At 43.9% G+C, this 144,179-nt stretch overlaps 4 protein-coding genes across 7 annotated transcripts; all 4 read right to left on the bottom strand.

Moving 5' to 3' along the window:
• Positions 1 to 26,983: 26,983 nt before the first annotated feature.
• LOC125462219 (uncharacterized) lies at positions 26,984 to 60,798 on the bottom strand. Its single transcript, XM_048551975.2, has 19 exons — positions 60,401 to 60,798; positions 59,186 to 59,348; positions 57,338 to 57,487; positions 56,892 to 57,052; positions 54,866 to 55,039; positions 54,057 to 54,198; positions 53,713 to 53,900; positions 51,741 to 51,882; positions 49,246 to 49,412; positions 44,139 to 44,329; positions 40,999 to 41,200; positions 38,311 to 38,473; positions 34,236 to 34,385; positions 33,611 to 33,771; positions 30,056 to 30,229; positions 29,167 to 29,308; positions 28,826 to 29,013; positions 28,043 to 28,184; positions 26,984 to 27,257 (listed from the first exon to the last, which is right to left on the bottom strand). Exons 1-19 carry the CDS (start codon positions 60,599 to 60,601, stop codon positions 27,079 to 27,081), a joined length of 3,180 nt encoding a protein of 1,059 aa, XP_048407932.2. The 5' UTR covers positions 60,602 to 60,798; the 3' UTR covers positions 26,984 to 27,078.
• A 4,820-nt stretch (positions 60,799 to 65,618) lies between these two features.
• LOC125462436 (cytochrome P450 2K1-like) lies at positions 65,619 to 81,844 on the bottom strand. The gene is given in 10 exon segments (XM_059653873.1): positions 65,619 to 67,993; positions 69,844 to 69,986; positions 74,291 to 74,477; positions 74,634 to 74,775; positions 77,641 to 77,681; positions 77,684 to 77,800; positions 78,086 to 78,235; positions 80,070 to 80,232; positions 81,215 to 81,454; positions 81,752 to 81,844. Coding segments are annotated over 10 exon segments (1,455 nt in total). The 3' UTR covers positions 65,619 to 67,814.
• A 1,593-nt stretch (positions 81,845 to 83,437) lies between these two features.
• On the bottom strand, positions 83,438 to 114,641 carry LOC125462220 (cytochrome P450 2G1-like). 4 transcript variants are annotated; one of them, XM_059654074.1, is made up of 4 exons: positions 114,561 to 114,641; positions 103,747 to 103,888; positions 103,415 to 103,590; positions 83,438 to 83,783 (listed from the first exon to the last, which is right to left on the bottom strand). In XM_059654074.1, the coding sequence occupies exons 1-4, from the start codon at positions 114,639 to 114,641 to the stop codon at positions 83,751 to 83,753; spliced, it is 432 nt and encodes a 143-aa protein (XP_059510057.1). In that variant the 3' UTR covers positions 83,438 to 83,750. The 4 variants fall into 4 exon arrangements, with proteins under 4 accessions (XP_059510057.1, XP_048407933.1, XP_059510055.1 ...); XM_048551976.2 differs by lacking the exon at positions 83,438 to 83,783 and adding an exon at positions 90,059 to 92,326; XM_059654072.1 differs by lacking the exon at positions 83,438 to 83,783 and adding an exon at positions 100,119 to 101,302.
• Positions 114,567 to 119,254, bottom strand: LOC125462221 (cytochrome c oxidase assembly protein COX19). Its single transcript, XM_048551977.2, has 3 exons — positions 119,113 to 119,254; positions 115,654 to 115,765; positions 114,567 to 114,781 (listed from the first exon to the last, which is right to left on the bottom strand). The coding sequence occupies exons 1-3, from the start codon at positions 119,192 to 119,194 to the stop codon at positions 114,688 to 114,690; spliced, it is 288 nt and encodes a 95-aa protein (XP_048407934.1). The 5' UTR covers positions 119,195 to 119,254; the 3' UTR covers positions 114,567 to 114,687.
• Between the last annotated feature and the right edge of the window lie 24,925 nt (positions 119,255 to 144,179).

The raw sequence follows: 144,179 nt of genomic DNA, 5'->3' as shown, positions 1-144,179 counted from the left end.
ACTGACGAATATTCCTATTTCTAACCTCATGATGGAGTGAACATCATTGATGAAGCAGCTGAAGATTGGTTTCCCTAGAACACTACCCTGAGGAACTCCTGCAGCGATGACCTGGAGTTGAAATGACTGACCTCCAACAACCACAACCTCCAACCTACTTACCAGATATGACACCAACCAGTGGAGAGTTTGCATCCAATACCCATTGATTCCAGTTTTGGTTGGGGCTCCTTGATACCACACTCATGCAAATCTGGTCTTGATGTTGTGGAATGTCACTGTCATGTCACTTCTGTAATTCAGCTGTTTTGTCCATGTTTGAACCAAGGCTGTGATGAGAGTGGCCCTGCTGGAAACCAAACTGGGCACGAGTGAGCAAGTTATTGCTGAGCAAGTGCTTATTGATGACATTGTTGATGACACCTTTCATCACTTTACTGATAATCGATAGTCAACTGATGGAGTGATAATTGGCCAGGTTGGATTTGTTCTGCTCAGGGCATACCTGGGCAATTTTCCACATTGTTGGGTAGATGTCAATGTTGTAACAGTTATTACGGAGCTACAGCATTGAAACATGCCCTTTGACCCAACTTTCCTATTCCGCCCAGTTTCACAATTTGAACTCATTCCATTTGCCTGTATTTGGTCCATATTCCTCAAAATCTATCCCAATCCTTTATCCCTTTGTCTGTCTAAATGTTTCTTAAGTTATGAAATTGTCGCTTCCACCACTACCTCTCGCAGGCTATTCCATACACTCACCAGCGCCCATGTGACCCTTTTCTATCTCTCCCCTCTCACCGTCTCATTTTAGATTCTCTTACCATGGGGGAAAGCTGTTTGCTATCCACCTTATCTATGCCTCTCATGATTTTATAGACCTCGAAAAGGTCACCCCTTGGTCTCCAATGCTTCAGGGAACAAGTCCCAATCTATCCAGCCTCTCCTTATAACTTAAACCTTCCAGTCCAGGTAGCACCCTAGTAGATCTTTACTGCGCTCTTTATGGTTTAATAATATCCTTTCTATAGTGCAGCAACCAGCACTGTACGCAGTAATCCAAATGGGGCCTCACTAACATCTAGTACAGTTGCAACAAGGCAACCCAACTCCTACATTCAGTGCTGTGGCTGATGAAAGCAAGCATGCTGAGAAAATTCTTCACCACCCTATCTACCTGTGACTCCAATTTCAAGGAACCATGAATCTGTATCCCTAGATCTTTTTGTTCTGTAACATTTCCCAGGGCCCTAGCATTGACTGTATAATCCTGCCCTGGATTGCCTTACTGAATGCAACACCTTGGATTTATCTAAATTAAACTCTATCTGCCATTCCTTAGCAACTGGCCCAGTTAAGCAAGATCTCACGGCATTCCCAAATAACCTCCTTCGCTGTCCACTATACCACCAATCTTGGCGTCTTCCACAAACTTATTAACCATACCTCCTAAATTCTCATCCAAATCCTTTATATAAGTGACGAATAAGAGTAGACTCCCAATCCCATGTACCAATCCATGCCCAGAATTCAATTGCCTTACATTGAAGTAAATGCAGTTTAACCCAGACTTCCTTTGCTTTCTGCTGTGCTCTTGCCTGCCCTGTCTAGTACTAGGATTACCAACACTTTACGACTTAACTTGCTCTCATTAACCTCTGTACAGTCCTCGATCTTCTCTTTTTTCTCCCTACTCTTTGGATCCCACCACGCTGTCAGACTAGTTTAAATCCTCCCGAGCGGGGGGCGGCACGGTGGCTCAGTGGTTAGCACTGCAGCCTCACAGCGCCAGGGGCCCGGGCTCAATTCCAGCCTTAGGCGACTGACTGTGTGGAGTTTGCACATTCTCCCTGTGTCTGCGTGGGTTCCCTCCGGATGCTCCAGTTTCCTCCCACAGTCCAAAGATGTGCAGGCTAGGTGGATTGGCCATGCTAAATTGCCCGTAGTGTTCAGGGGTGTATGGGTTATAGGGGAATGGGCCTGGGTGGGATGCTTCAAGGGGCGGTGTGGATTTGTTGGGCCGAAGGGCCTGTTTCCACACTGTAGGGAATCTAATGAGTGGCTCAGGCAACTCTCCCAGCCAGGATATTGATCCCCCTCCAATTCAAATGCAATACTTCCTTCTTGCACAGGTCAGTCTTTAAACAAGTGGAGTGAACAGTTCAGTGCATCAGAAAATAAGGCAAAAGAGAGAATAAAACTGCTGCTGCCTGACAACAGGAGTCTAGTAACATAAAGCTCGAACAATTCAGCACACATCAGGCAGTTTGCAGATTCATTCAGACAGAAAAGGTCCATAACAGCAGATGTGCTGTAAGTCAGTCTCTAAAACAGCGACAGAAGGGCTGAGCAGAGGTCCTGAGTTGCTGAGAATTAAACCCCAGTAGCAGAACACTATGGATACGTCAGAGACACAGGTTTAAGGCTGTAAACCAGCTGATTTATAAGCGTGTTTAAGGATCTCAGGAAGAGACACTGATCAAAGAAAATTAAATCATATGAAAGTGGAACTTGACCAAAAAGAAAGTGATGAAAGTCATACCCCAGCTGAACAGACAGCTTTGAAGTGGGAACAGATTGATGCTTCACTGATTTTTGTGTATCTGCAAGGTTAGTGCCAAGTGAATGTTTGAAACTTTATTTCCCATATTTGTGATAAGACAGTTTTAAATAGCTCTTTTATAGTGTAACATGATTGGTATTTTTCTCTGGTGTATTTTAGACTGTAATGTCTTTTGGTAAAAGTATAACAGCCTCTTGTCAATACGTTCGGAGTCTGACCAGGATAGTAAACAAAAAAAAGTAAATCATTCAAGTGAAGTCTCACTCTGGGATCTAACTGATCCAGTGTTATCATTAGCTTGAATCATAACAAAATTGATGGTTTGAAATAAAAAAAGGCATGGTTGAGATTTGCTGTACACTCAGTAATGTAGCTGTACGTGGCTTTAACTTATTTACAGCACAGAAGGCAACTATTCCATTTCTCATATCTGCTGCTGGAGGTTCCATAACATAATATTTGCTTTTTTTTAAGAGAAAATCCTGCCAAATCTAATTAAAGCATTTGCATTGGTTGTGATGTGAATATCTGATTCACTCAGTATTTTGTAAACGTGGTATATTTTAGGAATATAACAATGTTAAGCGAGAACTTAACATCACATCCCCAGGATGAAAGGCTGTGCTGGGCAATGCCTAAGAGCTCTCTGGATTTTCTCTGAGATCCCAGCCTTGATGGAATTATTTCTCCTGGCTTGTAAAGCATTTTTTTTTAATTCAATCTGGGACATCGGCATTGCTGGCTGGCTGCCCGTAGTTACCCTTTCAAAGAGGGCGATGAGCTGTGCTCTTGAACTGCTACAATGCCGTAGGCTGACCCACATTGCCATTAGGAAGGCAATTCCAAGATTCTGATCCAATGACAGTGAAGGAACGGTGATATACTTGCAAGTCAGAATGGTGAGTGGATTGCAGGAGAACTTACAGTTGGTGGTGTTTCGATGTACCAGCATCAAATATCCAGAAAGAAGTGGAACTAATCGAAGTTCCCTGCAAGGCAATGAAATCCTCATCTATCACAGTGAGCAACAGGAGATTGACAATTTTTTTTTATCAGTTATGGGTTAAAGCGCACTGCGAGCTAGCAGGAAATGGAGTTGAAGCAGAGATGGGATTAGCTATGATTGGATAGAATGGGAGAGCAGTTCTATTTTCACAGTGGTCTGTGAAGAATTTCTGCAGCGTTTCATCCAGACTGTTTTCATTTGAGCTGCAGTAGAGCGAGCAATTCCTGTCCATTCACTGATAGTGTCAGAAGGAAGGGAGCAGAAGACTGGAAAATATAGGCCGGTTAACTAGATCTCAGGTGTTAGTAACACTTCAGAGTCCATTATTAGGGATGAGAATGCAGAATATTTAGAAGCATACGGTAAAGTAGGGCCGACTCAACATGGTTTCGTCAAGAGGAGGTTATACTTGACAAATCTGTTAGAATTCTTTGAGGAGGTAAGAAGCAGGTTAGACAAAGCTAAGGCAGTAAATGTGATTTTTTTTGAATTTCCAGAAGGCCTTTGACAAGGTCCCACACAGGAGTCTGCTATGTAAGATAAGTACCCATAGTGTTAGGGGCAAGGTACTGACATGGATAGAGGTTTGGCTAACTGGCAGAGGGCAGAGACTGCAGATCCAAGGTTTTTTCAGGATGGCAGCTGGTAACTGGTGGAATTATGCATGAGTCCATGTTGGGACTCTCTCTATTCATGTTATATGTTATACATTAACAATCTGGCCAAAGGAACCGTAAGTGTTGTTGCAACATTTGCAGATGATACCAAGATAGGTGGAGGGACAGGTAGTATTGAGGAGGCAAGGAGGCTGTAAAAGGACTTGGACAGGCTGGGAAAGTGAGTAAAGACGTGGCAGAAAGAATACAATGTGGGCAAGTGTGAGGTTATGCACTTGGGTAGGAAGGATCAAGCTGTAGACTATTTTCTCAATGGTGCCCGAGTACGTTGCGATTTTTGGAGTCCTGGTGCAGGATTCTCTTAAGGTTAATTTGCAGGTTCTGCAGGCAGTTAGGAAGGCAAATACAATGTTTGAAATTATTTCAAGTTGCATAGAATACAAGGATAGAGATGTACTGCTGAGGGTCAAGAACATTGTGGTTCAACCACATTTAAAATTTTGTGAACAGTTTTGAGCCTGTGTTCGAGGATCTGGTGGCTTTGGAGAGTGCCCAGAGGGGGCCGACAAGACAGACCGCAGAGATGAAGGGCTTATCATATGAGGAGCAGTTGAGGACTTTGTGTCTGTATTCAATGGAGTTTAGAAGGATAAGGGGGGTGGGGTATTTCATTGAAACTTACAGAGTACTGAGAAGCCTGGATAGAATGGACATGGAGAAAAATTTTTCACTAGCAGGAAAGACTAGAAACTGAGGGCACAGAGTCAGAGGGAAGGAATGACCTGCAATTGAGCTGAGAAGGAATTTCTTCAGCCAAGGCGTGGTGGATCTGAGGAACCCATTGCCAGAGAAACCTGTGGAGGCCATATCATGGAGTGTATTTAAGACAGAGATAGATAGGCTAGAACTTAGAACATAATAGTGCAGGACAGGCCCTTCGACCCTCAATGTTATGCCAACCTGTGAAACCAATCTGAAGCTCATCTAACCTACACTATTCCATTATCATCCATATGTTTATCCAGTGACCATTTAAATGGTGAGTCTACTATTGCTGCAGGCAGGGCATTCCACGCCCTTACTACTCTCTGAGTAAAGAACCTACCTCTGACATCTGTCCTATATCTAACGCCCCTCAATTTAAAGCTATGTCCCCTCGTGCTAGCCATCACCATCTGAGGAAAAAGGCTCTCACTGTCCGCCCTATCTAATCCTCTGATCATCTTGTATGTCTCTATTAAGAAACCTCTTAACCTTCTTCTCTCTAACAGCCTCAAGTCCCTCAGACTTTCCTCAAAAGACCTCCCCTCCATACTAGGCAACATCCTGGTAAATCTCCTCTGCACCCTTTCCAATGCTTCCACATCTTGTTGGGCTGAAGGGCCTGTTTCCACACTGTAGGGAATTTAATCCAATGTAATCTAATCTAATCCTTCCTATAATGCAGTTACCAGAAAGGTATGCAATACTTCAAGTGCAGCCACACCAGAGACTTGTACAGCTGCAACATGACCTCATGGCTCCGAAACTCAATCCCTCTATCAATAAAACCTAACACACTGTACACCTTCCTAACAACCCTATCAATCTGGGTGGCAACTTTCAGGGATCTATGCACATGGGCACCGAGATCTCTCTGCTCATCCACACTACCAAGAATCTTGCCATTAGCCCAGTAGTCTGTATTCCTGTTACTCCTTCCAAAGTGAGTCACCTCACACTTTTTTGCATTAAACGCCATTTGCCACCTCTCAACCCAGCACTGCAGTTTACCTATGTCTCTCTATAACCTGCAACGTCCTTCCGCACTATCCACAACTCCACCGACTTTAGTGTCATCTGCAAAGTTACTAACCCGTCCTTCTAGTACTGGATTTAAAGGTTACTGGGTGAAGACAAGAGAATGAAGCTCAGAAATATAACAGCCATGATTGAATGATGGAGCAGATTCAATGGATCAATGGCCAAATTCTGCTCCCACTTCTTTTGAGCTTATTTTCTTCAAAATATTTTGATGACTTGCTTTTTCCTCTTTGCAAATGCTGTCTAACATGTTTAAGTAATTTTCTACAAATGGAGGTATTCTTCAGTGAATAACTAAATAATGTATAAGGGTTAGAGATAATAGGAACTGCAGATGCTGGAGAATCCAAGACAATAAAATGTGAGGCTGGATGAACACAGCAGGCCAAGCAGCATCTCAGGAGCACAAAAGTTGACGTATCGGGCCTAGACCCTTCATCAGAGAGGGGGATGGGGTGAGGATTCTGGAATAAATAGGGAGAGAGGGGGAGGCAGACCGAAGATGAAGAGAAAAGAAGATAGGTGGAGAGAGTATAGGTGGGGAGGTAGGGAGGGGATAGGTCAGTCCAGGGAAGACGGACAGGTCAAGGAGGTAGGATGAGGTTAGTAGGTAGATGGGGGTGCGGCTTGGGGTGGGAGGAAGGGATGGGTGAGAGGAAGAACAGGTTAGGGAGGCAGAGACAGGTTGGACTGGTTTTGGGATGCAGTGGGTGGAGGGGAAGAGCTGGGCTGGTTGTGTGGTGCATTAGGGGGAGTATAAGGGTTGATGAGTTTACGTTGAACTTAATGTCAAGTTTAAGATCCTGGGTGAACTCCTCCCCACCTGAGTTGATGGGGATATGATAGTGAAGGTGACGAGATTGGGATATAATCAGGTGGCTTACAATCAGGGAGATACCCATCACCTTCACACCACATCAGAATTTAGGATCCCAGAGGGAAGGCACAAGCTTGACATGCCCACCTCACTGCAATTTAGGAGATTTAAATGGTCAATGAACAACCCCTCAAGGACATCCAAACATCGGAGTCATGATTAACTGTATTCCTGACAAACGAGTACAGGGCTGTGTGCAACCATGATTTCCACTGTTGACATCTGTACTGCATTGAAAATTCAGCGTGTTTGTCATCAATAATAATGCAGAATTCTGCATAAACAATACCAATGCTCATTCCACCATCCAGAAAGATATCATGATAGGTTCTGCAATGAGCCAGCAGCTACAGTGCAGTCCGGGCTGCACGTACACATCTTTTCCTAGTGCCTTTCCATTCTGCAGCAGGAGTTAACCTAATCCATCTACATGGGATTCCATTCACAAAATCCATTCTTTAAGAGACTTTGAGCTGCAGAATGGCTGGCCACAATGTCCATGTTTTCAGACATTTTCTAAAATGATCGTTGGTAAATCTTGCTCCTGCATCTATTAGAAAGACAAGACCTGACCCAAGGTTTGAGTTCATAGTTGGTTACTGGCTCCATCCCCATCTCCTTGACCTGTCCGTCTCCTTTCCACCTATCTGCTCCTTTGTCCATCTTCTATCCGCACCCCCCCAATTAATTTCAGAATCCCCTTCCCCTCCCCCATTTCTGAAGAAGGGTCCAGACCCGAAACAAGGTGTAGAGCTGGATGAACGCAACAGGCCAAGCAGCATCTTAGGAGCAGGAAAGCTGACATTTCGGGACACCAAAAATCGTAAGTACAACCAACTCACGGGCCCCTGCCACCCACAAGAGGATTCCTGCGCCTCCCAAATCCCGACTCTGTCCCTGCCCCTCCCCCACCATGCACCCGCCGCCATTGACCATGAAGACACGGCCGGAGACCCCACCAATGACGTCACATCCACCTCCGCCGGCCACAGAACTTCCGGAACCGCTGCTGCAGTCACCACCTCCACGTCCAGGTACTACAGCGCACACACCACCCTCACCTCAGCTGCTGCCGCCCACCCCGATCCTCCAACCGCCGACGGAACCCCGCCCACGGTCGACGCCGACGGAACCCCGCCCACGGCCGACGGAACCCCGCCCACGGCCGACGGAACCCCGCCCACGGCCGACGACCTCATCGCTCCGCCCACAACCTCCACAGCCAGTAACCCCAGAGGAGACAGCCACACTGAGCCCTGCCGCATCTTCACCATCCCCCCAGACCTCCCACTGACTGAGGACGAACGGTCAGTCCTTAGTAAGGGGCTCACCTTTGTCCCCCTACAACCACACATCAACGAATACCAGTCACGGTCGGACACAGAGCAGTTTTTCCACCGTCTTCGCCTCCATGCCTACTTCTTCAACCGGAAACCTAACCCTCCCTCCACTGACCCCTTCACCTGCTTCCAACACAAGTCCTCCTCCTGGACACCACCCCCAGGCCTCCTACCCTCCCTCGACCTCTTCATCTCCAACTGCCGTCGAGACATTAACCGCCTCAACCTCTCCACCCCTCTCACCCACTCCAACCTCTCCCCCGCAGAACGGGCAGCCCTCCGCTCGCTCCGCTCCAACCCCAACCTCACCATCAAACCCGCAGACAAGGGTGGCGCAGTGGTAGTATGGCGCACTGACCTCTACATCGCCGAGGCCAGACGCCAACTCTCCGACACCACCTCCCACCGCCTCCTCGATCATGACCCCACACCTGAGCACCAAACCATCATCTCCAACACCATTCACGACCTCATCACCTCAGGGGACCTCCCACCCACAGCCTCCAACCTCATTGTTCCCCAACCCCGCACGGCCCGTTTCTATCTTCTTCCCAAAATCCACAAACCTGCCTGCCCTGGTCGACCCATCGTCTCAGCCTGCTCCTGCCCCACCGAACTCATCTCCACCAATCTGCACTCCATTTTCTCCCCTTTGGTCCAGGAACTCCCCACCTACGTCCGTGACACCACCCACGCCCTCCACCTCCTCCAGGACTTCCAATTCCCTGGCCCCCAACACCTCATATTCACCATGGACGTCCAGTCCCTGTACACCTGCATTCCGCATGGAGATGGCCTCAAGGCACTCCACTTCTTCCTGTCCCGCAGGCCCGACCAGTCCCCCTCCACCGACACTCTCATCCGCCTAGCTGAACTCGTCCTCACACTCAACAACTTCTCTTTTGACTCCTCCCACTTCCTACAGACTAAGGGGGTGGCCATGGGCACCCGCATGGGCCCCAGCTATGCCTGCCTCTTTGTAGGTTACGTGGAACAGTCCCTCTTCCGCACCTACACAGGCACAAACCCCACCTCTTCCTCCGTTACATTGATGACTGTATCGGCGCCGCCTCTTGCTCCCCAGAGGAGCTCGAACAGTTCATCCACTTCACCAACACCTTCCACCCCAACCTTCAGTTCACCTGGGCCATCTCCAGCACATCCCTCACCTTCCTGGACCTCTCAGTCTCCATCTCAGGCAACCAGCTTGTAACTGATGTCCATTTCAAGCCCACCGACTCCCACAGCTACCTAGAATACACCTCCTCCCACCCACCCTCCTGCAAAAATTCCATCCCCTATTCCCAATTCCTCCGCCTCCGCCGCATCTGCTCCCACGATAAGACATTCCACTCCCGCACATCCCAGATGTCCAAGTTCTTTAAGGACCGCAACTTTCCCCCCACAGTGATCGAGAACGCCCTTGACCGCGTCTCCCGTATTTCCCGCAACACATCTCTCACACCCCGCCCCCGCCACAACCGCTCCCAGAGGATCCCCCTCGTTCTCACACACCACCCCACCAACCTCCGGATACAACGCATCATCCTCCGACACTTCCGCCATTTACAATCCGACCCCACCACCCAAGACATTTTTCCATCCCCTCCCCTGTCTGCTTTCCGGAGAGACCACTCACTCCGTGACTCCCTTGTTCGCTCCACACTGCCCTCCAACCCCACCACACCCGGCACCTTCCCCTGCAACCGCAGGAAATGCTACACTTGTCCCCACACCTCCTCCCTCACCCCTATCCCAGGCCCCAAGATGACATTCCACATTAAGCAGAGGTTCACCTGCACATCTGCCAATGTGGTATACTGCATCCACTGTACCCGGTGCGGCTTCCTCTACATTGGGGAAACCAAGCGGAGGCTTGGGGACCGCTTTGCAGAACACCTCCGCTCAGTTCGCAACAAACAACTGCACCTCCCAGTCGCAAACCATTTCCACTCCCCCTCCCATTCTCTAGATGACATGTCCATCATGGGCCTCCTGCACTGCCACAATGATGCCACCCGAAGGTTGCAGGAACAGCAACTCATATTCCGCCTGGGAACCCTGCAGCCATATGGTATCAATGTGGACTTCACCAGTTTCAAAATCTCCCCTTCCCCTACTGCATCCCTAAACCAGACTAGTTCGTCCCCTCCCCCCACTGCACCACACAACCAGTCCAACCTGTCTCTGCTTCCCTAACCGGTTCTTCCTCTCACCCATCCCTTCCTCCCACCCCAAGCCGCACCCCCAGCTACCTACTAACCTCATCCCACCTCCTTGACCTGTCCGTCTTCCCTGGACTGACCTATCCCCTCCCTACCTCCCCACCTATACTCTCTCCACCTATCTTCTTTACTCTCTATCTTCGGCCCGCCTCCACCTCTCTCCCTATTTATTCCAGTTCCCTCTCCCCATCCCCCTCTCTGATGAAGGGTCTAGGCCCGAAACGTCAGCTTTTGTGCTCCTGAGATGCTGCTTGACCTGCCGTGTTCACCCAGCCTCACATTTTATTATCTAAGGATAGAACACAGCCTCATTTTAGCTTATAAGTTTTACAACAATGAAGGTAAATATGCAAATTACCATGACCCTTTGAAATTGCCTCAAATAATGGGATGCTCTTTCTTCAAATTAATCTGCATTGTTCACGTGTGCAGCCTTCACTGCTTCTTAGCCAGTCAGCACCACTGTAGTTGTGGGTCCTAGCTTGCTGCTAAATACTTTGCCATTTTTCTCAGATACCTTCGCGAAAAGATTCACATGAACAATAATTACAAGTTTATGCATGACAACTTCCAAAGGCATCAATTTCAAATCCATCCCTTACAACTTCACCATATTTCTAGCTGTAATAAAAACTGAAAGAACTGTGGATGCTGTAAATCAGGAACAAAAACAGAAATTGCTGGAAAAGCTCAGCAGGTCAGGCAGCATCAGTGAAGAAAAAAATCCAAGTTAACATTTCGGGTCCAGTGACCCTTCCTAGTTCTGAGGAAGGATCATTGGACCCGAAACGTTAACTTTGATTTTTTCTTCACTGATGCTGCCTGACCTCCTTAAGCTTTACCAGGAACCTTTTTATATCTCTAGCTGTATTCAGTTCTGTCAGCATATCACTCAAATACAATGCAACATTCTCACTAACATCCTGCTCCCTCTCCCTCAACTATACCATCCATATACCTTCAGCCAGATCTTGACTCAGTCCCCATGAGACAGGCCAGTACCTGAGCCATCTCTCACCACATTGGTCTTACGCTTCTGCTGTTGGTTTCAAAAACCCTGTGATGGAAAGCATGTTTTGAGATTAAATCCCAATAAACCTGTAATCTTGTGGTTTAAAACTGGAGAATTAAGTGTTTGAGGGAGAGATGCAAATCTCAAGGGTAAGCCTGCAGGAGGTTACAGTCTGATGATCTGCTGGAGGATGTTGGTCTCATGGCAGTGAAAGTTTCTTCAGCTGATATCTCCATTTCACCACACCAGTGACCTTTCAGACTGTTCAACGGACCACGCACCCAGGCTGCACACCACTATTCCTGGAGATGGAAAATGTCAGACCTACTGATGCCTTAGAGAATTGTGCAACTGTTGGACACTGGAGTGGCAGAAGAACATGGTCTCCTCCTCCCAAAGGACATTTAATTAAAGTCGTTTCTTACTTCCATTTTTGTCCCGGTTCATTCATGGTGCCTTTTCGGCCCTGACTAATATTAAATACTCAGACACACCCACTGATATCAGTGGTCAGGGTCCGGGGAACATTACACCCAGTTCCATTATCTGCTCAACATGATGTCAATTTCCAGGTAATATCAGTTGGATTCTGGTTGGTTCGGAACAGTGACAATAATGTGCATTGATATTCCACATTCAGTGCAGAAATTCACATCCCCAAGCGCTGAACAGAAATGGCAAAGAGCAAACGAGGTCTCTGATTTACTGTCCGAGTCTAACTCTGTCTTACCTTCATTAAAGATTTGTTCAGCCTCTTCAGATGCAACATGTGCAGGTTCCCGAGATAATGGGAACTGCAGATGCTGGACAATCCAAGATAACAAAGTGTGGAGCTGGATGAACACAACAGGCCAAGCAGCATCTCAGGAGCACAAAAGCTGATGTTTCGGGCCTAGACCCTTCATCAGAGAGGGGGATGGGGAGAGAGTTCTGGAATAAATAGGGAGAGAGGGGGAGGTGGACCGAAGATGGAGAGAAAAGAAGATAGGTGGAGAGGAGAGTATAGGTGGGGAGGTAAGGAGGGGATAGGTCAGTCCAGGGAAGACGGACAGGTCAAGGAGGTGGGATGAGGTTAGTAGGTAGGAAACGGAGGTGCGGCTTGGGGTGGGAGGAAGGGATGGGTGAGAGGAAGAGCAGGTTGGGGAGGCAGAGACAGGCTGGGCTGATTTTGGGATGCAGTGGGGGGAGGGGATGAGCTGGGTTGGTTGTGTGGTGCAGTGGGGGGAGGGGACGAACTGGGCTGGTTTTGGGATGCGGTGGCGGAAGGGGAGATTTTGAAGCTGGTGAAGTCCACATTGATACCATTGGGCTGCAGGGTTCCCAAGCGGAATATGAGTTGCTGTTCCTGCAACTTTCGGGTGGCATCCTTGTGGCACTGCAGGAGGCCCATGATGGACATGTCATCTGAAGAATGGGAGGGGGAGGTAAAATGGTTTGCGACTGGGAGGTGCAGTTGTTTATTGCGAACCGAGCGGAGGTGTTCTGCAAAGCGGTCCCCAAGCCTCCGCTTGGTTTCCCCAATGTAGAGGAAGCCACACCGGGTACAATGGATACAGTATACCGCATTGGCAGATGTGCAGGTGAACGTCTGCTTAGTATGGAAAGTCATCTTGGGGCCTGGGATGGAGGTGAGGGAGGAGGTCTGGAGGCAAGTGTAGCACTTCCTGCGGTTGCAGGGGAAGGTGCCGGGTTGTGGTGGGGTTGGAGGGCAGTGTGGAGTGAACAAGGGAGTCACGGAGAGAGTGGTCTCTCCGGAAGGCAGACAAGAGTGGGGATGGAAAAACGTCTTGGATGGTGGGGTCGGATTGTAGATGGCCTCATCCCCCATCCCCCTCTCTGATGAAGGGTCTAGGCCCGAAACGTCAGCTTTTGTGCTCCTGAGATGCTGCTTGGCCTGCTGTATTCATCCAGCTTCACACTTTGTTATCTTATGTGCAGGTTCCCGATCAATGGGAGAGGAGGGGGTCCCGGAGTGGGGGGGTTGGGGGAGTTACTGACTCCAGGAATTTTTAAGCCGTTGTTGAAATACAGCAGGATGATAATGGTCAGAACCCCCAGCAGCACCAGGGTGACAGCATCGACAGGGAAAACATTTGCAACCGACATCCTGAATTCGAAACTAGCAACAAGAGAGGCTGCAGTTTCTATTCAAACTCAGCTCCTGCACTGAACAGCTGCAAAAAGATTCAAAAGTGAAATCTCACACTGGTCGGGGATAGTGGGAACTGCAGATGCTGGAGAATCTGAGATAACAAGGTGTAGAGCTGGATGAACACAGCAGGCCAAGTGCAGCGTGGTTTTCAGTTATTGCTCTCTGATGATCTGAAGTGTCCTCTGTCGAAGCTTTGTTATGTAGTTCACTGCAGTGGGTGGCGAGGGCTTTTCAACCAACTGCAAGGCAGGATAGAAAACCTAGTCCCTCCTACAACGTCCAATTTCTCCACTGTCAACAGTCTCCAAAACCAACACCCACTTCTCACCTAGTGATAAAACACATGGGGGGCAAAAAAAAATTTAAAAATCAAAGGACAGAATCTTACTCACCTGCACACGATATCGGCATTGCTGAATCTGCTGAGAAAATGAGGCACAATCACAAAAAAAAAACAAATCCACAATGCAGAGAAACTAAAGTTCTACACTTCAAACATGTTTTGAACAGTGAGGCAAAAGAATGAAAAGTTTTATTGGCACCTTTATGTATTGATGCGTGGGCCATATGCTTCGGATGCAGACCAGTATTTACTACCTGTGCCTGGTTGCCCTTGAGAAGGTGATGGTAAGCTGCCTTTTTGAACCACTGCAGTCCATGTGCTGTAGATGGATCCACAATGCTGTACGAGGATGGGGATCAGGATTTTGACCCAGCGATACAGAAGGAACAGTGATGTGATTCCAAGTCAAGATGGTGAGTGGCTTGGAGGTCAGCGTGAAGGTGGTGGTGTTCCCATGTATCTGCTGTCCCTTGTCCTTCTGCATGAAAATGGTCATGGGTTTGGAAGATGCTGTCAGAGGATCTTTGGTGAATTTCTGCAGTGCATCTTGTAGATAGTACACACTGCTGCTACTGACCATCAGTGGTTGTCAGTCTGAATGATGGCGGATGCGTTTTTCTAGGATGGTGTGGAGCTTCTTAGGTGTTGTTGAAGCTACACCCATCCAGGCATAGTCCTGTGTTGTGCCTTGGGGAGTCAAGAGCTGAATAACTTCACACAGCCTCTGCTTAGCTCTTGGAGACACTGTATTTATATGATGAGTCCAACTGAATTTCTCACCAACGGTAACCCCCAGGACGTTGGTAGTAACACCATTGAATATAAAGAGATAATGGTTAAATTGTCTTTTTTTGGAGATGGTCATTGCCTGGCATTTGTGTGGTGCAAATATTGCTTGCCTCTTGTCTGCCCAAGTGTGGATCATTTTGCAGGGATCATTCCATCTGAGACACCCTTATCCAATCATCAATGATCACAAACACTGCCACCCTTTCCCACAGCACCTTCCCATGTAACTGCAGAAGGTGGAGTAGCTTTCCCTTTACCTCTTCCCTGTTCACCATCCAAGGGCCTAAACAGTATTTCCAAGTGAAGCAGCATTTCACCTGTACCTTCTCCACACTGGTCTATTGCATTGGCTGCACCCGATGTGGTGTCCTCACACTGGAGAAACCAATCATGGACTGGGTGACCACTTCGCAGAACTCCTCCAGTCCATGTGCAAGCATGACCCTGACCTCCCCATAGTTGATCATTTTAACACGGCATCCTGCTCACATGCCTATCATCAGCATTCTGTAATGCTCCAGTGAATTACAGCACAAACTGGACGAACAACATCTAAAGTTCAGATAAGGAAATTTACAAACTTCTGGACGTAATATTGAGTTCAACACCTTCAGATTGTGAACTCACTCCCGTTCCTTCCCTTCCTTTTAGCTTTACATATTTCATTCCCTGTCACCATGTCCTCTTTCGCTTCCCCCATTTCAGTGTGACCATCTGTTTATTCCAGTTTATAGTTATATGTGATTGTTCTGCCACTCCCACATTTCAATCACTTAATCTGCACTATCAGCATCCTTACTTCCCCAGCACTCCACCCCCACTCCCCACTATTGTATAAATACTGCCCCTTTCACACTTCACATCAGCTCTGATGAGGAAATGACTTGATTCAAAGCGTTAGCTTGCTCTCTCTCCATGAATGCTCCCTGACCGGCTGTGATGTCCAGCATTTTTTTTTGTTTTCAGCACAGATTCCAGCGTCTCTACTAATTTTCTGATGAATTTTATTAGTTCTTGTTGCAACTGTTGACAAACATCCCACTTCTGACTTTATGATGGAGGGAAGGTTGTTGATGAAGCAGTTGCCCTAGGACATTGCTGTGAAGAACTCCTGCAGAGATGTCCTGGAGCTGAGATAACTGACCTCCAACAACCCCAAACACCTTCCTTTGTGCCAGGCATGATGCCAACTTGCCTCTGATACCCATTGATTCTATTTTAGCTAGGGGTCCCTGATGTCGCATTCGGTCAAATGTGGCCTGGATGCCACAGACCGTCATGCTCAACTCACCTCTGGAATTCAACTCTTGTCTGTGTTTGAATCAAGGCTGTAATGAGGTCAGGAGCTGAGAGACCTTGTTGGAGACCAAATGTGGCATCACTGCGCAGGTTATTGCTGAGCAGGTGCTGCATGATACCATTGTTGGTGACACTTTCCATCTCTTTACTGATAATTGAGAATTGACTGAAGTGGTAATTGACTGATTTGGTTAGTCCTGCTGTATGTGTACAGGACATACCTGGGCAATTTTCCACATTGTTGAGTAGTTGCTAACATTGTAACAATACTGTAACAGTTAATAAATAATGCCATCTCAATAATATACAGTTTTCTATTCTCTCACTTGACAGACAGAAACTAGATGGCGGCAATTCCCAATATGAACATTAGCTGGTTACCTAATAACTCCAGCTCACTGCTTGCCTTCCAGACCTTCATCTTGGACAGTAGCCTCCAACATCCCGGGGCAATGGCTACATGCACAGCCATCCGCAGAGGATAACATCGGATATGTCAGTGCCTCATTGCACCCTAATGACATATTTCTGATCCATTTACAGTACAGTTCTGAGCCCACTTCAATGTTGTGCTTTGGAGGCACCATCTCCTATCATTGGAATGCTGCTGCCAGGACATTTTGTCCTCAGGGACAGGCTCGTGGTATTGACCAGACTAGTTCCGTCTCAGGGATCTCTTGCTGTCTTGCTCACTCATTTTGCATCTGTTTGGATGCTCACATTGGGGTTTCCCCTTCTCCTACTAATCAATCCTGCTTGAAAATGGTCCTTAAACTCTACTTCTATAATGAAGGTTTTGCTCTCTATTCCACTAGACCTCTGACATTCTCCTCTCTGTAAACTTGAGATCATGCAAAATTTTACCTACGTCTTAACTTGCGCCAAGTCCTGTTCACCTATCATTGGCTATCTAAATCTCTGAGGTCCAAGTGGCAGCAGTTCCTGGAAACATAAGTCAATGCTGCAAATGGTTTCCAGATGCTGATTGCAGTGAGTGGACCCTCAGAGCAGTTGCACGTATTCTCATACGACTAAATGGGCCAATTCTTGGCCTATAGATGTTTGGGCCAGTGGGAGAGAATGTTCTACGAAACAAGGCAACCCAGAGTTCAAGATTTTCTTCATTCCCTTTCCTTCTCTGTTATAGCTTTTGCTCATTATAAAAACATTTGAACATGAAACGTGATGTATCTTGATGGACAAATTATCAGCAGTTTGAATGATTGTTAAAAAAAATTCTTCCAGTCACTTATTTTCAATGCTGTTGCACTTCAAAGAGAGCTTTAGGCTGACTATCACATTTTCTCTGCTGGTCCTGGAGCACTGGCTGTTTGAGAGTTGAGAAAACAGGACCTATTGGAAGAGACAGTGTTTAACTGTCTAGACACTGTCTCAACAGTCAGATTTGGTTTTGCAGGTCTACTGACTGAGTGCTTGCAGACCAAACCACATGAAGGACATAGATTTTGTTTGCTGGCCCTCCTATTGGAGGAGGCATTGCTGGTGCAATTTTTCTCAATGCTCCCAAGTCTGACTGATACACAGTTCATGTCTTAGCACAGCACAAGAGTACCATCACAACAATTGGTTTGCAAACTAGGACTTTTGTTGAGCTGCAGAGGCCTTTGTTGTCAAATAGATGCTTCTACACTTTCTACTTGTGGAAGCTCAGCCTTCTACAAAGCTCAACACACTCCAGAATATCTGTTTCAACATGTACAGGAATTACAATATTTGACTGACTGGGACTGGATGATATTTGGTTTTTGTTTTGGCAACAGAATCCAAAAGAGTTTCTTATACAGAGAACTGGAATTCATAGGTTTTCAGGGGGAAATTACACTTCATCTATTCACATGCACTAGGTCATTATGGTGGTCAATTTGGTTTTGGCATGGAGGTGACTGAAATTAGAGTTGGAAAAAACACAGAGGGCAGTTGACATCACTTTGATAAAGTGAATAATCACTGTCAGGTTGAATGGAAGAACTATGTTGGCTATCACACAGCCTTGCTTGACCCTGATCTGGACTTTTAATGCAGCTGTTTCACATCTCCCACTCAACACAGTCGTACCATCATGAAGCAATTGCAGGATTGTGTTGATGTATCTTGGATGTCTAAACCTCTGGAACACAATCCACAGAGCCTCACAATTTACTGAGTCAAATGTTTTGGTCAGATCAGTAAACACAATGAACACTAAGTGTTTTCTCGATATTTCTTGGATTTGCTAAGCTTTAGACACGATATTCAAGGCTCCTCTGGATTCTGTAAACCACACTGTGTCTCTGGCAGGATTTCCTCTGCTACTGAAAGCGTAGAATTCAGGAGAATCTGTGTCAGGATTTTCCATTCTACAGACAACAGAGAAGTGCCTCAATGGTTACACCTCAAGCCAACGTGTGTTCCTTCCCCTTCTGAATCCAACTGCTCACTGACCTATGTTGGTTACTGGGAAAGCAATAAATCAATTTTAAAATTCTCATCCTTGTTTACAAACGGCTTCGCCATGGCTTCATCTCTCACTATCTCTGTAAAATCCTCTAGCCCCACAACCTGTTGATATATCTGCACTGATATAATTCTGGCCCCTCAAACATTCCCAATTTTAACCCCACTGTTAGTGTTTATTCTTTTAGCCTCAGCCCTAAGCTCTTCAATTCCCTCCCTAAGCCTCTCCGCCTTAATTGCATTAAAACATTCCATAAAACCTACTGCTTCATATAACATGGTGTGTAATTTTACTGTTGTGAAGCATTTTTGGATGTTTTATTGCAGTAAAGACATTGCATTCATGCAACTTGTTGTTGTCGCACAGACTGTGATTTTTGCAGAATAACCAGGCATTGATTACACCTCCTGCTAGAAGACAGGAAGGGGGTAACTTCTAAATTGTTTCTTTTTCAGCTGCCTTTTTGTTGCACAGGTGATTGATTGAGCAACAGAGCTTATCAAAATAATAAGGCCAAGTTATGTATACCTTGCCTTTAAGAGAGTTCATCTTTAAGGTAATGTGTGTATACAATGTTATGACTCTGTCTGGCAATTACTCCGCTGTGGATCTGCAAGCTGAGCAGACAAAAATCAAATAGTATTCTGTGATGTTTGCTCCATAACATCATGTTTTCAAGAACCCCACAGAATTAATCAATCCCTGATGAGTGATTGATTATTAGACAATTATCATTAAATGACAATTACCTGTCCTGAGCTGTGCATGCTGATCTTTGCTAGGGCCATGGTAGGGCACTGCAATACATCACAGCATTACCTGTCACATGCAGCAAATTGTTCTCTACTTTTGGCCATTGTTGCAATAATTCTCCTGGTGAAAATATGCCTGTTTGAATATTAGGTTACAAATCAGAAATAATAAGAAAAAAATGCATTTGTGTCATGCTTTCCATAACCACTGGGCACAACAAAGTCTCTTACAGCCAATTAAGTACTTCATGATATTGTGGGATGACTTAACTAGGAGAACAGAGAAAACGCCCAATAATACCATCATATAGAACCATTCACATCCGGCCTGGCAGACAGAAAGTGCCCTCAGTTTAACATCTCATCTGAAAGACAGCAGTACTCCCTCAAATCTGCATCGGTGGGCCAGCTTTGATTTTTATGCTCAATATCTGGAGCTGGACTTGACGCACAAGATAGACATCTGTGTCTTGTTTGAAATAACTCCAGAGGGCAGTATCCCATTACCAAGTCACACTTTATTTACACATGGAGAGTCCTTAACCCTGATCCAGCCCTGAGAGTGAACAGAGATAACAAAATGTGAGGCTGGATGAACACAGCAGGCCAAGCAGCATCTCAGGAGCACAAAAGCTGATGCTTCGGGCCTAGACCCTTCATCAGAGACCCATCTAGACCCTCTCTGATGAAGGGTCTAGGCCCGAAACATCAGCTTTTGTGCTCCTGAGATGCTGCTTGGCCTGCTGTGGTCATCCAGCTCCACACTTTTGTTATCTTGGATTCTCCAGCATCTGCAGTCCCCATTATCACTCAGCCTACAGATGCACTTGATGCAAACTGTCCTGGTTTCTGTTTGATTGTGGGAGCATTCCTCATGCAACTGCAGGGACAGCTCCAGCAGAATTTCTAATGGGAAGAAGAGCCTGCATGAAGTTAAATCTGATATTCTCGGACCGGGGTGGTGGGGCGAAGGTGAAAAGGCATCAGGAATGCCAATGCCAGGCACAAGACTGCTCTAAGTGAGAGAGGCAGCTCACTTCAAGGGATGAAGTTTAGTCTCAAAACCAGGGGTAATGGCCCAGCATGGGTAAGAGGCATGTTTGATGCAGGGCCAAGTCCTGTGACCTACAAAGTCCCAGTTGGTGTGGCAGCCCTGAACAAGCATGGACCATATGAAACTCGCAAACAGGGCAGGAGCAAAACATACCCAGTCCCTCAGAAAAGCTGGAAAGGCTGTCATAACCTGTGGGTGCTCACTTCTGCCTGGTTGTTCAGAAGCTTTGGAGTCTGAGGTGGACGCAGCAAATGTTGCAGCTTTGACACCTTTACAGCCTGAAGATGAGGCTTAATTTCTTCCAAGATCCTACAGGCACACGACGCAGTCTACAGTCCGGTACAAGCTGCCCATACCCGAGGCTCAATCTGATGAACTGAACCCAGTGTGAAAATGCCCCAGGAAGGGCTACAAGAAAAAGATCAGGCCTACATGCCCACATATGGAGGGGGTGGATGTAGTGATTATAATGAGGTCAGCCAGATGGACATCTTTGAATATTAGTTCCCTGATTGGAGCTGTTAATCTGGTCCAATCCGGGAACCCTGACTAACAGACATAAACAGGAGTGTCAGAGGTCTGGCTCACTCTGAGAGCTGGCTCTGAGGAGGCCAGACAATGTCAAGTTCTATGCACACATAAATAGATGAGATGCTCAGCTGTGTAGAGTTATTTCATTATTAACACATAGTTCAGAGAAAATTGAGAAAAGCTGCCAATGTACTGTACTGTATTGTGTTGTTGTGCCAAGATCTATGAACAAGAGTGCCTCAGTAGACCCATCAGATGGTATGGGAGATGTTGTATGTCTTGGCTACTGGTTTAAGAGTCCACTGTTGTCTCTTTTAACTGTATTAAGTCAAACACTTAACTGGGCAGTGGTTAGTCTTTCCCAGGGACTCCTCAAGCCCTACCTGCCTTTAGCTTCCAGTCATTGGTCATCCAGCAGCTGTACTGAACAAGGTAGATGCTGGCAACACAACATCCACTCAAACCTAGTATTAAAGTTGGAGATCAGGCCACAGGGAAGCGGTGGTGTTAGTTAGAGGCTGCTGAGAGACAGACAGAGAAAGGTACAACCACCTGACATTTATGCCTGGGGAGACATCAGAGACAAAGGGAGAGAGAAAGGGAGGGCGGGATACCACACAGTAGCATTGCTAACAGGAGGTACTGAATGCAAAGGTGCTGACACGAAGAAAGAAGCAGCTTGTGAACTAAAAATAACCTGCGCCCAGGTGCTAGCTTGAGCCGATTTAAACTGGTTTGAATTAGCTAAGCTCTGCAAATATCAGGTAATGCAAATGCCTTATGTGAGTGAGAAATAATGAGGTAATGCTGCCAAAGCCTTTGGGACAAATAAAGGTATGCAATAAGTGAATTAGCCTGAGGCAATGGGAAGACGACAGCATGACTTGAGAGAGATAAGAGAAAGAATAAAAAGAAAACCCTTGGGCTCTGCAGCCGGTGAAAACTCCGGAGACCAACCATCGCAGCAGCAGACCCTAAGTCAAGGATGTGGTGACAATGTCGTGTGCAGCGCTCGGCCAGCGTCAGCCCACATCATCAGCGACAGCTATCCTGGTCGGGTATTAGCTTTTACGTACTGTGACTACTTGGGGAGTGTCAGAGGACTCTAGTGGGTTTGTAAGTAGATTCTTGTTAAGTTTGTGGGAAAATATACAAGGTCTAGTTTTGTGATAAAAACAATTAAGCAACACATATCTTGTTTAATGCATTAATAAAGTAATTTGTGAGCTTACAAGAATTGATTCCTTCTTCTCTCTGTATAAGCTGATAACCAGAGCTGGTGTTCTCTGGGTTCCTGGCAATGTGGGAATCAGGATTAATGATGGAAAGGTCAGCAAGAAAGGCAGGGAGTCGGTCTCTGTGGCTAGTGGGCCAATGGCCTTGCTGATATTGGGTCAGGTACATGTACCCTGCACAGTTAGTGCTTGTCTGCAATTAGTTTGTGTAAAGGTCAATTATAGGCCCTCCCACCTTGGCGTTAATTGGGGTGCATGTGTGAAAATGCCCACATGGCACCCTTCTACCTGGTCTAATGCCTTATTCAGTCTCTTCCCAACCACATCTGCGACTTATCCAAGGCCCTCTATCATTTTCACAAGTTTGAATTTCCTTGTCTTAACTACCTTATCTTCCTCATGGGTGCTCATTACACTTCCGACCCCCAACAGGAAGGTCTGAAGATTCTTCACTCTCACCTTGAATGGAGGCCCAAACAATCTCTAACTATTCCATTCATCTTCCTGTGTCTGACTAAAAGGGTTCCTGTTGAACAATTTCTCCTTTAACATCACTAATTTCGTCCAAATAACAGTTGTTGCTATGTATATCTATGTGGATCCTGGCTATGCCTGTCTTTTTGTAGGAAATGATAAATATTCCTTGTGCATACTTGGGTTCCCTCCATCACATTTTTTTTCTGGTATATTGGGTTCCATGTCAGTGCTGTATCCCACAGCTGAGTCCCATATCAGTGCTGTATTCCACAGTTGAGTTCCATATCAGTGCTGTATGCTGCAGTGCAGAGAACAGGTTTTGCTAGCCTTAGTGCTGTGAAATGTAACATGGTTAACTAATCGTCTTAGGGTAAAGACACTCACAGGTAACAATGGCCACAAGAGGATTGAATTTTATATCTCGGTTGAAAGAAAGGTGAGTGGTCCTAAGATTAGTGCTTTTAAATTTAAATAAGGGCAACTATATTGGCACGGAAGTATGTCAAAGGGCTTGGGACGCTAGTCTGGGGAATTCATCATTACAGAAATGATGAAAAATGGTGACGTGAATATTTCTGAAAACTGAATATTTATGTTCCACTGTAAAATAATCCAAAGGAAAGGATTATCCGTGGTTAACTACAGAAGTTCAAGAAAACATTAAACTTAAGGAAAATGTGTAACTGGCAAAGATATATGACTAATCGAATAACTAGGTAGGATATAAAGAATGTCAGTGAATGACTAGAGGCTTATTCGGAGAAAGAAGTTACACTAGGCGAGAAAGTTAGCTAGAAACGGGCAGCAAGAGTTTTCCCAAGTATTCAGAAGGAGGAGAGTGAGGAAAGCCAGTGTTCATACTATAAAGAATAAGGATGGAGAGTTGGCAGAGGATAACAAGGAAATGTTGGAAGAAATAAATAAATATTTTACTTATATCTCCTCTTTGGAGGGCACAAAAAGACACTCCATCATTAGTTATCGGTCAGGACATGGAAGGGAGACAGAAACATGGCGACATTCCATCGCTTGGGAAACAGTATTGAACAAACTGGAACTGTGAGCTAACAAGTCCCCAGTCCTTGGTAGACCTAACTCTAATGTCTTAAGAGAGGTGGCTAATGAGGTAGTCTGATGAAGGGTCTAGGCCCCAAAATTCAGCTTTTGTGCTCCTAAGATGTTGCTTGGTCTGCTGTGTTCATCCAGCTTCACACTTTGTTATCTCGGATTCTCCAGCATCTGCAGTTCCCATTATCTCTGAATAGATGCATTAGTGTTCATTTTCCAAAGTTCTCCATCAGACTGAAAAGCAGTAAATATAAGCCTGCAATTGAAGAATGGAAGGAGGTTGAAAACAGGAAACTAGAGGCCAGTTAGCTTGAGATCTGCTCTGCATTAGTTAGAATTTGAGCACTAAAGAGATTGCAACAGTGCATAGCACTGAGAAACTGGAAAAGGAAAGTCCAAAGTTTTTTTTGACAAACTCGTTTCTGCAACCACAGAGAAACTGGAATCTTCTTCTCCATTTTGACTTGCTTTCAGGAGGAGAGGTAAAAATTCTCAAAAGCTTTTTACAAATGTTTGTAAAAAAAACCAACTAATGTCAGCCAAGTGTTGGCTATTCCATCAGTCTTTTTAAAGTTGAACAAGTACCTGGATCTGAGAGCCAGGATGGAACTTTGCAAGCACACTTTGTTTCCACCATTAGCCCTGGGAATTCATCCCATTCAAATATTTGTACTTTTGGACGTTCTGATTAAATTTGTTTGTACCACCTTTAAGGCAGCAAAATCCAATACTTAAAAGCTCACTGTGTAATTTTCTTCTCACATAGCCTTGAACCATTTGTTAATTAAATTAATGATCCTGATGCCATTGGAAGCAGATTTTCTTTATTTCTTAGTAAAATATTTCATGATTTTAAAAACTTCCATAAAATCTCTTTTGTGCAAAATAACTTTGTTGTCTCAAAATATAATTCATTAATTGGTGAATTCTTGTTGCTGTAGGTAAATTACATGGCACAATGTTCTTCACGTACTATTAACTTTCTTTATCACCCAAGCCTTGATTCACAGTTTTATCCTTGTATTCACCAACTCCTTTCAGTAGATTCGGGTGTGAGCATTGAAATCTATTATTTATTTTCATTCGGTCACAGAAGTTGTTTAATACTAAAGTTTAGTAAATGCTGAGAAACTGGAATGCTGCACTATGGGTCAGTTCTACCAAGAAATATTGGCTGGAGACCTGCTTTAAATAAGACTTCTTTGAAGTGGTGGTGTGATATCGTTCACTGATACAGTAGGGGTTACAGTGGCACCATGGATCTTCACACCCACTGTGTAGTCTGTAGCGAAGGACCATGATGTTAAGAGGCGTCAAAGTTTTCGGTAACATATTCAACCAGAAATCTTTCAGAGTGGCAAACCAGCTGTCTGCGTGTTGGAAAGATTTTCAGGTTGATGCTGAAACTATATGGCCACATTGTAAACACGTCTTCCTTACTCATTACATTGTACCATCAAGACCTCAAACATCCTTCATAAGACAATCCCTTCATTTTCAGGAATCAGCCTTCACTGAACTTCTTCCAAATCAAGTGTATCTCTCCCTAAGCAAGAGTTCTAACCAGAATATCCATGTGTGGTCTAACCAGTGCCAGAAAAGTTTTAGTAAAGCGTCCTGTTGTGTATTTATGTAAGTATGTTGTAGAGTCACTTTAAGAGTCCAGTTTACACAATGTGATAACAATCTTATTGCCACTTTGCAGGAAAGCAATACGGATGAGCTTGCTGTCTTGTAGAGTGAACATGTTCTTAATAAAATCTCTTCTTGTTTTAACACTGGGGCTCCTAGTACTTCTTGAAATCCAACACAGGAAGAAAACTGGCAACAAGGAGTTCATAGCAATTTTGAAGGCATCAACGGAATCCTGCAGTTTCAGAGGCAAATGATGCTATCCGAGATAGACTGATGTGTGGTTTAAGATCTGTTCACATTTTGACACATTATGCTCTTTCTGCCAGATGTTTTGGCCACTCAACTTTTTTATATCTGTCTTTTGCTTCCAATAAGCAGGCTCCCAATGACATCTTCAAAATATATGTTCTTACCTATCTCTCTGTTATCTGCAAATTTAGCTAACATGCCTATTTTTCTCTTAGCTTTTTACAATTTATATCAATGATTTAAATGAGGTCTAGCAGAGACTTCTGACGGTCTGCATTCAGCACCTCCTGCTAGACAGAAAAAAATGAGCTATCTGTTTCTTCAGCCAGCCAACCTGATTTCAAGCTATTATGTTACCTTATCTGTCCAAACGTACAAGGATCAGCATGGATTGGTGAAAGGGAAGTCATGCTTAATCGATTTATTGAACTTTCTTGAAGGAGAATTATGTACTTTGGATAAAATAGAGCTTGGAGATATGTTGTACTTGGATTTCCAGAAGTTGTTTAGCAAGATGCCACAGGACGGGCGGCGCAGTGACTCAGTGGTTAGCACTGCAGCCTCACAGCACCAGGAACCTGGGTTTGATCCCAGCCTCAGGCGACTGTCTGCGTGGAATTTGCACATTCTCCCCGCGTCTGCGTGGGTTTCCTCCAGGTGCTTCGGTTTCCTCCCACAGTCCAAAAATGTGCAGGGTAGGTGGATTGGCCATGCTAAATTGCCCATAGTGCCCGGGGATGTTTAAGTTAGGTGGGTTAGACACAGGAAATTAGGGAAAAGTGTATGGGTGTTATGCTTTTTAGAGGGGCAGTGTGGACTTGTTGGGCTAAATGGCCTGTTTCCACACTGTAGGGATTCCATTCTATGGTTATTGTGCAAAGTAGGAGTTCATGATATATTGGAAACATTCATGTTCACTTAAAAGGGTAACTTATTACTGTACAAATGTCCGTTCACCGATATGTATAAAACAAACAGGCATATGGGTCGGGGGGGGTGTGGCTAATTTAATTGAGAGGTGTGATATAAGGATGATATATGCCAAATGCTTGGTGAAATGGAAGTTATGTCTATAAAGGTCAGGGAAATGACATAATGCATCTATCTCTCAAAGTTGGCATTAATCTGACAGATTTGTTACCCCTCCCATAACTTCATGTCAAATACCCTGCTCTTCAACACAACGCACTATCTAGGTTAAGATTAGAGAGGTATTTTATGCTGTACATTCTACAGGCAATTAATTATTGAATCCAACAAGTTATTAAAAATAACTGCAAGATTAAGGGTTTGATGTTGCTTATATAATGCAAATTGGGGCAGCAGCACAAATAAGCCAGCAACTTCTGGAAACACAAAACACATGGCATATTTCTCAATTCGTTGAAACGTCTGACTCCCCTGTATGATAGTGACTGAGCTGGTTTGTGTATGAACATAACATTATAAATGTCAACAGAATGATAACTCAGCCCAGTGGCAACTATGACGATCTAATAGACATTGGGTGAAGAAACAAGAAAACACATATATTGAAATGAATAAAAGTTTATATGCATGAAAATCAAGAAAATCATGAATGAGGTGGTTACATCAGCGACGCACAGCACATACATATGGGTACTTTGGGAATGAAGTTGCACCCACAACAGACTCGAGCTCCAGTTCACTGACATCTGGTGGAACTTGAAACTTAAATTTTTGTATCAGAGTGGTAAAGAACAAGAACAGCTCCATTTTAGCCAGGGACTCACCAGCACAAATCCTTCGAACTGCAAAACCACAATTACAAATAAAATCACAAAGCTACTCTTTATCACACAATGTTATTCACAGTACCTTTCTTTATAATAAACAGGATATTGCTGTTTTATACTACCTTTTTTTAACAATACCTCTTAATCGCCTACATGCCATTGTTTACAGGTTTGGGTGAAATTTATCAATGACACAAGCTGCTGACCACAGCTCTGTGAGTAGCACACTCATCTTTAAGGCTGTAAATTCAAGCACCACTCTAGAGCCTGGGACTCTAAACCAAGGCTGGTGCTCTCATTGCGGTATTAAGCAAGAGCTGCATTGTCACAGGGGCTAGTTTCCAGTTAACACTTCAAATTGTAGCCACATCTGCCATTGTGTATTGATGGCTGCAGAGATTCCCTACATTTCAACAATGATTTTAATTCTAAAATATTGATGAGAAGCACTTTAAAATGCCCTGCAGTTGTGAAAGGTACATCTCTAATCAAGGATTAATCAAGTAATTTCCAGTGTACCAGTAGTTAATCTTCGTGGAAATAAATAGGTTTTCACAGATCTAGGGAACAGAGAGATTATCCCAGATTCCCATTGCTGATTATGTCTCCATCCCTTAGCAAAAAGCTGTGTGCTCAGTTATTGAATTGGATTCTGCTTATACTATAGCACACCCACCATTGCCTTTCCCATCAATGGAATTAAAACTCCCTCAAAGATGCAACTCCTACATCTTATTCTCCCCAGCCAGGGAGGGAATATTTCACTCCCATATCATTCAAACATTAGTAAGTTCTATTACCTGCAGAAAATGGCATGAAGGCATCTCTCTTCGCAAACTTGCCCTCAGCATTCAGAAAGTGAGATGGGTTGAACTCATCTGGTTTCTCCCATTGGGTTTTATCATGAAGCACAGAGGTCAGCATTGGAATTACATGGGTTCCCTAAAAATATTAAAATTTATATTTCTATATTGTGTTTTTATTGTTATAATTCAAAGATGGTTTTCAATTAATTGCACAGTTGCTCATTGATAAATGCTTTTGAAATTTAGAAATAGCATTTACATTCTAATTGTAGTTTCCTGAGCATGACTGAATTTAATTACTCCAGGATTGATGGCTGTGTCTGCAGTAGCATGTGTCCTGAACTCGATCCGTTCTCTATCTTTTTCTCCTTCTTTAACAAGTTTCTTAAAATCTGTCTTTTGACTAAGCTTTTGGTTATATGTCCATGTATCTCAGTTTGCTGCTTCTGGTATTAATTATTCTTCAATAACTCTCCTGTGAAGGTCCTTGGTATGCTTTACTACAAAAAGAGAGACTGTGCAAATACAAAATGTTGGGGTCAAGGTATATCTTGTCAATTTAGTTCCTCACTCCTCTGTTTTTTCTTCCATTACCTGTACCCAAATACAGTCAGGCATTGCCGTATTATTGTATATAACATGGTATATCTAAGTTGATGAGATTGAGTCATTCAGGTACTAATGCAGCACAGTGCAACCAGTTTTCAAAGTTCCCTTTCTTCCTCCCTATTATCTGTATATGAAGTCCTGAATGTAGCTGTCCTTTCTAGAGGGTACCTTTGGAATGAAGTATCCTCTGAAGTTTACATCCACTGTTGTTTCATGTGTCATGCCCAGTGGTACAATGTCACCAAACCTCTGGATTTCATGAATCACTGCATAAGTGTAAGGCAAATTTTTCCGATCTTCAACTCTGGGAGGTCGTTCTGATCCAATAACTCTGGTAATTTCCTCATGAACCTTTTCTGCAAACCAAACACATTTTTAAAGTCTTTGGAAGTATCATTATATTTTCGAATAAATTCAAAATCTCAATGATTGTAAATGGAAAATATGAGACATTGCAAATCACACAACAAGGTCAGCTCCAGAGTGGAATTAATAAGAATGCTTCTTACTCTGGATCTCTGGATATTTCATCATCAGAAGCATTCTCCCATGAAGTGTGGCTGAGATGCTCTCCATCCCTGCAGCAAACAGGTGCATTGTCGTGTATGTTAAGTTGTCTTGATGGAAATATGAATTAGGGTTGTCTGATTCCTAAAAGCAAAATTAACAATGCAATAGCTCAGAATTGTATTGGGACCTGTACTGTATGTCCTATGATACATACTTACCTTGGCACATGGATTATAAGGAAATGCAACACAAAGTAGGGATTAGGAACATGAGGCATCTGTGTGTTTTCTCCAATATAGTGCTGAGGAATATTACACTGTCAGGGGTTACAGTCTTTCAGATAAGATTTCATTCCGATGTGCTGTCTGCATATTAGGTTGATGTATAGTAATCTATTCCATTGTGCTTTTCAAGGCCTTAAGATGTTTCAAAGCACCTTAAATTCAATATTAAGTGGTTTTTATCATGCAGCTGATATTATAATGTAGAATCATAGAATCCAAACAGTGTGGAAACAGGCCAATAGGAAGTGCAAAACCAATCTTAGCAGAGCAAACTCCCACAAACAGCAATGTGGTTCTGGCCAGATTTTATTGATGTTGGGCAAATCCACATCAGAAAAGAGATGTCACTTCAAAACTGCTTCATCAGCTGTGATGTGCTTTGGGGTATCCTGGGGTTATGAAAGTCACTGTGCAAATGCCAGTTCTTTCTTTCTAAAAGGAATGAGCTTTTTCACAGCCTTTACCTAGAATCATATACATTTGCAGCATAAAAGAAGTCTATTCAGCCTATCATTGCAACATGAAATAAACAAAGTTGACACTTTTTCTGCAATATAACCTCTGGAAGGTGTCAAAATTCTTTAAAAGGAAGTGGAACATTTACCTTCTGTTGTCTGACCTTGAATAAATCAATAAAACTCCTCAAGTGGTTTTTATCTAGTTTCTGAAGATTTTCTTTGAAAATGCCATTGAAGAAGTTAACGGTCTTCTCTGCATTGATCAAAACTTTATTGTGTGGCCCTGGAAGATATCTCAGGAGTGGAAATACATTGCACAGCTGCAGAATCAAAATTACATCATGTTATTTGCGTATATATCAAAGCAAACCAGTTACCTGCTCACATCTAAATAATCACAAATTTAAAAAGTGATATATCTTCAAAACAATATGAATCTTTGGTAAATGCAATGTGTTTTTAAACATTGTGACTAATTATAGATTTTTATTAGCGTTAGAATCATACAATCCCTGAAAAAGCTGTGTAAAAAAATTCGATATTGAGCAGATATTGAGCAGTTTTTCTGCCACCTCCACCTATGCGCTTATTTCTTTAATCGTGAAACTAATCCTCCCTCTTCTGACCCTTTCTCCCGCCTCCAATGCACTCTCTCCTCCTGGAAACCATCCCAAGGCGTCCTACCCTCCCTTGACCTCTTCATCTCTAATCGTTGTCGAGACATCGATCGCCTCAATCTCTCTACCCCTCTCACCCACTCCAACCTCTCCCCCACAGAACGTGCAGCCCTCCGCTCCAATCCCAACCTCATCATTAAACCCGTGGACAAGGGAGGCGCAGTTGTAGTATGGCACACTGACATCTACATTACTGAGGCCAGATGCCAACTCTCTGACACCTCCTCCTACTGGCACCTGGATCATGACCCCAGCCCCTGAGCACCAAACCATCATCTCTCAAATCATCCACAACCTCAACCCTCAGGTGACGTCCCACCCACAGCCTCTAACCTCATCGTTCTCCAACCCCGCACCGCCCGTTTATATCTCTTTCCCAAAATCCACAAACCTGCCTGCCCTGGTCGACCCATTGTCTCCGCCTGCTCCTGCCCCACCGAACTCATCTCCACCTATCTGGACTCCATTTTCTCCCCTTTGGTCCAGGAACTCCCTGCCTACATCCATGACACCACCCACGCCCTCCACCTCCTCCAGAACTTCCAATTCCCTGGTCCCCATTTCACCATGGACATCCAGTCCTATACACCTGCATTCCCCATGTCGATGGCCTAAAAGCTCTCCGCTTCTTCCTGACCCGCAGACCCGACCAGTCCCCCTCCACTGCCACCCTCATCCACTTATCCAAACTCGCCCTCACCCTCAACAACTTTTCCTTTAATTCCTCCCACTTCCTACAGACAAAGGGGTGGCCATGGGTACCTGCATGGGCCCAAGCTATGCCTGCCTCTTTGTAGGGCACGTGAAACAATCCCTCTTCCAAAGCTACACTGGCATTATCCCCCATCTCTTCCTCCGTTACATTGATGACTGTTTCAGAGCTTGAACAGTTCATCCACTTCACTACCACCTTCCACCCCAACCTCAAGTTTACCTGGACCATCTCTGACTCCTCTCTCTCCTTCCTGGACTTCTCTGTCTCCATCCCTGGCATCCATCTAGAAACCAATATCCATTTTAAACCTCCCGACGCCCACAACTACCTGGAATATTCCTCCTCTCACCCACCTTCCTGTAAAAATGCCATCCCCTATTCCCAATTCCTTCGCCTCCACTGCATCTGCTCCTGAGATGAGGCATTCCACTCCAGAACATCCCAGACGCCGTCTTTTTTCAAAAACCGCAATTTCCCCTCCACAGTGATCAAAAATGCCCTCGACCGTGTCTCCCGCATTTCCCACAACTCATCCCTCACACCCCCATTCGCAATAATAACCAAAACAGAATCCCCCTCGTCCTCACATACCACCCCACCAACCTCCAAATCCAACGCATCACCCTCCGACATTTCCGCCATCTGCAATCTGACCCCACTACCAAAGATATTTTTCCCTCCCGACCCTTATGTGCCTTCCAGAGGGACCACTCTCTCCGTGACTCCCTTGTCCTCTCCACATTCCCATCCAGTCCCATGACCCCCAGCACTTTTCCCTGTAACCGAAGCAAGTGCTACACCTGCCCCCATACATCCCTGCTCACCCCGACCCCAGGCCCTAGGATGACTTTTCAAATCAAACAGATGTTCACCTGCATATCTGTCAATGTTATATACTGTAACCGCTGTTCCCGTTGTGGCCTCCACTACATCGGGGAAACCAAACGGAGGCTTGGGGACCGCTTTGCGGAACACCTACACTCTGTTCGCAACAAACAACCACACCTCCCAGTTGCAAACCATTTCAATTCCCCCCCACTCCTCGGACGACATGTCCATACTGGGCCTTTGCATTGCCACAGTGACTCCACCCGAAAGATGCAGGAACAGCATCTCATATTCCGCTTGGGAACCCTGCAGCCCAATGGTATCAATGTGGACTTCACAAGCTTCAAAATCTCCCCTCCCCGACCACATGCCAAAACCAGCCCAGCTAATCCCCGCCTCCCTAACCATCCCTCCCACGTCAAGCTCCACCCCCATTCCCTACCTACTAACCTCATCCCGCCCCACCCCGCTGACCTGTCCATATTCCCTGGACTGACCTATCCCCCACTAACTCCCCACCTACATTCACCTTCACTGGCTCTAACCCCGTCTCTTTGACCTGTCTGTCTCCTCTCACCCTATCTTCTCCTTTATCCATCTTCTATCCGCCTTCCCCGTCTCCCTATTTATTTCAGAATCCCCCTCCCCTCCCCCATTTCTGAAGAAGGGTCCCAACCCGAAATGTCAAGGTTTCTTGCTCCTCTGATGCTGCTTGGCTTGCTGTGTTCATCCAGCTTCACACCATGTTATCTCAGATTCTCCAGCATCGGCAGTTCCTACTATCTCAAAAAAAATTCAATGTCTTTCAAAGGGGATTTGGATGAAACAATCAATTTGCTGAGTTATGGGAATGAGGAAGGGACTTCGATCAACTGGATAACTCTTTCAAAAGAATTAGCATAGGAACACTGGACTAAATGATTGCTGTCAGCATTGGATAGGCCTATGTTTTAGTTTCAATGAGTAGCAGTTTTCTTTCTGAATTCAGGATTCAGAGGCAGGTTGACAGGGTAGGTAAAAGCATCTTTTCACTTGTTAAAGTATTTAGAGCCAGGACAATAAATTTGAAAGTAAGAAATCCCCCATTGCAAACTGAGATGGGGACTGATTTGTTCTGTCAAAATGTCATTAAATGTTGGAATCTGCTGCTCCTGATAGCACTTATTGAATCTGTTCAAAGCTGAGTTGTAGGATACAGTTTCACGGGCAGGTTTGCAGTCCGCGGAGGCTGTTCACTTCTGTGGACAAAGTGCCATTTCCCCACCCCCATCTGCCCCGAAACTCACCCAGCATGTTATGTGCAGGAGGGTCAAGCCTAGGGCAGCCTGCTTGCCGTCATGCCAATTAAGACCCCTAACTGGGCAATTAATGATCAATTAAATTGCACCATAGATTTGCTGACACCACTGACAGATTCCCATTACTGAAAGTTGCAAACGATTCTTTCTGGAAAGTTATACAAAATACAAGATAAGACTTACCTGAATGATAGGTGAACCAAGAAGTTGAACATTTTCATTCACTCTCTTTAGTAAACCGACAAGCCCTTCATCTTCATAATTAAACCTGTCACCAAAAACTAGAGAGCCAATTATATTGGCCGCAGCCGAGTTCAGCTGGAAAGTTGGATTAAATGGTTGTCCTGCAAAGGAAATTTTAAAGATCATACACAATCGAGTATTGAACTTTACAGGAAATCACAGTTGCACAGTTTTTTTAACGTAAGACCCAGAATCTTGTTCCCTTGGCTGTTAAAGGAAAATAGACAGGAGACAGCAGAAACACTCAAGAGAATTTTTCAAGGCTGCTTCAATACCAAAATTATGCTCGGGAACTGCATAATTCGAGATATGGATGAACTGGAAATCTATGAACTAGTTGGTCCTACCAATTGGTTGTGATCTATTTGATTACACATCAGAAGCAGGCATGCAGCGATAATTGCAATTAGCTTTGGATTGCTCTTACAAAGAGCTAGCAGAATACAATGGCCTGAAATAGTCCTTTCTCTGATTCTTCAGTGTACATTGGCATTTGTACACAGGTTCAAGCACACGGAGAAAAGGAATAGTGGTAATTCTGTTTATTTACCTTACAGAGTCTCACCTTCATAAGAATCAATCACTTCTACCAGAAAATCTGATTCCTCGATTATTTTGTCTTCCATGGTTTTTCTTCCCATTCCAAAATCTCGTAAAGTGGTGAGAGCAAATCTTCGCATTTGCTTCCATGACTCTCCATGACCAAAAACAATACCTTAAATTAAATCCATCAGAAAGAAGCAAACACCGTAACTCTGGTAATCTTCATTTCAACTGACAGCTTTCCTCATAGAATCGAGGGCATGAGCAATGAGGGAAATTATACACAGTGTACTGAGAAAGGTTTGCATTTCTGCAGTGAAATAGTTCTACTGTTCACTTCGAGGGCAACATGTGGGTATCCTAAATACATCAGCACCTGAGTTATTTTTCAGGTGAAGTCACTGTTCAAACATTGTAAATGTGCTAAACAATTTACACACAGTAAGTTTCCAAATCTGTTTATTTTAGAGATGTTGATGGAGGGACAAATAGAAATGCAGCAACATAAAAACACAAGTAAGCCAATCTGCTCCTCAAGCCTATTCCACCCTTCAATAAGATTCTGGCTGATCTTTGGCCGAACTCCATTGTTTAACAAAAATTACTTATCTCAGATTTAAAATTAACAACTGATCCAGCGTCCACTGCCATTTGTGTAAGAGATTTGCAAACATCTGCCATCCTTTGTACTTAGGAACATTTCCTAATAAAATTTTCCTGCATCATCTGGCCCTACTTCTCAGATTATGCCATCAGTTCTAGAATCCCCAATGATTGGAAAATGTTTATCTGTACTTACTGTTTATAGCCTGTTTCTTTACCCGTTCCTTTTCTTGTTTATAATTTTCATGTTAGTATCTTATAGACTTTGATCACACCATCCCTTAACCTTCTAAATTCAACAGTCAAGAGGCCTAATTTGTATAATGTCTCCTCGTAACTTAACGTAATAATAGCTAGGTCAGTAGGAAAGAAGTGGTCTACTGTACTTTAAATAATACCATGAGACATTTTATTCCCACCGGAATGAGACGGGAATTCCATGGAGTGTACCTCTAACAATACAGTATTACTCCACTAGAACATAGAACAGTACAACAGAGTACAGGCCCTTCGGCCCACAATGTTGTGCCAACCTATTATCCTACTAAGATCAATTTACCCTGCATACCCTACATTTTACTATCCTCCATGGGCCTATCCAAGAGTTGCTTAAAAGTCTCTAAAGTATCTGTTTCCACTAACACTGCTGGCAACACATTCCACACGCCCACCACTCTCTGTGTGAAGAACCTATCTCTGACATTTCCCTTACACCTTCCGCCAATCACCTTAAAATTATGCCCCCTCATAATAGTCATTTCCTCCCTGGGAAAAAGTCTCTGATTATCCATTCTATCTTTGCCTCTCATCATCTTGTACACCTCTATCAAGTCACCTCTCATCCTTCTTCGCTCCAATGAAAAAGGTCCTAGCTCCCTCAACATTTCTCCATAAGACCCACCCTCCAGCCCAGGCAGCATCCTGGTAAATCTCCTCTACACCCTCTCTGGAGCTTCCACATCTTTCCTATAATGAGGTGACCTGAGCTGAACACAATATTGCAAGTGTGATCGAGCCAGAGTTTTATAGAGCTGCAGCATAACCTCATGGCTCTCAAACTTAATTCCCCTGCCAATGAAAGCCAACACATCATACGCCTTCTTTACAACCCTACTTGGGTAGCAACTTTGCGCGATCTATGGACGAGGACCCCAAGATCCCTCTGTTCCTCCACACTGTCGAAAATCCTGCCATTAACTCTGTATTCTGCATTCAAATTTGACCTTCCAAAATGAATCACTTCACACTTTGCTGGTTTGAATTCCATCTGCCACTTCTTTGCCCAGCTCTGCATCCTGTCAATGTCCCATTGCAACCTACAGCAGCCCTCCTCACTGTCCACAACTCCACCAACCTTCAGGACATCAGCAAATTTACTAATCCATCCTTCTACTTCCTCATCCAAGTCATTTATAAAGATCATAAAGAGCAGAGGTCCCAGAACAGATCCCTGCGGAACACCACTGGTCACTGAGATCTAATCTGAATACTTTCCATCTACTCCCACCCTCTGCCTTCTATTGGGCAGCCAGTTTTGTATCCAGACAGCCAAATTTTCCTGAGTCCCATGCCTTCTTACTTTCTCAGTGATCCCACCACATGGAAACTTATCAAATGCCTTGCTAAAATCCATATACACCACAACCACTGCTCTACCTTCATCAATGTATTTCATCACATTCTCAAAGAATTCAATAAGGCTGGTTAGACATGACCTACCCCTCACAAAGCCATGCTGACTATTTCTAATCAAACTGTGCTTTTCCAAATAATCATAAATACTATCTCTCAGAATCCTCTGCAATAATTTGCCCACTACATAAGTAAGACTGACCGGTCTATAATTTTCAGGATTATTCCTATTCCCTTTCTTGAACAAGGGAATAACATTTGCTACCCTCCAATTTTCTGGTAAAACTCCAGTGGACAGTGAGAACGCAAAGATCATTGCCAAAGGGGCAGCAATCTCTTCCCTCACTTCCTGTAGAAACCTTGGGTATATCCCATCTGGCCCAGGGGACTTATCTATCCTCCTGTTTTCCAAAATTTTTAGTACATCCTCCTTCCTAACATCAACTTATTCAACCATATCTGCCTATTTCATGCTGTCTTCACAAATGTCAACGTCCCTCTCACTGAAGCAAAATATTCATTAAGGACCTCCCCATCTCCTCTGACTCCGTGCACAAGTTCTCTCTACTACCCCTGATTGGCCCTACCCTCACTCTGGCCATCCTCTTGTTCCTCACGTAAGCATAGAATGCCTTGCGGTTTTCCTTGATCACATTGGCCCAAGTTTTCTCATACCCTCTTCTGGCCCTCCTAAGTCCATTCTTCACTTCCTTCCTGGCTACCTTGTCGACCTCTAGAGCCTTGTCCGATTTTTGCTTCCTCAACCTTAAGTAAGCTTCCTTCTTCCTCTTGACTGGATGTTCCACATGTCTTGTCATTGAAGTTTCCTTCACCTTTCCTGGGAGTATTATATGTTCAAACCTCTGTGTGGAACTTTAGCCAACAATGTCTGACTCAGAAACAAGAATGCTACTGATTGCGTCATAGCTGAGAGTAGATTGTATGGAAATGCAGCGGGTTCTCTGCACTACTTCAAACTGTGGTACACTCCACGTGGGATTGATGAGCTGATGGCTGTATATGAGAATGTTACATTTCACAACGCCATTGTGTGCACAAAAGCTTTAGAATGCTTTTTCATTAGAAAAGTCATACAAATGTCAAATATGAATTATTTGCATTTAATAGATTGAGTTAATTTTCTTCAGTTAGCAAATAAGTTGAATATAAAGTGTTGGAAGCCTTGAAATTATTATTGGAGATATTAGGATCATATATGTAAGGCATTACGTTGTCTACAATACATGTGTATTTTGAATGTACACTACAAAAACATGTCGTTTGGACCAAATGCTCTATGCCAGCATTTATACTCTACACAGACTTTTTCTTACCCTCCTTCATGTCACATAAATCGCAGGTGGCACTGGGTCAAATATTAATTTTAGATTGGAGCTCAAAAGGCTTCTGTTCACTAAAGGTATTCAGAAGCTTGAGGCAGAATTGAGTTTTTTCACAGATGAGCCATGGTCTCACTCCATGTCAAAGCAAATTATGTTCCCAAATCTACAGTATAACCTTTGTGTATTATTAAATATTGTATTAGCATCTCTGTAGAAAGCATGGAAAATAAGTTGCTCAATGAATTTACGAAACATCTCCACACCACCAAAATCACCAAATGCTCCCTAATGGTTATCATTTTTGGATATTGCACGATTGTATATTTTAAAAAATACAATGAATTAATTATAATCTCATTCATATATAAATTTTAACTTTCAAAGATCTTTAAAATATAATGCTTAAAAACAAATTAACCTGTACAAAACACTGAAAAGTATTTATTATCCGAACAGGGACAGAATACAGCCTGATTTTGACATAACTTATACAACAATTAAGCTAAAGATGCAAATTACCATGTCCTTTTGAAAGTGCCTCAAATATTGGGATGCGTGCTCTTTCTCCAAATGCATCTGCATTGTTCTCGAGGGCATCCTTCACTGCTTCGTACCCAGTCAACACCACTGTAGTTGTGGGTCCTAGCTTGATGCTAAATACTTTGCCATATTTCTCAGATAGCTTCAAGAAAAAGTTTACATGACCATTTATTACAAGTTTTAGCACGGCAGTTCCTTTTGCTGTTCATTACACCAGTGACCTTTCAGACTGTTCAGTGAAGCCACACACTCATCTCTCATTCAGCAGCATATCCAGCTGGCATTCACATCAGCTCCAGCTCAGCTCCAAAAGCATCAGCATCAAATCCATTTCTCACAACTTCAGCATATCTTTAACTGTTTTCAGCTCTCTCAGGACATCACTGGAATACAATGTAACGCTCTCACTAAGATCCTGCTCCCTCTCTCTACTACACCATCTATATACCTTATGCTAGATCCTGACTCAATCACCATGAGAAAGGCCAGTACCAGAACCATCTCTGACTACATTAGACTTGTGCTTCTGAAATTGATCTCAGAAAACATGTGTGCCCCTGTAACGGAAAGGATGTTCTGAGACTGAGTCAATAAACCTTGTGGTTTAACACCGGAGAATTAAGTATGTGAGGGAGAGATGCAAATCTAAAGGGTAAGCCTGCAGGAGGTTACAGTCTGATGATCTGCTGGAGGAAGCTGGTCTCATGGCAGTGAAAGTTTCTTCAGCTGATATCTCCGTTTCACCACACCAGTGACCTTTCAGACTGTTCAATGGACCACACACCCAGGCTGCACACCACTATTCCTGGGGATGGAAGATGTCAGGCCTACTGATGCTTTAGAGAATTGTGCAACTGTTGGACACTGGAGTGGCAGAAGAACATGGTCTCAAGCTCCCAAAGGACATTTAATTAAAGTTGTTTCTTACTTCCGTTTTTGTCCCAGTTTATTGATGGTGCCTTTTCGGCCCTGACTAATATTAAATACTCAGACACACCCACTGATATCAGTGGTCAGAGTTTACAAAGAGACAAAGAAACAAAGAAACCTACAGCACAGGAACAGGCCCTTCGGCCCTCCTAGCCTGCGCCGATCAAGATCCACTGTCTAACCTGTCATCTATTTTCTAACGGTCTGTGTCCATTTGCTCCCTGCCCATCCATGTACCTGTCCAAATATATCTTAAAAGACGCTAACTTGTCTGCGTCTACCACCTCCGCTGGCAACGCGTTCCAGGCGCCCACCACCCTCTGTGTAAAGAACTTTCCATGCATATCTCCCTTAAACTTTCCTCCTCTCACTTTGAACTCATGACCCCTAGTAATTGAGTCCCCCACTCTGGGAAAAAGCTTTTTGCTATCCACCCTGTCTATACCCCTCATGATTTTGTCGACCTCAAACAGGTCCCCCCTCAATCTCTGTCTTTCTATTGAAAATAATCCCAATCTATTCAACCTCCCTTCATAGCTAGCACCCTCCATACCAGGCAACATCCTGGTGAGCCTCCTCTGCACCCTCTCCAAAGCATCCACATCCTTTTGGTAATGTGGCGACCAGAACTGTACACAGTACTCCAAATGTGGCCAAACCAAAGTCCTATACAACTGCAACATGACCTGCCAACTCTTGTACTCAATACCCCGCCCAATGAAGGAAAGCATGCCGTATGCCTTCTTGACCACCCTATTGACCTGCGTTGTCACCTTCAGGGAACAATGGACCTGAACACCCAGATCTCTCTGTTCATCAATTTTCCCTAGGACTTTTCCATTTACTGCATAGTTCGCTCTTGAATTTATCTTCGATTAGGGAAAATTAAACCCAGTTCCATTCAACATGGCAGCAGAGCAGACTCATCCACTCCGTCTTCTCTTCCTGTTCTTTTCGTTTCCCTTCTGGTTTTTCTCAGTTTTAGTTTTATTTAGATTTTTTCCGAGGCAGTGGCAGCAGTTATATTGGGTTTGGTGGGTGTGGTGGTCATCGAGATATCCAGTGTGAGGCGGCAGCAGTTGGGGGCCTGACCTGGGACTCCATGAGCTCTCAATGCCTAGAGCACGGATCAGAGGTGATGCCCTGGTGCAGATGGGGCCTGGATTGGGACTTTGGCAGTCTGAGGACTCAAGAGCAAGCCCAACATGGTGATGGAGGTTCCCTCAACAGCTACAGCCACAATGAGAGCAGGGGAGATCGAGCCAGCACAGGGATAGTGTGCCAAAGCAGAGGAGATTAAGCCCTTATAGGATGTAGCATGGCTAAACATTTCAGAATGCAATATTTGAACTTTTAGCTTTATTCTTCAACTTTATACTGAGAAGGACAGTAATGTTTAACTTATACCATTGTTCCTTATTTCTTTCCATCTTGTTTTTAAGTTTTTGTAACTAGGTACATGTACCTAAGATGCTGTCCCATGTGAAATCTTTTCACTGTACTGTACTTGAGTACGCATGACAATAAAGTCTAAATGTAAATCTAAAATTATCTGGCCAACATGGTGCCAATTTCAGGGTGAAATCAGTTGGATTCTCGTTTGTTTTGCACAAGTGCCAACAACTTACATTTGTATCATGTCCTCAGTGCAGAAATTCACATCGCCAAGCGCTGAACAGAAATGGCAAAGAGCAAACGAGGTCTCTGATTTACTGTCTGAGTCTAACTCCGTCTTACCTTCATCAAAGATTTGCTCAGCTTCTTCAGATCCAACATGTGCAGGTTCCCGATCAATGGGAGAGGAGGGGGTCCTGGGGGGAAGTTACTGACTCCGGGAGTTTTTAAGCCGTTGTTGAAATACAGCAGGATGATAATGGTCAGAGCCCCCAGCAGCACCAGGGTGACAGCATCGACAGGGAAAACATTTGCAACCGACATCCTGAATTTGAAATTAGCAACAAGAGAGGCTGCAGTTTCTATTCAAACTCAGCTCCTGCACTGAACAGCTGCAAAAAGATTTAAAACTAAAATCTCACACTGGTCGGTGTGGTTTTCAGTTGTTGCTTTGTTGAAGTGTCCTTTGTCGAAGCCTTGTTATGTAATTCATTGCAGTGGGTGTCGAGGGCTTTTCAACCAACTGGAAGGCCGGAAAGAAAACGTAGTCCCTCCAAAAATCCAATTTCTCAACTGTAAACACTCTCCAAAAACAACACCATCTCTCACTTAGTGATAAATAAATCAGGTCAAAATTATAATAAAATCAAAGCGCAGAACATACTCACCCGTCATGTTAGCATTGCTAAATCTGTTGGGAAAATGATGCAAAATCAGCAAAAAGCAAATTCGCAGTACAGACAAACTAAAATCTGAATCTCTTCACATACCTTGAATAGTCAAGCCAAGACTTGCCAGTGAGAACGATTTATTGACGCCCAGTACCAGGCCGTTTTGTTTATTTATTCACTGGTTTGTGGGGGCTTGCTGGCTGACTAACATTTATTACCCATGTGTAGTTGCCCTTGAGAAGGTGGTGTTGAGCTGCCTTCCTGAACCACTTAGGCCCACATGCTGTGATAGACCCACAATGCCGTTAGAGACAGGATTCAGGATGTTGACCGAGCAACAGTGAAGGAAGAGCACTATGTTTCAAGTCAGGATGATGAGCGACTTGGAGGGGAGTTTGCAATTGGTGGTGTTCCATGTATCAGATGCCATCGTCCTTCTGGCTGGAAATGGTTGTGGGTTTGGAAGGTGCAGTCTGAGGATCTTTAGTGAATTCTGCAGTGCATTGTTCAGAGAGTACATACTGCTGCTACCGAGTGTAGGTGGTGGAGGGAGTGGATGATTGTGAATGTGTTGCCAATCAAGTGTGCTGCTTTGTCCTAGATGGTATCGCAAGAAGACAGCTCACCAGCTTCTCAAGGGTATCAAGGGACGGGCAAAAAACTACTGGCCACCAGCAATGCCAAGAGTGAATGACACAAAAAATTGAATGGTAATTTTTTCCTCTTCATGCAAGGAAGACCTGTTAATTTCTTATTGCTATTTTTTGGAATCTTACTGTGTGCAATTTGTTTGCCTTTTTAAAATTGAGTACTGTTGCAGCTACATTCATTCAGGCAAATGGAGAGTGTTCCATCACACTCCTGCCTTGTGCCATGTCGGTGGTAGACAGGCTTTGGAGACTTAGTAAGTGAATAACTTCTGGAAGTAATTTCCTCTCAGACAGACCATAAATGCTCCCATACTTTTGTCTTACCTTGCTGTTGAATGCAGACTTTTTGTTCTTTATTCATTTACAGTACGAAGGCATCGCTGGCTTGGCAACATTTATTACTCTATCCCTTATTGCCAAGAGGGCAGTTGGGAGTCAACCACATTGCTGTGGGTCTGGAGTCACATGCAGGCCAGACCAGGTAAGCAAGACAGTTTCCTTCCCCAAAGGACATGAGTGAACCAGACGGGTTTTTCCACCTGGAATTTTTCCGATGCTGGAATCAGAGATAACATAGTGAAAAGTTTGTGAAGAAGGGCCCAGACCCAAAACATCAGCTTTCCTGCTCCTCTGATGCTGCCTGGCCTGCTGTGTTCCTCCAGCTCCACACTGTGTTATCTCTGACTCCAGCATCTGCAGTTCTTACTATCTCTGAGTGGTTTATAACCCCACTGCGAAGGATTAGCTATGATCAGATTGAAAATGGTACCAGCTCAAACGGCCCACTGCCCTATTGCTGCTCTTCGTTCCTTTGCCTCAATACACCAGCCTCAAACACCCAGCGGGTATGAAGCTGATCAGGTTACAATTTGGGGTGCCAAAGATTTGTTGTTCCATCATCTCTAAAACACAAACACAGAAGAACTAGCAGGAGGAATAGGCCATTCAGACCATCAAATGTGTTCCCCTATTGAATTAAATCATGGTGATTTGCCTATGGCCTCAGCTCCACTTTTTGAGCTTCCCCTTCAATCCTATTGATCCAATCCCTTAAATCTGTTGTTGACAAAACATTAACATCAGTCACCAAACGGTGAGTCTTAACACTAAAAATCAACCACATTTCTTGATGGAGCTAACACTGGCAATGAGAATACTTCTCCAATGGCAATGCAGCTGACAAAGTATAAGATTATGGAATGAAAAAGAGTTGGGGCAATGTTGCAACCTGCTGGCCAAATATCAAGAGACAAAATCAATAACCTTTGGGAAAGCATCAGACGAGCTTCGGTAAAACAGAGTCACACAACACAGAATGATTAAAGGACAAAGTTTAATATATAAACCACCTTTCATGACCTCAGAGTGTACCAAAGAGATTTCTGGTTTACAATGTATTTTTTATGCTTGTCATTGTGGTAATGAAGAATCATAAGCTGTATTTGATGCAAATTAACAGCCATGTTCTCTGTTAAACTTTGTGTCATTAACAAAGGCTTGCATTTATTGTTTTTTTCTTGAAAGCTTGCGTTTTGGCCCATTTCCCTTCACAAGGGATGGTTAACAAATGGTGATGCTCACTTTTCATTGAGGAAATTTTAAAAAGGCAAACAAATTGCACACAGTAAGATTCCAAAAAGTAGCAATAAGAAATTAACAGGTCTTCTCTTGCATGAAGAGGAAAAAATTACCATTCAATTTTTTGTGTCATTCACTCTTGGCATTGCTGGCGGCCAGTAGTTTTTTGCCCATCCCTTGATACCCTTGAGAAGGTGGTGAGCTGTCTTCTTGAGTTGCCGTGGTCAACATGCATCCAATTTTGATCCAGCACTTGGCACTTGGCCCAAGACCAACAATTGTCCCACATTGCTCCAGCCTCCGTTCCTCTCCTCACCGGCACTCAACAGCAACCAGGTAAGACATGCTGTACCAGGATTCGTACCTCAGCCACTCAGTCGGCCCCTCGGGCTGCCTGCTCCCCCACACATCGCTGGCCCGCGCTATGCTCTGGTGCTGCTTCCCCTTGTGTTGCTGTGGGACATGTCCCCACAATGCTCTGGCACTCACATGGCATGCACTGTTGCAGGGCTCGCTGCTGACAGTGTTCCAGGGCATGGAGGCTCGCTGCCAGCTCTAGTGCTGAGGGGAGAGAAGAAGAAGAGAAAGGAAAAAGGATGAAATAGAACAGGCAAAGCAGGGGAGCTCCAATTCGAGTGTCCTACTCTGCTGCCATCTTGCCAAGAGGGAATCTCAGATCCAATTGTTTGAAACAAATTCTTTGCATAAACTGCTCTTGTTGGTGCAATTGTTCACTTGCACTTTGGTTGATCCACGAAGATTTTCTGTGGCATTTGATCTAAACTGTGCTTTTATTTGAGCTGCAGTAGAGGGAGCAATTCTTTTACATTCCCTGACAGTGTCAGCTGCCGTCAGTTGGTCTGTGAATTTAGGATTTGCAACGAGGAGATCAGATTAAATTTTGAGATGCAAACTGAAACCAAGCAAAAAGCAATGACGTAAAACTATCACACGGCTGCTGCCCCAAACGTTCAGTTCATTTTCAGACATAATGACGAAAATTCAATCAGCTTCGCATGGTCAGGAAGGAGAGATCACACATCCAGAATGAGACATGTGCTGAGTGAGTATACAGTTTGGGGAATTTAGAGGCAGCCTGGGAATTGGCTGAAGAGGCCAAACAAGCGCTTGCACCTTTTTGACTCGTAGTTTCTGAGGTTTTTTTAACAGGATAAATTGAGGCCAGGGATCAGTGCCCAACGCAAAGGAGTGACACCACAGGTAAACTGTAAGGTCATTGGCTGTTAATACAGCGTGGAGCTGAAGGAATACAGCAGGTCAGGCAGCATCAGAGGAGCAGGGAAGCTGACCTTTCAGGTCAGGACCCTTCTTCAGAATTGGGGGAGGGGGAAGCAAGCTCGGAAATAAATAGGCAGAGGAGGGGTGAGGCTGGGGAAGATAGGTAGAGTGTTGATAGTGAGTGCAGGTAGTTATTGATGGGGATTGGTTGGTGAGGTGGGCGGAGTGGATAGGTGCAAGGGAAGATGGATTGGTCAACGAGACAGGGATGAGAGGGAGGGATGGTTGTGAGATGAGATTGGGGTGGGGACATTTTGAAGCTTGTAAATTCCACATTGAGACCACTTGGTTGTTGGGTCCCAAGGCGGAATATGAGGTGCTGTTCTCCAGTTTCCGGGTGGCATTGTTGTCACACAGGAGGAGGCCCAGAATAGACATGTCGTCCAGGGAGTGGGAGGTGGAGTTGAAGTGTTTTGCAACTGGGAGATGTTGTTATTTGTTGTCAACCAAACTGAGGTGTTCCACAAAGCGGTCTCCGAGCCTTGGCCACATCTGTTGCATTTCCCACACCTCAGCCCTCAGTGCAATAAATACAAAGACAGAACTCCCCTTTTCCTCAGGTATCATCCCATTACCTCCAGATTCAACACATCATTTTCAGCCACTTCTGCCACCTGCTGTCTGACCCCACTACAAAGGATGTATTTCCCTCCCCACCCATATCCGCCTTTCTGAGGGACTGCTTTCCGTGACTCCCTGGTCCGCTCCACACTCCCCATTGCCCCACCAGCCCCAGCACCTCTCCCTGCAACCGCAGGAAGTGCTATACCTGCCCCTACACATCCCCCTCACCTCCATCCCAGGCTCCAAGAAAACCTTCAACATTAAACAGATGTTCACCTCCACATCTGCTCGTGTGATCTATTGTATCCACTGTTCCTGATGTGGCCCCTGCTACATCAGGGAGACTAAGCGGAGGCACAGAGACCGCTGTGAGGAGCTCCTACACCTGGTTCATGACAAACGACAACAACTCAAAAACTGGAGGAACAGCACCTCATATTCTGCCTTGGAAGCGTACAACCCAATGTTCTCAATGTGGACTTTACAAGCTTTAAAATCTGCCCAATCCCAAACTCAACCCAAGACCAGGCCTCCCTGTCGTCCCCGCCTTCTTGACCTGTCTGTTTTTTCTCCCACCTATCCGTTCCTCCCACCTCACCGAACAACCTCCACCCCGACTTCAAACTACACTCACCGTACTAGCTTCGTCCTCACCTCCTTGACCTGTCTGTCTTCGCTCCCACCTATTTGCTTCTCCCATCTCACTGACCACCTCACTGTCTCTCCATCTATCTGCTCCACTATCCACCTTCTGTCCTTGCCTTCCACTCTATTTATTTCAGAGTCCCCTTCCCCTCCCCCATTTCCGAAGAAGGGTCCCGACCCGAAACATCTGCTTTCCTGCTCCTCCATTGCTGCCTGACTGTTGTGTTTGTCCAGCTCCACACCTTGTTAGACACAGATAGATTGGTTCTTGATATGTATTAGGATCAATGGCTATATGGAGAAGGCAGGAGAATGAGGTTGAGAAACACATCAGAAGCAGTAAATATTGAAGTTATGTTTTAAGTTGTTTTCAACAATTCATTCTTCTCTAACATCCCTCTCTCCAGTCAAAAAGCAATTTGCTTGAAATCGGATAACAAAGTGTGGAGCTGGATGAACACAGCAGGCCAAGCAGCATCTTAGGAGCACAAAAGCTGACGTTTCGGGCCTAGACCCTTCATCAGAGAGGTTCTCTGATGAAGGGTCTAGGCCCGAAACGTCAGCTTTTGTGCTCCTGAGATGCTGCTTGCCCTGCTGTGTTCATCTAGCTTCACACTTTGTTATCTTGGATTCTCCAGCATCTGCAGTTCCCATTATCACTATTGCTTGAAATAGGAGTTAGTTTATATATTCCGTCTGCTGAAGTTATGCTTTGCAAATTTGATTACTCTCCGCAGTCGTTCACCTCCAACATCTGAAGATTCTCATAATGGCACAAGTAAACTAGACCAAAGTTTTTCATGCCTCCCAGTGGGCTGGGCTGACTTGTTCCATTGTCCTTGGGTAAAATGTTAATTTTAACTCAGACTGTCTTTTGTTTAATCTGCATCAGTTTAATGAAACCTAGCCAACTCATGTGGGTCAGGTAAATGCAGTGCCATTTTTAAATCCATGCTTTCTGGTGCCTTTTTAAAATAATTTCAGTCCATGGAAGTCCCAGGAAATAGGAAGTTAAGTCCTATTAAGTTAGCCTGAGGAATTGAGAGATCAACAATCCATATTGTTATGATCCCTGTTGAAGGTAATATTGGATAAGTCAGATCCCAGAGTAAAATCTGCATTGACTGATCATTAATTTTATATTTGCAATTTGGCTTACTGTGAACATACTCTCACAAGGATTTCTATATATGTTCAACAAAACAAGATTGTCTTATTATTTTGTTTTGTGTAATGAACATGAGTGATAAGACCTTTCACAAAATGGTCGTATTTATCAAAAGTAGCAAAAAGATTCAACTGTTTTCATAAGCAATCTCTTTTACGGACAATCAATACCAGTAAAGTAACACTCCTTTCTTCATGTTAAAATTACTGACTCATCTAACAAGGTCACAAGCATTTCGTATTGATCACTTCATATGCATTAGCCAGATGTGATTCTTCACATTTCTCCAACTGACACAAGGACAAGTTAGCCCACTAACCTTTTCTCACTGAACTCTTTAAGAAAAGCTCTGGGCTATTTTCCAACTGTTCCAAACGCAACTTCGTAAAAATTTGTCAAATGTCCCAAAATGTAGCTTCTTTAGTTTAAGACACATGCTTTTGTTGGAAATACTGTTTTAAACTCAACGATATTTCTTCAGTCAGACAGTGGTGGGCTTGTGGAATTCATTGCCGCAGAGTGCCATGGAGGCCGGGACGTTGGATGCCTTCAAGGCAGAGATCAACAAATTCTTGATCTCAAAAGGAATCAAGGGCTACAGGGAGAGTGCAGGGAAGTGGAGTTGAAATGCCCATCAGCCATGATTTAAATGGCGGAGTGGACTTGATGGGCCAGGTGGCCTTACTTCCATCCTATGTCTTATGGTCTTATGGTCTTTCTGACCTTTTAAAATGTAACAGGTCAGCTTCACGGAACTAAAACCAACATCACATTGACTTCTACTTTAAAAAAAACAAGTTTTAAATAACAATGTGGTATTATAAAACCTTATCGTACTTGTCACCCACAAAAATCATTACATTGATGGTAATAATCTATCCGTGTTAAACACAAGGTTTTTCTGCCAATGAAGTTTTACCCTACTCCATTTTGATCACCACATTCATTTTCTGATGAGGGGCCTAGTCCTGAAATGTCGGCTTTTGTGCTGCTAAGATGCTGCTTGGCCTGCTGTGTTCATCCAGCTCTACACTTAGATATCCCGGATTCATTTTCTTACATCTTCGCCGTTGACAAAGGACCTGCTATAATGTTACTTTTCTGTGAGATAAATATTTTTAAATGGTTTGGTTAAACTCCACAGAAACAGTCTTAAATTCTTGTCACAGAATCATTCAGGAAATAAAAACGATTATGGTCCATGAATAAGCCACTGCAGAATTGCTGAACATGTAGATTTCAAAATGTTTTGGAGGAGCTACTGAACTCAGTATCTCTTTCTCCATGAATGAATATTTTTATCACCATAAATTTATTTTTCAAGAGAAACAACTAACTGATGATTAAATCGCCATGCCATCTGTTGAGAGCAATACTATGGAATCTGTAGCGATATGTTTCAAACAAAGGACTAAATGAGGGGAGGGTGGAGATAATTTCTGCTTTATAAGAAAAATGAAATAATAGATACATTTATAAAAGAGAGGCTGTAGATTTCTCTGAAATTGCCTCATGCCTATCACTTCTAATCAACAAATATTGTATACTGTTAGTAATTTGGATTCCCACTGATGGCAATTTACTGTCAAACATACTGTTCCTCAGGTGATGCCTACTCACTGTCCAGTCACGGTTAGAGAGGCAATTTTTTCACTGGAGTCAAACAGGAAACCAGATCCAGCAAACCCAGCAAGCAGATCAAAGATCAAACATAACAGCCATTGAATAATGAAACTGATCCATGAAACAACAGATCAGGTAAATCATGAGTGAAGTGGTTACATCAGCGACGCACAGCACACACATATGGGTACTTTGGGAATGAAGTTCCACCTACACCAGACTCAAGCTTCAGTTCACTGACATTGGGTGGAACTTGAAACATAAATTTTTGGATCAAAATGGTAAAGAACAGGAACAATTCCATTTTAGCCAGCGTCTCTCCAGTGCAAGTCCTCCGACCTGCAAAAAACACAATGCTGCAATATGTCAAAACGGCTCTTGAAATAAACAAACAGTCATATTTAAAGACAATTGAATTTCTGAAATATAACATTACAGTTCTAACATAAACTTGTCGTGAAGCTCTACATTATTTCACATCTCTTCAAATTGAAATTAAATTAATTAACCTGAAAAGATGCCTGCCATGGTTCTGGGGGGACAGCAGTCACCTGAAAACAGACAATTTGGGATACAAGCCCTTAAGGACTACAAAAAAAAGTTGGAATTGGTACATTTACTGCAAGAAATATCAATGTCACAGACTATGGGCATAATGAGACACGGGGACACCTCCCCACATAAAGATACAGAACTTGTGTAACAAGAATGTAATTAACACAAGAACGACTTAATGGTGAGAGACTGATCACATTCAAGGGCAGGAACCTGACAGGTCATGGTCAACTGCAGTTTAAAGCAAATCACTACAGATGCTGGAACTTGGAAGCACACAAAGAAAATGCTGGAGGAACTCAGTGGGTCTGCTAGCATGTATGGACAGGAACCATTCTCTCCCTTTTGATCTTTAGTTTACAGCCGTTTTTAAACTCTGTTCTGCTTTCACCCCCATCACCAATCCATTTGGTTTTTGCACTGGGCCTTTATAATGTTTGCCCCCTGTTCCTCCTCTGTCTTTGTCAAAAGTATTTATAGAAACACAATCCAACACCTTTCAGTTCTGAAGAAGTAATTCCAGACTCAAAATATTAACTCTGTTTCTCTCTCGTGTGAAAGAATATTCCCGAGCTACCTCAACGCATTCACTTCCAACAACATTCCAGAAGCCTGCCACCATCCCAAACACACCTGCTGCAGTACTGTGTTTGTCAATGTCAGAATGACGATATTTCAGATGTGATGTTGAACCTAGAATCATCCAATCCATACAGTGCAGGAGCAAGCTATTCAGCCCACCGAGTCAACACTGAGCATCCCAAGAGCATCCCAGCCAGACCCACCCCTCCACCCTATCCCTGTAATTCTGTATTTCTGATCGCTCAACCACCCATCCTGTACATCACTGGACAGCAAGGGACCTGCACATCTTTGGATTAAGGAATGAAACCAAAGCTCCCAGTGGTGAACCACAGACACCCAGGGAGAATGTGCAAATTCCATACAGACAGTTACCCAAGGGTGGAATCAACCCCAGGTCCATGGTGCTGTTAGGCAACAGTGCTAACCACTGAAACACTGTGCTGCCATGTTTCCCCACATTTCAACAGGACCAAAACCCAAAGACATTGGTGTGATGCACTCACAATACCCTAAAATTGGAACAATGCATTTTTAATAACTTTACTTCCATCAGTTCCCAGTCTGTGTTTTGATAGCTGGTCTCGCTTTTGCAAGCCAGTGTAGGCTTTGACAGTCTTGAGTAACTGGATTCCCAATCCTGACTGCTCACTCCCCTGGTTAAAAGTTGTATACATATGTGAGAAATGAAACATGTTGTTTATGCAGACGTAGGATGAATAGTGGGATCTTGCAGATGCAGGAATTCACAAGATTTTATAGCAGAAGTATATCATTAACCAGAGATTAGGTTCTGCAAAGATGGCAGTTAGCACGACCAGAAACACTCTTTTTGCAGACAAGGACATGGTAGAGATAAGGGTGTTGTAGCAGAGGCTTATTTCTGCAAACCTGAAGATTCACATGTACAGCATGTCTAGTGCTCTTTAAGATAGCCAAATAAGGATTGCAGTAAAAAAAGGGAATGGGGCCTTCAGCTGGCAGTAAAGGGAACAATAAACAAGGGCTGAAATGTAAGGCTGGATGAACACTGCAGGCCCAGCAGCATCTCAGGAGCACAAAAGCTAACGTTTCGGGCCTAGACCCTGCTGGGCCTGCTGTGTTCATCCAGCCTCACATTTCATTATCTTGGATTCTCCAGCATCTGCAGTTCCCATTATCACCAATAAACAAGGGCTGTCAGGCAGGACGGGGAATGATAGGATAAGACCAATGGGAGCAGGGAGGCGTGAGCCTGTCTAGCAGACACCCTTTCTTGCAAGATCGTACAGAGTAAAATTGTCTTGTTTCCAAGGCTTTGTCTCAGGCTGAATTTGTGAGCAGGGACTGTTTCTCACACACAGAGGTTGAATTGGACTCTATTTTGACCATAGCTCATCCCTTTGCAGCAACACAACTTACCACATTGCAACAAAATTAACTTAATGGAAAAGAATTGCCTTCTACTGCACTTCCAACATTTTATACTGTCTTGGACAGTCAGGGAAAATTCCCACCATATATAACTTAAAAGTTAATAAGATGCTTTACCTGCAGAGAACGGCATGAAGGCATCTCTCTTCACAAACTTGCCCTCAGCATTCAGAAAGTGAGATGGGTTGAACTCATCTGGTTTCTCCCATTGGGTTTTGTCGTACAGCACAGAGGACAGCAATGGAATCACCTGGGTTCCCTGAAAATATCGAAAATATAATCAGAGTATGATTCTCTATTCTTTTTAATCCATCATGGTCACCAGGTTTCCTTCCATTGACCCTGTCTACACTTCGGACTGCCCCAAGAAAGCAGCCACAAAATCAAACAGCCCTCCCCTACTCTCTTCCACCTTCTTCCATCTGGCAGAAGATACAACATTTTGGACACACATGCCAACAGATGTAAAAATAGTTTCTGAACCACTGTTTTCAAATTTATGAACAATTCTCTCAGTGTAACATTATAGTCTGCATTCTGTTCTATTCCTCTGATGCAGTTATGAAAGGTATGATTTGTCTGGTTAGCTGCAATACTTTTCACTGTATCTCAGTACTGTGACAAAAATAAATGGAATTAAACCAATTCAAAAGACATTAATGAAATTATTTGCACAGTTGTTAAGTAATTATCATATCTGTAAGTTAGGCACACCATTCATTTAAATTCAGACTCTTGCATCTTTGACATCTTTAATCGCTCCACTGTGCTTTTTGCTGCCCAGACTCTAAGCTCTGGAATTCCCTTTCTAATCTTCTCAACCTGACTATCTCTCTTCCCTCCTTCATGCTTAGCTATACAACATTGACCCCTGAATTGGTCACTCCTGGATTGAAATTCCACCCTATGACTGAAACATAAAAGCCACAACCTCTCACAACCAGCCCTCCACTGCAGACAAGCGATAAAGCCACAGCAATGGTCTTTGAGAAGATGTTGTTTTGACAAAGCGGATAGCACTTATCCCCAGTGTTCTGGTGAATATTTATCCTTAAGCCAATATCACAAAGAAGAGGTCATCTTCTCATTATCATTTTGCTGGTTTTTTTTAGGATGTTGCGAAGTGTCTATTGCCGCCTGCATTTGTGACATCACAATGGAGACTGCACTCAATTCACAACTATTTCGTTGGCTGTGAACTGCTTTGACAGGTTTGGTGGTTGCAGAAAGTGTGATATAAATGCAAGTCTTCTTTTACAGCCGACCTCTTTGACCATGTCTTCATCACTTTTCATATCACCTCCCCATATGGTTCGGTACTGTTATTTTTCTGGTATCCAGCCTGAGTTCATTTTTAGGACAGTCTACCATATTAAAGATACTAAGCAAATACAAGTTGTTGCTGTTAAAGAAAATCACTTTAATCTCCCTTCTTCTCTGTTCTTTCTATTGTTTTACAGTAAAATCCAACAGAATGATGCAGAAAAAGAGGAGACATTTTGCCCACTGGTTTTGAGCCACACAAATGCACAAATTAGGAGTGGGGGACCAATGAGCACCTTAAGCCTCCTCTGCTATTTGATAAAACAGAGCTGTATAATTATTCCCACTCTCCTCTCTCTGTTAGTAATTAAACAGTAATTTGCAACTTTAATAACGAAATGCTCTGATATGTTTCATCATACCTATATTCGTCACAAACTAGAGTCAGACAAGTCTACAACACAGAAAAATATCGTTCAGCTCAGTGAGTCTGATTCAGTCAAACCAAGTACCTAACAATTCTAATCCCATTCTCCAGCATTTAGCCTGCAGCCTGGTATGCCTTGGCAATGCAAGTATACAGCTGAAATTTCCTTAAATGTTATGAGGGTTCACCTTTACAGATGGTGATTTCCAGATTCCCACCAACTGCCCACTGAGTGAAAAGAAAATCCAAACATCCACTCTAAATCTCTCTCCATAGAAAAGTTAATGAGATAGTTACTTAGGTTCCAATGTTGTGGAGTGCACCAAATGTAACCATGACAGCTTTTCTCTTTCTCAGACAACCTTCATTAAGTGTCAGAATAATAGTTCCCAAGGTTACCTTTGGAATGAAGTAACCTCTGAAATTTACATCCACTGTTGTTTCACGTGGAATGCTCAGCGGTGCAATGTCACCAAACCTCTGGATTTCATGGATCACTGCATCAGTGTAAGGCAAATCTTTCCGATCTTCAATTCTGGGTGGTCGTTCCGATCCAATAACTCTGGTAATTTCCTCATGAACCTTTTCTGCAAAACAAACACGTTTTTAATGTCATTGTAAGTAGTGTCATGATATGTACAAACAAGTTCAAAATCTCAACAGTGGTAAATGGAGAAAATGAGACATTGAAAATCATACAACAAGGTCAGCTCCAGAGTGGAATTAATAAGAGTGCTTCTTACTCTGGATCTCTGGATATTTCATCATCAGAAGCATTCCCCAACGAAGTGTGGCTGAGATGGTCTCCATCCCTGCAGCAAACAGGTGCATTGTCGTATACATTAAGTTGTCTTCATGGAAATATGAATTTGGGTTGTCCGATTCCTAAAAGCAAAATTAAGAATTCAATTGCAAAGAATTGTATTGGGTCCTGTACTGTATGTGCTATGATGCATAATTAACCCGGCACACTCATTATTGGGTATTGCAGCACAGAATAGGGGCCAACGACATGAGGCACCAGCTTGTTTATTCCAGTGTAGTACTGAGGAATGCTGCACTGTCAAAGATGCAGTCACTTGGATAAGATGTTACTTTGAGGCACTGACTGCCTTTCAGTCGATATACAGCAAAAAACAATCTTTTGTATTGCGCCTTTCAAGATCTGAAAACGTCCCAAAGCATTTTGAAATCAATAAAGTGATTTTCGTAATGCAATCAATATTATAATGTGGTTCTGGCCAGGTTCTATTGATGTTGGACAACTCCAGATCAGAAAAGAAACGACACTTCAAAACTGCTTCATCAGCTGTTATGTTCTTAGGGGTATCTTGCGGTTATGAAAGTTACTGTGCAAATGCAGTTCTTTCTTTCTAAAAGGAATGAGCCTGTTCACAGCCTTTACCTAGAATCATATACATTTGCATCGAAGGAGTCTATTCACCCTATCATGCCAATACTGCACTGAAGAAAGTTGACCGTTTTTTCTGAAATACATAAATGTAACTTTAGAAAAGCGACAATGCACTTAAAAAGAAAGCGGAGTTTTTACCTTCTGTTGTCTGAACATGAATGCATCAATAAAGCTCCTCAGGTCATTGCAATCGAATTTCTGACGATTTTCCTTGAAGAAGCCTTTGAGCAATTCAACATTCTGCTCTACGTTGGTGAAAACCTTATTGTGCAATCCTGGAAGGAATCTCAGGAGTGGAAATGCATTGTACACCTTCAGAATCAAACAATGTCATGCTACTGATGTAAATATCAAAGCAAACCAATTATCTGCTCACATGTACTGACTTGTCAATTTTAAAAAAGTGACAGATAAAACATTACGAATTTTTGCTAGATATATTGTGTTTTTAAACATTGTGACTAATAATAGGTACTTACAATAGTTATCATTATGCAATGCGTGAAAGAGCTGCCTAAAATATATAATATCTTTCAAAGTTGAATTGGATAAATACTTGAAGCAAACAACTTGAACAATTATGGAATGAGGAAGTGACTTGGAGTGACTGCATAACTCTTTCAAAAGAGTTGGCTTGGGAACACTGGTCCAAGCGATTGCCTTCTTTGGTGTATGATTCTATGGCATAATTCCTGAAATGTATTCTGTGTGATCACCAGGCAGAAATTTGATGTGATATTAGTGCGTGCAAACTATGCACACTGTGCATTAATGCTTTTGAATGGCTATCCCCAAAAGGTGCCTCTTTTAGACTCATAACATTCATTCGTTCCAAAACAGGAGCAATAGAAATCTGTTCAGACCATTGACAATCTTTGTCAATTTAATTAGTTCATCATTGAGCTCAAACTCATAGCCACTCAGTTATGCTTCCATCGTTGAGAACTTCTCAAATTGGAGCCTATGAAATCAGCACAGATATTACCATCACATTTGTGGTGAAACCACTTTTGCAGTGACTTCCTGTTATTCCCATAAGTGTCTCTTGGTTCACACAGCAATGTTTCAAATACATGCAAATATGCAGCAAACATGTGATATGTTCCTCATATACATGCCACACGAGTACAATGGAATACTCCCTACCTTCCTGGATGAGTGCAACTCCAACAACACTCAAGAAGGTCAATGCCATACAGACCAAAGCATCAAACATTCATCCCTCCACCACTGTTATACAGAAGAATGAGGGTGGATCTGACTGAGGTGTATAAAATTCCCAAGGTGTATGGACAGGCTGGATAGAAAGCAGCTGTCCCCCTTAGTGAAGAGTGAATGGCAGAAGGTTTAGGGAGGATTTCAGAGGATATTGGGAATCTTGAATACATAGCCTGCGGATGTAGTTGAGACAGGAAACATCACAACGTTTAATAAGCATGTGAATATGCACTGAAGTGTCAATACACTCAAGGCTATGGGCTAAGGGCTGGAACATGGGACAAGTGAAGATGTGGAATCATTTATTTGTTTATGACACCACACCTCAGCTGCTGTGTACTGTTCCTTACGTAAAGAGCGTTTTATTTCAGTTGGAGGAGTTTCAGAGAAGATTTGTCAGTTGAATTTCTGAGATAAATGGACTGTCTCACAAGGACAAACATGCAAAGGTGGGGCCTATGGTTTAGGTTTAATGAATAATAAGTATCTTTCTGAAACTCAAAATTCTCAGGCAGCTTGACAAGGTAGTTGAGCAGATATTTTCACTTGTCAAAGTATTTGGAACCAGGACTGTAAACTATGAAAATAAGAGTTCATACCTCATTTCAAACATCGATGTCGAGTGATTTCTTTTCTCAAAGTGTTTTTAGATATTGGAATTCAATACTGGATTCCATATTGAACCTATTCAAAGCTGAGTTGTAGGGTACAGTTTTGTTCGCACATTTACAGTCACAGGAGGCTGTAAAAGTCTATGGACAACATTGCCACCCTTGCAGAATGCCTGCCCTCAGTCCAATCAAGGGCCTTAACCGGGCAATTAATATCCAATTACACTGCACCACGGGTTTACTAAGGCTCCACTTACAGACCCTTTCCAATTATTGCAAGTTGCAAATGATCTATTCTGGAATGTATTACTATTCAAATGAAAGATAAGACTTACGTGGACTATAGGTGAACCAATAAGTTGAATGTTTTCATTTACTCTCTTTATTAAGCTGACAAACTTTTCATCCTCATAGTCAAATCTGTCACCAAAAACTATAGAGCAAATTACATTGGCCACAACACAGCTCATTTGGAGAGTTGGATTAAACGGTTGGCCTGCAAAATAAATTTTAAAGATCACTCTCAATCGTGCATTGACCCTTTACAGGAAATCAGAGTTGCACAACTCTTCAGGTAAGGCCCTGAAGCTTGTTACCTTGGCTGTTAAAGGAAGATAGACAGGAGATAGCAGACACTCTCACCAGAATTTTTCAAATTCCTTCCATATGCAAAGGTGATATAGGTTTCTGTGATTCTTTAATGTACATCTGCATTCATACATAAAACACACAAAGAATAGAAACAATGGTAAATCTGTTTGTTTACCTTGCACAAACTCACCTTTATGAGAATCAATCATTTTTACCAGAAAATCTGATTCCTCAATTATTTTGTCTTCAATGGTTTTTTTTCCCATTCCAAAATTTCGTAACGTGATGAGGGTAAATCTTCGCATTTGCTTCCATGATTCCCCATGACCAAAAATAAGACCTTAAATTCAATCCATCAGAATTAATCAAATAATGTGACTCTTGCAATATTCATTTTAAATGACAAACTTCTTGTAAGAATTGAGGGCATGTCTTTGTGGGAAATTGAGCACAGTGAACTGAGAAAGGTTTGCATTTGCAGAGTGCAATATTTCTGCAGTACATTTTAATGGGTGACCTGTGGGCATCCTAAATGCTTCAGTCGCTGAGTTATTTTTCAGGTGTAGTGACTGTTTGAATTTAGAAGTATGGTCACTAACATATTCACAGCAAGCTTCCACAAATTAGCCATTGTTTGGATGTAGATTCGGGTACAAATAGGAATACAGTAACATTGGATGAAAAGGTGGCCATTCTGCTCCCCAAGTGTATTCCAAAATTCAATGAGATCCTGGCTGGTCTATGGCCTAACTCCATTGCTTGACAGAGATTCCCCTATTTCAGATTTAAAATTAACAACTGAGCCAGTAACAATTCCCGTTTGTGGAAGAGAGTTCCCGACATCTGCCATCATTTGTTCTTCCAAACATTTCTCCTGAATAGTCTGACCCACATCTCAGATGATGCCCCCTAGTTTTACAATCTCCAACCCATGGAAGTAGTTTAACTTCATCTACCATGTCTTTTTCTGTTTGTATCTCAAAGACATGAATCAGATCACCTCCTAACTGTCTAAATTTGAGTGAAGGCACGCCTAATTTTTTTTACTCTTCCCTCAGAACATAGCAGCTAGGACACCATGAAAACAGTGCGCCACTTTAAAATGACTTGAGACAACTTATGCCCATTTGAGAAGAAAGATGGGAACTTCATTAAGTGTACCTTTGACAAACGAGCGTGACTCCACTACCTGGGAGTTTTAACAAGGACAAGATGTTTGAAACTCTGAGGTGGAATTTGCACCCATTTTATCTGACTCTGAGACAAGAAAGCTACTGATTGTGCCATAGCTGTGAATACATTGTCTCACAATGCAGTGGGCTACCCATACTACTTCGTGCTGTCTTTCCGTCAACATGGGATTGATGAGTTGATTGTCGAACAGAAAATGCCTGAATTCACAACACCACAATGTGCATAAATGCTTTATCATTTGAAAAGTCATTGCTTTGTCTACAAATACAAACCTGCATTGAATTTACAGCACAGAAACAAGTTATTTGGCCTAGATGGTCCATGCCAGAATTTAAGTTCTTTCCAAGCCTCATACTACCTAGCTTCATGAAAGATGTATGTCAGTTGACACTGGGTCAATTATTAAGTTTAAACTGAGGTCAATAGGCTTCTGTTCACGGAAGGTATAAAAAAATTAGGCAAAGGCAAGTTATTTTACACATGATTCAAGGTCTCACTTGGTGTCAGAACAAGTTATGTTCCCAAACCTCCAATATAACCTTTGTGTATTATCATTCATATCTCTGTAAGAATCATGCAAAATAGGATGCCAAATGTATTTACTAAACATCCCCATGTTAACATCACAAATGGCCATATAACAGCTATCATTTTCAGATATTGCACAATTAAGTACAACCATATGTTTTAGAAATTGCAGCGAGTTACTGAACACTGTTATTCATTTTCTGAAGGTTTTTGAAACAGAACGCTTTAGAAAAAAACTAATTATTGTCAAGTCCTGAGAAGTATTCATTATCCAACTCACAAATTTTACAACAGTGAAGCTAAAGATGTAAATTACCATGTCCTTTCAAATTTTCTTCAAATATTGGGAGGTGTGCTCTTTCTGCAAATTCATCTGCATTGTTCACGAGGGCATCCTTCACTGCTTCATAGCCAGTCAGCACCACTGTAGTTGTGGATCCCAGCTTGACGCTAAATACTTTGCCATATTTCTCAGATAGCTTCAAGAAAAGGTTTACATGACCAATTATTACAAGTTTATGCATGACAATTTTCAAAGGCATCAGCTTCAGATCCATTTCTTACACCTCACCCCATCTCGAGTTGTATTCAAGTCTGTCAGCATATCACTCAAATACAATGCAACATTCTCACTAACATCCTGCTCCCTCTCCCTCTACTATACCATCCATATACCTTCAGCTAGATCTTGACTCAGTCACCATGAGACAGGCCAGTACCTGAGACATCTCTCACCACATTGGTCTTACGCTTCTGCTGTTGGTTTCAGAAACCTTGTGATGGAAAGCATGTTTTGAGATTAAATCCCAATAAACCTGTTATCTTGTGGTTTAAAACTGGAGAATTAAGTGTTTGAGGGAGAGATGCAAATCTAAAGGGTAAGGCTACAGTCTGATGATCTGCTGGAGGAAGTTGGTCTCGTGGCAGTGAAAGTTTCTTCAGCTGATTTCACCACACCAGTGACTTTTCAGACTGTTCAACGGACCACACACCCAGGCTGCACACCACTATTCCTGGAGATGGAAAATGTCAGGCCTACTGATGCCTTAGAGAATTGTGCAACTGTTGGACACTGGAGTGGCAGGAGAACATGGTCTCCCGCTCCCAAAGGACATTTAATTAAAGTCGCTTCTTACTTCTGTTTTTGCCCCAGTTCATTCGTGGAGCCTTTTCGGCCCTGACTAATATTAAATACTCAGACAGGCCCACTGATATCAGTGGTCAGGGTCCAGGGGAACATTACACCCAGTTCCATTATCTGCCCAACGTGGTGTCAATTTCCAGGTAATATCAGTTGGATTCTGGTTGGTTTGGAACGGTGACAATAACGTGCATTGATATTACACATTCAGTGCAGAAATTCACATCCTCAAGCGCTGAACAGAAATGGCAAAGAGCAAATGAGGTCTTGAAGGGTCTAGGCCCGAAATGTCATCTTTTGTGTTCCTGGGATGCTGCTGTGCCTGCTGTGTTCATCCAGCCTCACATTTTATTATCTCTGATTTACTGTCCGAGTCTAACTCCATCTTACCTTCATCAAAGATTTGTTCAGCCTCTTCAGATCCAACATGTGCAGGTTCCCGATCAATGGGAGAGGAGGGGGTCCCGGGGGGAAGTTACTGACTCCGGGAGTTTTTAAGCCGTTGTTGAAATACAGCAGGATGATAATGGTCAGAACGCCCAGCAGCACCAGGGTGACAGCATCGACAGGGAAAACATTTGCAACCGACATCCTGAATTCGAAACTAGCAACAAGAGAGGCTGCAGTTTCTATTCAAACTCAGCTCCTGCACTGAACAGCTGCAAAAAGGAAAATCTCACACTGGTTGGGATGGTGTTAAATTGTTGCTCTCTGATGATCTGAAGTGTCCCCTGTCGAAGCTTTGTTATGTACTTCACTGCAGTGGGTGGCGAGGGCTTTTCAACCAACTGCAAGGCAGGAAAGAAAACCTAGTCCCTCCCAAAGCTGTAAACGCTCTCCAAAACCAACAGCATCTGTCACTTACTGATTCATCTATCCAGTAAAAACATTTTTTAAAAAATCAGGACAAAAATTACCCGTGAACGATGTTGGCGTTGCTAAATCTGTTGGGAAAATGATCCAAAATCAGGATTGAAAAAATAATATAGGAATATAGCATTGAGATCAAGGATTAGCTATAGTAAGAACTGCCGATGCTGGAATCAGAGATAACACAGTGGAAATTTTCTGAAGTAAGGTCCAGGCCCGAAACGTCAGGTTTCCTGTTCCTCTGTCATGCTGCCTGGCCTGCTGTGTTCCTCCAGCTCCACACTGTGTTATCTCTGACTCCAGCATCTGCAGTTCTTACTATCTCTGAGTGGTTTATAACCCCACTGCGAAGGATTAGCTATGATCAGATTGAAAATGGTACCAGCTCAAACAGCCCACTGCCCTATTGCTGCTCCCCGTTCTTTTGCCTCAATACACCAGCCTCAAACATCCAGCGGGTATGAAGCTGATCAGGTTACAATTTGGGGTGCCAAAGATTTGTTGTTCCGTCATCTCTAAAACACAAACACAGAAGAACTAGCAAGAGGAATAGGCCATTCAGACCATCAAATGTGCTCCCCTATTGAATTAAATCATGGTGATTTGCCTATGGCCTCAACTCCTCTTTTCTCTCTGCCCCTTCAATCCTATTGATCCAATCCCTTAAATCTGTTGTTGACAAAACATTAACATCAGTAACTAAACGGTGAGTCTTTACATTAAAAATCAACCACATTTCTTGATGGAGCTAACACTGGCAATGAGAATACATCTCCAATGGCAATGCAGCTGACAAAGTATAATGTTATGAAATGAAAAAGAGTTGGGGCAATGTTGCAACCTGCTGGCCAAATATCAAGAGACAAAATCAATAACCTTTGGGAAAGCATCAGACGAGCTTCGGTAAAACAGAGTCACACAACACAGAATGATTAAAGGACGGAACTTAATTTATTAAGTGCCTTTCATGACATCAGAGTATGCCAAAGAGATTTTCGGGTTACACAGTATTTTTATGCTTTACCCTTGTGGTAATGAAGAATCGTAAGCTGTAATTGGTGCCAATTAACAGCTATATTTGTTAAAAATGTCTGCAGGATGTGTCATTAACAAAGGCTTGCATTTATTGCTTTTTTTTGAAGGCTTGTATTTTGGCCCATCTCTCGAGTCAGTCTCTAAAACAGTCACGGCAGGGTTGAGGAGAGGCCCTGTGGTGCTGAGAATAAAACCTCAGTGCAGAACATTGTGGAGGATCAGAAAGGAAGACATCCTACAAAGCTATTGGAGAAATGGGTTTAAGGGACGGATGACAGTGAGCTGAGGTGAAAGCTTGTTTGAGGATCTCAGGAAGAGACGCTGACCAAAGAAAATCACATCATGTGAATGTAGAACTTGGCCCAAAGGAAAGTGATGAAAGTCATACCCCAGCTGAACAGACAGCTTTATCACAGGGACAGATTGATGCTTCACTGACGTTTTTTGTGTCTTTTCCTTGTGCATTTTAAACTGTAATGTCTTTTGTTAAAAGTACAATGACAGTCTCTTGTCAATATGTTCAGAGTCTGACCAGGATAGTAAACAAAATGAAAGTAAATCATTCTTGCACAGTCGCACTCTAGGATTTAGACTGATCCAGTGCTATCATTAGCTTTGATCATGACAAACTCAAAGGTTTGTAATAAAAATGAGATATACTCTCCATTTAGTAATATAGCTGATGTGGTGTTAACTTATTTACAGCACAGAAAGACACTGTTTCATTTATCAATTAGCTGGTAGTTCCATGACATAACATTTGAATTTTTTTGAAGAGAGCATCCCACTGAATCCATTTAAAGCATTTGCATTGGTTATAAGGAGAAAATCTGACTCACTCACATTTCATTAAAGTTGTATATTCCAGAACAGTAATAACAATGTTAAGCAAGGACTGAACTGAATAGAATACCCTTTATCTCACTTGTACGACGATACAAAAGTACAGGAGCACAGTCAGAAGTGTTTACAATGCTGTCTTTTAATGGCACCATCCTAGAGTCAATTATGTCAGTGCAACGCTTGCAGAGTAAAAACAAACATAACGGTCTTACGCAAAGAGAATTAAAGGAAAGCATAAGCATTACTTAAAGAGGTAGTTACAGCACAGTGAAAGGTTTTAAATTACAGTCTGGTAATAGCAGCTCAGCACGTGGCACCTGCCCCAAGACCAGCAATTGTCCCACATTGCTGCAGCCTACAGTCCGTCCGCTCCTCACCGGCACTCAACAGCAACCAGGTAAGTCATGCTGTACCAGGAGTCGTTACTCAGCCCCTCCATCGCCCCCAAGTGCTGCCTGCTCCGCCTGACGTCACCGGCACACGCTATGCTCTGGGGCTGCTTCCCCACGTGTTGCTGCGGGGCACTTCCCCACATTTCTCTGGCGCTCACAGAGCATGCACTGTTGCAGGGCTCACTGCTCATGGTGTTCCCGGGCATGAAGGCTCGCTGCCAGCCCTGGTGCTGAGAGGTCAGAAGAAGAAAGGAAAAAAGGAACAGGCAAAGCAGAGGGTCTGATGAAGGCTCTACGCCCGAAACGTCAGCTTTTATGCTCCTGAGATGCTGCTTGCCCTGCTGTGTTCATCCAGCTCCACACTGTGTTATCTTGGATTCTCTAGCATCTGCAGTTCCCATTATCACTGAGGCAAAGCAGAGGGGCTCCGATTCGAGTGTCTTCCTCTGCCACCATCTCACTGATGGGAAATTAAGAGGGAATCTCAGATCCAATTGTTTGAAACAAATTCTTTGCATAAACTGCTCTTGTTGGTGCAATTGTTCACTTGCACTTTGGTTGATCCGCAAAGATTTTCTGTGGCATTTGATCTAAACTGTGCTTTTATTTGAGCTGCAGTAAAGGAAGCAATTCTTTTACATTCCTGACAGTGTCAGCTGCCGTCAGTTGGTCTGTGAATTTAGGATTTGCAACGAGGAAATCAGATTAAATTTTGAGATGCAAACTGAAACCAAGCAAAAAGCAATGACGTAAAACTATCACACGGCTGCTGCCCCAAACGTTCAGTTCATTTTCAGACATAATGACGAAAATTCAATCAACTTTGCATGGTCAGGAAGGAGAGATCACACATCCAGAATGAGACACGTGCTGAGTGACTATACAGTTTGGGGAATTTAGAGGCAGCCTGGGAATTGGCTGAAGAGGCCAAACAAGTGTTTGCACCTTTTTGACTCATAGTTTCTGAGGTTTTTTTAACAGGATAAATTGAGGCCAGGGATCAGTGCCCAATGCAAAGGAGTGACATCACAGGTAAACTGTAAGGTCATTGGCTGTTAATACAGCGTGGAGCTGAAGGAATACAGCAGGTCAGGCAGCATCAGAGGAGCAGGGAAGCTGACCTTTCAGGTCAGGACCCTTCTTCAGAATTGGGGGAGAGGGAAATCGAACTTGAAAATAAATAGAGGAAGGGTGAGGCTGGGGAAGATAGGTAGGGTGTTGATAGTGAGTGCAGGTAGTTATTGATGGGGATTGGTCAGTGAGAGAAGATGGACAGGTTAAGGAAGCAGGGATGAGAGGGAGGGATGGTCATGGGATGAGATCGGGGTGGGGAGATTTTGAAGCTCATAAAGTCCACATTAGGACCATGGGGTTGTCGGCACCCAAGGCGCAATATGAGGTGTTGCTCCTCCAGTTTCCAGGTGGCATTGTTGTAACACAGGAGAAGGCCCAGAATGGACATACCATGCAGGGAGTGGGAGGCGGGGTTGAAGTGGTTCGCAACTGGAAGGTGTTGTTGTTTGTCGCAAACCAAGCGTAGGTGTTTTACAGAGTGATCTCCGAGCCTCACTTGCATCTCGTGTTTCCCGCACCTCAGCCGTCACACCCCCTCCCCACAATAAAATCATAGACAGAATTCCCCTTGTCCTCACATATCACCCCATTGGCCTCCGGATCCAACATATAATTCTCCGCCACTTCCGCCACCTGCAATCCGACCCCACTACCAATGATACATTTCCCTTTGCCTTCCAGAGAGGCCGCTCTCTCCACAACTCCCTCATCCACTCCATTTTCCATCCTAGCCCCACCACAACCAGCACCTTTCCCTGCAACCGCAGGAAGCGCTACGCCTGCCCCAACACTTGCCCCCTCATCTACATCCCAGGCACTGAGAAAACCTTCCACATTAAACAGTTGTTCACCTGCACATCTGCTAATATGGTCTGTTGTATCCGCTGTAACAGATGTGGCCTGCTCTACATAGAGGAGATCAAACGGCAGCTCAGAGATCGCTTTGTGGAACACCTACTCTTGGTTTTTGACAAACAACATCTCCCAGACGCAAATCACTTCAACTCTGCCTCCCACTCCCTGGACTACATGTGCATCCTGGGCCTTCTCCACTGTCACAACGATGCCACCCAAAAACTGGAGGAACAGCACCTCATATTCAGCCTTGGAAACCTACAACCTAATGTTCTCAACGTAGAATTTACGAGCTTCAAAGTCTCCCCACCCCCAAACTCAACCCAAGACCAGTCCTCCCTCTCGTCCCTGCCTCCTTGACATGTCCATTTTCTCTCCCACCTATCAATTCCTCCCACCTCACTGAGCAACCCCCACCCGCTCATCCTATTACACTCACCCCTACAAGCTTCTTCCCCCGCTCCTTGACCTGTCTGGTATTCCTCCCACCAACCTGTCCCTCCCACCTCACTGACCGACCCCCACCCCAACTTCCTACCTACACTTACATTTACAAGCTTCATCCCCACCTCCTTGACCTGTCTGTCGTCTCCCCGCTCCTTCGGCTCCACTATCCACCTTCTATCACTGCCTCCCTCTCTCTCAATTTATTTCCAAGCCACCTTCCCCTCCACCATTTCTAAAGGAGAGTCCCAACCTGAAACGTCAGCTTTCCTGCTCCTCCATTGCAACCTGGCCTGCCGTGTTCATTCAGCTACACACTTTGTTAACTCAGACTCCAGCTCAGCTGTTCCTATTATCTCTAGAACAAAGTCGAGATGTCCTGCTGACAGTTTGTTACACTCTGGTCAGAGCACACTTCTAATATTGAGAGCAATTTTAGGCCATATCTCTCAGGAAGGATATGCTGGCATTGGAGTGCATCAAGAGGAGATTTACACAAATTATCCCAGAGATGAAGGGCTTGTCAAATGGAAACTTTGTGTCTGTATTCAATGGAATTTACAAGGATGAGGGGGTATCTCATTGAATCGTACAGAACACTGAGAAGCCTGAATAGAACAGATGTGGAGAAGATGTTTCCACTGGAAGAAAACATGAGAACCTGAGGGCACAGAGTCAGAGAAAGGGAATGACCTTTACAACTGAGATAAAAATCTATTCAGCCAAAGCATGGTGCGTCTGTGGAACAGATGGTGAGACCCAGCCACTGAAGGCTGTCGTGGCCATATCATTGACTGCATTTAAGACAGAGATAGATTGGTTCTTGATATGTATTGGGGTCAACAATTCATTCTTGTCTAACATTCCTTTCTCCTGTCAAAAAGGAACTTGCTTGAAATAGGAGTTAGTTTATATATTCCATCTGCTGAAGTTATGCTTTGCAAATTTGATTACTCTCCGCAGTCGTTCACCTCCAACATCTGAAGATTCTCATAATGGCACAAGTAAACTAGGAGACCAAAGTTTTTCATGCCTCCCAGTGGGCTGGGCTGACTTGTTCCATTGTCCTTGGGTAAAATGTTAATTTTAACTCAGACTGTATTTTGTTTAATCCGCGTCAGTTTAATGAAACACAGCCAACTCATGTGGGTCAGGTAAATGCAGTGCCATTTTTAAATCCATGCTTTCTGGTGCCTTTTTAAAATAATTTCAGTCCATGGAAGTCCCAGGAAATAGGAAGTTAACAGGAATGTCCTATTAAATTAGCCTAATATTCATTTTCTTACATCTTTGCTCTTGACAAAGAATCTGCTATAATAGTACTTTTCTGTGAGATGAATATTTTTTAAATGGTTGGTTAAACTCCACTGAAACAGTCTTAAATTCTTGTCACAGAATCATTCAGGAAATAAAGATGATTATGATCCATGAATAAGTCACTGCAGAATTGCTGAATATGTAGATTTCAAAATGTTTTGGAGGAAATACTGAGCTCAGTATCTCTTTCTCCACAGATGAATACTTCTGTCACCATAAATTTATTTTGCTAAAGAAACATACAACTGATGATTAAATCCCCATGCCATCTGCCTAGAGCTATCCTGTGGAATCTGTAGTGAGATGTTTCAAACAACACGCTGCATGACAGGAGGGTGGGGATAATTTCGGCTCAATAAGAGAAATGAAATAATAGATACATTTACAAAAAGAGGCTATAGATTTCCCTGAAATTGCCTCATGTCCATCACTTATAATCAGTGAATATTGTATACTGTTCATAATTTGGATTCCCGCAAACCGCAATTTAATGTCTAACATGCTGTTCCTCAGGTAATAGAAACTGCCAATGCTGAAGAATCTGAGATAACACGGTGTGAAGCTGGATGAACACAACAGGCCAAACAGCATTACAGGAGCAGGAAAGCTGATTTTTCTGCTCCACTATCCACCTTCTCTCACCGCCTCCCTCGCTCACTACTTATTTCAGAGCCACCTTCCCGTCCCCCTTTTCTGAAGAAGGGTCTCGACCAAAACGTTAGCTTTCCTGCTCCTCTTGGTCTGCTTGGCCTGCTGTGTTTATCCAGCTTCACACCATGTTATCTCTGCTCCTCAGGTGATGCCCACTCACTGTCCAGTCAGGGCTGGAGAGATAATTTTTTCACTGCAGTCCAACAGGAAACCAAATCCAGCAAACCCAGCAAGCAGATCAAAGATCAAACATAACAGCCATTGAATAATGAAACTGATCCACGAAACAGGAGATCAGGTAAATCATGAGTGAAGTGGTTACATCAGCGACGCACAGCACACACATATGGGTACTTTGGGAATGAAGTTCCACCTACACCAGACTCAAGTTTCAGTTCACTGACATTGGGTGGAACTTGAAAAGTAAATTTTTGTATCAAAGTGGTAAAGAACAGGAACAATTCCATTTTCGCCAGCGTCTCTCCAGCGCAAGCCCTCCGACCTGCAAAGAACACAATGCTACAATATGTCAAAACGGGTCTTGAAACAAACAGTTATATTTGAAGACAATTGAATTTCTGAAATATGACATTATAGTTCTAACACAAACTTGTCGTGAACATGTGCACTATTTCATATCTCTTCAAATTCAAATTAAATTAAATAACCTAAGAAGATGCCTGCCATGGTTCTGAGGTTAGAGCAATCACCCTAAAAAATAGACAATTTGGGATACAAGCCCTTAAGGACTGCAAAAATAAAGTTAAAATTGGTAATATTTACTGCAAGAAATATCAATGTCACAAACTATGGGGAGAATGAGACAGTTGATAGTCTATTGTCTGAAACTAAAGATACAGTATCTTTGTAAGAGGAATGTAGTCAACACAGGAACGACTTAATGTTGAGAGACTGATCACCTTCGAGGGCAGGAACCTGACAGATCATGTTCAACTGCAATTTAAAGCAAATTACTACAGATGCCGGAAATTGGAAACACACAAAGAAAATGCTGGAGGAACTCAGTGGGTCTGGTAGCATGTATGGACAGGAACCATTCTCTCCCTTTTGATCTTCAATTTACACCTATTTTAAATGCCTTTTTCCCTTTCACCCCCGTTACCAATGCTCCCTGCTCCTTTGCTCTCTGTCAAAAATATAAAAGCGAACACAATCCAACACCTTTTAGTTCTGAACAACTCATGCCAGACTCAAAATATTAACTCTGTTTCTCTCTCGTGTGAAAGAATATTTCCGAGCTACCCGGACGTGTTCAGTTCCAACAACATTCCAGAAGCCTGCCACCATCCCAAACACACCTGCTGCAGTACAGTATAATAAAATGTGAGGCTGGATGAACACAGCAGGCCAAGCAGCATCTCAGGAGCACAAAAGCTGACGTTTCGGGCCTAGACCCGAAGGGTCTAGGCCCGAAACGTCAGCTTTTGTGCTCCTGAGATGCTGCTTGGCCTGCTGTGTTCATCCAGCCTCACATTTTATTATCTTGGAATCTCCAGCATCTGCAGTTCCCATTATCTCTGCTGCAGTACAGTGTTTGTCAATGTCAGAATGACGATATTTCAGATGTAATGTTGATCCGAGAATCATCCAATCCATACAGTGCAGGAGCAAGCTATTCAGCCCATCGAGTCAACACTGAGCCACCCAAGAGCATCCCAGCCAGACCCACCCCTCCACCCTATCCCTGTAATTCTGAATTTCTGATCGCTCAACCACCCATCCTGCACATCACTAGACAGCAAGGGACCTGCACATCTTTGGATTATGGAACTAAACCAGAGCTCCCGATGGGGATAACAGACACACAGGGAGAATGGGCAAACTCCACAAAGACAGTTGCCCAAGGGTGGAATCAACCACAGGTCCATGGTGCCATGAGGTAACAGTGCTAACCACTGAAACACTGTGCTGCCATATTTCCCCACATTTCAACAGGACCAAAACCCAAAGACATTGGTGTGATGCACTCACAATACCCTAAAATTGGAACAATGCATTTTTAATAACTTTACTTCCATCAGTTCCCAGTCTGTGTTTTGATAGCTGGTCTTGCATTTGCAAGCCAGTGTAGGTTTTGACAGTCTTAAGTAACTGGATTCCCAATCCTGACTGCTCACTCCCCTGGTTAAAAGTTGTATACACAGAGGTTGAATTGGATTCTATTTTGACCATATCTCATCCCTTTGCAGCAACACAACTTACCACATTGCAACAAAATTAACTTAATGGAAAAGAATTGCCTTCTGCTGCACTTCTAACTTTTTATACTGTCTTGGACAGTGAGGGAAAATTCCCACCATATATAACTTAAAAGTTAATAAGATGCTTTACCTGCAGAGAAAGGCATGAAGGCATCTCTCTTCACAAACTTGCCCTCGGCATTCAGAAAGTGAGATGGGTTGAACTCATCTGGTTTCTCCCATTGGGTTTTATCATACAGTACAAGAGGACAGCAACGGAATCACAAGGGTTCCCTGAAAATATTGAAAACATAATCAGTGTATGATTCTCTATTCTTTTTAATCCATCATGATCACCAGGTTTCCTTCCATTGACCCTGTCTACACTTCCCACTGCCTCAAGAAAGCAGCCACCAAATCAAACAGCCCTCCCCTAATCTCTTCCACCTTCTTCCATCTGGCAGAAGATACAACATTTTGGACACACATGCCAACAGATTTAAAAATACCTTCTTACCCACTGTTATCAAATTTACGAACAGAACTATCATTGTAACATTCTCGTTTGCATTCTGTTCTATTCCTCTGATGTAGCTATGAAAGGTATGGTTTGTCTGCTTAGCTCACAAAACAACATTTTTCGCTGTACCTCAGTACATGTGAAAATAATAAATTAAATTAAATCAATTCAAAACACATTAATAAAATTATGTGCACAGTTGTTAAGTAACAATCATACCAGTAAGTTAAACACAGCGTTCATTTAAATTCAGACTCTTGCATCTTTGACATCTTTAATCGCTCCACTGTGCTTTTAGCTGCCCACACTCTAAGCTCTGGAAGTTCCCTTTCTAATCTCCTCAACCTGACTATCTCTCTTCCCTCTTTCATGCTTAGCTATACAACACTGACCCCTGAATTGGTCACTCCTGGATTGCAATTCCACCCTATGACTGAAACATAAAAGTTACAACCGCTACCCCTTCACTGCAGACAAGCGATAAAGCCAGAGCAATGGTCTTTGATTAGACACTGTTTTGACGAAGAGGACCGCACTTATCCCCAGTGTTCTGGTGAATGTCTTTTTTTTAGGATGTTGCGAAGTGTCTATTGCCGCCTGCATTTGTGACATCACAATGGAGACTGCACTCAATTCACAACTATTTCGTTGGCTGTGAACTGCTTTGACAGGTTTGGTGGTTGCAGAAAGTGTGATATAAATGCAAGTCTTCTTTTACAGCCGACCTCTTTGACCATGTCTTCATCACTTTTCATATCACCTCCCCATATGGTTCGGTACCATTATTTCTCCGGTATCCAGCCTGAGCACATTCTTAGGACAGTCTACCATATTAAAGATACTAAGCAAATACAAGTGTATCAGAGATAATGGGAACTGCAGATGCTGGAGAATTCCAAGATAATAGAATGTGAGGCTGGATGAACACAGCAGGCCAAGCAGCATCTCAGGAGCACAAAAGTTGACGTTTCGGGCCTAGAGCCTTCATCAGAGAGGGGGATGGGGAGAGGGAACTGGAATAAATAGGGAGAGAGGGGGAGGCGGACCGAAGATGGAGAGTAAAGAAGATAGGTGGAGAGAATATAGGTGGGGAGGTAGGGAGGGGATAGGTCAGTCCAGGGAAGACGGACAGGTCAAGGAGGTGGGATGAGGTTATGGGGGTAGATGGGGGTGCGGCTTCGGGTGGGAGGAAGGGATGGGTGAGAGGAAGAACCGGTTAGGGAGGCAGAGACAGGTTGGACTGGTTTTGGGATGCAGCGGGTGGGGGGGAAGAGCTGGGCTGGTTGTGTGGTGCAGTGGGGGGAGGGGACGAACTGGGCTGGTTTAGGGATGCAGTAGGGGAAGGGGAGATTTTGAAACTGGTGAAGTCCACATTGATACCATATGGCTGCAGGATTCCCAGGCGGAATATGAGTTGCAGTTCCTGCAACCTTCGGGTGGCATCATTGTGGCAGTGCAGGAGGCCCATGATGGACATGTCATCTAGAGAATGGGAGGGGGAGTGGAAATGGTTTGCGACTGGGAGGTGCAGTTGTTTGTTGCGAACTGAGCGGAGGTGTTCTGCAAAGCGGTCCCCAAGCCTCCGCTTGGTTTCCCCAATGTAGAGGAAGCCGCACCGGGTACAGTGGATGCAGTATACCACATTGGCAGATGTGCAGGTGAACCTCTGCTTAATGTGGAATGTCATCTTGGGGCCTGGGATAGGGGTGAGGGAGGAGGTGTGGGGGCAAGTGTAGCATTTCCTGCGGTTGCAGGGGAAGGTGCCGGGTGTGGTGGGGTTGGAGGGCAGTGTGGAGCGAACAAGGGAGTCACGGAGAGAGTGGTCTCTCCGGAAAGCAGACAGGGGTGGGGATGGAAAAATGTCTTGGGTGGTGGGGTCGGATTGTAAATGGCGGAAGTGTCGGAGGATGATGCGTTGTATCCGGAGGTTGGTAGGGTGGTGTGTGAGAACGAGGGGGATCCTCTTAGGGAGGTTGTGGCGGGGGCGGGGTGTGAGGGATGTGTTGCGGGAAATATGGGAGACGCGGTCAAGGGCGTTCTCGATCACTGTGGGGGGAAAATTGCGGTCCTTAAAGAACTTGGACATCTGGGATGTGCGGGAGTGGAATGTCTTATATTGGGAGCAGATGCGGTGGAGTCGGAGGAATTGGGAATAGGGGATGGAATTTTTGCAGGAGGGTGGGTGGGAGGAGGTGTATTCTAGGTAGCTGTGGGAGTCGGTGGGCTTGAAATGGACATCAGTTACAAGCTGATTGCCTGAGATGGAGACTGAGAGGTCCAGGAAGGTGAGGGATGTGCTGGAGATGGCCCAGGTGAACTGAAGGTTGGGGTGGAAGGTGTTGGTGAAGTGGATGAACTGTTCGAGCTCCTCTGGGGAGCAAGAGGCGGCGCCGATACAGTCATCAATGTACCGGAGGAAGAGGTGGGGTTTGGGGCCTGTGTAGGTGCGGAAGAGGGACTGTTCCACGTAACCTACAAAGAGGCAGGCATAGCTGGGGCCCATGCGGGTGCCCATGGGGGTGGCTACAGGAAATGCTACACTTGCCCCCACACCTCCTCCGTCACCCCTATCCCAGGCCCCAAGATGACATTCCACATTAAGCAGAGGTTCACCTGCACATCTGCCAATGTGGTATACTGCATCCACTGTACCCGGTGCGGCTTCCTCTACATCGGGGAAACCAAGCGGAGGCTTGGGGACCGCTTTGCAGAACACCTCCACTCAGTTCGCAACAAACAACTGCACCTCCCAGTCGCAAACCATTTCCACTCCCCCTCCCATTCTCTAGATGACATGTCCATCATGGGCCTCCTGCACTGCCACAATGATGCCACCTGAAGGTTGCAGGAACAGCAACTCATATTCCGCCTGGGAATCCTGCAGCCATATGGTATCAATGTGGACTTCACCAGTTTCAAAATCTCCCCATCCCCCACCGCATCCCTAAACCAGCCCAGTTCGTCCCCTCCCCCCACTGCACCACACAACCAGCCCAGCTCTTCCCCCCCACCCACTGCATCCCAAAACCAGTCCAACCTGTCTCTGCCTCCCTAACCTGTTCTTCCTCTCACCCATCCCTTCCTCCCACCCGAAGCCGCACCCCCATCTACCTACTAACCTCATCCCACCTCCTTGACCTGTCCGTCTTCCCTGGACTGACCTATCCCCTCCCTACCTCCTCACTTATACTCTCTCCACCTATCTTCTTTACTCTCCATCTTCGGTCCGCCTCCCCCTCTCTCCCTATTTATTCCAGTTCTCTTTCCCCATCCCCCTCTCTGATGAAGGGTCTAGGCCCGAAACATCAGCTTTTGTGCTCCTGAGATGCTGCTTGGCCTGCTGTGTTCATCCAGCCTCACATTCTATTATTAAGCAAATACAAGTTGTTGCTGTTAAAGAAAATCACTTTAATCTCCCTTCTTCTCTGTTCTTTCTATTGTTTTACAGTAAAATCCAACAGAATGATGCAGAAAAAGAGGAGACATTTTGCCCACTGGTTTTGAGCCACATAAATGCACAAATTAGGAGTGGGGGACCAATCAGCCTCTTAATCTGCTCTGCTTTTTGATAAAACAGAGCTGTATAATTATTCCCACTCTCCTTTCTCTGTTAGTAATCAAACAGTAATTTGCAACTTTACTAATGAAATGCTCTGATATGTTTCATCATACCTATATTCGTCACAAACTAGAGTCAGACAAGTCTACAACACAGAAAAATATCCTTCAGCTCAGTGAGTCTGATTCAGTCAAAACCAAGTACCTAACTATTCTAATCCCATTCTCCAACATTTAGCCTGCAGCCTGGTATGCCTTGGCAATGCAAGTATACAGCTGAAATTTCCTTAAATGTTATGAGGGTTCATCTTTACAGATGGTGAGTTCCAGATTCGCTCCAGCTGCCCACTGAGTGAAAAGAAAATCCAAACATCCACTCTAAATCTCTCTCCATAGAAAAGTTAATGAGATAGTTACTTAGGTTCCAATGTTGTGGAGTGCACCAAATGTAACCATGACAGCTTTTCTCTTTCTCAGACAACCTTCATTAAGTGTCAGAATAATAGTTCCCAAGGTTAACTTTGGAATGAAGTAACCTCTGAAATTTACATCCACTGTTGTTTCACGTGGAATGCTCAGTGGTACAACATCACCAAACCTCTGGATTTCATGGATCACTGCATCAGTGTAAGGCAAATCTTTCCGATCTTCAATTCTGGGTGGTCGTTCCGATCCAATAACTCTGGTAATTTCCTCATGAACCTTTTCTGCAAAACAAACATGTTTTTAATGTCATTGTAAGTAGTGTCATGATATGTACAAACAAGTTCAAAATCTCAACAGTGGTAAATGGAGAAAATGAGACATTGAAAATCATACAACAAGGTCAGCTCCAGAGTGGAATTAATAAGAGTGCTTCTTACTCTGGATCTCTGGATATTTCATCATCAGAAGCATTCCCCAACGAAGTGTGGCTGAGATGGTCTCCATCCCTGCTGCAAACAGGTTAATCGTTGTGCAGAGTAAGTTGTCTTCATGGAAATATGAATTCGGGTTGTCCGATTCCTAAAAGCAAAATTAAGAATTCAATTGCACAGAATTGTATTGGGTCCTGTACTGTATGTGCTATGATGCATAATTAACCCGGCACACTCATTATTGGGTATTGCAGCACAGACTAGGGGCCAAGAACATGAGGCACCAGCTTGTTTATTCCAGTCAGAAATTCGATTGCAATGAGCTGAGGAGCTTTATTGATGCATTCATGTTCAGACAACAGAAGGTAAAAACTCCGCTTTCTTTTTAAGTGCATTGTCGCTAATCTAAAGTTACATTTATGTATTTCAGAAAAAAAGGTCAACTTTCTTCAGTGCAGTATTGGCATGATGGGGTGAATAGATTCAGGAATGCTGCACTGTCAAAGATGCAGTCACTTGGATAAGATGTTACTTTGAGGCACTGACTGCCTTTCAGTCGATATACAGCAAAAAACAATCTTTTGTATTGCGCCTTTCAAGATCTGAAAACGTCCCAAAGCATTTTGAAATCAATAAAGTGATTTTCGTAATGCAATCAATATTATAATGTGGTTCTGGCCAGGTTCTATTGATGTTGGACAACTCCAGATCAGAAAAGAAACGACACTTCAAAACTGCTTCATCAGCTGTTATGTTCTTCGGGGTATCTTGCGGTTATGAAAGTTACTGTGCAAATGCAGTTCTTTCTTTCTAAAAGGAATGAGCCTGTTCACAGCCTTTACCTAGAATCATATACATTTGCATCGAAGGAGTCTATTCACCCTATCATGCCAATACTGCACTGAAGAAAGTTGACCGTTTTTTCTGAAATACAAAAATGTAACTTTAGAAAAGCGACAATGCACTTAAAAAGAAAGCGGAGTTTTTACCTTCTGTTGTCTGAACATGAATGCATCAATAAAGCTCCTCAGGTCATTGCAATCAAATTTCTGACGATTTTCCTTGAAGAAGCCTTCGAGCAATTCAACATTCTGCTCTACGTTGGTGAAAACCTTATTGTGCAATCCTGGAAGGAATCTCAGGAGTGGAAATGCATTGTACACCTTCAGAATCAAACAATGTCATGCTACTGATGTAAATATCAAAGCAAACCAATTATCTGCTCACATGTACTGACTTGTCAATTTTAAAAAAGTGACAGATGAAACATTATGAATTTTTGCTAGATATATTGTGTTTTTAAACATTGTGACTAATAATAGGTACTTACAATAGTTATCATTGTGCAATGTGTGAAAGAGCTGCCTAAAATATATAATATCTTTCAAAGGTGAATTGGATAAATACTTGAAGCAAACAACTTGAACAATTATGGAATGAGGAAGTGACTTGGAGTGACTGCATAACTCTTTCAAAAGAGTTGGCTTGGGAACACTGGTCCAAGCGATCGCCTTCTTTGGTGTATGATTCTATGGCATAATTCCTGAAATGTATTCTGTGTGATCACCAGGCAGAAATTTGATGTGATATTAGTGCGTGCAAACTATGCACACTGTGCATTAATGCTTTTGAATGGCTATCCCCAAAAGGTGCCTCTTTTAGACTCGTAACATTTACTCTTTTCAAAACAGGAGCAATAGAATACCGTTCAGACCATTGACAATCTTTGTCAATTTAATTAGTTCATCACTGAGCTCAAACTCATAGCCACTCAGTTATGCTTCCATCGTTGAGAACTTCTCAAATTGGAGCCTATGAAATCAGCACAGATATTACCATCACATTTGCGGTGAAACCACTTTTGCAGTGACTTCCTGTTATTCCCATAAGTGTCTCTTGGTTCACACAGCAATGTTTCAAATACATGCAAATATGCAGCAAACATGTGATATGTTCCTCAAATACGTGCCACACGAGTACAATGGAATACTCCCTACCTTCCTGGATGAGTGCAACTCCAACAACACTCAAGAAGGTCAATGCCATACAGACCAAAGCATCAAACATTCATCCCTCCACCACTCTTATACAGAAGAATGAGGGTGGATCTGACTGAGGTGCATAAAATTCCCAAGGGGTATGGAGAGGCTGGATAGAAAGCAGCTGTCCCCCTTAGTGAAGAGTGAATGGCAGAAGGTTTAGGGAGGATTTCAGAGGATATTGGGAATCTTGAATACATAGCCTGCGGATGTAGTTGAGATCGGAAACAGCACAACCTTTAATAAGTATGTGAATATGCACTGAAATGTCAATACACTCAAGGCTATGGGCTAAGGGCTGGAACGTGGGACATGAAGATGTGGAATCATTTATTTGTTTATGACACCACACCTCAGATGCTGTGTACCGTTCCTTACGTAAAGAGCGTTTTATTTCAGTTGGAGGAGTTTCAGAGAAGATTTGTCAGTTGAATTTCTGAGATAAATGGACTGTCTCACAAGGACAAACGTGCAAAGGTGGGACCTATGGTTTAGGTTTAATGAATAATAAGTATCTTTCTGAAACTCAAAATTCTCAGGCAGCTTGACAAGGTAGTTGAGCAGATATTTTCACTTGTCAAAGTATTTGGAAACAGGACTGTAAACTATGAAAATAAGAGTTCATACCTCATTTCAAACATCGATGTCGAGTGATTTCTTTTCTCAAAGTGTTTTTAGATATTGGAATTCAATACTGGATTCCATATTGAACCTATTCAAAGCTGAGTTGTAGGGTACAGTTTTGTTCGCACATTTGCAGTCACAGGAGGCTGTAAAAGTCTATGGACGACATTGCCACCCTTGCAGAATGCCTGCCCTCAGTCCAGTCAAGGGCCTTAACCGGGCAATTAACATCCAATTACACTGCACCACGGGTTTACTAAGGCTCCACTGACAGACCCTTTCCAATTATTGCAAGTTGCAAATGATCTATTCTGGAATGTATTACTATTCAAATGAAAGATAAGACTTACGTGGACTATAGGTGAACCAATAAGTTGAATGTTTTCATTTTCATCGATGTTAAGCTGACAAACTTTTCATCCTCATAGTCAAATCTGTCACCAAAAACTATAGAGCAAATTACATTGGCCACAACACAACTCAGTTGGAGAGTTGGATTAAACGGTTGGCCTGCAAAATAAATTTTAAAGATCACTCTCAATCGTGCATTGACCCTTTACAGGAAATCAGAGTTGCACAGCTCTTCAGGTAAGGCCCTGAAGCTTGTTACCTTGGCTGTTAAAGGAAGATAGACAGGAGATAGCAGACACTCTCACCAGAATTTTTCAAATTCCTTCCATATGCAAAGGTGATATAGGTTTCTGTGATTCTTTAATGTACATCTGCATTCATACATAAAACACACAAAGAATAGAAACAATGGTAAATCTGTTTGTTTACCTTGCACAAACTCACCTTTATGAGAATCAATCATTTTTACCAGAAAATCTGATTCCTCAATTATTTTGTCTTCAATGGTATTTTTCCCCATTCCAAAATTTCGTAACGTGGTGAGGGTAAATCTTCGCATTTGCTTCCATGATTCCCCATGACCAAAAATAAGACCTTAAATTCAATCCATCAGAATTAATCAAATAATGTGACTTTTGCAATATTCATTTTAAATGACAAATTTCTTGTAAGAATTGAGGGCACGTCTTTGTGGGAAATTAAGCACAATGAACTGAGAAAGGTTTGCATTGGCATAGTGCAATATTTCTGCAGTACATTTCAATGGGTGACCTGTGGGCATCCTAAATACTTCAGTCGCTGAGTTATTTTTCAGGTGCAGTGACTATTCTAATTTAGAAGTATGGTCACCAACTTATTCACCGGAAGCTTCCACAAATTATTTACTTTTCAGATGTAAATCTGGGGACAAATAGGAATATAGTAACATTGGATGAAAAGGAGGCTATTCTGCCCCTCAAGTGTATTCCAAAATTCAATGAGATCCTGGCTGATCTGTGGCCTGACTCCATTGCTTCACAGAGATTCACCTATTTCAGATTTAAAATTAACAACTGATCCAGCAACAATTCCTGTTTGTGGAAGAGAGTTCCCGACATCTGCCATCATTTGTTCTTCTGAACATTTCTCCTGAATAGTCTGACCCACATCTCAGATGATGCCCCCTAGTTTTACAATCTCCAACCCATGGAAGTCGTTTAACTTCATCTACCATTTTTCTGTTTATATCTTAAAGACATCAATCAGATCACCACATAACTGTCTAAATTTGAGTGAAGGCACGCCTAATTTTTTTTACTCTTCCCTCAGAACATAGCAGCTAGGACACCATGAAAACAGTGCGCCACTTTAAAATGACTTGAGACATCTTGTGCCCATTAAGGAAAGAAGATGGGAACTTCATTAAGTGTACCTTTGACAAAAGAGCATTACTCCACCAACTGCGAGTGTTAACAAGGATAAGATGTTTGAATCTCTGAGGTGGAATTTGCGCCCATTTTATCTGACTGAGACAAGAAAGCTACTGATTGTGCCATAGCTGTGAATACATTGTCTCACAATGCAGTGGGCTACCCATACTACTTCATGCTGTCTTAATCTCAACATGGGATTGATGGTCGAATACAAAATGCCTGAATTCACAATACCATTATGTGCATAAATGCTTTATCATTTGAAAAGTCATTAAAAGTGTCAAACATAAAAATATTTGCATTTAACTGGTTAAGTTGACAAATAATTTGAATTTAAAATTTAAGAAGACTGAATATTATTACCAGAGATATTAGGATCATATATGTATGTCATTGCTTTGTCTACAAATACAAACCTGCATTGAATTTACAGCACAGAAACAAGTTATTTGGCCTAGATGGTCCATGCCAGAATTTAAGTTCTTTCATACTACCTAGCTTCATGTAAGATGAATCTCAGTTGACACTGGGTCAATTATTAAGATTAAACAGAGGTCAATAGGCTTCTGTTCACGGAAGGTATTCAGAAACGTAAGGCAAAGGCAAGTTATTTTACACATGATTCAAGGTCTCACTTGGTGTCAGAACAAGTTATGTTCCCAATCCTCCAATATAACCTTTGTGTATTATCATTCATATCTCTGTAAGAATCATGCAAAATAGGATGCCAAATGTATTTACTAAACATCCCCATGTTAACATCACAAATGGTCATATAACAGCTATCATTTTCAGATATTGCACAATTAAGTACAACCATATGTTTTAGAAATTGCAGGGAGTTACTGAACACTGGTAGTCATCTTTTTATTCATTTTCTGAAGGTTTTTGAAACATAACGCCTCAAAAAATCTAATCTTTGTCAAGTCCTGAGAAGTATTGATTGTTCAGTGACAGAATACAGCCTGATTTTAACTCACAAAATTTACAACAGTGAAGCTAAAGATGTAAATTACCATATCCTTTCAAATTTTCTTGAAATATTGGGAGGTGTGCTCTTTCTGCAAATTCATCTGCGTTGTTCACGAGGGCATCCTTCACTGCTTCATAGCCAGTCAGCACCACTGTAGTTGTGGATCCCAGCTTGACGCTAAACACTTTGCCATATTTCTCAGATAGCTTCAAGAAAAGGTTTACACAACCAATTATCACAAGTTTATGCATGACAATTTTCAAAGGCATCAGCTTCAGATCCATTTCTTACACCTCACCCTATCTCGAGTTGTATTCAAGTCTGTCAGCATATCACTCAAATACAATGCAACATTCTCAATAACATCCTGCTCCCTCTCCCTCTACTATACCATCCATATACCTTCAGCTAGATCTTGACTCAGTCACCATGAGACAGGCCAGTACCTGAGCCATCTCTCACCACATTGGTCTTACGCTTCCGCTGTTGGTTTCAGAAACCCTGTGATGGAAAGCATGTTTTGAGATTAAATCCCAATAAACCTGTAATCTTGTGGTTTAAAACTGGAGAATTAAGTGTTTGAGGGAGAGATGCAAATTTAACGTGTAAGGCTGCAGGAGGTTACAGTCTGGATGATCTGCTGGAGGAAGTTGGTCTCATAGCAGTGAAAGTTGCCTCAGCTGATATCTCCATTTCACCACACCAGTGACCTTTCAGACTGTTCAACGGACCACACACCCAGGCTGCACACCACTATTCCTGGAGATGGAAAATGTCAGGCCTACTGATGCCTTAGAGAATTGTGCAACTGTTGGACAGTGGAGTGGCAGAAGAACATGGTCTCCTGCTTCCAAAGGACATTTAATTAAAGTCGTTTCTTACTTCCGTTTTTGTCCCAGTTCATTCGTGGAGCCTTTTCGGCCCTGACTAATATTAAATACTCAGACACACCCACTGATATCAGTGGTGAGGGTCCAGGGCAACATTACACCCAGTTCCATTATCTGCCCAACATGGTGTCAATTTCTAGGTAATATCAGTTGGATTCTGGTTGGTTCGGTACAGTGACAATAACATGCATTGATATTCCACATTCAGTGCAGAAATTCACATCCCCAAGCGCTGAACAGAAATGGCAAAGAGCAAACGAGGTCTCTGATTTACTGTCCGAGTCTAACTCCGTCTTACCTTCATCAAAGATTTGTTCAGCCCCTTCAGATCCAACATGTGCAGGTTCCCGATCAACGGGTGAGGAGGGGGTCCCGGGGGGAAGTTACTGACTCCGGGAGTTTTTAAGCCGTTGTTGAAATACAGCAGGATGATAATGGTCAGAACTCCCAGCAGCACCAGGGTGACAGCATTGACAGGGAAAACATTTGCAACCTGACATCCTGAATTTGAAACTAGCCACAAGAGATGCTGCAGTTTCTATTCAAACTCAGCTCCTGCACTGAACAGCTGCAAAAAGGAAAATCTCACACTGGTCGGGATGGTGTTAAATTGTTGCTCTCTGATTATGTGAACTGTCCCTTATCGAAGCCTTGTTATGTACTTCACTGCAGTCGGTGTCAATGGTTTTTAAACCAAAGGAAGGCCGGAAAGAAAACGTAGTCCCTCCCAAAAATCCAATTTCTCAACTGTAAACACCATCTCTCACTTAGCGATAGAACACCTGGGGTTAAAAAAAAAGTTTTTTAAACAAATCAAAGGACCGAATCTACTCACTTGTGAACGAGGCTTGTGTTGCGGAATCTGTTCGGAAAATGAGGCAAAGTCAGCAGAAAGGAAATTCACAATGCAGAGAAACTGAAGTCCCATTCTCCAAACACGTTTTGAACAGGGAGGCAACACTTGCGCGTAAGAAAGAAGAGATTTATTGACACCTATTAAATTGCCTGTTATTTATTTATTCAATCAATCGAAGGACATGGGAGTCCCTGCCTGACCGACATTTGATTACCTATGCTTGGTTGCCCTTGAGGTGATGTTGAGAGAGATAATTAGAAGTGCAGATGCTGGAGAATCCGAGATAACATGGTGCACAGCTTCATCAGAAAAGGGTCTAGGCCCAAAACGTCAGCTTTCCTGCTCCTAATATGATGCTTGGCCTGCTGCATTCATCCAGCTCTACACCTTGTTATCACGGTGATGTTGAGCTGCCTTTTGGAGCCACTGCTGTCCACACGCTGTAGATAGACCCACAATGCCATCAGAGACAGGATTCAGTATTTTGATCCAAAAACAGTGAAGAAACAAGGATGCATTTCCACATCAGGATGGTAAATGTCTTGGAGCGAATCTTACAGGTAGTGGTGTTCTCACATATCTGCTGCCCTTGTCCTTCTGAATGGGAGCGGTCGTAGGTTTGAAAGGTGTTGAGTATCATTGATGAATTTCTGCAGTGATTCTTGTAGATGGTACATACTGCTGCTGCTGAGTGATGGTGTGTAGACACTGGCTGATTGTGGATGTGTTGCCAATCAAGCAGGCTGCTTCTTCTAGGATGGTGTCAACACTTTTGAGTCTTGTTGGAGTGACATTCAACCAGGTACGGTATTTCATCACATTCCTGACTAGTACCATGTGGTACTAGTACCATTATAGAGTCAGGAAGTGAGTCAATTCTAGCAATATTCTGAGGGTATCATCTGCATCTCAGGGTCCTTCTTGGTCTGGAAGTGCTCACTCATTTTGCATCTACTTCAATGCTCACAATGTCTTTGCCTTGCTCTGCTTTTTTGTGCTCTGTCCTCTGAGCTAGACATAAATGCTCACAGTATTTCTATCTAATCTCGCTGTTTAGCGCAGTCTCAATGTCAGACTGTGGATGCCAACCCTCCAAATATGTTTGGGAAACAGATAAATGCATTTTTAGATTTCAAAGGCATTCAGGATTGAGAAGATAATATGGGAATTTAGCATTGAGATCAAGGTTTTGCTATGATCAGACTGAAAGTTGCAGCAGTTCCAAGGGCCGACTGCCCTGTCGCTGCTCCTTGTTTCTGTGCTTCAATCCCCCAGCCTCAAATATCCAGTGGTATGAAGCTGATCAGGTTATAATTTGGTGTCTAAAGATTTGTGACTCCATCTTTAAAACACAAACACAGAAGATCACGAGAACTAGCAGGAATAGCCATTCAGACCATCAAATGTGCTCCCCTATTGAATTAAATCATGGCTGATTTGCCTATGGCCTCAACTCCTCTTTTCTCTCTGCCCCTTCAATCCTGTTGATCCAATCCCTTAAATCTGTTGTTGACAAAACATTAACATCAGTCACCAAATAGTGAATCTTAACACTAAAAATCAACCACATTTCTTGATGGAGCTAACACTGGCAATGAGAATACATCTCCAATGGCAATGCAGCTGACAAAGTATAATATTATGAAATGAAAAAGAGTTGGGGCAATGTTGCAACCTGCTGGCCAAATATCAAGAGACAAAATCAATAACCTTTGGGAAAGCATCAGACGAGCTTCGGTAAAACAGAGTCACACAACACAGAATGATTATGTGACAGAATTTGCCTGCCTTTCATGACCTCAGAGTGTACCAAAGATCTTTCCACTGTACATTTTGCTACTGTTGTAATGTAGAAAAGCATGCTGTAGTTTGTGCAAGTTAACAGCCACGTTCTTTTTTTAAATTGTCTCCAGGATGTGACTGTCATTGGCCAGGCTTGTGTCAATTGCCCATGTCCAATTCTGGCTTATCATAATCTTCACGAGGGATGGTTAACAAATCCTGACGTTCCCTTTAAATGAAGAAATTTTAAAAAGGCAACCAATTAGCACACAATAAGATTCAAAAAGAGCAATAATACAATTAACAGTTCTTTTATTTCACTGATTGATTCAAGAATAAAAATTGACCAGGGAATGGGGGAACACCTCAATGATCAGTGGTAATGGGAACTGCAGATGCTGGAGAATCCAAGATAATGAAATGTGAGGCTGGATGAACACAGCAGACCCAGCAACATCTCAGGAGCACAAAAGCTGACGTTTCGGGCCTAGACCCTTCATCAGAGAGGGGGATGGGTTGAGGGTTCTGGAATAAATAGGGAGAGAGGGGGAGGCGGACCGAAGATGGAGAGAAAAGAAGATAGGTGGAGAGGAGAGTATATGTGAGGAGGCAGGGAGGCGATAGGTCAGTCCAGGGAAGACGGACAGGTCAAGGAGGTGGGATGAGGTTAGTAGGTAGGAGATGGAGGTGCGGCTTGGGGTGGGAGGAAGGGATGGGTGAGAGGAAGAACAGGTTAGGGAGGCAGAGACAGATTGGACTGGTTTTGGGATGCAGTGGATGGAGGGCAAGAGCTGGGCTGGTTGTGTGGTGCAGTGGGGGGAGGGGACGAACTGGGCTGGTTTTGCAATGCGGTGGGGGAAGGGGAGATTTTGAATCTGGTGAAGTCCACATTGATACCATTGGGCTGCAGGGTTCCCAAGCGGAATATGAGTTGCAGTTCCTGCAACCTTCAGGTGGCATCGTTGTGGCACTGCAGGAGGCCCATGATGGACATGTCATCTAAAGAATGGGAGGGGGAGTGGAAATGGTTTGCGACTGGGAGGAGCAGTTGTTTATTGCAAACCGAGCAGAGGTGTTCTGCAAAGCGGTCCCCAAGCCCCTGCTTGGTTTCCCCAACGTAGAGGAAGCCATACCGGGTACAATGGATACAGTATACCACATTGGCAGATGTGCAGGTGAACCTCTGCGTAATGTGGAAAGTCATCTTGGGGCCTGGGATAGGGGTGAGGGAGGAGGTGTGGGGGCAAGTGTAGCATTTCCTGCGGTTGCAGGGGAAGGTGCCGGGTGTGGTGGGGTTGGAGGGCAGTGTGGAGCGAACAAGGGAGTCATGGAGAGAGTGGTCTCTCCGGAAAGCAAACAGGGGTGGGGATGGAAAAATGTCTTGGGTGGTGGGGTCGGATTGTAGGTGGCGGAAGTGTCGGAGGATGATGCGTTGTATCCGGAGGTTGGTGGGGTGGTGTGTGAGAACGAGGGGGATCCTCTTTGGGCGGTTGTAGCAGGGGCGGGGTGTGAGGCATGTGTTGCGGGAAATGCGGGAGACGCGGTCAAGGGCGTTCTCGACCACTGTGGGGGGAAAGTTGCGGTCCTTGAAGAACTTGGACATCTGGGATGTGCGGGAGTGGAATGCCTCATCGTGGGAGCAGATGTGGCAGAGGCAAAGGAATTGGGAATAGGGGATGGAATTTTTGCAGGAGGGTGGGTGGGTGGGAGGAGGTGTAATCTAGGTAGCTGTGGGAGTCAGTGGGCTTGAAATGGACATCAGTTACAAGCTAGTTGCCTGAGATGGAGACTGAGAGGTCCAGGAAGGTGAGGGATGTGCTGGAGATGGCCCAGGTGAACTGAAGGTTGGGGTGGAAGGTGTTGGTGAAGTGGATGAACTGTTCGAGCTCTTCTGGGGAGCAAGAGGCGGCGCCGATACAGTCATCAATGTAACGGAGGAAGAGGTGGGGTTTGGGGCCTGTGTAGGAGCGGAAGAGGCTAAGGGGTGGCCATGGGCACCCGCATGGGCCCCAGCTATGCCTGCCTCTTTGTAGGTTACGTGGAACAGTCCCTCTTCCGCACCTACACAGACTCCAAACCCCACCTCTTCCTCCGTTACATTGATGACTGTATCGGCACCGCCTCTTGCTCCCCAGAGGAGCTCGAACAGTTCATCCACTTCACCAACACCTTCCACCCCAACTTTCAGTTCACCTGGGCCATCTCCAGCACATCCCTCACCTTCCTGGACCTCTCAGTCTCCATCTCAGGCAACCAGCTTGTAACTGATGTCCATTTCAAGCCCACTGACTCCCACAGCTACCTAGATTACACCTCCTCCCACCCACCCACCCTCCTGCAAAAATTCCATCCCCTATTCCCAATTCCTTTGCCTCTGCCACATCTGCTCCCACGATGAGGCATTCCACTCCCGCACATCCCAGATGTCCAAGTTCTTCAAGGACCGCAACTTTCCCCCCACAGTGGTCGAGAACGCCCTTGACCGCGTCTCCCGCATTTCCCGCAACACATGCCTCACACCCTGCCCCCGCCACAACCACCCAAAGAGGATCCCCCTCGTTCTCACACACCACCCCACCAACCTCCGGATACAACGCATCATCCTCCGACACTTCCGCCATCTACAATCCAACCCCACCACCCAAGACATTTTTCCATCCCCACCCCTGTCTGCTTTCCGGAGAGACCACTCTCTCCGTGACTCCCTTGTTCGCTCCACACTGCCCTCCAACCCCACCACACCCGGCACCTTCCCCTGCAACCGCAGGAAATGCTACACTTGCCCCCACACCTCCTCCCTCACCCCTATCCCAGGCCCCAAGATGACTTTCCACATTACGCAGAGGTTCACCTGCACATCTGCCAATGTGGTATACTGTATCCATTGTACCCGGTATGGCTTTCTCTACATTGGGGAAACCAAGCGGAGGCTTGGGGACCGCTTTGCAGAACACCTCTGCTCGGTTTGCAATAAACAACTGCACCTCTCAGTCGCAAACCATTTCCACTCCCCCTCCCATTCTTTAGACGATATGTCCATCATGAGCCTCCTGCAGTGCCACAACGATGCCACCTGAAGGTTGCAGGAACTGCAACTCATATTCCGCTTGGGAACCCTGCAGCCCAATGGTATCAATGTGGACTTCACCAGATTCAAAATCTCCCCTTCCCCCACCGCATTGCAAAACCAGCCCAGTTCGTCCCCTCCCCCCACTGCACCACACAACCAGCCCAGCTCTTGCCCTCCATCCACTGCATCCCAAAACCAGTCCAATCTGTCTCTGCCTCCCTAACCTGTTCTTCCTCTCACCCATCCCTTCCTCCCACCCCAAGCCACACCTCCATCTCCTACCTACTAACCTCATCCCACCTCCTTGACCTGTCCGTCTTCCCTGGACTGACCTATCCCCTCCCTGCCTCCTCACCTATACTCTCCTCTCCACCTATCTTCTTTTCTCTCCATCTTCGGTCCGCCTCCCCCTCTCTCCCTATTTATTCCAGAACCCTCACCCCATCCCCCTCTCTGATGAAGGGTCTAGGCCCGAAACGTCAGCTTTTGTGCTCCTGAGATGTTGCTGGGCCTGCTGTGTTCATCCAGCCTCACATTTCATTATCAATGATCAGTGGTCTCTTTAATATCATTTCTGTCCAACTGAAAGTGAAATCCGGGCCTCAGTTTAATTTCTCATCTGAAAGGAAACCCCTCTGACAGTGCAAATACTTTCTTACTGATCTCACATATAAGTTCAAGTTGCTCAAGGACATCATGAAATTACAGCCTTTTGGCTCAGGGGCAGAAGAATGACCCATGGAGCACAGCTAAATAGATTTGAATTGGAAGATCCAAATTCATTCAACGATGTACAGAACATCAAATTTAAACCTATGAAATTGTAAAGGCATTTCTTTCAGTGTGAAATTCTGATGAATGTTCATCCTATTTATAATTGCTTCGAAGTTAAGGTTCCAAAATGTGGAAGATCAATGTATAGCTTTACATTATAGATTTAGTTTGTGTATTCAGAAGAATAAGACTTTTTTTTAGTTTAATTATATATTTCTCTCTCGACATTTGTATTACATAGAACATAGAACACTACAGCGCAATACAGGCCCTTCAGCCCTCGATGTTGCACCGACCTGTGAAACTAACCTGAAGCCCATCTAACCTACACTATTCTGTTGGCATCCATTTGTTTATCCAATGACCATTTAAATGCCCTGAAACTTGGCAAGTCTACTACTGTTGCAGGCAGGGCATTCCATGCTGTTACTACTCTGAGTCAAGAATCTACCTCTGACTTCTGTCCTATATCTATCACCCCTCAATTTAAAGCTATGTCCCCTCGTGCTAGCCATCACTATCTGAGGAAAAAGGCTCTCACTGTCCATCCTATCTAATCCTCTGATCATCTTGTATGTCTCTATTAAATCACCTCTTAACCTTCTTCTGTCTAATGAAAACAGCCTCGAGTCCCTCAGCCTTTCCTCATAAGGCCTTCCCTCCATACCAGGTAACATCCTGGTAAATCTCCTCTGCACCCTTTCCAATGCTTCCATATTCTTCCTTAATGCGGCAGACCAGAACTGTACGCAATACTCCAAGTGTGGCTGCACCAGAGATTTGTACAGTTTCAACATGACCTCATGGCTCCAAAACACAATCCCTCTACCAATAAAACATAACACACTGTATGCCTTCCTAACAACCCTATCAACCTGGGTGGCAACTTTCAGGGATCTATGTACATGGGCACTAAGATCTTTCTGCTCATCCACACTACCAAGAATCTTACCATTAGCCCAGTACTCTGTATTCCTGTTACTCCTTCCATTCATTCATTTCGGATCTCACCTATATCTGTGGTAAGCATGGGGACGAAAAGTTATCAGGCTGGTTGAACGTTGGGTTTTGTGATAACAATCTGATTAATAGGCAGAATAGGCTCGAGGGGCAAATTTACTTAATCGTTTCTTGTTTATATATTTATAAGCACATGTGCTGATATCCTAATATGCACAAAGTCCTGGATACCCGTCACACCTGTACAGGCAACAAACAGGACTGTACAGCACTTTGGTGAGGCCACAGCTGGAGCACTGTGCGCAGTTCAGGTCCCCACACTATAAGAAGGATGTGATTACACTGGAGCGGGTGCAGAGGAGATTCACCAGGATGTTGCCTGGGATGGAGCATTTCAGCTACAAAGACAGGCTGGAGCAAAGGTTGAGAGGAGGGATGGAGCAGAGGTGTTTAAGATTAGGGGCATGGACAGGATGAATAGAAAACAGCTGTTCCCCTTAATTGAAGGGTCAGTGACGAGGGGGATGTAATTTTAAAAGGAAAGGCAGGAGGTTTAGCGGGGATTGAGGGAAGAGCTTTTCTCACCCAGAGGTTGGTGGCATGTGGAAAGCACTGCCTGAGAGGGTAGTTGAAGTGGGAAACCTCAGAAACTTTAAAACATACTTGCATGAACACTTAAAAGTGTCATTAATTTCAAGGTTAGGAGCCAAGTGCAGGAAAGTGGGATTAGTGTAAACATAAAGCGTTTTTGGTGCATGATATGATTATATGCTTCTTTACATTCTCCCCTGATTTGGCAGTGACTTGTTTTCAATCCTTATTTATAGAATCCTATCCCTCTGAGATCTGACCAGCTGAACAACCCTCCAAGCTATCTGCACTCACCCAATACTAACCCTTCTTTCTTTTTTTCACTCCACCATTGGTGACTTTATCTTCAGCCACTTTGGTTCAAGTCGTTGGAAATTCCTGAATGCCTCTGCTTCTCACCAGTCTTTTCTAACTCTCTTCATAACCAAACATTTGAATAAAGGTTTTGGATAGAAGCATGCAGGAGTAGGCCATTCAGTCCCTCGAGCCTGCACCATCACTCAACATGATCATGGTTGATGATACAATCACAGTATCCCATTCCTGCCCTCTCCCCAGTCCCCTCGATCCCTTTAGCCTCAAGGACCACATTCAGCTCCCTCTCGAATATATCTAACAAACTGGCCCCAGCAGCTTCCTGTGGGAGAGAATTCCAGGGGTTCACAACTCTCAGAGTGAACAAATTCTTCCTCATCTCAGTCCTGAATGGCTTATCCCCTTATTCTTAGACTGCGGTTCTAATTCAATCTGATGTGACTCAGATTCAGATCTTGTTTGGTCACAGTTCTGTGAAGCACCTTGTTGTATTTTACTCTGTTAAAGATACCATGGGGTCAATCTTGAGGTGAACTGCACTCAGTGAGATTTTACAAGCTGATCCCTGAGGAACAGGATTGATGAAGAAGTATATTCTCAAAAATAGAAAGAAACATCGCTGCCAATGTAAGTTGTTCAGAACTGTGGGTTTGTCCCTGACAGTCTCACTGTCAGTTCTGAACTGGTGCTTGTTGTGTCCTCTACTTCCTACATCAGAGAACACACAAACTAAAGAACATGGTCTGAATATGAAACATCATTCAGTGAAATAACAAAGTGGACTTGCAGTGCTCACCAGTATAACGGTATGTTCCCCAGTGTCTCTTAAGGGATCAAAGGTCAGCCAGCGAAAAGTGATGGTGGAAAAGTCATGGCAATTGAGTGCATGAACATTCAGAAAAAGACATTCAGAGAAGGGGGCAAAGGAGTTGCCAGGCCTGAGTCTCGAGTAGATATCACAGAATAAGGAATGTGAGAGCTGATAAGGTCATGGATGGGAACAATTTCAGTAATTGAGGCCCATCTAAGCAGTATCAGCATTTTGTTTTCACAGAGCCCAATAAAGAAAGAGGCCTTTTGGGCCATTGTACCTGTACCAGCTCTTTGAAAGAACTGCCTGATTTGCCTGACTTCCCTACACTTGCACCATGGGTCTGGAAATACTTCCCTTCCAAGTGTCTGTGAAAGTTGCATTTCATTTTTCTTCCACTTGCCACTAACTAGCTGTGCAGTGAAATCTCAGTTCACTGTGGATTTGTTTGCCAGTTTCTTTATTGATTGGGTTCTTTGCAGCCCATCAAGTCTATGTTGGCTCTTTCTGGAGAATCCAGTCAGTCCAATTTCCCCACACTCTCTCTGTAACCCTGTTCTTTTTCTATTAACTTGTGGGATGTGGACGTTGCTGACTGAGCCAGCATTTCTTGCTGTACCTAATTGCCCCTTGAGAAAGTGGGGGAGAGTTGCCTTCTTGAACCGCTGCATGCCTCCTGCTGTGGGTTGAGCCACAATGCTATTAGGGAGGGAATTCCAGGATTGTGACCCAGTGACAGTGAAAGAATGACAATATGTTTCGAAGTCAGGACGATCAGTTTACATTCATTTTAAAGTAGTGCTTAAAACAACTGGAGTGAACAGTTCAGTGCATCAGAAAATAAGGCAGAAGAGAGAATAAAACTGCTGCTGCCTGACAAAAGGAGTCCAGTAACATAAAGCTCGAACAATTCAGCACACATCAGGCAGTTTGTAGATTCATTCAGACAGAAAAGGTCCATAACAGCAGAAATGCTGAGTCAGTCTCTAAAATAGTCAGGGCAGGGCTGAGGAGAGGTCCTTTGTTGTTGAGAATAAAACATCAGTAGCATAACATTGTGAAGATATCAGAGAAGAAGACATCCTGCAAAGCTACTGGAGACATGTTTTCATGGACCAATGTCAGCTTGTCAGTGAGCTGAGTTGTCAGTATGGTGAAGGGCTTGTTTAAGGAAGTGACACTGACCGAAGAATGTGAATGTAGAACTTAACCAAAAAGAAAGTGACTGAAGTCATACTGCCTGAACAGAGAGCTTCGACTTGGGGACAGGAAAAACCCTTCCTGAGGTTGTATTGTAAGGTTGGAGTTAGGTAAATATTTGAAACGTTATTTCCCATATTTGTGATAGGACAGTTTTAAATAGTTCTGCACAGTAAAACATGATTACTATTTTTCCCTTGTGTCAATTAAACGTTAATGTATTTTGTTAAAAGTACAATGACAGCCTGTTGTGAATACATTCAGACCCTGACCAATATAGTAAACAAAATGAAAATAAATCATTCAGGTGAAGTTTCACTCATGGATCTGACTGATACAGTGTTACCAAACGTTTGAACCATAACAAACTTAATGGTCCAAAATAAAAAATCATGTCTGAGTTATACAGTACATTTGATAATATCACTGTGCATGCCTTTAACATATTTACAACACAGAAGGAGATTATTTCATACATTGTATCTGCTGCTGCAGTTTGAATTACATAACACTTGAATTTTTTGGAAGAGAAATCCTGCAGAATCCAGTTAAAGCATTTTCATTGGTTCTAATGGGAAAATCTGTTTATCTCAATATTCCATTGAAATTGTGTATTTCAGGAATGCAGCAACAATGTTAAACGAGGACATATTGTACAACAAATCCCAATCAAAAGGCTATTTCGGGCTACGGTGTACAATACGTAGGCATTCTCTGAATTTTCTCTGACATCCCAGCCTTGATAAAAGCCTCTCTCCCGGACTGTTAAGCGCAGAGAGTCTTTTAAATTCATTCCTGAAATGCAGACATTGGTGGTTAACCAGCATTGCATTGCCCATCGGCTGTTGCCCTTGAATAGAAGGTGGTGAGCTGTCTTCTTGAATCGATCCAGTTCACACTCTTTAGGTTGACCCACAATACCGTTTGAAGGGAATTCCAAGATTTTGATCCATCAACAGCGAAAGAACAGAGATATATTTCAAAATCACGATGGTGAGTGGATTGGAGAGGAACTTGCAGCTGGCGCTGTTCCCATCTACTGGCATCAAATCTACAGAAAGGAATGGAAATAATACAAATTCCCTGCCAGGCAATCCAACTCTCACCTGACACAGTAAGTTGCAGGAAATGGAGAAATTTTAAATTCGTAGTGGGTTAATGGGTATGGCGAAAAGCCAGGAAAATAGAGTTGAAGCAGAGATGAGATCATGTTTAATTATCGAGCATGGCAGAGCGGGTTCGAGGAGATAAATTACTGACTTCCACTCTTCATTCTGATAAAATTTAGGATTGCTTCTACAAACAATTGAGAGACAATCTTAGATCCAAATATTTGAAGAAAATTCATTGCATGAGCTGGTCTTGTTGGTGCAACTGTCAACTTTTCATTTGATTTTTAACAAGTTTCACATTTGGGTAATGGATTTTAATTTAAACAAATGTGAAGAGGTTTATTTTGCAAGGCAAACCAGGGCGGGACACATACAGTTAATGTTAGGACCCTGGGACAAGTTAAAGAACAAAGAGACCTAGGCGTACAGATGCATAGTTCCTTGAATGTGGAGTCACAGCTAGACAAAGTGGTGAAGAAGACGCTTCACACACCTGCCTTCATTGAGTGTCAGAGTTGAGATAGCATGCTGTTGTAGTACATTTAGTAGTAGGACATTTAGAATACAGCATTCATTTCTGGTCTCCCTGTCATCCTAAAGATGTTATGAAGCTTGAAAGAATTCAGAAAAGATTTGCAAATATGTTGCTGGAATTGGAGAGTTTGAGCTACAGGGAGATGCTGAATAAGCAGGGGCTATTTTTCCCTGGAGCATCAGAGACTGAGGGGTGGTCTTGCAGAGGTTTTTGAAATCACGAACGGCATGAATTGGTTGAATAGCCGAGGTCTTTTACCCAGGCTAGGAGTGTCCATAACTAGAAGGCAAGGTTTTAAGGTGAAAGAGGAAAGATCTACAAGGGTCCTGATGGACAACTAATTCACAAAGGGGCTGGTGTGCGTCTGGAAATGAGCAGCTAGATGTGGTGGTAGAGATGGTTACAACTATAACATTTAAAAGGCAATTGGATGGCTACACAAAAAGGAAGGGTTTAGAGGGATACAGGCCGAATGCTGGCAAATGAGATGAGATCAGTTTAGGATATCTCGTCAGCATAGTCGAGTCGGACCGACAGGTCTGTTTCCGTGCTCTGCACTGACTGTACGTGTGCTTGCTTGATGCCTGGGTTCAGGATCTCTCATCTGGGCTACAGACGGCATTGACACCAATCCTGGGGAAGGAGAGAGCTGTTCCAAGAGGACAGGTTCCATCTGAATCATGCTGGGACAGAGTCATGGGAAATGCATAACCAGGACTGTGGATAGATCCTTAAACTAAATAGTGGCGGGAGGGAGGCAGTGGTGTTCAGTGCACAGAAAAGTATTGAAAATATTCAGTTGGGGGGGGGGGAAGCTCAGAAGAGATTTATTTTATTCATTTGTGGGATGTGTGCACCACTGCATGACCAGCAATTATTGCCTGTCCCTGGTTGCCTTGAGAAGGTAGTGGCGAGCTGCCTTCTTGAGCTGTTGCAGTCCATCTGCTGTGGGTTGACCCACAATGCCAGCAGGGAGGGAACTCCAGGATTTTTACCCAGCAACACTGAACGGACAATGATATATTTCCATGTCAGGATGATGAGTGGGTTGGAGGGGAACATGAAGGTGGTGGTGGTCCCAGGTATCTGCTGCCCTAATGTTTCTACATTGAAGTGGTTGTGGCTTGGAACATGCTCTCTGAGGATCTTTGGTGAATTCCCGCAGTGCATTTTGTTGATACTGCACAACCCTGCTATTGAGTGCTGGTGGTTCAGGAAGTTGACACTTGTAGATGCAATCCAAATCAAGCAAGCTGCTTTGTCCTGGATGATGTCAAGCTTCTTGAGTGTTGTTGGGGCTGCATTGATCCAGGGAAGTGTGGCGTATTCCATCACATTCCTGACTTATGCTGTACAGATTGTGGGCAGGTGCTGGGGTGTCAGGAAGTGATTGCTTGCTGCAGTATTCATTGCCTCTGGCTTTCGCTTATAGCCACTGTGTTCGTGAAAACTCCACTTGAGTTCCTGGTCAATGATAATCCCCAGGATGTTGATAGTGGGGGAATCAGTGATGGTACCACCATTGAATGTGAAGGGTTGCTGGTTAAATTGTCCATTGTTGGCAATGGTTGCAGCTGGCAATGGTGTGACACTAATATGACTTGCTAGTAATCAGCCCAAGCCTCAATTTTGAACAGATCTTGTTGCATCTGAACACGGGATGCTTCAGTGTCTGGGGAGTCAAGAATGGTGGGGAACATTGTGCAATGATTGGTGAACATCCCCACTTTGGACCTTATAAGGAAGGGAAGGTCATTGATGAAGCAGGTGAATCTGGTTGGGCCTAGGACAATACCCTGAGCATCTCCTGTAGAGATGTCCTGGAGCTGAGATGGCTCACCTCCGACAACCACAACCATCTTCTTATCTCTCAGGTATGAGTCTAACCAGCAATGTGCATGCCCCCACCACCCCCAAATTCCAGTATACTCATTAATTCCAGTTTTGCCAGGGCTCCTTGATGCCACACTTAGTTGTAAGCAGCTTTGATGTCTGAGCTCTTGCTCTCATCTTACCTTTGGAATTCAGCTCTTTTGTCCAGGTTTGAACTGAAGCTAGAATGGGGTCAGGAGCTGAATGGTGGAACACAAACTGGGCATCACTGAGCAGGTGCTGCTTGATGACACTGCTGATAACAGTTTTTAAAAGGTTATTTTTATTCACTCCTGAGATGCAGGCATTTCTGGCTGGCCACCAGTGTTCTGCTCATCCCTTGTTGCATTTGAGTACGAGGTGGTGAGCTGCCTTCTTGAACCGCTGCAGTTCACATTCTGTAGGTTGATTCACAATGCCATTTGAAACGGGAATGCAGGACTTTGACTCAGCGACAGTGAAGGAACAGAGATATATTTCCAATTCGGGATGGTGAGTGGATTGGAGAGAATCTTGCTGGTGGCGCTGTTCCCATAGACTGGCATCAAATATACAGAAAGGAATGGAAATAATCCAGAGATAATACAGTGTGAAGCTGGAAGAACTCAGCAGGCCATGCAGCATCAGGGAAGCAAGAAAGCTGATGTTTCGGGGTGGGAGCCTTCTTCAGAAATGACCCAAAATGTCAGCTTTCCTGCTCCTCTCATGCTGCCGGGCCTGCTGTGTTCCTCCAGCTCCACACTGTGTTATCTCAGGCTCCATCTCATGGAAATAACCCCAGTTTGCTGCAAGGCAATGGACCTCTCAGCTGACACAGTAACAGGACTGGGACAAATTTTTAATTACTCGTGGGTTAACGGATATGGCAAGCATGCAGGAGAATCAAGATGAAGCAGTGATGAGATCATGTTTTAATTATGTAAAATGGCAAAGCAGGTTTGAAAGGCTGAATTGCCTACTTCCACTCTTCATTCTGATAAAATTTACAATTCCTTCTACAAACAATTGAGAGACAATCTTCGATCCAAATATTTGAAGTGAATTCTTTGCATGAGCTGGTTTTGTTGGTGCGATTATCCACTTTTCATTTGATTTCTAACAAGTTACACATTTGGCTAATGGATTTTACTTTAAACAAATGTGAGGAGGTTCACTTTGCAAGGCAAATCAGGGCAGGACACATACTGTTAATGGTAGGCCCCTGGAGAGAATTAAAGAACAAAGACACCTAGGTGTGCAGATGCATAGTTCCTTGAATGTGGCGTGGCAGCTAGACAAAGTGGTGAAGAAGACACTTCACATGCCTGCCTTCATTGTTCAGTGCATTGAGTGTCAGAGTTGAGGTATCATGCTGTACTAGTACAGGACATCAGCTGGACCACTTTTACAATACAGCATTCAAGAGGTGTTGTAAACCTTGCAAGAATTCTGAAAAGATTTGCAAGTACTAAAAGGGTCCTGATGGACAACTTTTTCACAAAAGGGGCTGGTGCGCGTCTGGAAATGAGCTGCTAGATGTGGTGGTAGAAATGGGTACAACTATAACCATTAAAAGGCAATTGGATGGCTACACAAATAGAAAGGGTTTAGAGGGATACAGGCCGAATGCTGGCAAATGAGATGAGATCAGTTTAGGATATCTCGTCAGCATAGTCGAGTCAGACCGACAGGTCTGTTTCCGTGCTCTGCACTGACTGTACGTGTGCTTGCTTGATGCCTGGGTTCAGGATCTCTATCATCTGGGCTACAGACGGCATTGACGCCAATCCTGGGGAAGGAGAGAGCTGTTCCAAGAGGACAGGTTCCATCTGAATCATGCTGGGACAGAGTCATGGGAAATGCATAACCAGGACTGTGGATAGATCCTTAAACTAAATAGTGGCGGGAGGGAGGCAGTGGTGTTCAGTGCACAGAAAAGTATTGAAAATATTCAGTTGGGAGGGGGGGGGGAAAGCTGAGAAGAGATTTAATTTTATTCATTTGTGGGATGTGTGCACCACTGCATGACCAGCAATTATTGCCTGTCACTGGGGGCCTCGAGAAGGTAGTGGCAAGCTGCCTTCTTGAGCTGTTGCAGTCCATCTGCTGTGGGTTGACCCACAATGCCAGCAGGGAGGGAACTCCAGGATTTTGACCCAGCAACACTGAACGGACAATGATATATTTCCATGTCAGGATGATGAGTGGGTTGGAGGGGAACATGAAGGTGGTGGTGGTCCCAGGTATCTGCTGCCCTAATGTTTCTACATTGACGTGGTTGTGGTTTGGAACATGCTCTCTGAGGATCCTTGGTGAATTCCTGCAGTGCATTTTGTTGATACTGCACAACCCTGCTATTGAGTGCTGGTGGTTCAGGAAGTTGACACTTATAGATGCAATCCAAATCAAGCAAGCTGCTTTGTCCTGGATGTCAAGCTTCTTGAGTGTTGTTGGGACTGCATTGATCCAGGGCAGTGTGTAGTATTCCATCACACCCCTGATATATGCTGAACAGATGATGGGCAGGTACTGGAGGAGTCAGGAAGTGAGTTACTTGCCGCAGTATTCCTTGCCTCTGAATTTCTCTTGTAGCCATTGTGTTTGTGAAAAGTCCAGTTGCATTTCTGATCTATGATAACCTCCAGGATAGTGGGATATTCAGTGATGGTAACACCACTGAATGTCAAGAGTTGCTGGTTAAATTGTCCATTATTGGCAATTGTTATAGCTGGCAATTGTGTGGCACAAATATGACTTGACACTTGTCAGACCAAGCCTGCATGTTGCCCAGATCTTGTTGCTTCAGTATCTGAGGAGTCAAGTATGTTGCTGAACATTGCACAATCATCAGCGGACATCCCCACTTTGGACTTTATGATGGAGGGAATGTCATTGGTGAAGTAGGTGAAGATGGTTGGGCCTATTACAATTCCCTGAGAATTTCCTGCAGGGATGTCCTGTAGCTGAGACGACTGATCTCCAACAACTGCAACCATCTTTCTGTCTCTCAGGTATGACTCTAACTAGCAGTGATCGTGTTCCCCTGATTCCAGTGTACTCATTGATTCCAGTTTTGCCAAGGCTCCTTGAAGCCACTCTCGGTTGTATGCAGCCTTGATGTCAAGGGCCCTTGCTCTCATCTCACCTTTGCAATTCAGATCTTTTGTCCATGTTTGAACCGAAGCCATAATGGAGTCAGGAGCTGAGTGGCAGAACCCACATTGGGCATCACTGAGCAGGTTATTGGTGAGCGGGCGCTGCTTGATGACACTGCTGATAACATCGTCCATCACTTTACTAATTACCAAGAGTGCAGTAATTGGGTTGGAGTTGTTTGGTTTGGATTTGTCCTGCTTTTCAAGTACAGGGCATACTGGTCAGCTTCTGACGTTGTTGCACAGCTGCCAGTGTTGAAACTGTACTGGAAGAGGTTGGCTCGGGGAGCAGCAAATTCTGTAGTACAAGTTTTCAATACTGCTACCAGAATGTTGTCAGAGCTTTTATCATTTATAGTATCCATTGCCTCTAACCATTTCATAATATCATATGTAAAGAATTGATTTGGATAAAGACTGGTATCGGTGATGGTTGGGACCACTGGCAGAGGCCGAGATGGATCAGCCACTCCGCATTTCAGGCTGAAGCTTTCTATAAATGCTTCAGCCTTACCTTTTGCACTGATGTGCTGGGCTTTTCCGGAACTGAGAATGGGGATATTTGTGAATTGTCTTGCTCCAGTGAGTTATTTAATTGTCCCCCACCGATAAAGTTTCCACAAGAACAAATCGAGGATAAAGTATGATAAGGGTCGGGAATGTAATTTCAACCACACCAGATAAGGAAACAATTATCAGAAGAGGGAGCAGTCAAAACAGGACTGAGGGTGTTGTACATAGAGGCACATAGCAAATCAAAGTTCCACAGCTGAGGTGAGAGTGACAGCCCTTGACATCAAGGCTGCATTCGACTGAGTGCGGCATCAAGGAGCCCTAACAAAACTGCAATCAATGGATATCAGAAGATAAACTCTCCAGTGGTAAGCGTCATGCCTGACACATCAGAAGATGGTCGCGGTCACTGGAGGTTAATCATCTCAGCTCCAGGACATCTCTGCAGGAGTTGCTCAGGGTAGTGTCCTTTGCCCAACCATCTTCAGTTGCTTCATCAATGACCTTCCCTCCATTACACATTTGCCAACGATAGAATTAGAATTAGAATCCCTACAGTGTGGAAACAAGCCCTTCGGCCCAACAAGTCCACACTGAACCTCAGAGCATCCCACCCAGACTCATCCTCCTATAACCCACCTAAGCTACACCTCCCTGAACACTATCGGCAATTTAGCAAGGCCAATCCACCTAACCTGCATATCTTTGGAATGTGGGAGAAAACTGGAGCACCCGGAGGAAACCCACTTTGACTCAATCTACGCAGACACGGGGAGAATGTGCAAACTCCACACAGACAGTCGCCCGAGGCTGGAATTGAACCTGGGTCCCTGGCGCTGTGAGGCAGCAGCGCTACACTGTGCCACCATGCCACCCACTGTGTAGCACAATGTTCAGCACCATTCGCGACTTCTCAGATACTGAAGCAGTCTGTGTTCAAATGCAACAAGACCTGGACAATATCCAGGCTTGGGCTGACAAGTGGCAAGTAACATTTGCACCACACAAATGCCAGGCTATAACCATCTCCAATAAGAAACAATCCAACCACCACCCCTTGACATTCAATAGTGATACCATCACTGAATCTCCCACATTCAACATCCTGGGGGTTATCATTGATCAGAAGCTCAGCTGGACTCACCATATACACACAGTGGCTACAAGAGCAGGTAAGAAGCTGGGAATACTCTGGCGAGTAACTCACCTCCTGACTCCTCAAAGCCTGTCCACCATTAACAAGGCACAAGTCAGGAGTCTGATGGAATGCTCCCCACTTGCCTGGGTGAGTTCAGCCCTTATAACACTCAAGAAGATTGAACCATCCAGGACAAAGCAGCCCACTTGATTGGCATTACATCCACAAGCATTCGTTCCCTCCATCACCAATGCTCAGTAGCAGTAATGTGTACTATCCAGAAGATGCACTGTAGAAATTCAAAGATCCTCAGACAGCACTTTCCAAATTCACGACCACTTCCATCTAGAAGGATAAGGGCAACAGAACATATGGGAATACCACCACCTTCAAGTTCCCTTTCAAACCACTTGCCATCCTGACTTGGAAATATATTGCCATTACTTCACTGTTACTGGGTCAAACTCCTGGAATTCCCACTCTAATGGCATCGTGGGTCAACTCACAGCAGGTAGACTGCAGGGGTTCAAGAAGGCAGCTCACAAGCACTTTCTCAAGGGCAACTAGGGATTTGCAATAAATTCACAGACATGCCTGCAAGGGGCCTCAGGGCTGAAAACTAAGTATTCAAGGATACACATCCTATCAAAAGGACAGCACATGGGCAGAGGGGCAGGGATGCCTTGTTGGTAAGGAATGCAATTAACTTGATAACAAAAATTGATTTAGTGTTGGAAGGTGTAGAATATGTGTGGTGGAATTCAGAAACCGCAAAGGGAAAAATACCCTGATGGGAGTTAATTACAGGCCTCCAAGCAAGAGTCAGGATGTGGGGCATCGAAGAAAGGCACAACTAACTACAATCTTGGGAAACTTCAACATGCAAATGGCCTGGGAAAATCAGGTTGTTAGCAGATACCCAGAGAAGTAATTTGTGGAATGTTTACGAGGTTGTTTTTTGGAGCAGCTTGTGGTAGAACCCACAAGGGACCAGGCCTAAATTCTCCCATGTCCCCGCCCCCTACCCCACACACAAGGCCTTTTTTAAAATATATATATTTTTGACAGAATAGAGGAGGAACAGGGAGAAAATGGTATAAAGGCCCAGTGCAGAAAACAAATGGATTGGTAATGGGGATGAAAGAGAAAAAGAGATTTAAAATGGGTGTAAATTAAAGATCAAAAGGGAGTGAACGGTTCCTCTCCATACATGCTAGCAGACCTGCTGAGTTCCTCCAGCTTTTCTTTGTGTGTTTCCAAGTTTCGGCATCTGTAGTGACTTGCTCTAGTTTGCAGTTGATCATGTTCCACCAGGTTCCTGCACTTGAAGGTGATCAGTGTCTCACCATTAAGTCGTAATGTGTTACTGTATCTTTAGTTTCACAGAATAGACTATCAACTGTCTCTTTATGCCAATCGTTTGCCTGAGGTGGAATCAAACCCACAATCCTAGCACTTTGAGGCAGCAGTGTTGAACATTGAGCCACTGTGCCACTCGTGCAATGCTTCACTACATTTCAAGGGCAACCAAATGCAACGACATTGGTGTGATGCACTCATGATATCTTAAAACTGCGACAGTACATTTTAATAATTGTATCAACTTCCATCCATTCCCATGTGTGTTTTGATAACTCATCTCACTTTTGCAAGCCAGAATAGGTTTTGACAGTCTTAAGAAACTGGATTCCCAATCTCGATTGCTTGCTCCCCTGATTAAAACCTGTGTGCAGAGATATTTGGTTGAATTGTGCTTTAACCACAGCTCATTCATTTGCAGCCCTACAACTTAGCACACTGCAAAAAATATTAAAATAATGAAAAGGAATTGCCTTCTGCTACATTTCTTATATTTTACAGTCTCTCGGCCAGTGAGGGAAAATGCTTACATTAGATAACTCAAAAATAAATAAGATGCGTTAACTGCAGAGTAGGGCATGAAGGCTTCTCTCCTCACAAACTTGACCTCGGCATTCAGAAAGTGAGATGGGTTGAACTCATTTGGTTTCTCCCACTGGGTTTTATCGTATAGCACAGAGGTCAGTAATGGAATTACTTGGGTTCCCTAAAATATTGAAAAATGGGTGTATGATTCTCTATTTAAGTATGGACTATCACGAAAACTAGCCTTCTTTCCATTGACTCAATCTACATTTCCTGCTGCCTCTGGAAAGCAGCCAACATAACCAAAGACCTTTTGTGCATCAGTTATATTTTCTTCCACCATCATCCATCTGGTAGAAGATACAAATTTTCAAAACATGTAACAATAGATTGAAGAACAGCTTCATTCCCGCTGTTATCTGATTTACGAATGGACCAGAGTGGATCTATCTCTACAGCTGTAAAACCATAGTCTATGTTCTGTCCTATTCCTCTGATGTACTTATGAAAGGTATGATTTGTCTGGGTATCTCAAAAAACAAAACTTTCACTGTATCTCAATACATGTGACAATGATAAATGAAATTAAATCCAATCAAAAGACATTACTGACATTACTTGCACAGTCGTTAAGGAATAATCATACCAGTAAGTTAAACACGGCAATCATTAAAATCAGATTCCGGCATCTTGAGCATCTTTAATCGATTCCACTACGCTTTCAGCTGTCTGGACTCTAAGCTCTGCAATTCCCTTCATAATTTTCTCAACCTGTCTCTTTGTCATCCCTCCTTCATGATGGTTAGTATGGTACATTTACTTCTGAATCATCGAGTTCTGGATTGAAATGCCACCTGAGGGCTCAAACGTAGAAGTCACAACTTCTGGCCCTCCACTGCAGATATGCTGCAATGCTAGAGCAATTGTCTTTGAGAAGACACTGGTTTGACAAGGAGGATAGCAATTATCCTCAGTGTTCTGGTCAATATTAATCCTTAAGTCTATCACAAAGAAGGGTTCATCTTCTAATTATCATTCTTTTTTGGGAGGTTGCTAAGTGTCTACTGAATTTCTTACATTACAGTGGAGACTGCTGTAGATTCAAGAGTACTTCATTGGCTGTGAGCTGCTCTGAGAAGTTTTGTGGTTGCAGTGAGTATGATATCAACGTGAGCCTTCCCCTAAAGTTTACCTCTTTCACTATGTCTTCATCACTTTTCATATCACCTCCCTGTATGGTTCGGTGCCATTATTTCTCTGGTATCCAGCCTGAGCACATTCTTAGGACAGTCTACCATATTAAAGGTACTAAGCAAATACAAGTTGTTGCTGTCGTTGTTAAAGAAAATCACTTTGATTTAATCTCCCTTTTTCTCTGTTCTTTCTATTGTCTTACAGCGAAAGCTAACAGAATGATGCATAAAAAGAGGAGACATTTTGCCTGCCATTTTTGTGCCACACAAATGCACAAATTAGGAATGGGGGACCAGTCTGCCCCTTAAGCCTGCTCTGCTATTTGATAAGAAAGAGCTGTCCAATTATTCCCACTCTCCTCTCTATGTTAGTAACTTAACAGCAATTTACAACTTCAATAATGAAATGCCCTGAAGATTTTCATCATAGCCCTATTAGTCATGGTGCATAGCCTTGTATGCATTTGGCATATCAAGTGTACAGCTAAAGATTCCTTAAATGTTATGATGGTTTCTGCCTCTACCACCTTTATGGGCAATGAGTTCCAAAATCCCACCAACTATCCTCTGAGTTTAGAAAAAACTCCTCATATTCCTCCAAACCTCTGAATAGAAAAGTTAGTGAGATCTAGTTACTTAGGTGTCAACATTGCAGAATGCACTAAATGTAACCATGAGAGCTTTCCTCTCTCTTAGATGTCCTTCATTAAATATCAGAATATCAGACTCTGAATGTAGCCGTCCTTTCCCGAGGGTACCTTTGGAATGAAGTATCCTCTGAAATTTACATCCACTGTCGTTTCATGTGGTACAATGTCACCAAACCTCTGAATTTCATGGATCACTGCATCAGTGTAAGGCAAATCTTTCCGACCTTCAATTTTGGGAGGTCCTTCCGATCCAATAACTCTGATAATTTCCTCATGAACCTTTTCTGCAAACCAAACACATTTTTAAAGTCATTGGAAGTACTGTCATGATATTTTCGAATAAGTTCAAAATTTCAATACTGACAAATGGAGAAAATGAGACGTTGAAATTCATACAACAAGGTCAGCTCCAGAGTGGAATTAATAAGAATGCCTCTTACTCTGGATCTCTGGATATTTCATCATCAGAAGCATTCTCCCATGAAGTGTGGCTGAGATGCTCTCCATCCCTGCAGCAAACAGGTGCATTGTCGTATACATTAAGTTGTCTTCATGGAAGCATGAATTAGAGTTGCTAAAGTCCTAAAAGCAAAATTAACAATGCAATTGCTAACAACTGGATTGGGAGCTGTATGGCAATTTCTATAATGCATACTGAACCTGACACATCGATTACTGGGTATGGCAGCTCAGAACAGGGGCCAGGAACATGAGGCATCTGTATGTTTATTCCAGTGTCGTACTTACACAGACCGCACTGTATGAGATGTAGTCTTTTAGATATTGTTATGAGGTGCTTTCTGCCCCTCAGTCGATGTATAGCAAAGAAATCTATTGCATTGTATCTTCCAAGATTTTAAGATGTCCCAAAAAGTATTGAAGTCAGTAAAGCGATTTCTGTAGTGCAGTCAATATTAGTATGTAGTTCTAGCCAAATTTTATTGATGTTGGACAAATCCACATCAGAATAGAGACAGTTCAAATCTGCTTCATCAGCTACAATGTGCTCTGGGCCATCCTGGTGTTATGAATTGTTTTGGATTGTTCTTACAAAGAGCTAGCAGAAACACAGTAGCCTGAATAGTCCCTTTCCGTGATATGAATTGCTATGATTCTTTAATGTACATCTGCATTTAAAAATAAGTTGAAGCTCACAAAGAAACAACGGTAATTCTGTTCATTTACATTATACAAACTCAACTTTATAAGAATCAGCGATAGTAGGAACTGCAGATGCTGGAGAATCTGAGACAACAAGGTGTAGAGCTGGATGGGCACAGCAGGCCAAGCAGCATCAGAGGAGCAGGAAGGCTGACGTTTCGGGCCTAGACCCTTCTACAGGAATGGGGGCAGGGAAGGGTGTTCCGGAATAAATAGTGAGAGAGGGGGAAGTTGATAGAAGATGGATAGAGGAGAAGATAGGTGAAGAGGAAACAGACAGGTCAAAGAGGCGGGGATGGAGCCAGTAAAGGTGAGTGTAGGTAGGGAGATAGGGAGGAGATAGGTCAGTCCAGGGAGTACAGACAGGTCAAGGGAGCAGGATGAGGTTAGTAGGTAGGAGATGTGGGTGGGGCTTGAGGTGGGAGGAGGGGATAGGTGGGAGGAAAGACAGGGTGGGGAGGCGGGGAGTAGCTGGGCTGGTTTTGGGATGTGGTCAGGGGAGGGGAGATTTTGAAGCTTGTGAAGGCCATTGATACCACTGGGCTGCAAGGTTCCCAAGCGGAATATGAGTTGTTGTTCCTGCAACCTTTGGGTAGCATCATTGTAGCACTGCAGGAGGCCCAGGATGGACATGTCGTCTGAGGAATGTGAGGGGGAGCTGAAATGGTTCGCGACTGAGAGGTGCAGTTGTTTAGCGCAAACCGAGCATAGGCGTTCTGCAAAGTCTTCCCCAAGCCTCCGCTTGGTTCCCCCGATATAGAGGCCACAATGGGAACAGCAGATGCAGTATACCACATTAGTAGATGTGCAGATGAACATCTGCTTGATGTGGAAAGTCTTCTTGGGGCCTGGGATGGGGGTGAGGGGAGGGGAAGGTGCAGGGGCAGGTGTTGTGCTTCCTGTGGTTGCAGGGAAAAGGGCCAGGTGTGGTGGGACTGGAGGGGAGTGTGGAGCGGACAAGGGAGTCACGGAGAGAGTGGCTCAAAACGTCAGCCTTCCTGCTCCTCTGATGCTGCTTGGCCTGCTGTGCCCATCCAGCTCTACACCTTTGTAAGAATCAATCATTTTTACCAGCAAATCTGTTTCCTCTATTATTTTGTCTTTAATTCTTTTTTCCTGTTCCAAAATCTTGTAATGTGGTGAAGGCAAATCTTCGCATTTGCCTCCATGACTCCCCATGACCAAAAACCAGAACTTAAATTAAATCCATCAGAAGGAAGTTAAAAACTGTGACTCTTGTAATAATCATTTTAACTGACAACTTTCCTCAAAGAATCAAGGGCATGACTAATGAGGGAAATTGTACACGGTGCACTGAGAAAGGGTTGCATTTGCATAGGGAAGTATTTCTACAGAACATTTCAACAGGCAACATGTGGTAGTAATCTGCCTCAGAGATAGTAGGAACTACAGGTGCTGGAGAATCTGAGATAACAAGGTGTAGAGCTGGATGAACACAGCACGCCAAGCAGCATCAGAGGAGCTGGAAGGTTGACGTATTTGGCCTGGACCCATCAGAAATTTTGAAGAAGGGTCTAGGCCCGAAACATCAGCATTCCTGCTCCTCTGATGCTGCTTGGCCTGCTGTGTTCATCCAGTTCTACACCTTGTTATCTCAGATTCTCCAGCAACTGCAGTTCCTACTATCTTGATAGATCATAAGTTTTATTTTTGCAGTTTGATTAAAGTGAACGTATTTACATGAAGATGCCTGTGTATGTTTAACAAAACAAGACTGTTTTATTAATTTAAATTTATGTAATAAACTGATCTTTAAAATTGCCATATTTGGTTGAATCTTTTTGCTATTTACCAGCAATATCTTTTACACATACACAATCCCATGAAAGTGGCACTCCTATCTTCACATTAAAATTTCTGACTCATCTAACAAGGTCACAAGCATTTTTTTCATTACTTTATGTACATTGACCAGATGTGATTCTTCCCAATTCTCCCAGTGACACAAAAACAGGTTAACTCACTGACTTTTCCTCACTGAACTCTAAGAAATGCTCAGGACTTTTTCTCCAACTGTGTCTACTTGGACTGCTAATAGAGCTGAAGACTTCATTCCAGCTAGTGTAGATTGTTTTCTCCTTCTGATCTGAACCTATTAGCAGTTACTAGCCTTTCTATTCCTAGATCTTAAAAACACAACTAAGTAAAAACATTTTAAAATGTAACAAAGCACTTTCAGAAAACTAAAACAAACATCCCATTTACCTTTACTCTTAAAATCCTAGTTTCCAAATAATAATGTATTATAAATCTTCATCACAATTCTCACCCCCAAAAGTTACATTGACGGTAATAATTTAGTCAAATTTAACACTAGGGTTTTTCTTAGAGCATCCTTTCCTGCAGCGTATGAGGTTGACAACATTGGCCGAGTCACATGAGTATATACCGTACATTATGGGCAGTGTTCCCATGTGATGGTAGTATCCATGTTGATGGTCTGACATGTCTTACAGAGATTGCGTGGCAGGTCGTGTGGTGTTGTGGTCTCAGTCCCCTGCAGGAAAGGATGCCTTGAGGTGTATCAGTGAGACCATGCAGACACTATGATGACAGATGAGTGGACACCACACAACCATCACCAAGCAGGAGTGTTCCCTCCCAGTCAGAGAGAACTTCAGCAGTCAAGGACATTCAGCCTCTGACCTTCAGGTAAGCGTCCTCCAAAATAGCCTTCGAGATACACAATAATGCAGAATCACTGAGCACAACTGATAGCCTAGTTTCGTACCCATGAGGATGGCAGCAGGTACATAGGAAAACCATTTCATGCAAGTTCCTGCTAAGCCACTCACCATATATTACTGTTCCTTCAGCGTCACTGGGCAAAATCCTGGGTCTCTCCCTTAAAAACATTTTGTGTCTACCTACACCAAATGCTCTGCTTTGGTTCAAGAGCATATTACTCCACCACCATCTTAACAGCAAAAAGGGATGGGCAATAAATGCTAGTCAAACCAGTGACACCCATATCCCATGAATGAATAAATTAAAAAGGATTCACCTGTGGGTGTGACCTCTGCTGGCATTGCAACAGTTTCACATTGACTAACAACTAAGATATCAGTTCAGGAGTTAGATGTGCATGCATAGTGAAGGCATTTGAGAAGGAATCCTTCTAAGTCACTTGGAAGAGATATTGGAAGAAAGAAGAAACCTAGGGAAGGCCATTAGCAATCAATAAGAGAAATGTTCCTGGTCAAATCAAACATTCAGAACTTGCAACTCATTAAGACGGTGTCTTGGCCAAATTTCATACTGAAATGAGTGCAGTTCAGTTACTTCTTAGATACAACAATGTAAGAATATAAGAAATATGAGCAGGAAGGGATGACTTGGCCCCTCAAGCTTGCCCCACCATTCAACAAGATCATGACTGAGTGCCCAATAAAATCTCACTTGTTGATATATTTGCCCTTGTGGTTTCTCAGAGACTCTCAGATTCCAAATAAAACTAGAAAAGTCGCTAAAAATATCACTCCTGAGGTTTAATGATCCTGATGCTCCCACTGAAGTACTGAGGATGCAAGTCGCTGAGTCCCCACATTGGTCCTCAGTCCACCAAACATCCCTACTCTGTGCATGCTGGTCATCCCGCTCCACCCCGGCCTCCAGCCTGCCGGCTATCCTCTGTTTAAGAGTATTACAGATTTCTGACAAGGCCTACAGGAAATCGAGGAAGCAAAGAAATGGTAAAACAAACTTTTGGTTGGGGGAGGGGGCAAGTTATACAGGATGGGGTGAACCTATGGAAAAGGCTGAAAATGTGGTTAAAAGTGGTTCCACTTCAAAGAGCCTCGAGCAGATAGGCAGGTCAGCAGTCAATGAGGCTAGAGCAGTAAAATTTGGACAAGAACTTGAAGAGAAAGAAAAAACAACTGCAAGTATAGCAGGGGCATGCAGCTACTCCTGGAACTATCAAAAGGACTGATGACAGTCACTACCTGTTGTAGCATCCTTGAGGTGGGCTATGTGCCTCCGGTGGCCACAAGGAACAGGGAAACCCTGGAAAAAAGTCTATAAGTATTTCAAGACAAAGGCAATTGAAACCATGCAATTTATTTATCTTGCTTGCTTTGAAGTCTGACTTAGTTCTAAGTTGTGCAATTATAATTACAGAGACTGCAAACTAATGTTCCAATGATAAGGTGTGCCTTTAAATGTTAATGTGTTCTTTAGCATTTAAACCAAGGAATTCCCGTGAAACGCAAACATTTCTGGTATTCTGTCTCTTAAGGATGCGGGTTCACAGAAAGCACCATGCAAGAATTCACTTCAGGCAAATTATTTTGGTATTCAAGCTTCATTTTATTTTAAACATAGAATCGTGGAATTTTACAGTACAGAAGGAGGCCACTTAACCCACTGTGTCTGTACTGTTGCTGTTTCAGATTAACTCTAATGTACAAAAGCTCCATTTGCAAGTCTGATAGCAGCAGGGAAGAAATTGTTCTTGAATCTGTTGGTACGTTTTCAAACTTTTGTATCTTCTGCCCAATGAAAAAGGGTAGGAGAGAGTATAACTGGATGGGAGATGTCTTTGATTATGTTGGCTGTTTTCCCAAGCCAATGGAAAGTGTAGACAAAGTGAATGGAAAGAAGATTGATTTTCATGATGGATTAGGCTGCGTTCAGTCTTCTGTAACTTCTTGCAGTGTTGGGCAGAGCAGCTGCCATACCAAGCTATGATGCATCCAGATAGGATGTTATCATTTATGAATGAATTATGTTATCCCCACCCACCACCATCCTACTCCACTTGGCCGAGCTCATCATTACCCTCAACAACTCTTTCAACTGCTCTCATTTTTTTTCAGGTAAGAGAGGTTGGCATGGATACCCGCATGGGCCCTAGTTATGCCTGTCTCTTCGTGGGGTATGTGGGACATTCCTTGTTCCAGTCCTATTCCAGCCCCCACCCAGAACTCTTCCTCTGATACATCAATGATATCATCAGTGCTGCTTCCCTCTGGTCTGGAATTGGAAACCTTCATCAATTTGACCTTCAATTTCCACCCTGCCCTCACTTTCACCTGGTCTGTCTCCGACTCCTCCCTCCCTTCCTTGACATTTGTGTTTCCATTTCTGGGATCAGACAGGCCACTAATATCCATTACAATCCCACTGACTCCCACACCACCTGGACCATACATCTTCACACCCCACTTCCTGTAAAGACTTCATCCCATTCTTTCAGTTCCTCCATCCCTGTCGCGTAAGTTCTGATGAGGCCAATTTCGACAAGGAACCCTCTGAAATGTCCATCTTCTTCCTGAGCCGAGGATTCCCCAGCTCTGCTTTCGAGAGGGCCTTCAACCAGGTCCGAACCATCTCCCACACTTCCTCTCTCACCCCTTTTCTTCCCTCCTGCAACAGTGATAGGGTTCTCCTTTTCCTCACCAGCAACCAAATCCAGAAGATCATCAGATACCATTTCCACCACCACGAGCAAGATGTCCAGTATCGAAGGGCCCAAACATACCTTCGGAGGTGAAGCAACACTTCACCTGCACTTCCAGAATCTAGTCTACCGCATTCGCTGCTCACAATGTGGTCCCCTCTACACTGGGGAAACGAAGCAGACTTGGCGACTGCTTCGCAGAACATCTATGTTCTGCTCGCTAAAAAGACCCTGAACTACCTGTTGCCTGCCACTTCAATTCACCACCTTGCTCCCTAGCCAACATCTCTATCTCTGGCTTGCTATAGTGTTCCAGTGAAACCCAATGCAAGCTGGAGGAACAATACCCCATTTTCCACTTGGGGACCCTACAGCCCTCCGGACTCAATATTGATTTCAATAATTTTACGGCCTAAACTCTCCCATGTCCCAGTTCCCCCATCCCACAGACCAGGTCTTGTTAGCACATAGCCTGCCATTATACACCTCCTGCTGTTAGCCACTAACAGTTCCCATAAACAACTATTCACCCTCCCAGCCTGATCATTAGCAACTCCTTTATCTGTCCAACTATCATTCTCTCTCTTTGGGCTCTATCCTATTGTTTAATCCCTACCCCACCCTTTCTGCATATTTTCCCAGCTACCATCAGTTTTGAGAAAAGGTCACCAGACCCGAAACGTTAAATCCATTACCAATCTTTGTTGGCTAAACCTGCATGCTGATGTTTTCTAATTCATCTGCAGAACAGCCTGATGCTTCTGTACCGCAGCATTATGCAAACTCTCCACATTTAAATTATATCCTGCTCTTCTGCATGCACATTTTCCTACATTGTACTGGAATTGCCAAATTTTCAACCATTCATTTAACCTGTTGATAGCCACTTTACAGGCTATTTGGATTGTAGCTTTATGACTTGAAGCTGCAGTTCATCCATTTGGGTCACGCTTCAATCTAAATCTCCTGATCTTTGAATTTGGGGTACAGAGGAGAGAGGACTAAATGGATTGGAGCAGCTCTCAGTGGCACTGATCCTGGGTCTGGACAAAGAACATGGTCCAATGTTGCAAAGTTTGCGAAGGGATAGCAACAGCTTAGCTGAATGGTTAAAATTCCACCATTTGAGTATAATTTAGGAAAATGATCACATTGGCAGTGAAAACAGAAGAGCAGGATGTTATTTAAATGGAGAGTTGGCCAAAGACCAAACAACAGGCCCAGGCAATTGGTGTTGATTCAGTCCAACAACGACATAGCACATGGATCCTGGAAAGAAGCACTGTTACCAACTGACAGAGAACAGAAAGACCCGGGGTCTTTTCTGATTATAGACAGTAGAGTACATTATCACCCTCTCCCTTCCCACTCTCACGCCCATTACTGTGTGAAATTTAAAGTTCACCTAAGGAAAAAAAAAGAATTTTTTTTGGAATTTTTCACAATAACCAGATAAGGCTCAGCACTTAGCTGCCAGTTAAATATTTCTGAAGGGGAGCCCCATTTACTCAGAGTAGTAAGGGAATGGAACGCTTTGCCTGCAACGGTAGTAGATTCGCCAACTTTAGGTACATTTAAGTCGTCATTGGATAAGCATATGGACATACATAGAATAGTGTAGGTTAGATAGGCTTCAAATCGGTATGACAGGTCAGCACAACATCGAGGGCCGAAGGGCCTGTACTGTGCTGTAATGTTCTATATATTACACCTAGTTCTTTTATCTGCCCAAAATGATGGTAATTTTGGGGTGAAATTTGCTGGATTCTGGTTGGTTTACATTGGTGACAACAACATACATTTCTGTACTAAAGGCGTGATGTAAATGAACACCCCCCCAAAGAGCTGAACAGAGATGGCAAAGAGCAAACCAGGCTTCTGATTTACTGTCCAAGTCTAGCTCCCTGTTAGCTTCAAAGATTTGTTCAGTATCTTCAGATCCAATACGTGCAGGTTCCTGAACACAGTGAGACGGTCCCATGGGAAAGTTAATCACTCCAGGAGTTTTTAAGCCACTGTTGAAATACAGCAGGAGGATAATGGTCAGCAGCAGCAAGGTGACTACATCTTCAAGGGAAACACTTGAAATCAACATCCTGGGATCAAAACTGGTGATGGGAGCTTCAGGAAGAGTTGCAATTTAAATTTCTTCCTGAAGGAGCTACAAAAGCCTTCAGTGGGTAAACTCACAGTAGCCGACATGGTGTTAGATTGTTACTCAGACTATCTGAATGTTCCCTTCTCAAAGCCCTGTGTAATTAACTGCAAAGAGTGGGAGGCATCTTTAAACCACAAAGGCGGCAGGCCTCAAAATTTTGTTCCTTCTCCAGCTTTCCACATAGCATAATAGTCATACAACAGCCAAGCCAGACTGATAATCACCTTCGTTGACTTCTACCTTATAGACAAGGTATTTTATAACAGCCTGACAGTTGTTGTTCCATCAAAGATGGGAATCATGCTTGCGAACACTCTGGAATTCTTGCTGTAGTACATTCCAAAAGAAATTACTCAGGAAACTGATTCTTCTGCTGGACAATTCCTCTATGTCTGGAACCCCCTGAAAGTCTTCATTTAAATCAAAGACTTCTGAGGCCTCTGACAAAATTAAGCATAATAGTTACTTCGGAAGTTAGACTATTAAGTATACGGTTACAATTCAACTGACCCTACACATACCGCGCACACACCCCAAACAGCACTTCCCCACCCCCAACTGGACCTGACCTGTTGTCCCCCTTTCTTCACTACATCAAACCTGACACCCCAAAATCCACTCGACCCAAATCTGTGATCACCACTTCTCGGAATGTCTGGTCAATGTCACCGATACCATGCTGCCACTTGAAATATCAGGATGTTTGTCCTGTAGCAACTCAGCAGTTTGCTTATTTACAAGTAATAGAAGGTAATTACCTACTCGCAGAGTTTCAGTCATTTATTGTGGTTCACAATAAATGCATCCAATGCATTCTGTAATTCACATGTACCAAGCCTTCCTGATCAATTTTATAACCTTCTAGATAAAGCTGCAACTTCTTGGCCGAATTGAGTCTTTGATCTTTGTATTCACAGGCTCAATGTGACGATTTGTAACTTTCCCATGTGTCCAGTCATCATAGCACATACAGCCCACATATCCTTCAGCGGGATCCCGCTCACTAACAGTCATAGCTGAGCCAAAAGGAATGATTTGGCACTACAGCAATGATACAATTATCCCACAAATAACGTTAATTTGCAACCACACTGTTGTCCCCATTTAAACTGTTCCAATGTTAGTAAAAATAAAAATGTTATAGCATTTAAAATCTCTCAGTGTCACCAATTACATTTAACCTGCAGCTGACAGTGCTGTCATACCTCTCACAACATTGCTGTGATGTTTGTTACAATATGGTGTGCAAATAGCAACAATTCCAAGGCAATCTGTCACCTCTTGCCTTCTGATATAGGTAGCTGGGTCCTACGATGGCGTGACTCGGAAAATCAATTAAACAAAATCAGAGATTTTTGAAACAGAATAACATTGAACAACTCACTTAATGTATAAATGTAACAAAACACTCATACTGCAGTTTTATTTTCATGTTACTGACATAGCCTTATGGATATGTTTAATCAACCTGTTCAGGTGCATTAGGACACACCTCTGGAACAGATGGGACTTATATCCAGATCTTCTGATCCAAGTGTAGGGAAGATGACCATTGTGCCACAAAAACCCTCAAACTATACACCTCATATGGTTCAGGTCCTCAATGAAGTAGTTAAAGGATGAAATTTCAGCATACTTTATATCGCCTGTGAAATTAATTACTGGCTTGAAACTTTTAATTCATTATTCTTTTCCAAGCGGCCATACACCACTTCCATTAAACATGTCGATTTTATTGCTTCATAACTGCACATTTTTAACTTGATTTTTATATGACCTTCTGATGTAAGTCACATTGCAACTCTGCCTTCAGGCTGCAAACATGTTTGCTAATCTGAAGCAGAGATATTGCTGCAAAGGTGCCAATAAATCTCCAGCATTTAAACCAAAAAATGACTCTTGGAGATGTGAGCTTAAGAGCGCACTGGTGTTATATTCAAACAGAATGCATCACCTCTACACTTCAGCCCATCCTCATGTGCAAACATTATCCAATTCAGGAAGTAGATAAAGGACACATGGTCCCCATCCAGAGTCAAACACAGAAAACACTAAATATCACAGATGCCTGTCTTTTCTCATGTCCTTGTTTGAGGATTGGCCTATGGACTTCTATTGGATTGATCCATTCTTTGGATCAGCGGAGGGGCTGACCAGAAAGTTCTCACATTCTCACCACCCACCATCAGACATGTTGGAAGATTTACAGGCTGATACTACCCCATTTTGTTCCTATTTATCAATGCATTTTCCACCGCCAAGATGTCATGTTGTCAGGCTCAAACTGGAACTTTGAACCCAGAGGCAGGGACACTGTTACTGCACCACTAGATCTAAAAGAGCATGTATTGCACCAAAGTAGCATCCATTCACAGTATTCACAAAACATGGTCAAAGGAAAGGCACCTAATGAATCATTGTCTGTTGAATGTAATATAAATCACAACTACGACAACGGTATACATTCCATTCAGAAATGTAATGAAAGAGGGAAAATAAAACAAATCACTCACCTTAAGTATTTTTTCCACATTTACTATACAGAAAGTTAACATATTTTCCAATATATAGAGTTGATATGAATATATGTCCATCAACACCCTCCTGTTTAGTTTATAGTTTGAATGTGTTCCTCTACAGTTAGGTTTTCATCTGCTGCTGTTTCTCCGATGTGTTGCTGTCAATTAGATCTTTAAATCCCAGCTTCTCCAATGGCTCTTTTGTCATCAGCTGCCTGTAAAAGAAAACAGTTAGACATATGCAGTTTGGTACGAGCAATGTTGGAAGATGTGCCTATATTTAGTAATCCTTGTGCAAAGGCACAAAAAAAAACAACTTTAACAACTGGAGTGCAGGTTGTAGCACCCTTGCCTCGAACAAATGTTGCGGCATGAAAACCTACCATACAGATTTCAACAACAAATACATACATCAATGCAGCAATGGAAAATTCTAAATTCCCAAACCAGGGGATACAGGCTTAAAAATTTTATGTTTGACATTTTATATTGGTGACCTATTGAACGATGGAGGCTGAAGAAGCCATTCAATTTACACCTCCATTATACTTATAGGATTGGTGAAAGTTGCAGTGATAAGGGAAACTAGGATGGGAATCGAAAAATCAGTAACTAAATATTTTACAGTTATAGAAGGAACTGCAGATGCTGGAGAGTCTGAGATAACAAGGTGTGAATTGGATGAACACAGCAGGCCAAGCAGCATCAGAGGAGCAGGAAAGCTGACGTTTTGGGTCTAGACCCTTCTTCAGAAATGACCCTTTATTTCTGAAGAAGGGGCTAGACCCGAAATGTCAGCCTTCCTGCTCCTCTGATGCTGCTTGGCCTGCTGTGTTCATCCAATTCACACCTTGTTATCTCAGATATTTTACAGTAACGTATTCAAATGCCAAAACACATTCAATGCTTCAAGGAATGATTAAGAGAGAAAACAACATTTAAAAATTGGACACAACAGCCAAGGAAAACAAACTGCAATGGTTACAGGAGGAGATGTTAGAACAATTTACCTTTATAATGAAGACTTGATCCAAATTATTAAATACAATTGATTAGTTACTAAATTTTCATGATTTTAGTGCTATACCTTTCCATTCTGCATTCCAAGTATTCCTTCGATTGCTGTCTGCACAGAGAATTGTCAAACTTGCTCGCTCGTAGGCAATTCATAAATTTCTCTTTAAATTCTTTACATTCACCTGCCAAGTCATGAGAAGCCAACTGCTTTAATTTTAAGGTTTCTTCCCCATTTCAAATTATCATCACTTAAATGCACCACGAAAGTAACAACAGAACCAATCGCATCTCGGGGGGGGGGCTGCAGGGGCAGTGCCTGGGTGGGAAGTGCAGGAGTGGTGACGGGGGGGGGGGTCGGGGAGACCGTGACTGGGGGGAGGGGGGGGGGAGACCGTGACTGGGGGGAGGGGGGGGGGAGACCGTGACTGGGGGGAGGGGGGGGGGGAGACCGTGACTGGGGGGAGGGGGGGGGAGACCGTGACTGGGGGGAGGGGGGGGGGAGACCGTGACTGGGGGGAGGGGGGGGGGAGACCGTGACTGGGGGGAGGGGGGGGGGAGAGACCGTGACTGGGGGGGGGGGGGGAGACCGTGACTGGGGGGAGACCGTGACTGGGGGGAGGGGGGGGGGAGACCGTGAATGGGGGGGGGGAGACCGTGACTTGGGGGGGGGGGGAGACCGTGACTGGGGGGAGGGGGGACCGTGACTGGGGGGGGGGGGAACCGTGACTGGGGGGGGGGGGGGGAGACCGTGACTGGGGGGGGGGGGGGAGAGAAGAGAAGGGGGTCCATGACTGGGTGGGGGAAAGAGAAGGGGGTCCGTGACTTTGGGGGGGGGAGGGGGAGGGAAGAAGGGTGTTCGTGACGGGGGGGGGGAGGGGAGAAGGGGGTCTGTGACTGCGTGGGGGGGGTCTGTGACTGCGGGGGGTGGGAGAGAGGTGGGTGGTCCGTGGCTGGGGGGGGGAGGGGGAGAGAAGGGGGTCTGTGACTGGGGGGGGGGAGAGGGGGAGAGAAGGGGGTCTGTGACTGGGGGGGGGGGTGGGGAGAGAAGGGGGTCCGTGACTGGGGGGGGCGGGTGGGGAGAGAAGGGGGTCCGTGACTGGGGGGGGCGGGTGGGGAGAGAAGGGGGTCCGTGACTGGGGGGGGGGGGGAGGAGAGGGGGGGAAGGAGAGGGGGGGGGAAGGAGAGGGGGGGTCCGTGACGGGGGGTCCGTGACGGGGGGAGAGGGAAGAAGGGTGTTCGTGACTGGGGGAGGGGGTCCGTGACCTGGGGGGGGGGGCGGAGGGGAGAAGGGGGTCCGTGACTGTGGGGGTCTGAGACTGGGGAAGGGGGGGGATGGCGAGGGGGTGGGAGAAGAGAGGGCAAGGGGGGGAGAAGAGAGGGCAAGGGGGGGTCCATGACTGAGGGAAGGGGTCTGTGACTGGGGGGGGCAGGAAAGGGGGTCTGTGACTGGGGGTGGGGGAAGGGGGTCCGAGACTGGGGGGAAAGGGGGTCTGTGACTGGGGAGGGGAAGGGGAAAGAGGGGTCTGTGACTGGGGGGGGGGGAGAGAGAAGGGGAGAGAGGGCGTCTGTGACTGGGGGGGGGAGAGAGGGCGTCTGTGACTGGGGGGGGGGGGGGAGAGAGGGCGTCTGTGACTGGGGGGGGGGGGAGAGGGGTTCCATGACTTGGGGGGGGCAGGAAGAGGGGGTCGGTGACTTGGGGGGGAGAAGAGGGGAGGCCGGTGACTTGTGGGGGGGGGGGGAAAGAGGGGTTCCGTGACTTGGGGCGGGAAAGAGGGGAGGCCGGTGACTGGGGGGGGGGGGAAGAGGGGTTCCATGACTTGGAGGGGGCGGAGGAAGAGGGGTTCCGTGACTTGGCGGGGGGGGGGGGGCGGGCGGAGGAAGAGGGGTTCCGTGACTTTGGGGGGGGGGAAGAGGGGTTCCGTGACGTGGGGGAGGGGGAAGAGGGGTTCCGTGACTTGGGGGGGGGGGGGGAAGAGGGGTTCCGTGACTTGGGGGGGGGGGGGAAGAGGGGTTCCGTGACTTTGGGGGGGGGGGGGAGAAGAGGGGTTCCGTGACTTGGGGGGGGGGGGGAAGAGGGGTTCCGTGACTTGGGGGGGGGGGGGGAAGAGGGGTTCCGTGACTTTGGGGGGGGGGGAAGAGGGGTTCCGTGACTTGGGGGGGGGAAGAGGGGTTCCGTGACTTGGGGGGGGGGCGGAGGAAGAGGGGTTCCGTGACTTTGGGGGGGGGGGGAAGAGGGGTTCCGTGACTTGGGGGGGGGGGGCGGAGGAAGAGGGGTTCCGTGACTTTGGGGGGGGGGGGGAAGAGGGGTTCCGTGACTTGGGGGGGGGCGGAGGAAGAGGGGTTCCGTGACTTGGGGGGGGGGGGAAGAGGGGTTCCGTGACTTGGGGGGGGGGAAGAGGGGTTCCGTGACTTGGGGGGGGGGCGGAGGAAGAGGGGTTCCGTGACTTGGGGGGGGGGCGGAGGAAGAGGGGTTCCGTGACTTCGGGGGGGGGGGAAGAGGGGTTCCGTGACTTTGGGGGGGGGGAAGAGGGGTTCCGTGACTTGGGGGGGGTGGAAGAGGGGTTCCGTGACTTGGGGGGGGGGGAAAGAGGGGTTCCGTGACTTGGGGGGGGGGAGAAAGAGGGGTTCCGTGACTTGGGGGGGGGGGAAAGAGGAGTTCCGTGACTTGGGGGGGGGGAAGAGGGGTTCCGTGACTTGGGGGGGGGAAGAGGGGTTCCGTGACTTGAGGGGGGGGGGGGAAGAGGGGTTCCGTGACTTGAGGGGGGTGGGGGGAGAGGGGTTCCGTGACTTGAGGGGGGTGGGGGGAGAGGGGTTCCGTGACTTGGGGGTGGGGGGGGGAGAGGGGTTCCGTGACTGGGGGGGGGGGGGAGAAGAGGGGTTCCGTGACTTGGGGGGGGGGGGGGTCGGTGACTGATGGGGAAGGGGGGTCGGTGACTTGGGGGGGGTCGGTGACTGATGGGGAAGGGGGGTCGGTGACTTGGGGGGGGGTCGGTGACTGATGGGGAAGGGGGGTCGGTGACTGATGGGGAAGGGGGGTCGGTGACTTGGGGGGGGGGGAAGAGGGGTTCCGTGACTTGGGTGGGGGGGGGGAAGAGGGGTTCCGTGACTTGGGGGGGGGGGGGTCGGTGACTTGGGGGGGGGGGGAAGAGGGGTTCCGTGACTTGGGTGGGGGGGGGGAAGAGGGGTTCCGTGACTTGGGTGGGGGGGGGAAGAGGGGTTCCGTGACTTGGGTGGGTGGGGGGGGGGGAAGAGGGGTTCCGTGACTTGGGTGGGTGGGGGGGGGGGAAGAGGGGTTCCGTGACTTGGGTGGGTGGGTGGGTGGGGGGGGGGGAAGAGGGGTTCCGTGACTTGGGTGGGTGGGGGGGGGGGAAGAGGGGTTCCGTGACTTGGGTGGGGGGGGGAAGAGGGGTTCCGTGACTTGGGTGGGGGTCGGTGACTGATGGGGAAGGGGGGGTCGGTGTTGGAGGGGGGAAGGTGTCTCCCTCTCCGTTTCCATCAAACCCCGGTCCTCCGCGGCCGCTCAGCCCACCCAGGTGGTCCAGGGGAAAGGAGCCCTTGTCCGGAGGCCGGGGGTTGAAGCTCTTGGAGCTGAAATTCATCGCCGTCGACATCTTTCCCGCAGCTTCCCGTGACGCCACCAGCCAGGTCAAGCTGTCGATCCGGGAGTGAATCGCTCAGTAAAATGGAACGCGGATACACTGAGCGAGGCTGCAGCTTGCTCTTCACATTCTGCCCAGGGACGTGTATCTGGAGTGCCACAATAACCAGTCCATCCCTCAACCAAATCTGTACTGTAAGGGCATAAATACTAGTTTGTTTGCTTTATTCCACGAGTGAAACGGCATAGTGCCAGGATTACTTCCAAAATGCTTGGTGTCCAATGCAAGTTGCGGTCTGTCTCAGTGATGATTACATTTCACTCAAAGCTAGTGTCAAAATAGTTTTTGAATTCGTTTTCTTCTTCCAAATTCACTGACCACCAGTCCCATTTCACTGTGGGGTTTGTGTGGGCCACTCAGTCCCAAAACCTTTTCTGTTATTCAATTAGATCATCTCAACTCCCATTTACCTGGCTTGCTTCATATCATTTGATACCTTTTGCCTAGCAAGCACAGGTTTTCTTTAAAATTTTAAGTCAAGTAGCCTGCTTCAACACACCGGATTCTATCAGTTTCTCAATCCTCGATGCAAATTGTTAATCAGGATTTCTGCCAACTGAATGCACATGACATTGGCAGTCTAAATCCTTATGAACAGAAACCTGTGTTCTTAAATATGTTGTAAATTGGTTCAAGTACATCAGACCTAACCTTTCACTTGCATTTAGGTTCTTGGGAGATTCAGAGACAAATCAGAGGCAAGACAAGGAAAATGTTTTTATGCAACAACTGCTTAAGAGGTGGTTAAGATCCGATCAGGTAGCAGATACAGGATCATCTGTGGCTTTCAGAAGAAAAATGGACGTTTATTTGAAAGCTGAAAAGTTGCAGGGACATGGCGAAAAAGCAGAATCAGGTGTACTGCTCTTTGAACACAAGCAGAATGAGCTGAAAGGTCTTCTAACATGCTGTATATAACATGTTCAACAGGTATCATGTGGACCAAAAGGCAGAAGATGGCAACATTTCAATAATTGAAAACTAATTGAGGGCAAAAGTACATTTAGTGTGGAAGTCAAGTGGTGAGCAGCAGATTGTCTAGCTATCATATGCCTCACCCATGTCTTCTTTCCACCGGCATTTAAGTTGAAATTTCTAATGCCTGGTTTATAGTCTGATTTATTTTCAAGTAAGATGATATTACATGAAATTAGATGATACACCTACTGAAAAAACAAAGAAGGGGTTAAATTAGTTCTTTTGAATATGCTTCTGATGCATGACTTTTGGAGGAAACAGTTTTCAGAAACCTCTGCTGCAACGTTTACCTGTAACTAGATTAGCAGATTGGAATTTGTTGACTGGTCTGAGATAGTTGGGCATGGGCCCCAGTTTATACAGTAGGACAGTTTCTTTCTGAACTCTATTTCTGAAACATGTTTATTCTGCATTTTTAGAAACATTCAACAAGAATACAGGCATTTTCACATAGGATGAAAATTCACCACAGTGAACTATTCTACAATCTGTTGCAGCTAAAGTAGTTTCCCCTGAAGACAAATGGATACATTTTCTATGTTATATTCTTGCTCCTAATGCATATTTTGGAGACATATGTCTTTAACTTTTCAAACAATTGTAACTGACGTTTTTAATGAATGAAGGGAATGTTCGTAACTAAACCATTCTGCAAAAGCTAACAGCGCACAATAGTTTGCAAGCTTGACACACGTGCAAACATGAGAAATCTGGCAATGCAGCGAATAAATTAGAAACAAAATTAAAATAAGGGTTAAAGACAAGTACAAAAACAGAAAATTGCTGAAGAAGCTCCCCAGATCTGACAATATCTGTGGCGAGAAACCAGAGTTAATGTTTCATGTTGAGTGACCATTCCTTTTCCAGCAATTTTTGTTTTTGTTTCCAATTTACAACATCTGCAAATTACCAACAATCTCATTTTCCTCCTGCCTGTGGGTTCCCCACTTCTCCTACTACACTTTCTTCCTTGAAGATGGTCCTTGAACTTTAGCTTTATAATGAAGGTTTTGCTATTTATTCCACTAGACCTCTGACATTTTCCTTTCTGTAAACTTGGTATCATGCAAAATTTTACCTATGTCTTAACTTGCACCAAGTCCTGTTCACCTATCACTGGATATCTTGACCTCCGACGTCCCTGCATGGCCCCAGTTTCTAGAAACATAAGTCAATGCTGCAAATAGCATTCAGATGCTGATTGCTGTGTGTGTGGACTCTCAGGGCAGTTGCATGTATTATCATATGACTAAATGGGCCAATTCTTAGCCTGTAGATGTTTGGGCCAGTGCGAGACAATGTCCTATGAAACAAAGCAACCTAGAGTTCAAGATTTTCTTCATTTCTTTTTCTTCTCTCCCGCAGCTTTGGCTCATGATAAAAACATTCAAACACGAAACATGATGCACCTTGATGGACAAATTATCAGTAGATTGAATGATTGGTAACAAATTCCTCCCAGTCACTTATTTTCAATGCTGTTGCACTTCAAAGAATTGCACGGTTACTGTCACATTTTCTCTATTGTTCCTGGAACACTGGCTGTTTGAGAGTTGTGAAAACAAGGCCTAGTGGAGGGAGACACTGTTCAACCTTCTAGACACAGTCTAGTCCATCAGATTTGGTTTTGCAGGATTATTGGCTGAATGCTTACATAGCAAGCCTCATGAAGGACATAGCTTTTGTTTGCTGGCCCTCCCATTGGAGGAGACATTACTGGTGCAACTTCTCTCATTGCTCTCAAGTCTGACTGATACACAGTTCAGGTCTCAGCACAGTGCAAGAGTACCATCACAACAATTGGTTTGCAAACTAGGACTTTTGTTGACCTGCAGAGGTTGTTGTTGCCAAAGGGGTGAACTCCCTGACTGGGTACAAAGTCTCAGGAGGCAGCAGAATTCAGGCATGTTGCAATTTATTCAAGCAATTGCAGGGAGAGGCCAAAGACCACTCCGAATCTGGCCTCGACATAAGTGCACAATTATCCCCTTAATCTTGACTCAGATCAAAACAGAGGTCAATGACATTCCAATTTTCCCAGTGGGATATTGTATTTTAACACATTTTTGTGTTACAATAATCAGATACAATGTTGTCATCGTGCCTTCCTCCTTAATCTATATATCCAATCCTGTGAAACGCCTAATCTGTGATTGACACTCCTGTGGCCAGCCCAAGGTATGATGTCAATGATGATGTCATGATGTTTATCTGACATTGTAATCATCAGGCCTTGGGATCTTACAATGCATCCCATTTATTCATATTCCAAAATTAACAGCCATACGCATTCAGACATGTGCCAGACTTGCTTATCTTTAAGCACTGCTCGAATTCTATTAGTCATTTTATATTTTTCACTGCCCTAATTACAGGAAATACAAAAGAAACTAGTGCTTACTGCTGTAAATTCAGAATATTAGTTTAATTATAAAGTTAGTTATATATAAAGTATTGTGTTTACCTTTAATGTTAGTATTCTTGATCTAATGAATCGTGAGCAAGTTGTCGCTCACTGGGTTTACCAGGCACCCCTAACTTTATCCTCATGTGTCTCACAATATATACATCCCACTGTCTGCTAATCTTCTGTGCCTCTGGTTCATTTCTTCCCTTTAATAATAAGGGAGCTGCTTTACTATCCGAGACTGGCTAACTTTATTATTTTTATTTGAATCTTTTTCTCAGATGCTTGTTGTGATTTTTGTGTTTTTGTATATATATAAAACGACTTCAAAATCTATCTCGGTGATTATCTGAAGAATCTTTAACTAGAACCTACTCTTAGCCTTGTGCATTGTTCAAAAGAAAACCTGATTACTGTGAAATGATTTTATCTGCTGTTTTCGCAGCTGCCCCATGACCAATGCTGATCACATACTGTCTTCTGGGATGAGATTTACTGCCCCTACCCTGACTAACTCTTTTCACCTAACAAAATAACATCTTTCTCACTGATAAGACTCAAATTCAATCACTTTCCCAGCTCAATGGACTTGTTTGATCTTCTGGATTTTCAAGAGCCATAGTCCCATTAATTCATCTGTGTTTGTTATTGTGGGATCTTACTTTTCTCTTTAATTTTTGTTACAAATTCCAAGCTGTCCGTTCTTAGATGTTTCTTATCAAATTGTCTTCAACAGACGTTTGCAGCTGCTCTTGTGCAGAGCTCCCTATTACCTTGAGATAATTCTTTCTCAAAGTTACCATTATGCTAACTTGTGACCTCACTTAAATGCTGAAGCAGGCTTTTAGTTCTGTCTGTGATTGTCTGCCAAGTCCTGCAGAGATTGCCAGGGGCAGTTGACGGCCATTTTGTGACCATTGGTCATGGGCATCTCTAACAGTTGCCAAATAGCTGTTTGCATTATTTGTAGAAAGCTGAACTGGCACTGCTGAAGTTGTGTTGGATCTCCTCATCAGTGGCGACCTTGAGAGAGATGTGGCTGCCACAGTTTTGGAAGATCTCAACACAGGTTGTTGTTGCCAAAGGAGTCAACTCTCTGACTGTGTGCAAAGTCTCAGGAGGCAGCAGGATTCAGGCATGTGGCAATTTATTCAAGCAATTGCAGGGAGAGGCCAAAGACCACTCCGAATCTGGCCTCGACATAAGTGCACAATTATCCCCTTAATCTTGACTCAGATCAAAACAGAGGTCAATGGCTGTTTCAACATCCCTCGGACTGAGCCTGGTTGATATTCGGGTTTTGCTTTGACAACATTCAGAGACACACAGTGTTTCTTGTACAGAGAATTTCAGAGATTAAGAGAGGGTTGTAGAGGGGAGATGACATTATGTCCATTCCCATACATTAGGTCGTCTGTGGCAGTCAATTTGGTTTTGGCATGGAGGTAACTGAATTGAAAAAGAGTTATTCCTCTACATGTTATTAGCTCTGACAGCAAAGGAGAGATGACATCATTTTGATAAAGTGGACAACCACTGTCAGCTTGACTGTTAGAAAACTACGTGTGCTCTCTCACAGCCTTGCTTTGCCCTGCTGTGGACTTTTAAAGCAGCTGTTCACACTTCCCACTCCACACAGTTCTAGTTGTAGGTTCATAGAGTTGTATAGCATGGAAACAGACCCTTCAGTCCAAACAGGAATCTAAATTAATCTAGTCCCATTTGTTGGCACTTTGGCCCATATCCCTTTCAACCCTTCCTATTCATACACTCATCCAGATGCTTTTTATATGTTTTAATTGTACCAGCCTCCAGCACTTGGCCCTAGGAGCTCATTCCTTTTATGCACCATTCTCTGTGTGAAAAAGTTGCCCTTCAGATCACTTTTAAATCTTTCCCCTTTTTCCATAAGCTTATTCCCTCTACTTGAGAACTAACCTACTGTGGGAAAAAGGCTTTGGCTATTCACCATGTGCATGCCCCTCATGATTTTATAAACCTCTAAGGTCACCCCTCAGCTTCCGATGCTCTAGGGAAAATAGCCCCTGCCTATTCAGCCTCTCCCTATAGCTCACACCCTCCAACACCATCAACATCCTTGTAAATCTTTTCTGAAGCCTTTCAAATTTCACATCTTTCCTATAGTACAGAGACCACGATCACACACAATATTCCAAAAGTAGCCTGACCAGTGTCCTGTACAGCTGTAACATGACATCCTAACTCCTATACTCAACGCACTGACCAATAAAGGCAAGCATACTAACAGTTTCTTCACTATCCTGTCTACCTGTGACTCAACCTTCAAATAACTATGAACCGGCACCACAAGTCCCTTTGTTCAGCAACGCTCACCAGGACTCCACCGTTCAGTGTTTAAGTCCTAAACTCATGACCTCACAAATGCTGAAGCAGGCTTTTAGTTCTGCCTGCTATTGCCTGCCAAATCCTGCAGAGATTGCCGGGGCAGTTGACGGCCCTGATTTTCCTTACCAAAATGAAACACCTCACATTTATCAAAATTAAACTCCATCTGCTACTACCCGACATATCGGTCTATCTGTTCAAGATCCCCTCTGAGATAACCTTCTTCACAGTCTACTACATCACCAATTTTGGTGTCATCTGCAAACTTACTGACCATGTCTCCTATATTCATGTCCAATTCATCAATATTAATGACAATATCATCATGAAGCAATTGCAGGATTGTAATGACATATCCCTGGAACACAATCTAGTCTCACTATTTACTAAGTCAAATGTTTTGGTCAGGTCAGTGGACACAATGAAGACTCTAAGTATTTTCTTGATATTTTTCTTAGGTTTGCTAAGCTTTTGCCGCCATATTCAAGGCTCCTCTGGATGTTTTAAACCACACCGCGTCTCTGGCAGGATTTCCTCAGCCACTGAAAGCGTAGAATTCAGGAGAATCTGCGTCAGGAATTTCCATTCTACAGACAACAGGGAAGTACCTAAATGATTACACTGGTTGAATCCCTAAAGTCAGGGGATATTCCTCTCCCTTCTGAATCCAACTGTGTTCACTGTCCTATGTTTGGTTTTCTGGGAGAACAATACATCAATTTTAAAATTCTCATCCTTGTTTACAAAATCTCTTCATGACTTCATCTCTCGCTATCTCTGTAAAATCCTCCAACCTTACAACCTGTTGAGTTATCTGCACACTTATAATTCTGGCCCCTCAAACATTCCCGATTTGAATCATCCCACCATTAGTGCTTATTCTTTTTGCCTCAGTCCTAAGCTCTTCAATTCCCTCCCTAAGCCTCTCCAGCTACCTACTTCACTTAACTGCTTTCAGACACTCCATAAAACCTGTCTCTTTTACCAAACTTTTGACCACCTGCCTGATACTGCTTCACATAACTTGGCATGCAATTTTGCTGTTGTGAAGCATCTTTGGATGTTTTATTACATATAAGACATTGCATTCACGCAAGTTGTTGTTGTACAGACTCTGTGATTTTTGCAGAATGAGCAGGCATTGATTACATATCCTGCTAGACGATGGGAAGGGAGTAACTTCGAATTTGGTTTTCTTTCAGTTGATTGAGTCGTATCCAGTGAAGCTGTAAGCTGCTTCTTTAAGCCTGCCTTCAATGTTTGGACAGCTCTTTCTGCCAGACCATTGGACGATGGATGGTATGGAGCTTCCCTATTTGTTGAATGCCATTCAACTTTAGGAAATATCAAATTCCCTGCTGGTAAACAATAGCCCATTATTGGTGACCAACACTTCTGAGAGTCCATGTATTGCAAAAGATGCGCAGTTTTTCTATTGTCATCCCTATGTTTAACGAATGAACTCTACACAGGTCCACCCACTTTGAGTGGGTATCCACAATGACTAAGAACATTGTGCCCATGAAAGGATCTACATAGTTAATCTGTAACCAAGTCCAGTGCTTGGCAGGCCATTCCCACTTATGTTGGGTAGTTGCTGGCGGTAATTTTTGTCCTTGTTGGCACTCTGGGCACGGTCCCACTAACACAGTTATGTCAGCACCCAATCCCAGCCACTAGACATTAATTCGCAGCAACATCTTAATTTTGGATGACCCTGATGGAGTTCAGCCAGTTTCTGGCAGTCACCTATCCATGGGACAATCACTCTTACTCCTCATAAAAATTCTCCATCCATTAGTGTGATCTGGCCTCTCTGGGTCCAAAAAGGTTTCAATTCTGGTTGAGATGGGCCTTTGGTTTCTCCCTTCATCACCGACTATTTCAGTTTGCCAGGACCACATCTTTCTGCATCCAAAGTCTGATATTGTCAGCTGAGACTGAAAGTGTGCCCAGAAAATTAAAGACTATTACAGACTCTTCCAGTGGTGTATCTGCCAGCGACAGGCAGCTCAAAACATCTGCATTTGCCACTTGACCTCCAGGATGATATTTCAACTTGTACTTTTATGCACTTAGTCTTTGAGCCCAACACTGAATTTGGCCTGAAGCTAAGTGTGACACTGCCTTGTTCTCTTTACGTAGACCTAGCAGGGGTTCATGGTCCATTAGTATTGCAAATTTACAGCTGTAAAGGTATTGGGAAACCTCCTGACTCCAAATATTACTGCCAAACTTGCCTTTTCAATCTGGGTGTATTTATGCTTTGTACTAGCTAAAATCCTGGAGGATATTCTATTGGGCATTCCTCTCCATTGGGCAACTAATGAGCTAATACTACGACAGGATTGAATGGAGAGATATCACGTGTCAATACCAGGTCTTGCTTGGGAACGTAGTGTGCCAATACCTTAGAGGATGATAGCTGTTCCTTTACTTCCCTGAAAGCTATAGCTTGGCCACGTGACCATTTATAAGGCTGACCATTTTTTAAGAATTGATGCAAAGGTACCAGGATGGAGGCCAGGTTATGTTTGAACTTTCTGTAATAATTCAAGTAAAGGCCAGTACAGATGTGGGAACGGGGACATCTTTGGTCGCTCTCATTTTATCTTCCAATGGGTGTAACCTGGCCATGTCGATCCTGTAGCCAAGTTAGGTCAATTGGGGCACCTGGAACACACATATTTCCATTCTAAGGTGTACACCCACCTGGGCGAAACGTCCAAGTACCAAGTTCAAATCCTCTAAGTGCTGCTTATTGATCTTCCGTGTTATTAGATCTAGATCATCTCGATAAATAGTGACCTGAGGTAGGCCTTGTAAAATGCTTCCCAACACCCACTGATCATTGGCACAGGCTGATGATACCCCAGATGGCAGCCTCGTATGTTGGTATAAACCGTTATGAGTATTAACTGTAACATACTTCTGAGAATCCTCATCTAACCACAATTGCAGGTATGCATAGCTCATGTCCAGCTTTGTGAAGGGTAGTCACACTCCAGCTAGAAAAAGCAGTTTACTAATTGTTTAAAATTTCCATAAAGGCAAACTGAGAAGCTTCACAACCAGTGCTGATCATACTGCAAACTGGACTGGTTTGATGACTCCTTCGCTTCCCAGCATTCCGATTTCTGTCTCTATTTTTGTCCATTAGGCAAATAGAACTGGGCAGGCCTTACTTCCTGGTCAACGTACAAAATGGCCTTGGGTCCTTTGATAGTCCCTAGGCCTTCCTGAAAGACATCGGGGGACTTAATTAGGACTTCACTCAGTCACCCATTTTCTAATCAAAAAATGTTGAGCCATTCTAGGTGAACCTTTCTCAACCAATTTCCCCCCATCAAGCTTCAGCCCAAGCCTTTTACTACAACCAGTGGAAACTGAGCCAGCTGCTTCTCATAAGAAATCAGAAACAAAGTTGTACCCTTAATCTATAAAGGCTCCCCTGCACTGGTTCTCAATCTAGCCGAGGTCTTGCATGAGACTAAGGATTGGAGTCCAGAGATAATTTTGTTAAAGACTGGTTCTGCAATCGCTGAAACAGCCATGTTAGTATGAATCTCCATTAGAACTTATTTAAGCAGATGTTTAATTTCATTGATTCTGTTTTGGATGTTGCTGAGCAATTTAACTGTTCCGAATCAAATGCGAGTAGACTTTTCAGGATATACAGTCTCCTGGATATTAGTCTCTGAGTTCTTTTACACAATTTCAGTTTAGTGGGACTCTTTTGCCGTCTCAACTCTTCAAGCTGGCAGCAACTACAATGGCCTGCTTGCCTAGACCCTTGAGCAAATGTTCATCGTCTGGCCAAGGATTGGCTTTGTTTTGGGGTTTTGCTGGGGGCTGACCAAGAGTCCCGCTGTTCAGGATATGCCCTGAGTGAGGCTATGCAATTGCCTTCACCAAAGTGGTGTTCCCCAAGCTCATTCAGACTGGCGAGTGTACCACTTCCATTGGAATACTCTACAACTCATATGCTCCACTTGCTGCATTCCCCAGTGATAAAGCTAGTTGTAGTGCCCGTTTGAAGTCCAGTTGGCCTTCAGCTAGTCGGCACTTTTGCATGGATACATCATTTATCCCATATACCAGACGGTTTCTCAGTATCCCATGAAACGTTAACCCAAAATCACATGCCTCTGCCAGTCATCTTAACCTAGTCAAAAAAAACAATAAGGATTCAGCTGGTTCTCAAGTTGCTGAGTAAAACCAATAGCATCTCAGAATTAGAGGAGGCTTGGGATCATAATATTAACTAAACATGTCAACTCTTGAAAGGTTTTAGTATCTGGTGCCTCAGGGAAAGGTAAGCTTGTAAAAACTGAAAATGCTGTGGGTTTGCAAGCAGCTAGAAGGATTACCCATTGTTTTCCATCTGCCCTAATATCATTTGCCCAGAAGAAAATAATGCATTCTTTCCACATACTGGGCCCAGTCTCTGATGGAAGGATCAAATGAAACAAGCTTCCCAAATAACAGCTCAATGCCAGAAATGCTTACTCCAACTCAAAGACAACTGTTGCAAGTGAATTTCTTTAGGAGTGTATTTTTCTCTCGTCGCCACTGAAATAATTCCACAGAGGCTGGTACCCTGGCACCAGGCCACCCTTTATTTACATGTGGAGAGTCCTTGACACTGATCCAGTTCCCTCAGAGCCAGCTGTCAGAGTGAAGAGTATGTCTGACACTTCTGTTCTTATCTGTCAGCCAGGGCTCCCTGATTGCTCCAGATTAACAGCCCGAATCAGGGATCTCATATTCTGTGAGGTCAACCTGATGACCTTGTTACAGTGACTACAATGTTAACATAATCCCTTGCCAATTATACTGGCATTTCAGAACCTAGAAAATGGGTTATCCTGATTACAATAACTCGGACCTCTGGGATGTCTTAAAACTGCCACCTGATGGAGCAAATCCCCGACCAGTATTATATCATCATTCTAAACACCAGTGTTTAAGCAGAGCCGTATTTATTAGCTCATGCGTGAATAATGGTATTAGACACAACAAATGTGATTAAAAGGAGAAGTAGTAAATGAAAGTGGAGATTAGTTAAATTTAATAGAAACAAATGGCAGAAATGAAATGCTGCCAGTATCTGCATAGTGTCTGTGTACAGCCTGTTAACCAAAGAACATTATCCCAATTGAGTACTCATGTTTGCCAGAAGAGGGGGCTGTCAGTACATTTTAAAGAGCGAGCTTGAGTCTGTTTTAGGGATGGGGACTATGTGTCTGCTTTCAAGTTTATTGTCCAGGAAAAACTGAATTGCAATTCTGAAGAACAGTGAAGTGAGAGTGGATCTAATTGAGAAATCATGAAAGGGTGTTATTGTGCAGATTTAGAAATATTGCCACTTGTTTGCAGAGTGGGAAGGTTGCTGGTGGACCAAGTCTAGAGTCCAAGGTGTAAATTGAAGACTGCCACTGATAAAACCTCTAAGGAATTCAGAGATAAACTCAGGAACTTGAGGCCAGAGTTTGGTGATAATTGGCATGACAGCTTTCCTGAGTGTGAGGGACCAATTTATTCCGGAGAAATATTTTGTTTCTGATAGTGGCCTCTGATATTGTGAAATTCATTATTGCTTGAAGATGCTGGAATGAATTTGAAATATTATTGTCACATGTACCTAGGCACAATGAAAAGTTTTGTTTTGTGTGCAGTAAAGGCAGATCACTGTACAGAGTGCAAAAGGTAACAGACAGAGCGAAGAATACAATGTGGCAGCTGCAGAGAAAATGCACAAAGAGTGAGAGCAACATTGAATTGACAATTTCAGAGGTCCATTCAGAAGTCTAATAACAGCAGGGAAGAAGCCTTTCTTGAATCTGTTCATATGTGTTATAAACTTTTATATCTTCTGCCCAATTGAAGAGGTTGGAAGAGTGTATAACCAGGGTGGGAGGGGTCTTTGATTATGCACTTGTTGCCACACTTGCCAATGTACACTTAAGGAAAAGAATGGAACTGAAGAATATTAGTGCTAGGGTGAATTGAAGAGAGAGAGAGAGGAGGCTCCTGTCAATGATAAGAGCCATTTGTCCACAAGGTTTGTTTCTGTGCTCTAGACCTGATGTAATCCATATCTGGGCTCAGCTGTGGTTCAGTTGATAGGTGCCTGGCTTTTGAGGCATGGGGTTTTTGGTTCCAATTTCACCCCAGGGCTTGAATAGACAAAACAATGCTAAGTGGTAAGGTTTTGGGACTGTTGCCCTTTAGTAGATATTTTAAAGTAAGGCTCCATCTGTCTATAATAAAACAAAGAAGTGTTCCTTCTGGAGATCTGAAACAAACAGGAGAAAGTGCTAGAGAAACTCAGCAGGCCTGGCAGCATCTGTGGAGTGAAAAACAGAATTAACGTCTCGAGTCCAGTGAGCCTCCCTCAGAACCACCTGACTACTTGAATGGACATAAAAGATCCCAGGATACTACATCAAAGAAGTGTTCTGCTCAGTGTCCTGCCCAATATTTATCCCTTATCAATGTTTCAAAAGCATTTCATCTGCTCATTAACTAAAACGTTGCTGTTTGAGGAAGCTTGATATGTACAAATTAGCTGCTGTGTTTCCTACATTACAAAAGTGACTGAATTTCATTGACTCTAAACCACGTTTGATGCCTGTGCAAAGCACTATAAAAGTGCAAGCTTCATTTTTATTATGTTCTTTTCATGCACTGCTGTCGTTGTGGCAGGGCTTACCATTGGTAAATGTTATTATCTAGTTACTAGTTAAATGTGATGAGGAACATTTTTTATGTGTTGAATACATTACTGCCTGGAGAAAGGCTGTTGGGATAATGTTGTAAACTGCATTCCCCCTATACTTCCCTGCCGTTGCGTGGATCTCAGTGACTTCAGAATCAGAAGTTCAATGTGTCCACACACCAATGGACAAGCGCGCACCCCAAGCAGCCGCATAGTTGAGCGGCCAAACTGAGAGGTTTGCCACCATTACTTGGCTCTGCTGGAATCTTTGTGTAGATTTTGTGCCACCAATGCTTCTAGTAAAACTAGTCACTGGTGCTCTCTAATATCCACTGGTGAAGGATTAACTCCAGATAATTCTTCAGTGTAAGAGACACATACTTGAGTAACAAGACGTAAACTTTTTACACAATAATGAGGTAACAGGTTATGTTGGTTTAAAGGAACTTGTGAACTCTACAGTCTTCAGGACTCAATATCAAGTTCAACAATTTTAGAGTTTGAGGCACCTTCTCCCATGCCCTTACCCAATCCCCACACACCAGGCCTTATTATCACATAGTCTGCTATTTCATAGAACCCATGGTTAGCCACTAATTGTCCCCATTAGTAGCTATTCATTCTTCCATGCTGATTGATATCAATTCCTTTGTTTGTCCAAATGTTCTTCTCTCCCCTTGGGCTCTATCTCCACCTATCATTTACTCCTTACCTCCTCCTCCCGATTCCATCTTCTGCATCAAAACCAGAACCTTTTCCTAGCTGCTAGAAAGTATCTGAGGAAGTGTCACTGGACCTGTTACATTAACTCTGATTTCTCTGCACAGATGCTGCCAAATCTGCTGAGCTTTTCCAGCAATTTCTATTTTTGCTTCTGATTTCCAGCATCTGCAGTTCTTTTGGTTTTTATGTAAGTTTAAAGTTGGTTAACCACATTAACACTAAGTGGAGACATTGTTATCTCAGAGATTAGCTTGGTCCATGCTACATGGCTGTGGACTGCAGAACTGACAGACTGAAAAACTAACCAAACAATTATTTCAGGTTGACTATAACCGAGTAGCTCCTCACATAGATAGTCTTTCACATTTCAATAGACAGAGATATTCCAAAGCCTTTGAGTCTTCATTTTCTTGGTAACTGCTTGATACAATTGGAGGTTGGAAAAAGCTAGTTGATTGAGAAGCGCAGAAAAGATGAAGACAGTTGGAAAAAGTAGAAGAATAGGCAGATGTAATACCAAAAGGCTGATTCAACCCATTAGAAAGCAGTAAGGTACTGGCCAACATGGTAGAGAAGATCATGAGAGCACAAATGACAGAGATACTGCCTTGACTACATGAAATAACGCAGAATCAGCCAAGATTTTGTCCTTTTGCCCCTAGAACCTATATTGATCAGGATTTTTTTCAGATATAGATATTAGTGTCATCACTCAGGGACACTCTGTATATCCTGAGCCCAGGCACCAGGCAGGCAACACAGCCTGTGGGACCATCAATCCTGGCCACAGAGTACAGTGTCTATTCACCTGACTATACTATCCCCAATTCCAACTACATTTCTCTTTTCTCCCCCCTCTTGAATGGCTCCCTGCACCATGGTGCTATGGTCAGTTTGTTCATCCTCCCTACAGCCCCCAGCTCTCATCCACACTGGGAACAAGTTTCTCAAACCTGTTAGATGAGCTGTGGTTCCTTCAGCACTACCTCCTGGACCCCTCTATCTGCCTTGCTGGTATCACACCCTCTTGTCCCTAACCACAGACCGAGGTCGAGAAATCATTAATCTACAGGGTGTGACTGCCTCCTGAAACACTGCAGGATAACAAAGTGTAGAGCTGGATGAACACAGCAGACCAAGCAGCATCTTAGGAGCACAAAAGCTGACGTTTTGGGCCTAGACCCTTCGGCCCGAAATGTCAGTTTTTGTGCTCCTAAGATGCCACTTGGCCTTCTGTATCCCGGATTCGCCAGCATCTGCAGTTCCCATTATTCCTGAAACACAGCGTCCAGGTAGCTGTCCTCTCCCTGATGAGTTCAAAGCTCAGACTCCAAATCACCAACTCTGAGCCAGAGTTCCTCAGCCAACCAACACTTGCTACAGATGTGGCAATAGGAACCACAATGGGTCCACCAGTATAGTTACAACCCATCATCTGGCCTGGTATCTCTACTTTAATACTTAGTTCTTATTTGAATTTATTTAAAAATTCAAACCAGTCTTTTTAGTTTGTAGCTTATACAAATTTCCCCTATTTACCTTCAATCTGAAAGTAACCTAAAACAGGAGCTAAAGTCAAAATAGGAGCTATCACCAACCAATGAACTTATGGTTTACCTGTGATGTCATTGTTTGGTGTTGGGCCCTGATCCTGGGCTTCAGTTTATCCCATTAAAAAAAAACCTTACAGAAATGAGCCAAAAACTAAAAACAAACAAGAAGCACCTCTTCCCGTCTGCACCAAATTCCCACATTGCCATCAAGTACCCTGAACTATACACCCACTTGGGCACTGTCTCACTGCAGATGTAACTAATCCTTCCTGATCATGCAAACATTACTGATTTGGCTGTCAAAGCTGCAATTACATCAACAGGAATGGAGCATAGAGCAGAGAGCCACACAGTGTCAGGGACCTGGGTTCATTTCCACCCTCGGGCAGCTGCCTGTGTGGAGTTTACGCAATCTCCCTGTGTCTGAGTGGGTTTCCTCCAGGTGCTCTGGTTTCATCCCAGTCCAAAGATGTGCAGGTTAGGTGGATTAGCCATGCTAAATTGCCCATTGTTTCCAGGAATGTGTAGTTTAGCTAGGTTATAGGGGATGGGTCTGGGTGGGATGATCTGATGGTTGGTGTGCACTTATTGGTCCTAGGGGCTGTTTCCACACTGTAGGGATTCTACGATCTATTTACTTATTAGGTGTCAGTTGGGACCATGTCTGCTTTTGAGTCAGAAAGTTTTAAGTTCAAATTTTAGTCTGGATGCTTTGAGTACACTATCTAGTATCATACCAAAGGAACGCTACATTCCCTTTTTGGAGAGATTCTAACAGGCTCCCATATCCCTCTTGAGCAAGACATATAAGATGGAATGATGAAATAACTCCATAGTCTGGTATCTCGTCTCTAAGTCAACCTTTATTTATCTGTGCATAGTACTTGACACTGGTCCAGCTTAGTCAGAGCCAGCTCAGAGTGAACAGATCCTCTGACACTCCTGTTTATATCTGTCAGCCAGGGCTCCCTGATTGGACCAGATAAGCAGCCCCAATCAGGTAACTGATATTCTGTGACATCCACCTGGCTGACCTCATTATAGTCACTACAATGATACTGTTTGAAAAGCAGGGGTGTTCTCCCAGTGTCCAGCCATTGTGAAACAAATTACCAGGACATTTATCACATTCTTTTTTGTGGAAGATTGCTGTGTGCAAGTTACTATTGTGTTTCTCACATTAGAACAGTGATATCACATTAAAAAAAATTATTGTTTGTTCATTGCTTTGGGAGATTAGTGGAAAATCTTGTAATGGTTCAAAGCTCCTCTGACTGTATTCATTTTCTTTTTCGTTCAGCCACATTGTGAACACGCTTGGCACCTGATGGAAATGATGAGGTCAGGTGTCAAAAAGTAAGACAAAATTGAACTGTCGGTATACACAAAACCGGAAATTGCTGGAGAGAAACTCAGCAGCCCTGGCAGAACCAGTGGAGAAAAAACAGAGTTAGTGTTTCAAATCCAGTGATCCTTCTGGAAAATTGGAGTTCTGAAGAGGGGTCATTGGACTAAGAACGTTAACTCTGTTTTCTGTCTTCACAGATGCTGCTAGACCTGTTGAATTTCTCCAGCAATTTCTGTTTTTCCATGTTATGGATCCCCAGTATCTGCAGTCCTTTGTTTTACATTAGGCTGTGAGTAGTTAGTTAGGCCAATGAAGAGGTCACATGTCATAAATGGCAGCAGAGTGGGAACCAGTACTCAAGGAGAAAGCCATTTTGTAATCGGGTCACACCTAGTTGAAATAAATAGTTCTTCACCAGATTTGGGCTTTGAGGCCTTCATCTCAATTTGTTTTACACCTTTCTTTTCCCCACAGCCTTCCAGTAGACCCAGAATAAGGGGCCTTTGCATTACCATGCATCTGTTAAGTTGGATTTTTTTCCCATTACACAATAGTGGAACAATGCCAAGCTCATTCAGAAATTTCAAGCAGTTCATCAAGTCCGACTAAGGTCATTCTGTCATCTTAATGGTGATAGCTCTTTGACAGAGGTAGCTAATTATTCTCATTCCCCTGCTTTTTCATAATGTTCAGGGAGGAGTGCCAGAAATCAGAGAATACAGAACTTGAACAATTGTCATGGAAAGCCATGCTGAGAGAAAAGAAAGACTTTCCTTTATATAGCACCTTTCACAACCATCAGCAGCCTCAAAGTACTTTATAGTTAATGAAATACTATGGGGGAAATGAAATCACTGCTCTTAATCTGCACAGTTGGGATAAATGTTGGGAAGTACACTAGCAAGATCTCACAGGCTGTTTGAAATTATGTCCCAGAATCTTTGACACCCACGTGCAAAGGTAGATTGAGCCTCTTAACTTTTCTTGCCACATTCAAAACACTGCATGTCCAGCAGTGCAGTATTCCCTCAATATGGCATTGGAGGAGTTGTTATGATTTTTGGGCTCATGTTGTTGGAGTGGGCTTTGATTGTAAACCTTCGGACTTAGAGGCAAGAATGCCAACAATTCAGCAAAGATGAACAGCGATCTGGAGAAGTTGCTTACAAAGTGTAAATTCCCAGCTTCTGATGGAAGTTAATTAAATAAGCAGTTATCCATTGTCCACAAAGGACATAACTGGTATCTGTTACCATTACAGAGGTAACTGTTTACATGAGGCTTAAGGGAAACCACTCTCCAAGGATGAGGCAAAGTGATAACATAGGCCTCAGTGAATAACTGCAGTAGGATGGGAATTGAATCTCTGTTGTTGGTGTTATTGTGCATTATGCTGTACCATCCAAACTAATGGAAAGGTCATTCATCTGAAACACTCAGAGCACTGTCTCTTGCTCTACAGATAGTAGCTGATCTGTCAATATTTCCAGCATTATTCGATTTTACAAAGAAACTTTCATAAATGCAGAGATAATGGGAACTGCAGATGCTGGAGATTCCAAGATAATAAAATGTGAGGCTGGATGAACACAGCAGGCCAAGCAGCATCTCAGGAGCACAAAAGCTGACGTTTCGGGCCTAGACCCTTCATCAGAGCGGGGGATGGGGAGAGGGAACTGGAATAAATAGGGAGAGAGGGGGAGGCGGACCGAAGATGGAGAGTAAAGAAGATAGGTGGAGAGGGTGTAGGTGGGGAGGTAGGGAGGGGATAGGTCAGTCCAGGGAAGACAGACAGGTCAAGGAGGTGGGATGAGGTTAGTAGGTAGCTGGGGGTGCGGCTTGGGGTGGGAGGAAGGGATGGGTGAGAGGAAGAACCGGTTAGGGAGGCAGAGACAGGTTGGACTGGTTTTGGGATGCAGTGGGTGGGGGGGAAGAGCTGGGCTGGTTGTGTGGTGCAGTGGGGGGAGGGGATGAACTGGGCTGGTTTAGGGATGCAGTGGGGGAAGGGGAGATTTTGAAACTGGTGAAGTCCACATTGATACCATATGGCTGCAGGGTTCCCAGGCGGAATATGAGTTGCTGTTCCTGCAACCTTCGGGTGGCATCATTGTGGCAGTGCAGGAGGCCCATGATGGACATGTCATCAAGAGAATGGGAAGGGGAGTGGAAATGGTTTGCGACTGGGAGGTGCAGTTGTTTGTTGCGAACTGAGCGGAGGTGTTCTGCAAAGCGGTCCCCAAGTCTCCGCTTGGTTTCCCCAATGTAGAGAAAGCCGCACCGGGTACAGTGGAATGCAATCATAATGAATCATAAATGCAAACAGGATTTTTTAGTCTTTGACATTTTTTTAGAAGTTCATTCACAGAATGTGGATTTCAATGACTGGGCCAGCATTTTTTGTCCATTCTTAATAGCCCTTGAGAAGGTGGGATGCCTTCTTGAACCACCTCAGTCCATTTGATGTAGGTACACCCACACTGTTTTTTAAGGAGAGAGTTCCAGAATTTTGACACAGGGACAATTGTTCACTTTGGCATTGTTCTTCCTTTTCATGTGTTTACAGAAGCTCTTGCTCTCCTTCTTGATATTACTATTAAGTTTACCCTTGCAGATTATTTTCTTCCTCTTTGTTTTTAGTCATCTTTTGTTGGTTTTAAACCCTTTCTACTACTCTGTTTCCTCACTAATCTTTGCTGTAATATATGCTTTTTCTTTCAATTTGATGCTATCTTTAACTTCTCTGGTTAACAGTGATTGTCATCTCTTTATTCACTTAAAGGATGTGGCTGTTGCTGATTGGGCCAGCATTTATTGCCCATCCTAGTTGTCCTTGAGATGGTGGGTGGTGAGCTGCCATCTTAAACTTCTCCAATCCTGCAGTGCCATAATGATGCCACCCGTAGGTTGCAGGAACAGCAACTCATATTCCGCTTGGGAACCCTGCAGCCCAATGGTATCAATGTGGATTTCACCAGCTTCAAAATCTCCCCTCCCCCCACTGCATCCCAAAACCAGACAACTCATCCCCGCCTGCCTAACCTGTTCTTCCTCTCACCTATCCCCTCCTCCCACCTCAAGCCGCACCTCCATTTCCTACCTACTAACCTCATCCCGCCCCCTTGACCTGTCCGTCCTCCCTGGAGTGACTATCCCCTCCCTACCTCCCCACCCACACTCTCCTCTCCACCTATCTTCTCCTCTATCCATCTTCGGTCTGCGTCCCCCTCTGTCCCTATTTATTTCAGAATCCTCTCCCCATCTCCCTCTCTGATGAAGGGTCAAGGCCCGAAACATCAGCTTTTGTGCTCCTGAGATGCTACTTGGCCTGCTGTGTTCATCCAGCTCCACACCTTGTTATCTCCAATCCATACGGCGTAGGGACACCATAATGATGTTAAGGAGAGAGTTCCAGGGTTTTGACTCAGCAATACTGAAGGAATGATGACATATCTCTGAGTCAAGATGGTGAATGGCTTAGAGGGGACCTTGCAGTTGGCTGTGTTCCCTTGTACGTACTGCCCTTGTCCTTCTAGGTGGTAGTGGATGGAGGATTGGAAAGTACTGTCTAAGGATATTTGAATTTCTGCAGAGAATCCTGTAGATGGTATACTCTGTTGCTACTGAGCGTCAGTGGTGGAAGGAATGGGTGATTTTGGACATGGTGCCGATCAAGCAGGCTACTTTGTCCTGGATAGTGTCAGGCTTCTGAAGTGTTGTTGGAGCTGTACCCATCCATTCCATCGCACTCCTGACTTGTCCCTTGTAGATGATGGACAGACCTTGGGGAGTCAGGAGGAGATGCACACCGCAGGATTGCTAGCCTCTGAAATGTTCTTGTAGTCGCTGTATTTATGTATTTCCAATTCAATTTCTGGTCAATGGGTAAACCCCGGAATGTTTATAGTGATGTATTCAGTGATGATAATAACATTGTATGTCTGGCGGTTAAATGGTTAAATGCTGTCTTGATGGTGATGGTCATTTCCTGGTGATACGAGAGTTACTTGCTACTTGTCAGCCCAAACTTGTATATTGTCCAGATTTAGTTGCATTTAAACTTGGACATCTGAGGAGTTGTGAATGGTGTTGAACATTGTGCAGTCACCTCCCACCAAGGATCCTGCTCTACCATCCTCACTCTTGCCTGCCACATCTTCCCTTGCTAACCCCAATCCCTGAAGCTACCAACCTTGCTTGGTCTTTGACCTGGGTACTCACTTGCTTGGGGCAGCACCTTGCCTGCACCAGAAGAAACTGCTGCACCATCTACTTTCATCTTCTTTAATACATGCCCCTCTCTCATCCCAAGAATAAAACAGCCCTCAAAAGTGCAGAAGGACAGAGGACAGGTGATGGGCTGCCTGACATTCAGCTCCCCAACCCTTATGTGGAGAGCATCCTATCTCTGACTGCCCTCTAGTGGACCACTGACTGTTTCCAAGCCCTTGGTCTGGTATTAGAAGTTGCCATGACAAGCTTTCTTCCTTTGTGTCTGCACCAACTGGCAAGGCAAGACAGAAAAGTCAGTAGTCCTTCCCCACTCCCCTAGGTCCTGCCTTGCATGGGTTGCTCCCTGCACAGCCAACTCATTTTCAACTATTCACACCTTTCATGAGCACCCAGCCCAGTATTTGTCTCTCTCTTGGTTTATCATCAGCTATCTCTTTGCTTGCATATCCCCTTTTCTTGTTCCTTCTCTCTGGGCTCTGTATCCATATATTCTATTCACATCCTCTCCACCCTGTTATCAGTGCAAATACCACCCTTTCCCAGCTATTGTCAGTTCTGATGAATGGTCACTGGAAGCAAAACAGTAACTCTGTTTTTCTCCCAACAAATACTGCTAGAAATGTTGTGTTTCTCCGGTGCTCTTTTTTTGAAAATATATTTTCAGAAGTATCTCTGGGCAAAGGAGAAAAGTGCAAAAAGGTAAGACAAGGCAGGAATTCTGTGAATATCCAGCTAGGCTCAGAGTGAGTGAACATTACAAGAGTGAGCAAAAAGCCTGGAGATGGAGCCTGGTCCAGTCTATGAGTTGAGTGTGTAGCCTGAGCACACAGTACCATTGCTGCAACATTACCAAGCCTGAAGCACAGCCATAAGGTCAGAAGTATCCTGAAAGCATATCAGACATATGATGAGACTGGAACTTGTTGGATGCCAATGTCCTTGGATGTGGTATATGTCTGGCTGGTGCCTGTGGAGCATGCCCTGAGATGTTGAGGCCTTGTGTCCAACATAGAGATCACTTGAGGCAAACGGTGAGCTGGATTTTTGCCAGGTGCCACCTCTAGTTTCCAAGTTAAGTTTTCTCAATGTCAAGCTTGTTTGACTGAGTCTGATGAGAGAGAAAACAGAATATTAACAGGATGTTTAACAAGCAATAGTCCCCCATAAATGGCCACTCACAAATGGCTCAAGAGAAACTCATTGCATCACCAGTGAAAAGTAGACACGATGGAGTATAAGATGTTCCTGATGTCAAGATGGATGTCAATGGACTTCTCATCTATTTCTGGTTCACTTCCTGCCATTGCCTACATTGTTCAGACCCTAATAAGATTTGCCTAACTTCAGGCTGGTTCTTGACTAGTTGTGAGACAGCTCTTCCAATTTTGCCACTAGCCTCCAAATATTGATACAGATGTCCTTGCAGGATCAATAGGGCTGTGTTTATTGTGTCATTTCCAGTGCCTAGATTTATTCCTTCATTCATTCCAGTTTCATTCCTTCTTTTGAGACTTTTAAGTATCTTTACCAACTGACTGACCTGCTAGGGCCATTTCATTGGGTAGTTAAGAGACAACCACAATGTTATTGGTCTGGAGTCAGACAAAGTCAGATCAGGCAAGGATAGTAAATTTCCTTCCCGAAAGGACATTATTGAATTGGATAGGTTTTATGATAATCAGTGAAGAACCCATGGTCATTGCATTCTAGTGAACTACAATCACCATTAAACAATTAACTCAGATGTTACCTGCAGGACTTAATTTATTCTCTTTCTAACTTTCTATTCCAACATGTTCTTCATTATACTTGTAGTTTGCGATTGGACATACTTCCTATCCAAAATGTGTACCACTTTACTGCAGTCCAGATTACCAAGTTATAGCAAAGAAAACAAAGTCTTAGAAAGGATGAAGAGGAGATTGTTTATTTTCTAAAATATTTTATAATTGGTCTGGTGAAGAACCTTTGATTCTTTTATTACTTCAAAGGTGCCAAATAAATACAAACCATTGTTACCATGGTTACAGATTTCATGCCCATCAACATAACTGATGACACACAATATCTAGTTACATTATAGTATAACTTGGCGAAGGGGCTATGGTATAACAATTGATCCTTCGTTGTGTGTGCTGGTTGCTAAGATCACATTCATATCTGAACCACATTAATATTTGTCTCCTAAGAGATGGATTAATGTTTACTATAGAGATACATGGCTAGATGCCAGTGAACAAGCAGGGTGTTCAACACAGAAAGTGTATTAATGAATACAATGTCACATTCAAAATGAGATTGACTTTCTATCTAATACTGGAGCAGTGGGTATAACGCGCCCAATGTCAGTTGGGATGGAGGCAGGAGAGCTTTGGACAAACTCAGGTTTAGAGACAGTGTAAGGTGGAAGCCACCTAACCGATCAGTGGAGTAGTCAGGCCTCATGGTAATGAATGCAAGGATGAAGGGCTGAGACAGGGGTGGAACTGGGTGGTATTATGTCCTTGTTAAGCAAAGATATTAACAGTTATGGAACCAAATCCAAAAGATAGAGTTAAAGTACAAATCAGCCATGATCTATATTAGAATGAGTGGCAGATCGAGTTCAAGTTCGATAAATGTGAGGTGCTGCATTTTGAAAAGGCAAATCAAGGCAGAACCTATACACTTAATGGTAAGGCCCTGGGGAGTGTTGCTGAACAAAGAGACCTTGGAGTGTAGGTTCATAGTTCCTTGAAAGTGGAGCCATAGGTAGACAGGATAGTGAAGAAGGCATTTGGTATGTTTGCCTTTTTTTGGTCAGTGCATTGAGTATAGGAGCTGGCAGATCATTTTGCAGCTGTACAGGACATTGGTTCGGCCACTTTTGGAATACTGCATTCAATTCAGGTCTCCCTTCTACCGGGAGGATGTTGTGAAACTAGAAAGGGTTCAGAGAAGATTTATGAGGATGTTGCGAAGGCTGGAGGGTTTGACCTATATGGGGAGCCTGAATAAGCTGGGGCCATTTTCCTTGGAGCATCAGAGACTGAGGGGTGACCTTATAGAGGTTCATAAAATCATGAGGGGCGTGGATATGGTGAGTAGCCAAGATCTTTTCATCAGGGTTGGGTGTCCAAAACTAGAGAGTGTAGGTTTAAGGTGAGAGGGGAATTCTTTAGAAGGGACCTGAGGGACAACTTTTTACACAGAGGTTGGTGTGTGTATGGAATGAGATGCCAGAGGAAGTGGTGGAGGCTGATACAATCACAACATTTAGAAGGCATTTGGATGGGTTTTGAATCAGAAGGGTTTAGAGGGATCTGAGCAAAATGCTGCCAAATGGGACTAGAATAATTTTGGATATCTGGTCAGCATTGACAAGTTTTACTGAAGGGTCTGTTTCCATGCTGTACAGCAAATGACTCTATGAATATGGTTAGACAAGAATAACAGTACAAATCAAGATATTGAACTGTCTTTTTTAAATTCATTCAGGGGATATGGCGTCACTGGCTGGGCCAGCACTTATTATCCATCTCTTAATGCCCTAAATCTGAGTGGCTAGTTGATGCTATTTCAGAGGGCAGTTAAGGGTCAACCCACTTGATGTGGGTCTGGAGTCACACATAGGCCAGACCAGGTAAGGATTGCAGATTTCCTTTCCAAAAAGACATTAATGAACGAGGTGAGTTCTTACAACAATCAACTGTGGTCACATGGCCTTTTAATTCCCGAATTTTATTGTATTCAAACGTCATCATCTGGTGGCATTTTAATCTATATCCCCAGAGTGCTAACCTGAGGTTCTAGATTACTCATCCAATGACATTACCTCAACGTCACCAACTCCTTTTACGCCTCCTGCTTTTATGACTCTCATTATGTTATAAAAACAAAACCCTCTTTCTTCACTTCTAAAACAGATCAACCTTCACTTTATTCATCTGCATTCATTTAACTGAACGGTATGTTTTTAAGAAAAAGGAAGTGCTCCGACTTTGTGACTGTTTCAGACTCCAACTTGCTTCAAACGTAAAGGAGGTAGTTACCAACCAAACCCCATCAGAACAGTTCTTCCTCAATCACTTGTAACTCTTCAAAAGTAAATTGCCATGGTGACAGAGACTTCAGGCCAAGGAATGACCTGAAACAGAGCTGTCCAACAACAATGAAAAGCCATCTTGACATTGCGTGTGCTGCCTATTACATTTGCTATGAATCAGCTTGTTCTGTTGATGTTTTGCTTTGCACTGTCCTCTCTGAGGCTTACTCTTAAGGAACTGCAGAACTTTAATATGACATTTCCCTTACTCTGCTTCTCATTTGCTGTCTATCTAAGGCAGTAAAACATAATCTTAAAAGCAGAACTTGCAGTTAACCAGTGAAGAACACATAGTGCTTGAAGCAAATGATCACTTATAGATGTGGTCTGCATTTCAGTGTGTGACAAAAATAAATTCTTTTCCTACCAAATAGAATTGTTAACTCTTTTGATGGGCCAGTACGTTTGTCATGTATATTTGTAGATACAGTTTGATTATTATGGGCTGACTATTCCCCCTTCTCCAGAGATAGTTCAGCATGCAATAAATTGTGCCATAAATGTGATATAATTCCATGTAAGAATG

This window comes from Stegostoma tigrinum, chromosome 23, assembly GCF_030684315.1.
Source record: "Stegostoma tigrinum isolate sSteTig4 chromosome 23, sSteTig4.hap1, whole genome shotgun sequence".
Classification (NCBI taxonomy): Eukaryota; Metazoa; Chordata; class Chondrichthyes; order Orectolobiformes; family Stegostomatidae; genus Stegostoma; species Stegostoma tigrinum.
This window is presented reverse-complemented; position numbering and strand designations above follow the sequence as displayed.

Coding starts and splice junctions, on each gene's coding strand:
- LOC125462220 (XM_059654072.1), bottom strand. CDS start 114,641: ATGGACATATATTCATATCAACTCTATATATTGGAAAATATGTTAACT. Junction 103,889..114,560: donor ATGTGGAAAAAATACTTAAG/GTGAGTGATTTG, acceptor TTTTGCTTTTAG/GACTTTAGCAACTCTAATTC. Junction 103,591..103,746: donor GAAATATCCAGAGATCCAGA/GTAAGAGGCATT, acceptor TTTGGTTTGCAG/AAAAGGTTCATGAGGAAATT.
- LOC125462219 (XM_048551975.2), bottom strand. CDS start 60,601: ATGTCGGTTGCAAATGTTTTCCCTGTCGATGCTGTCACCCTGGTGCTG. Junction 30,230..33,610: donor TTGGTTCACCTATCATTCAG/GTAAGTCTTATC, acceptor TTGATTCTGCAG/CTGTGCAATGTATTTCCACT. Junction 29,014..29,166: donor GAAATATCCAGAGATCCAGA/GTAAGAAGCATT, acceptor TTTGGTTTGCAG/AAAAGGTTCATGAGGAAATT.
- LOC125462221 (XM_048551977.2), bottom strand. CDS start 119,194: ATGTCGACGGCGATGAATTTCAGCTCCAAGAGCTTCAACCCCCGGCCT. Junction 115,766..119,112: donor CTTTCCCCTGGACCACCTGG/GTGGGCTGAGCG, acceptor ATGACTTGGCAG/GTGAATGTAAAGAATTTAAA. Junction 114,782..115,653: donor TTGGAATGCAGAATGGAAAG/GTATAGCACTAA, acceptor TTTCTTTTACAG/GCAGCTGATGACAAAAGAGC.